The sequence below is a fragment of the Eretmochelys imbricata genome, chromosome 9, assembly GCF_965152235.1.
Source record: "Eretmochelys imbricata isolate rEreImb1 chromosome 9, rEreImb1.hap1, whole genome shotgun sequence".
NCBI classification, from domain to species: Eukaryota; Metazoa; Chordata; order Testudines; family Cheloniidae; genus Eretmochelys; species Eretmochelys imbricata.
The window spans coordinates 64,965,391-65,105,344 of record NC_135580.1 but is presented as its reverse complement, the minus strand read 5'-3'; the positions used below and the strand labels follow the sequence as shown (position 1 = coordinate 65,105,344).

The following is a 139,954-nucleotide window of genomic DNA, read 5'->3' as shown; positions in this document are numbered from 1 at the left end:
AACTGTCAAAGGCAGGCGTGGTCCTGGCACATGGGGTGAACAATCCCAGAACCCAGAGCAATAACAGCCATGGCTACAGGGACAGGGATCTTGAAGCTGACACACTCATCTATGTTGGGGTCCAATGGTTAGAGCAGTAGCCAAGATCTTGGGAGATCCCACCAATTCCCTCCTCCACCAAAGACTTCCTGGCTAACCTTGGGAAGTGCCAGTCTCTTTGCCTCCCTTCTACACCTGTACAATGGGGATAACAGCCCTTCCCTACCTCACGGGGGAGTTGTGAGAATAAATACATTAAAGAGTGTGAGGCACTCAGATTCTATGGTAATGGAGCCAGGTAAGTATATAAGGCAGATTGAACATAGTGTGCAGAAAGCAAATTTGGTACCAAAGGAGCTGCAGCTAACACACAAAGGATCCTGCAGTGCTCATGAACAGTAGCGGTTCACCCACTGGGGCACTGTCCCCTCCAGAATAATGGGGGAAATAAAGTCAAAGTAACATTAATTGACCTTTGTCCCAGTTCTGTAACAAGCATGTCTCCACCTAGTGGCCAATCCCAGGAACTAGAATAGCCCACTGCTTACTCAAAGCTAAGGCTACGATTTAGTCACAGAGGTCACAGCAGTCACGGAAGTCATGGATTCTGTGACTTTACTGGACCTCTGTGACTTGTTCAGCTTCAGCTGTCAGCAGCTGGAGTCGTGGCAGGGGTGGGAGCCGGAGCTATGTTCCCCACATAGCCCCGTGGTGAGGGCCACAGCTGGCCGTGCACCCTTGCCCTGCGGCTTCCGCCGGGGCCATGCACCCCTTCCTCACGGTGGGGGCTGCAGCTGGGGCCATGCAACTCTGCCACGGCTTGTACTGTTATTTTTAGTAAAAGTCACGGGCTCTGTGAATTTTTGTTTGTTGCCCATGACCTGTCCGTGACTTTTACTAAAAATAACCGTGACAAAATCTTAGCCTTACTCATAGCTAAAAGAATTTCCTACAGTGCAAGTGACAAATATGCCTGTATTTGGGGCTGAAAGTCCTGTGCTCCTGCCCTGCTGAAGACTATGTATGTGTTGTGGTATATGTAAGACTAGTTTGTGCCTTGAGTGCTTTGTAGTCAGACCTTTGCAAAGTAGCTTCTGAATAAAGAGAGACATTGCAGGAGCTCAGGTGTGGTCTCCACGACGGATCTCTCTCCAGCCTCTGCAGTCAGGCATTATTAGCCACTCACACCCCTTGCATGGGCAGAAAGGTGAACAACAACACTACAATGAGTTAAAAGCACAGCGGACATGTGTTTTAATAAACTTTTTAAAATTATTCCTTCCCTGCGGAAGCATCTTGGCACCTCCTGCTTCACTGATGATATCCCAGAATGCATCCTGCTGTGAGATCACACCAAGCGCGGATTCAATAGGTCTGGTGGGGTACGTGAGGTCACATGCTGGGCCACATTCTGGGAACCAGGACGTGTCAAGAAGATTTCACAGAGGAAGATACGACTTCAAAAAAAGGTAGTTAAAACTTGTTTCTATACTGAATGCCCCGAAGCTGGGGGGTTTGGGGAGAGTGGGGCCATTGGTGCATTTTGCCAGGCTTACCTCCATTTTCATGTTTGCATTACAGTTCAGCATTCAGTGCCTAGTCGAAGCAGATGCCATTTAAAGTCAATGGAGCTCCGTTTATTTACACCAGACTTGAATTTGACCTAGTGCTTCCAGACGAAGGATCCAGGAGGGGCAGAGTGCTACTCTAGTGTCCTAGATGCTGTAGTCATTCCACTGGGGGGCTCCAAAGCAACCGGCAGCCAGATATCAGCGAGGGCACCCCCATTTCATCTCCCAGCTCCACGGCCGCAGAAAGGACCAAGGGGCTGCTTCTGAAGTGCCCTTAATAAACACACATGCAGCAAGGGCTACGGTACCTCACTGCCAGCTCTGATCCAGAACCCCACTGGCTGGCCCTGACTGGTCTAGTTAAGCAGCTCACAGAAGACCCAGGTGTCAGGAGGGAGAGAGTTAGAATGGGGTGGGAGGGGCAACATTAGATTTACTGAAAAAGCTGATGTGAGGCACAGCTGGAAAGGTGAAACAAAGGGAGAAAGAAGGGGGGTGATAGGGCAGAACTCTTTGGCTGCCCAGTTTTAGTAAGCGTATAAAATGCTTATCCACTGCCTCTGTAGGTACAGAGTGAAAGCTGTTGTATTATAGCTCACCCTCAGTCACTTTCCCAACCCACAGGGCAATCACTTGCACCCCGTACACCTCAACACCAGCACAGATGCAATAGGCACCACACACATATACACACTTTGACTGGTGCATTATAGACTCCTGTAGTAAAGCAGGCTTCAGCATGACATATTGGAGTCATTGTAGCACAGAGTTTCTCCTCACTGGCATGTGCAGTCCTGATCATTTGTAACTCCACCTCAGCAGTGGTTTCTCCGACCTCTCTACACACACAGAGAGAGAAGGAAATTTTACTTCAAGACTATGGAAAAGAATTCTCAGGAGAGCCCCGAGGTCTGTCACTTTCTAGATGTAAGTTAATGATTTTCTTTACCATTGTAGAATTTCCCATGTGATATTTATTACCTAGAGCATAATAGCTGTCTGATATATATGTGTATTCAACACTCCTTGGAATGATAAGCAGACCACTGGATATTGCTGTTTTGTAATTAATTAGGCAAAAGCATCTAAGACAAGAAAGAAGATCTGCAAAAGATACAAGATCTGTGGATTGCTCTTCTGCGTACTGGTGATTTTTCTTATTCTGATATTTTTTGGTGTCAAATATTTCTGGAACCCGTCACCTAAAAAAGTAAGTAAATATTCACTGATCCAGTATTTTAGTGTGTCAATTCTACACAGTGAGATCAAGCAATCTTTCTACAATATTATATCTATCAATACTGCTAACTGCTCACTCTAAAAATCCATACAATATTGTGATAAACATTTCTTACACTACAGAATATTCATGCTGACCTTTTTCTTTTCATTATTCAGATCTAGCTTTTAGTGTTTTTAGTGGAATATTTTCATAATTAATAATTGCACCAGATGGGATCTCAGCTATAAAGAGTTAAAATTACTTTATTTCACCAGCAGCAAATTTTATGACAAGTACAAAACTATTTTCCATTTTGTTTCAATTATCTTACCATAAACTGGTGGAAAAGTCATTATGCCATCACATAAAGAGGAGAGGAAGCTGGAATCCAGAATGATTGATTGTCATGATTTATATTTCTTACTTTAATGTGTTTGCAATGTTAAGGGACGATGAGACAGACTTGCTTTCAGAGGAGTTTCTGCTAACTGGATTGTGTTCATTTATTTTCAGTTCCTCAGCCTGTAGTCCTCTTATCCCCATTGTGCATATCTAGAGTAGCACAAAGTAGATTGAAATAAAACCACATCAAGGGCCAAAGTGTAACTCTGCTGACTCCACTACCTCAATATTTCTTGGTTCCTTGGGGGAATTCCACTTTTATAGGATCATTATCCTTAGACACATATTTCCTGTTTGATGAGATATTCAAATAGCAGCGATTAGAAAGGCATGTATTTTGGAGCCAATCTACATGTGATAGGCTGGCTACCTTCCCCTCCAAACCTGAACCTCCTCCTGCACCATCTTCCTACCCCACCAGTTAGGAGCATAACAACTAACACACCATCACAGGTCTCTGTGGTCCATAGAGTCCATTATCCTGTCTACAACAGTGGCCAATGCCAGGTGCTTTAGATGAAGATCTGCTTCAAGGAGGACCCCAGATGGTGACCAGTTCATACCCTGAAGCACAAAGACTGCAGATCTTATAATTTTTTAATAATACTTTTATTAGTTTTACAATATGCAAAATACAAAACTTTAGAGGCAGGAATGTTATTATATGTGTGCATTAAACACCTCTTTGAAGGGGAATTGCAACATGTTTGATGGGCATTAAGATTTACAGTAAGGGGAAGTCCTTCTTTTTATTTTAGCCAGTCTATGGCCCCGATTCAGGCCTCTCACATCTTAAGCAAGATTGCTAACCTCTAAGCCAACAAGCTGCTTGTGCTTTATACTTGCCCCCTTGTGGGGAGGAGTTTCTATATTAGGCATTCTCTCAAAATTGGATAGGTACCATAGCTTGCAAGACTGCTCCCCGGGCTCACTCACGCCGAAAGCCGGACTCATACTTGGAACCACAAGCAGATGGGTGTCATGTGTCCCACTGAGAGGGGTCTGTCTGCCAGGCACAAGTCCTGACCTCAGACGTTGAAAAGACACCACTTATCACAACCCACGTAAACACCTAGCAGGGAATGTAAACCCTGAAGCAAGAACATGGACCTCGGCACCAACAAGCTGCTTTGTGCCTGGTCTTTGCCTTCCCCTGTCCTTTTGCCCCCTCCCACCAGGATTCTGTTTGCAGATAAAGTCCCAGTACAGACAGCCTGGGGTTGGAGCTCGCTGAACCAGCTATCAGGAGCTGCTGTCTTGAGCACAATGTGGGAAACCTGGGTTATGGGCTAGAAGCCCAGCTCTCTCAGACTCACCCTGTGGGCAAGACTCACCTCAGCACAGAGGGCCTGTGCAAGACCTAGGCACTGCTTGAGCCGCCCTTCAGTCCTTCCCCCAGGGCTGAAGGGGGATTGCAGTGGTACCTACACAGGCCTCGCACCCACTGTGCAGGGCTGAATTTCACTCTGCGCAGTAAGGGGTGGTGAGAGGAGGTTCAGTCGGGGGGATGCAAGGGGCTTGATGGGAGGAACTCTTGTGAGCTGGCTCTGGTGCTGCATGTGTGGGCATTTGCAATGCTTGTGTCAGCTCTGGGGCTGCCTGGAAGCCTGGTCTTGCCTCTGTTACTTTACTTGACTACATCTGTTTAAAATAAGCTGCTGTGATTCAGAGCCGACATCTGGTAGAGATATTTTCATTCCAATCATCTGCGGCCATAAGCCCATTGCCAAGCAGTAGGTTTGTAACCGAGTACGGCTGAGAGTCCTGCTATGACGGCATTTGTTTGGGCACAGAGCTCCTGCCTGGGGACATGTGGATCATACCTCGAACGCCATCGAATTGTCTGAGCTTCGGGAAGAGCTAGCCTCGGCTGCTATGCTGACCTCCAGGGAGCTACCTAGCTAGCAGTGGGCAGTGAAAGGGGCCCTGGCCTAGTCAGCCAACAATTGCCGTAGCAAAGAGCACTATGAACTCATTGTGACACAGACTCCAGCAGAGATATACAGGGGGCAGGTTATACCACCCTTAGTCAGGGGCCACTCCCTGCTGCAAGCTAGGGCTGCCCCGAGGATTGTCCTAATTTGTGCCCATATTTCAGGAGCCTTTGTGGGGCTTTGCAGAGGTGCATAATCACCGGGGTACTAGTCCTCCCCAGCCATGTCCCCTCCCACCGCCAAATCTACCTCCTTCCTCTCCTGCCCTACCCACAACTTGCCTCCACCCTGGTCACAGCCACCCCACACACTCGGCGCTGCGGCAAGATGGCAACCCAATTTACACCTGTCCTAGGCCCAGAGGGGCCCAAGGGCAACAGAGAATCAGGCCCTTTGTCTAGCAGACGAAGGAGAGGATGAGGACTTCAATCACGTCACTCACCAAAGTTCCTGACATAGCAACTGATTTGGAGTGCAAGAAGCTCCAGGTCAAGCCCCAGCAGCAATAGATTAACCTCATCCTGACACTGATTTCCAGTGGCTTAGATGTGACAGTTTGGTGAAGTGCAGAAAGGACTCCGTTAATCTCGTAAAGGCCTGGAGAACAATAGACCTACATGTGGGATAGCTCAGTGGTTTGAGCATTGGCCTGCTAAACCCAGGGTTGTGAGTTCAATCCTTGAGGGGACAATTGAGGGATCTGGGGCAAAAATTGGGGATTGGTCCTGCTTTGAGCAGGGGGTTGGACTAGATGATCTCCTGAGGTCCCTTCCAACCCGGATATTCTATGATTCTATGTGTCGTGGTACTAGAGGCCCCATCCCTGGAGATGCATGCCCAGTGCAGCTCTCTCTCTACGGGGATGGGTCTGGCTGACACAGGTCCAATAAAAGATATTACCTCACCCACCTGGTCTCTCCACAGATCCAAAAGGCATTGGTCAAGAAAGAGACTCCCCTTTAAACACGCCTAGCTTTACAGTGTGAAGACCATTTTTTCAAAGCACAATGCACTTTTAAACTGTCAAACAGTCCAGGCCCCAAGTGTGATCGTTCTATTCAGATAGGAAGTGTCCCACTTCCTGAAAGTTTATTTTCTTATCATCAAAAAGAAATAAAAGCCACACACACATCTCCAAGCTGCTGCTGGGACCTCACAGAGTCTCTATTGTTCCTCTAGTTACACAAAGCTTGCCAGCCACACAATGGGAGCACAAGCTGTTAACCCTTTCAGGAAAGGTCTTCACCACGCTTAAATGAAAGCTTACGGGGGATGGACTGCACAACATAAACATCACTACTGTATCTCACAGCTACCGCTGCACAGAGAGGCAGGGGTAAAGCAAAAGTAAGGGCGCAATGTTACCCAAATGCATAAAGGGCCAAGCCGCTAGGGATGGAAATATTACTTACAAACATCTAGGAGACTAAATAATAAAAAATAAGGAAATTACAAAGTGCTCAGGAGGAGCCATTTAACATTACAGTGGAGAGTCAAAAAGAAAAGACAGGAAAGACAGAGACCCCGGTCTTTTAATTATTAAAACAGAAGTGGCCAGCAAAGAAAAGGAATGTTGTGTGTGTGCCCTTTGGGCTTCATTGTAATGTAAAATGAAAGCCAGAAAAGTTTGGGGGGAGTTTCCTACTTGTTTGGGTTATTTTAATGTTAGAAATATCAGCTCTTGATTTTGAGTTTGCTGGAGGACTTGAGACCAGTCCTCAATTGAAGGAGGATGCATTTTTTAATCTTTTGCAAAGAAAGATTTTTTTTCCCAACGATTTGGTAGATGTTGAAGTAACATGTGTGTTAACAAAAGCAAAGCAGATTTAAACAGCCTGACCAAACATCCTTTCTCCTCTCAATCGCTCTGATTCCAGTCGCTAGTGATCTCATGAGACAACTCTTTCTCCAGCAGTCCATCAAGTCTTCCTGGAAAATCAGGGTATGCAAGGGTTGAATTTCTAATGTTAAAAAAAAAAAAAAAATCAAGAGTAACAAAACCCATCTGAAAAAAAAAAAAAAGCCTTTCTGAGTCTCTTCATGGGACTTTAAGAAGTAAAAAAGTAGCAACAAACCAATTTTCCCCTTTGCAATTTTCCTTTGGAGCCATGCACTCCACCATCATACAGTAACACTGAAATAACCTGAACCTGCCATTTAGTAGCATTACATGGACAAAACAAAGATGACAAGACAACAAACCGAAATGATTAACAGTGCGGAGAGCTGGTTCCGCATACAAATTCTGAGATGACTCTCAAAACTATCAGTATCTCTTTAGCCCAATTAAAAATTTCACAACTCTCCAAATAATGTGCAGCGAAGCCAAGCCTCCGAACGGGTTACTTGGCCAAACTCACAGGAAAAATCATTCCCCTGAAACGGAAGGGGATTCTAAAGTAAGTCTACAGTATGGTTTCAGATTCTTTCGTGGATGATTTAAAGCACAGCCCGTATTTTGTCTCTCTGAGCAGGCAGCACTTCAACATTTTCTAGCCTTTAACCTAATTTTTCCATACATTAAAATCTAACAGCGGGTATATTTTAAAAAATTCTGAATCTAGCTATCGAGAGATGCTTATGATTGTCAGGGAGACACCGAATATTCTTAATGCATTTTAATTTTTAAAGTGAGAGGCAGTGTGGTTGGAGCTTTGGACTGGGACTGAGGATAGCTGGGTTCTATTCCCTGCTCTGCCACTGGTTGCCTGTGTGACCTTGGGCAGGTCACTTTAACTGCCTTGTGCCTCAGTTTCCCCATATGTAAAATGGCAATAATGATACTGACTACCTTTGTAAAGGGCTTTGACCCTACAGACAAAAAGCTCAATATAAGAGTTAGGTGTTGTTATTAATAAAAGCCCTTTTCCTGCCTCTCTGCACAGTCAGGCTGCCCGGGCTTAGGATTTGACTCCATGAGGATTGTTCCCTTGATAGCCCTGGAGACACAAGCTTCTGTTTATCCACAGAATGAGTACAACCCAGTGCAAGCTCCCATCATCCCCACCCAGTCTTTGGCCTCTGCTGAGAATGCCAACAGGATGCCAGATCCTCCCAGCTGTGTGTGGACATGTTTCTCCTGGGAATTGGATGGAGACCCTCCAATCTTACTTCGTACAGGCCACTGACCAGCCACAGGGTGGTGAAAACTGGCTGCAACTTGTCAGTCTGTGGGGGAGGAGCTGTGCAGCCCCCCACCAGACCCCTGAGCCAGCTTTCGGTCATTCATAAGAAAGGATAGAGAGCTCCAGAAAGGCACCTGTAACAGCAGCCCTGGAGACCCAAGTGCTACTTTTATCCAGACAGGACATTCCGCAGGGGCAGCAGTGAAAGCTACTCGGATTCTACCCCACACCCCCTGTGCCACTGACCTGCCCTAGAAGGGCTTTCTGCAGGGATAAGAGGAGCGTTTGCCTCCCCAAACCATGCATCCCTCCACCTTGCTGCTGAATTAGAGAACAGATTGCGTCCAGGCACCGGGAGTACTGTCTTTTCCCCTCTTGGCTCTTCAGGGGTTTCTGTGTGCTTTGCTTGAGAACTCTCTTTAGAGAGACACTGTTTTATCCTTGAAGGAGAATCTCGAAGACAACTCACCTGCTTTAACTGCTCCAGGAGGATCATTTGTATGCTTCAAATAGCATCTTCTACTATTCAGCCCTTAAGAGTCACACAACAACAGAGACAAGAGGGCTGCCAAAAGCTGGCAACAGCAGCAAGCAGGTACCTGTGAAGAGTAATACAGATTGTATCAGAGATACACGTCCAATGCGGTGAGCTGTAGCTCACGAAAGCTTATGCTCAAATAAATTTGTTAGTCTCTAAGGTGCCACAAGTCCTCCTTTTCTTTTTATTAACTCTCTGTTCGCCCATTTCAGCACAGGGAGGGTACAAGGCATGTAACATACGGTTATGCTGGAAGGTGTTCATAACTGCCTTCTGTAGACCATCACAGACCTTTCTACACCCTTCTTTCAGGCTAAAAGGAAAGAGCAATTAAGCCCCTTTATATGGAGTGATAACTGGAGACAATAGATACGACTGCCCAAGTGGGCTGTGGGGTTTCCACAGGACTAACTGCAAACCCAAGGGTTAGGGGGTTGCTTTTGTGTGAGAGGCAAGAAGCCAGCAGACACAGCCAGAGATGCAGTGGTGAGCATGGCTCAGAAAGAGAGCAGAGACGGAGCTCCTTGGGGCACAGGACAGGCTTGGAAACTGTGAGAAAGGCAACTGCCTGCTGCAGTTTGCTCCTGATATGTTCAGGGCCACAGGACTGAGAGCATGTGCTCTGTAAATAAATAGGATTGCACCACAGAACATACCTGACGCATATGATCCATTTCTCCCTCTGACGGAAACAAACCCACAAGGCCCCTGTATTGGCTAACTGCTTGACCAAAGGGATAACAGTACAGTGCCCATTCCTCCAAACCTCATGCATGTCATTGGCCCTACTTATTAAGATTCTTGTACCCCATTATCTAGTGCACACCCTTAGCTATGGGATCACCACCATGACATCTCCGCCTAAGATTCCATTCCCACAGTGCCAGTGTTTCATCGTCTTCCTTACGGCTGGACAGAGGACAGACAGACACAACAGGAGCTGGCAAGGATTCTGCAGGCTTGGATGGAGCTTACACACCATTTAAAAAGGAACAAGATGAAAAGGACACCCCCACCCCCGTAAAGGCCAAGCACACACAGAGCAGGGTTTCCCTCAGCTAAAGTAATGGGGTAAGGTGGGACTGGCTATAGGCGAGTCCAAGGCAAAGGGCTAAGGTATAGCCAGCTTCAGGCACCTTCTGAGGAGAAGGAAGGAGTCTCAGCTCTGGCCTTCTTCCTAGAGATCTTTCTACTCTGACCCCTTCCCCCAGACTCACCCCCACTCCAGTCTGTCCTTCCCCCAAAATTGGGACTGTCCCTACAAAATCGGGACATCTGGTCACCCCAGCTGTGGTCCCACCACCAGCCAGAGTGAAAGGGTCCCTGCCTACCTCCATGGCCGGTCACAAGGCATTTGCTGCTATTTAACAGTCTGCTGTCTGCAGTGGAAGGGCTCAGCTTTAACAGTTGGTCGGGAGGGAAGAGGCTACTGAACTCCTGCTTCTGGGCCCACACCAGAGGGAACCTTCCTAGCACAGAGCTGAGCCCAAGGGTTGGGGAGGAGCATCTCCTGTTGCTTGGCATTGGCAGTGCCCCCTCTGATTGATACAGCATTGGTGTCAATGGGCCCTGGAGGAAACTGTCGCAAGTCTTACTCAATCTGCATGATGCAGGACTTGAGGCATAGGTGAGCCACTGGTTCTCTCTGTGTGCAACCTCAGTTGTGCCGGGGGGATGGAGTCCCCTTGGGAGCACAGGGCCTGGACTGGCCAGTTTGCTAAATCATCCCTTAATCCACCACTGCCTTGAGAGTGAGAGGACTGAAGTGTGTGGGAAGATGAGGTTTTATACCAGCTCCTAAACCCTGTCTACATTAGCACACCCATTGTCAGCCAGGAGTAGGCTATCTTGGCATAGAGTTGAGAACGGGTTAGACTTGTCTACACTAGCACCTGAACAGTCAACATCAGGTAAAGAATGTTAGGCTTGTCTACATTCAAATTGCAAGTGCTGCACCACTGTAGCGCTTCAGTGTAGACACGACCTACCCCCACGTGAGGGGTTCACCTATTAGTGTAGGTAATCCACCTCCACGAGAGACACTAGCGAGGTCAACAGAAGAATTCGTCCATCCACCTAGCACTGTCTACACTGAGGGTTAGGTCAGCTTAACTATGCTGCTCAGGGGTCTGGATTTTTCACACCCCTGAACGATATAGTTAAGCCAACTTTATTTTCTGGCGTAGACCAGGCCTGTGCTAGTGGAAACAAAGTTCTAGAAGGTGTAGGGAGTCCCCTAGTGGGTACTGGAGTGAATAATGAATCTAGCATTACACAAGGAGCCAGTGGGGACAGCCTAGAATTACTTTATAGATAAAAAATCTGCCTGTCACACAACATCATTATATAAAATACATGTGCAGCAACAGCAAACAGAACCAATATCAACAAGTCCTTCCTCACCCACGCAGCCCATTAACCTTCATCATTCCCCTCCCATTAATCTACTTACCTGACTTACCCATCTTCTCAGAGGCCCAGGAGAATAACTAGGCCTTGCCAGGTGCCTGCAGGTCACCTGATTCCAGCTGTGTTGGAAAAAGGTACATTCTAGAGCCAGATGCCTCTGACTGAAAGTGCGTGACAGAATGAAAAGGCTATTTCGTGAGCTCCTGTTTCACCCCTCTCATTATACAAGAACAGGGTAACATTCAATCAAATTAAAAGGCTGCAGATTTAAAACTACTACACTAAATTTCTCTCTCAAACAGCACAGAGTTGACCTGTGAAACTCACTGCCACAAGATCCTACTGAAGCCAAGAGCTTAGCAGGTTAAAAATACAATCATACACTGATACAAAGAATGAAAACATCCACTCTTACATGAGATAAAATTTACAAAGTAAGAGATATAAACCCATCAGACACGAGCCAACTGCTAACTAAGGGAGTTAGTGAGAAACTTTCCCTCTGGATAAGTTATTCTAAATTGTCCATTTGCACCTTTCTCCAAAGCAGCAGGTTCTGGCCTATTGTGAGTTAAAGGACACTAGACTAGTCAGTTCTGGCAATTCCTAGTAACTTTGGAGAGCTTGAAATCCAGATCTGGATTCAGTTTTTGCAAGTAAGCTTTATCTGTGTATTGGGCCAAACCAAACCCCCAAAATCTGGGTCAACACTTTGTGGGATGATTACTTTTGAAGTACACCCATTACTAATACATGAATGGCCTGAGGGTCTGATCCTGACTTCCTGGCTTGTGTTAAAGGCCATCTATCTATCTTCGTTTTTTCTGTAACATCTGTCGCCACTGTATGCAAGCATGGAGGTTTAAGGTATTTTGCTGGGAGTGGAGTGTAGGATTGAGCCCAAGGTGAGCAGAGCAGCTGTAAAAGCAACCAGCAGATACTTGAAAGCAGAGATAACCCCTGCTCCAAAGCTCTGGCCCTTTGGCATTGGTGCTTACGAACTTTTATAACCATCTGCAGAAACTATGGTACAAAACCAGTGTAACACAACAGAGGGTTTTTTTTAATTGCTAAATCAACAAAAAATAAAACATTGGGATGGACCTGACTGCCTCTGCATATATTTCTTGTCCTCCCAGATATATGATCTGGAGCACACATTCTTTAGCCATGGGGAGAAAAAGAAGATTCTGATGGAGATAGATCCTCTAACCAGAACAGAGACATTCAGATCTGGAAATGGCAGTGAGGAAATTTTAGAAATACATGACTTTAAAAATGTAAGTATGCCCATTTTTCTAAACCTTCTACAACGAGGCAACCAGATGGTCCAGACACAGTGGCGGTTTTATCTGTAAGCCCTCAGGGAGTGATTTAAGGGCCATCAGATGAGTTTTCAGGGGCCTGCGGTTTCAGTCCAGTTTCTTGTAGGAAAGTGTCAATATTATAACTGGCACCACTGTTCATAGTCAGAGCAAAGACACCCAGTGTGGAGGGGGGAAACTTACTGCTATCTATGCTGAAGCCACTTCACACTGGGTATTTTCTTCTCTAATCAGTTCTCTTATGTTAAGCAAGGATAAGACTGGACAAATAGTTGGATAGGACACCTCCACAAATAAGAGTTGGGAGCTAGAGAATTTTTGCTGAGGATCTCCAAGTATTTTGCAATAACTGAATAATAACCCCCAGAGGTAAATACAATTACCCCCATTAGACAAATAGGAAAACTGAGGCATAGACAGGTTAAGTGACTTGTCCAACACTGCCCCGCATATCAGTGGCAAAGCCAGAAATAGAATCCAGGTCTTCTGATTCCCACTTCTGCCTGTACTTTAACCACTAGACCATGCTCTCCCATATATTAACTATCACACCCGATCCAAATTCTTAGTCCTATTGTTCCACCTTTTTGAATTCCCTCTGCAGTTCCATTGCAGAGTTAGTGTTCACTTACCCTATGCAAGCTTGACTTCACTGTAGCTAATAATGTGCTTAAAATTAAGCACGTGATTAAGATCTTTGTTGGATTAGGACTCAGGGAGATCAAGTCCTAAAAGCTGTTGTGTAATGCTGCTCAAGTTAGCCCCATTTCATTGGCTGAGTGAGTGATGCCGCTCCACAGCGTACTTTGGAGATCCTTCATAAGGAAAGATGCTATTCTCCCATTCACTCTCAGGGGCATTTAATACTGGAGCTCTTCACCGTGGGGATGGTGATGTTCCATGAAAACAAGATCTAGTCATTGGATGTATCCTTGCAGATGAATGTGACTGTAGTAAATCTAAAAAAAAATGGCATGTTTGTCTGTCAGGAGAGCATTAAAACTCATGACAAGATAAGATCAATATGAAACCTAATTATAATTCCTAGGGAAATACTCCGTTCAGTGACATGTCCTGAAATCTTCATCTAATCATCTAGCAAGAGTTAAAGGCTGAAGATTCATATATTCAGAATGGCCAGATTATACTTTATTCATTTATTTGTGATGACTAAAGCATGTGATAGTTACAAAGAAATGGGTATCAGGACCGCGTTTTATTAATCCCTTCCTTCAGCTATTTGTAAATAGCACCATTCTCCAAACCCTTTAGGAGATCTTTTTAGTACATCTTAGCACCATTGCTGAAGAGAGTTTGCACAAAAACTAACAAAAAATATAACTAAACTGTGATCCAGTGAGATTCTCCTTGTGCTGCTATTTAAACTTTCACATATCACTTGCCTGGCTGTTGTTGCTTTCAGGGAATAACCGGCATCTTTTTTGGAGGACTTCAAAAATGCTTCATCAAAACTCAGATTAAAGTAATACCTGAAACTATGGAGGCTGAGATACAGGAACCTGAGGTATGTAAATAAAAAATAAAATAAAATAAAATAAAATAAAATAAAATAAAAATCTGCATAAACCACCCTATGTGAAGCTGACTTTGCTAGTTTCATCTAGGAATCAGAGCATGTTCTCATTGGAATTCCATCTGCTCCGTCGTTTACTGACAGTTTGCTATTATGGAAGAATGAGCGTTGCGATGGTTTCATAAAATTATCCTGTTTCAGAGGATTGTTGGTAAAAACGACAATTCAAAGAGACAGGATCAGACAGAAGACAGACAAAATCCAATCAGTACAATACCAAGAATCAAGAACAATAATCCTGTTGTAGTTAAAAGGCCACACGGCAGCTCAGGATTAGCAGAAGCTAGCAGTCAGTCTAATGAGTTCTCCCAGAAAGATCTGCCTAGTGCTCTGTGAGAGAATTATGCAAAGGTCATTAAATAACAAGAGCAGCCACATTTAGGCAACAGTGAATCAGTAAGGCCCTGATTCAGGAAAGTACTTACGGATGTACTTAAATCCCATTGTAGCCAACAGAATTTAATCATGTGCTTAAAATTACACATGTGCAGAAGGGCTTTCCTGAATCAGGGCCTAAATTCTGGGTGGCATTCTCCCTTTGAGTTTTCAATCACAGATTCTTTGGATATTTTGTGAGAATCTAGTAGAGCTTTTGGGTCATCAAATAACTATGATTTTTTAATCTTTACCGAAACAGTATTTCCCAGGATAGAGAAGAGAAAGGGAAAACCCAGTGTGATAAACTAAGATTTAAGATCTAATAATTTCTTTCTGTGCATGGCTGCATAGCTAAGAAAAACACACACTTGGATACTCTGATCAGCAATCATTTCTCTCCTCCACCCAATATCCCAATAATAAATAGATGGTGGTTAAAGCAGATCAAAATCTGAAGGGGAGCGTAGCCCCTTTGAGGGCTGTTGTGATGGGTTTTGGTGTAGTTTAGCAATGGTAAATAATAAATAGCATGCCAGCATTCTGCATATATGTGGGCATTTAGTAAATAGCTTGGTGCAATCCAATGCAATACTCTTTTCTATAGCCTCGTTCATAAAATCTGCATGCCAAAATACAGTACAGAATAATGTAATAGGAGACACATCTGGTATAAATGACAGAAAACAGTTGTGCAAAGGCATCTTGTGAGGAATAAATGAAAGTGCTTGACCACAAAATCAGTAACAGAAGGAGAGAGAATTTAAGAGGAATGAACAAGGGAGAAAGGAGATGTTTTAATCTGAGATTTGAAAGGAGTTGGAGAATTGATGAATCAGGGAATACAGAAGGCTGTTCCAAATGGTAGTAGTTGCAGAGGAGAAGGCTCTTGAAGCAAGACTGGGTACGTCTACACTGCAATCAGAGGTGTGATGTGACTGCAGCACACGTAGACATACCCAAGTCAGCTTTGATCTACCAAGTTCTAATAACAACAACAGTGGATCTGCAGCAACACAAGCGGCAGCATGGGTTGTACGAGCCCATCTGGGACCCTGGGCATGGAGTGGCTAACCCATACTGCTAGTGTTATTGGAGCAAGCTACCTCCAGGCTAGCTCGGGTATGTCTACATGTGCTGCAGTCTCACCTCTGACTGCAGCGTAGACATACCCACTAAGTGACTGGAGAGAAAGGAGAACTAGTGTTAGGCTTAGTTCTGTTGGCTAGGAGCGTGAAAAAAACCACATCCCCTAGCCGACAGAGCTATGCTGGCAAAGCATTCGTGGCATAGGCAAGCCCTCAGATAAGCAAAGGAACTGCAGGAGGCATAGAAAGAGACAACGTCCCTGATTATTCTGCTGTCACGTCCACAGGTGTAAACCAAGAGTAACTCCATTAAAATCAATGGGGCTTACTCCATGGGGCCATGTCTACAGTACACATGCTACAGCTACGCAGCTGTAGTGTAGACGCTTCCTGCATTGACGGAAGGGGGTTTTCTGGCGATGTAGGTAATCCACCACCCCAAGCGGCAATAGGTAGGTTGATGGAAGAATTCTTCCAGCATCTACGCTGGGGGTTAGGTCAGTTTAACTATGGCACTCAGGGGTGTGAATTTTTCACACTCCTGAGCAACTCAGCTCATTTGATCATAATTTTAAGTGTACACCAGGGCTAAAGGTCAGAACTGGGGCCCTAAACCTGTAAGGCAAAATCCATGGAGCTTTAAAAACAGGGAGTGTATGTTTTGCACTGTTTTAACAAGTCATGTCTTTAGCAAAGGAATCTGAGGAGGGGTAGAAGCCGTGGAAGGTGGTAGGGTCTATGCCAGCACACCAAGGTGACACCTCATTCTTCTTTCAGGGAGATGAAGTGATGACAACCTACTTTGAGCAATCCATGGTCTGGATTCCAGAGGAAAAACCTATTGACAACAAAGAATTTCTCAAGAGCTCCAAAATTTTTGACATCTGCAAAAATGTGACCATACACTGGATCCACCCAACTCTGATCACAGGTAAAATTGCCTTTTCCCTCACTCCTGCAGACTCCCACAAGAGATGTCATGTGTTAACCAACCTGCATCTCCAGGAACAGCTTTGCAGTCAAATGAACAGTTCCCATCTTTCTCTCTGAAATCTTGTATGCTGCGAGCTGGCCCAGAACAGGTTTCCAAAGTGGAGTTATAAATCAGAGAAATGAATGTGGACAGAACCTTTACTACTGCCACCACGAGAAAACAACCCATGTAATATAACTAGCTAGGCTTTTTCCCTGCAAAAAGTCAATCTCTCCTTCATTATCACCCCTCAATCAGCCTACCCTCTGTCACAGGAATAAAGAGAAACATTTCTTTGGCACCTGAAAGGAAGTCAACAGTGTCTAGAACAGATGAATGGAAACAAAGACAACTAAATTCTGTCACTGATTCACTGCGTGACCTCAGGCAAGTTATTTAGCTGCTTGGTGTCTCTTTCCGCATCCGTAAAGCGGTGATAATAACAACACTTACCTTTCTAAAGCAGTGTTGAGAGCCTGTGATGAGAGGTACTAGAGTAACGGCAAATACTGTTCTATTATTGAAAAGAGAACTGTGACTGTTGTGTTCGGAGTAATAACTGTCAAGAGTGTGGAGGTCAGTTAGAAAGACAACTGCTCTGTTGTGAAGCTCAGTTAAAGTGGAGGATCAGATAGTTGGAGTCTCCTGCTTTCACCAGAACTCCACCCTCAGGCAGGGGTGGTGGAACCAAAGTGCGCTTGGGGGGACAAGGCCCCCGCAATGGAAACTTCGAGGGGATGATTTACGTTTCCGCCTCTGCCACAAGCAAGTTGTCTGATGTGCTCAGGTGAGGCTGGGCTCCGCGGCTGCTGGGGAAGGAGGCGAGAGCACGACCCTTGGGGCTGGAGAGGCTGCCATGGCATTGGGGAGCAGGTGGGAAGCAGGGTGATCAGGCCAAGTTTCAGTAATTCCCCCTATGCAGACCCCGCATCCCGCTCCCCTCCTATCCCTGACACCCCAACTGCCCCTCCCGCCATGCAAACCACCTACCCCAATCCCATCCTACCCAACACCCTGACTGTCCCTCCCCCTATGCAGAGCACCCACCCTGCTCCCCTCCTATCCCTGACACTGGACTGCCCCTCCCCGCATGCAGACTCCCTCTCCCGCTCCCCTCCTACCCAACACCCTGACTGCCCCTCCTCCATGCAAACCATCCACTGTGCTCCCCTCCTATCCCTGACACCCCGACTGCCTCTCCCCCACCCTGCTCCCCTCCTACCCCGATACCCCAACTGTCCTTCCTCTGCCCTGCTGCCCCCACCTCCCTCTGCTCCCAATGCAGAACACCCACCCCAATGTCCTCCTGCTGCCCCTGACTCTCCTCTTCCCCAGCCCCAGTCAAAGCAGCTTCCACTGCCTCTGCCCACGTGCCAGCTGCCTGCAGCATGTAGAGTGCTACGATAAAAGCATTGACCAAATTCTGACTGGCTGAACATTCCGCAAGGGGGCACCCTGCACGATTAAGCCTTTTGTGGGTCTCACCCACAAGACAGGCTGGTGCCATTGTGGGACTGTGAAGGAACAATGTCAAATCAGAGAGATCTGCATTTGTGCCCAACAGAACCCGTCCATGGGCAGGATCTCCTGTGACTTGCTTTGAAAATATATCAGTTTGTAAGGGCTGGCAGACCAGACGCTCTGTGCCATGGGCCAGTGTCTGATTCCATTAAGGCCCATGACTATATAACGCTCTTCTCTCCATGCACATACCTGCAGCATCCTCCAGAATAACTGTAAGCTAGTGGGATGGCTCAGCAGACAACACCCAGGTGCAGTCAGCACGTTCTGTGACCCCAGGTGTGGTGCCTTCTCTTCCCTAGCATTCGCCTCTCTCTCTTTCCTAAAAGAACGAGGAGTCCTTGTGGCACCTTAGAGACTAACACATTTATTTGAGCATAAGCTTTCGTGGGCTAAAACCTACTTCATCAGATGCATGCCGTGGAAAATACAGTAGGAAGATATATATACACACACAGAGAACATGAAAAAATGGGTGTTGCCATACACACTATAACGAGAGTCAATTTACAGCCCTTCTTCCAAACACTGGTGCAAAGGAAGGGGGAAGGTGAGCTGAAATGAACCCCTTTTCGCTGGAGACAAAGTTCTCCCCCTGCTCCTTCTCACAGCAACACTGCAGGCATTTTTTTTTGCTAGCTTTCCAGTTTGTATAACGTGGAGCTGTCCGTGTGTTGTGCACAGAGAGGCGGATGTACATAAGGAAGTAATTCTTCACCCAATGCACAGTCAACGTGTGGAACTCATTGCCAGGGGATGTTGTGAAGGTCAAAAGTATAACTGGGTTAAAAAAAAGAATTAGATATATTCATAGAAGATAGGTCCATCAACGGCTATTAGCCAAGATGGTCAGGAACACAACCCCATGCCCTGGGTGTCTCTAGGCCTCCGACTACCAGATGCTGGGACTGGACAACAGTGGATGGATCACTCGATAAGTTGCCCTGTTCTGTCCACTCCCTCTGAAGCATCAGGCACCAGTCAGAAGACAGGACACTGGGCTCAGTGGACCATTGCTCTGACCCAACGTTCTTACAATGTTGGGCGTGGTTTAATGCTGTTTTGGGTTTAGTGCGGCCTTGTGCCATATTATGCTAAAGGTGAGCACGCCACCTGCAACTTTTGTCCCTGCAATCTCTCCAGGACAGTTGTTTATAATGATTGTTTCCACTGTTCCTCTTAGCTCCTGAGCTGCATGACTTTGAAGATGGAGGGGAAGATGATGTCCCGTTCCTTGTGACCAAACAAGACGGGGCTGAAAGACAGAATGAGCACCATGTAGATAAGGATGCAAGGCCAGGAACCAAACGCCGGGCCCGGCAGCTAACGGAAGAGGATCTTCCCGTAAATGACTATGTGAGTCCTTGGGAACAATTATTGGGCAACTGTCAATATTTCACTCTCAGGCTGAACTTCAACAGTAGGAACACTCTCAAGCTACATCATCTGGCCTACGTGATCACCTTTTTCTGACCTCTGTCTGCCCCTGACATGTGCCTCTTAACACCTTAGAGGGTATTAAAGCACTGCATTAAAACAAGAATCCCAATAAATGATGATGACATTAGAATGGCGTGAAATGGTCATGCCAATTAGGGGGTTTGTTTGAGCTAATGCCCATAGCGTCCCCAAAACATGGTTAACTCATAGCACAGCATAACAGCTGCAATCCTTCTTCATAATAGGAGAGGCCACAGTTCTTTGGTTGTAATGTCACATTTGACCTGCCTATGGAGAACTAGAGCAGATTCATAGATACTAAGGTCAAAAGGGACCATTATGATCATCTAGTCCGACCTTAATGGTCCCTTCTGACCTTAGTATCTATGATAGCATGGTCTAGTGGGCAGGGCACCGGCCTGGGACTCAGAAGACCTGGCCCAACCACAGACTCGCTGTGTGACCTTCGGGGAGTTCAGTAACCAACTTGTGCCTCAGTTTCCTGGCTCTACAATGAGGATATGCTTCCTTACCTCCCAGGGATGCCGTGAGACTAAAACCCATTCGTGACTGCAGAGTGCTCAGATATTAGTGATGAGGGCTGAGGAAGTACCAAACTCAACAGAAAATGGTGCACTACAAACGGCAATTTCAACCAGTGCAAAGACTTGGTGGGCCACTCAAATTCCAGAATAGTCACCTCCATATGTTCACATTGACTCTGTTAATTGTGTGATGTGCTCATGCCCTCCTTTATGGAGCCATGTTATGACTATCCCCCCAGCAGCAGCATTACCACCTGCTCCTCTTCCCAAGAATTACCCAGTTCTGGTGAATAACTCAGGTAACCATTGGGTGACTTTACTAGATTCTCACTGGATCTTGTGTGGACAACAAAACCAATATAGCAATGTATAGTATCAAAGTGCTGTATACATATTAATTAATCCTCACTGCATCCCCATAAGTGAGGGAATTATTAGTCACATTTTGCAGCTGGGGAAACTGAGGCACAGAACAGTTAAATGATTTGCCCAGCGAGTCGTAGACAGGATTGCACCTGAGAAATCCCTGGCTCTCAGTCTTGTGCTCAGACTTTGAAGCAGCAGCATTTCTAAGACAAGCTGACCATCTTGCTTTGGGTCCTGTTCCTTCTAGGGCCAAAGAGAACCAGGTGAAATAAGAACCGATTCAAACCTCTATCCAAACCTGGAACCATGCCCAAAATGAACCTTCAGAAAACCCGGATTGTCATGGTCACACCTGCCTGGAGAACCGGGGAAAAGCTGTTCCTGCTGTGCTCCAGGCACTGGAATCCATGAGTGCTTTAGTCCAGAGGGGTTCGGTTAGCTCAGATCTAGCATCCGAACTTTGGGGTGCTGCCCCGAACCTCTGACCCAACACTCATTCCATTGCCAGCTAGCAGACTGCTCAGAAATGCTGTCAGATTTCAGGGGTCTCCCAATATTCAAAGCCCCTCTCCTGAATTTAAGCACTACTGAATGGGCCCTCTTCCCCTTGTCACTCACGTACTATGACCATCCCAACCCACACTCTGCCCCCTTCCCCAGTCCCTCATGGCTCTGCCTCTCTTCCCATTCCCAAGCTCCCAGTGGTTCTGCTCCTCTCCTCACAGGGACTTAGTGGCTTTCCCCAGCCTGCTGCTTCTCTGCTCTCCCTCCTGGTACCCTCTGCTGCTTCCCCACAGCAGGCCCATTGGAAAGAAGGGGCAGAAGCACTTCTTGAAGCATGGCCCCCTCTTGGAGGATAGGGAGCATGAAGCTGGCAACAAGAGGACTGGGAAGGAAAGGGATGGGAGGAGGCTGGGATGAACCACCAGCCAACAAGCAGAAAGTGAGGTCCAGGGTTCAGATTAGTCAGATGCCATCACGAGTGTCCAGGGGCTGAGCTCTGAGCTGGGAGAGATCTGGCTTGGCCTCCCAGCCCTGCTGCTCCTGGGGCCTGGCTGTGCTCCACTGGACTGGGGTATAGGTGCTGGGTTCATCTGACGGCAGCATTTATGGCAGCATAAGCATCCCCCAAGCGTTTGTGGGGGCTAGTACCCCGGCGGCGCAGCAGCAGCTCCCCATAACTGCCCCCAGGCTTGTGCTCTGCCCCCGGCACTTTCTCCCTCCCACCCTCTCCTGGTTGTTTTCTCTTGCAGACGGAGAACGGACTTGAGTTCCACCCCTTGTGGGATGAACGAGGCTACTGCTGTGCTCAGTGTCGCCGCGCCAACCGATACTGCCAGCGGGTGTGCGAGCCTCTGCTGGGCTATTACCCATATCCCTACTGCTACCAGGGAGGAAGGGTTATCTGCAGAATCATCATGCCGTGCAACTGGTGGGTGGCACGCATGTTAGGGAGAGTGTAGGGCCACACAACTGCTGAAGCAATGGAACTATAACCAATGTATGCCCTGGCTGTATAGAGGGGACCCTATTGTATGCTGCTGCTCAGCTAGCCTCCCTGTATTACAAGCCTGTAAAATGCAGGCTGTTAACTCCTTGATTCCTGCTGCGTGCTCCAGCCACTCCTGGCTGAGCGCCCCGCCTGTCCTGCTGTTCTATTCTGTTCGATACCGCGTCAGTCCCTGCAGCATCTGCGCTCCTGCTGAGCACAGCCGGTGCGACCTAAGGTTCCCTTGCTTGCGGTGAAGTGTTCATGGACAGCAGGCAAAGGATGAACGGACAGGATTGTATCTGTGTTTAGTCCTAAGAAAGGAGCCAAACAATAAACGTTTTCTATGAGCAATTGCAAAGGAAAGTCATTTAGACTCAGTCTGTGCTGCTTAGTGGGTCTGACAAGGGAGCTCACTGTGCAGCTCCAGAGCCAGCTAACACGTGGAGCTCAGGTGGCAGGTCCCTCGCTGGGCTCAGCTAGCCACGGTCATACAAAGGCGAGTGAGGGTTACAGCACAGTATCCATATCACTGTTTGTGCGAGATCGCATACAGATTGACGACACCGAGCTGGCCATTCCCTCAGCACCTCTCTAGAGACAGAAACCTTCCCAGGACTCCCTAGGCACTTAGTTCACCAGAAATCCAGGTGCTGGGGGGGTCGCATGCTGGCACTCTTCCCTCCGAGTCAGCATCTCAGCGCGATGTTAGGGGCTGTGGTAGATGCCTTCATCTGGCTGAGATACTGGAACAGGTATCCCATTTGTAGTCTTTAAAATAGCCCATGACACTTCTCACAAGTCCTGGCCAGTTTCCTGCTTATGCAATTGCATTCTGCCTTCTCACATTCCCCCTGCCTTTCCAGCTGAACACAGTAGTCTTCACTTCCATTCCTAAGGAAAAAACTGCCCCTACATTCAGGTTACTGCATATTTATCCACTATGGGGGCTGTACACTTTCCTCCAAAGCATCTGCTGCCTGCCACAGGTCACAAGGCTAGATGGACCATGGATCCGACCAGGATGTAAATTCCTACATTCTTACTTAAAAAACGTTGTGCAGCATCGCTGGTGCAGAATGACTGCCTCCCTCCACAGCCCAGGTGGCTGTGGGGCCTAGAAAGAGCGCAGGGTACAGATGCTACAGTAGCCATATCACTGGCCTAAACCACAAGCAGGTACACAAGGAGGAATCATGCTGCATAGGGAAGCCAGACACAACCAACTAAGTGCTTTAAGCAATCAGCAGCAGGTTAGATCTGCAGAACAACGATAGGGCATCTACATCTGCCAGGGCAATTACAAAGAGGGGTAACCTGAGTGCTGAGAGGTAAAGAAAAACCACTTGAAACTGCTGTCCCACCCTGAGCAGATTGTGGATGGGGGATCACGGAAGAGGCAGACAAACTTCCACACATCAGAGGCTGCAAGTTGGGCCGTACCTACTCCAAGGAAGCTCTCACTAAATGAGGGCATGGTAAGCCAATACATGGGCCCCATTGTCCATGTAAAGAGAGGTCACCAAAGAATAATACTCAGTACTACATAGCACCTCCCATCAAGGAGCTCATCCCCTTTACAAACATCAAGGAATTCACCCTCCCAGCCCTGGGAGGCAGGGATGTATTGCCTGCTCCAATGCTTTAAATCACAATGATACCACCTAGTTCTTAAATAACCCCAGAGATCACCAAGTAGTTTACCAGGGAAGTCAGTATCATTATCCCCATTTTACAGATGGGCAAACTGAGGCACAGAAAGGTGATATGACTTGCCAAAGGGGACAGCTGGTTGGAACAGAACCACATCTCCTGAGCTGCAGTCCAGGGCCCAATCCACTTGACCACCCTGCTTCTATAGGATCATCTCTCCTCTACACGCAGATTGCCTAGCAACTTGGATGTCCCCTCTACTGCCTTCAAAGGAACAAGGCCCTATAGATACAAAACCAAGTACCTTGGCCACCTTCCTCCCTGTCCCCATTGACTTCAAAAAAATAGATACAACTTTTAAGCTGTCAGGACTAATCACATACAAAATCCATTCAGGGTGTAGCAGTGGTATGGGTTAACAGTCAACAGCCCTTATTTTTTTTCTTCATTTGATTTTTTGTTTCACTCTTTAAAGCACTTGTTTTAGTAAAAGGAGGAGTGTTTTGACCACAGGACCGGTATGGTAGAGGATGGGCAAATGGGGATAGAGCAATACACCCTTATAAAGTAGGAGAGACTAGCATACACTCTCCCATGCTTCATTTTTTTTTACATAAAACCTTGAAGCTACATTACCACTGTTCTTTTTCATAACAGTTACTGAATTTCCTACAACATAAAGTCTCACTTACTGCTGAGAAACCTTAAAAAGTCTAGTGGGTCCATTCAAATGAGCCTCCAAACCCTCAGCTCCACATCTCTTAAGCTTCTCTAAATCTCCTTGGCTTACAGACTGGGCTGGAGGTGTCAAGAGATTTCCACTGAACTAGAGTTTTATACCACTTTCATTTCCATGGCATCCAAGCACCTAATTCCTGGTCCCAGGTGGACCGGAAATTCCATGAGACTGGCCTCCACCATGGGCTTGGCCTAGACTAGGGACATTTACAAAAATGTCTTGCACTATGGCTCAAACATTGCAGCTCCATCAGTGGTAACAAGGTTGGAAGCCCTACAGTAGCCAAGCAGCAGGAATGTTAAGCATCAGCTCGTTCACAGCAGTTTTTATCAAGTGTACTTCAAAGGCTGGCAGTGGCAGCAGTCAGAAGCTCTTCCACAGGAGGGCTCCCAACATTAATAACCTCAGGGGAGCTGAACCAGTGTCTATTACTGTTATCATTTGTATTGCATTAATGCCTAGGAAACCTAGTTATGGACCATTGTGCCAGGCACTGTACAAACAGAACAAAAAGATGCCCCCTACCCCAAGGAACTTACAGTGTAAGAGAGAGGGGCATTTTTGAAAAACAGTATAGCCAGAGATCTTTCAGAGTTTCATCTGTTTCTTAATTTAGTCGGGGACCAGAAGTGAAGAGGCACGTGCAAACAAAAGGGAAACAATTGCTAAACTTTTCCAAGCCTCAACAATGTTTCAGTTCAAGTTTGAAAGACGGTTAAATCAGTTTATATTACTTTTAGCCGGTTCACCCATCCATAGGCCTCATTTGGAGGCATTTCTTTCAGATGAACAAAGACATGGAACTCATGCCAAGATGAACAAAGACATGGAATTCTGTCATCAGGCTGATTCTGTCTTGCATTCCCAGGACAGGCTGCGCTTCTCTCTTGGATTTTCACCCTGCCTTGCATGAAAGAAAGAAAGAAAAAGCCCTTTCATTGTATCATCATCACTGTGGACTCACAATCCCCTTGTAAGATTCTGAGTCATGGCAATGATCAGTCTCTAGCTCTCAGAGAATAAGCTGTTCTCTGTCTGGGCTGCTCAGAGCTATTTTGCACTGATTTATGCAACTCCCAAAAGAAAATCTATCCCAGAGCTATGTGTCAGACCCAGGGTCTGGCTGGACATAGAACTGCTACCTTGGCTCCTGCCATCTGAAGCGCAAATCTTAATGAGGTGTATCTGGGTGGTCTCTGTTCCAGTCACTTGGTTCATGTCAGGGACTATGGGGATCCTTCTGTACCCTAGAGCAGAATTTCTTTATTCCTTTCTTTAAATTCTATTTATAAGCCTGTGTGGTGCTGTCAGACAAGTGTTTCCATCAAAGGAAACCCAAGGTATGCTGCTCACTGCTCTAAATCTCAAGGAAAGTAATATCACAGAGTTAAATCCAGAGAGCCGCTTGTTAACATCATCACTGGTGCCACACATCAAAGAGGGACGAGCAACGATAAACGGCCTCGCTGGAGCACTTACGTTAATAATCCAGTGCAATCCCACAATGCCTTCCCAACGTGACTTCAAGTAAGACATGAAACTGCGCTTGAATCCTATTGAAAATTTTGGGGCTCATTGACATAGCTCGCTCCTGGGCACAGCGCAGGTGACAAAGGTGACTCCGAGTCACCCTCCAGCTTCCCACAATTCTGGCGGTAGCCAGGGGCCAATCAAATTAGAGCGGCATGAAGGGTGCTCTAATTTATGTCAGCTTGTAGTGGGCTCCCCAAGGGACTCTTACGTCAATGAGGAATCTCAGCTGTCCCACTGGGGCTGCTTTCCAGCTAGTTCGCATTGCCCATGCAGCGCAAAGCAGCCAGAAGTAGAGTGAGGATCTACCCGCTAATTATTTATTGATGAATGAGCAACTCAGAATCTGGTGGATTCCTGAACAGAGCGGCCAAGCCAGAGCTCAGCTGTAAATTAAGTGAAAACACATGAGGCTAGCAGAGGCATTGAGGGGCATCAACAGGAAAACAAAAAACTGATGGGGAGTAGGGGGAGCAGAGAGAACACGTCTCCTTCAGACCTCCCAGGGCTGCACTTATGAACCAACTCTCATTTCAGAGACCAGGCTTCTACTGTGAAACTCTGCTCCATGCTCAGTGTGTGACCTTACCCCCTCTCTGTACCTTTTCCTTCATCTGGAAAATGGAATCCCCATCACCTCTGCAAAGTGCCTGGAGATCCTTGAAGGAACAAAATACAATATATTCCTTATTCTTCAGGTTCATAAAGTGCCTGCATTCTCCCTGCACCCCACCCTCCATCACATAAATCTAGTATGTTAGCAACACCTATTCAAAAATAAAGTCTTTCTGCTGTGGTACAAGTTGCCTTTAACACATTCTGAGTATTTGAGCGACATTGGCCCCTGCTTAGATTATTAAGCTCCTGGAGGCAGGGACCACCTTTGTGATGTGTGTTTGTACAGCACCTGGCATGACGGGTCCTGCTCCACACCTGGAGATCCTAGGAGCTATGATGATACAAAGAATAAATAATAATTGCCGCATTCAAGTCATCCATCCTGCTCTCATGCACTATGTTTCTATTACACATTTTAATGATTAGTCTAGGTATTTATACCACACTTGTTGGCCCGGCATCTGAGCACAGCATCCCTCGTTAGCAAACCCACAAAATGAGGAGGGGTGGCTGGGGTTTCCCCCTCTGAAGAGGATTCAGAAAGGAAAGTGGGAGAATTCCAGATGGACAGGCTCTGAAATCAATATGCTCTCTCGGTGCTGCTCTCTGCTGGCCATGGGGTGGAACTACAGCTATTTCAGAAACTGAATTCAGAAACCTTTCCTGACATATAAATATTGTATGGAAAAACATACCCGCATATACAGACCCTACATCCCCATCAGTTACACCCCATAACAGGAGAGCAAAGGAAAGACTGCAATTCAGAAGTCAGCCGGGGCAGGGTGCAGGAGACTAGCCCTGTGATTTGCACAAACTCATGCTCAGGTGGCTCTCTCTGGAGTTGAAGTCAGAGCTGTTGCCAAAAGGCCAAGTATGCAGAGTAAGAGAAGACAGCAATGTCAGGGGCGAGTGCTCATGGCTTATTTATTTCAGCTACATTCAGGACAAAGGAACAACATGTGAAAGCCACCGTGGAGCAAGATAAGGGGCTCCTTCCTTTTTTAACTCACCTAAGCAGCATTAGCATACGCTCTCACCTGCAACAGCTGTTACAGCAGCTTCTCACTAGCGGCCCTCGATTGCTACTCAACTCCTGCTGCTCCCTGCTTTGGACCCCGCAACAGAAGGTTTTAGAACAGGCAGGAATGTGGAGCATCCTTGTCGAGTCACAGCTTCCACAACTTACCTCAGTGCACATTTCTAATGCCCCCATCCCCAAAGGTGCTTGGCACTGTAAACTCATCAGTAGGATTTCTGAGCCAGCTGAAACCCACTGTGCAACAGCTGATTTATGACAGGTCACCAGCAGCATCCCAACAGAAGGAGGAGAAGCAAGAGTCCAGCATGGCGGGATCAGTTCTGATGGGTCCGCAGAGCCTGCTCCAGAGCTGGAACCCCAGCAGCTGACATTGCCTGTGCTCTTCCAGTGTGAACAGAGGCACGGAGCCAGGCGAGAGGGGTATGTCACATTGATCCTATCACCAAAAGGAGGAGGTCTGGAAGGTCTCAGGGGAGTAACTTCAACAGGGCCAATTTTTTAACATGAAATGTATTCTGGAAAGTACCAGAATCCACACGGGGTGTGACACACGTAGCACAAAGACACACCTCTGTAAAAACATACCTCAATGCTGGCCTTGGGAGACTGCCTCTAAAGCTTATAGCAGGTCACACTCCACATTCCTGCAATCCTAAGTGTCTCTGCTGAGACTTTCCAACAAGAGGGCCGGTTAGTGCCGACTGTGGTGGTTTAATCATGTGGCCACCTGGCCTAAGTAAATCTAAGAACCGCATCATCATTGAGGTAAGCCACAAACCAGCTGTCAGATCACAGTGAACGTCAATCAGCACGAACTTTAACAGCAAAGGATAGCATGAGGTGATTAGCACCAAATAGGATCCAATGTGTGGCAGGACTTTAGATACAGCCCCCAAAGGGACCAAAATAACTTGCACAACCACCACTTGAGGACTTGTCTCACTGAATAGGTAGGGCGCAGCATGCTGGAGTGTGAATCTGCCCCGCGTTAGCTAGTGGACACTGCTACTGCACACTAACACTTCCCTGATGCTTTCCGATCCACTCCACTGTGAAACGGAAGCAGACCAAAGTGCATCAGGGAACATTTTAGGCATGACAGCAGGGTCCACGTGGATAGTGAGTGCGCAACAGGCTAATGCACTGTCAATTTCACAAGCAGAAAGATGGCGTGCAACTGTTCATCTAGACAAACCCTGTTGATTTTGAACCAGATTAAACTAGGGCTGCACTTATTGGCCTATATGGCGCAGCACACAAGCCAGCCGAAAAGGAGTATGTGCAGGCTCATGTCTTTGCACAGGCTTTCCGATGGACACAGCTTCAGTTAGACACGTCCCTCCATTAGCATGTTTTTATCCAGGCTGTCCAGTCGTTAGCTGTAATTGGACAACGTCTATATTGTTATGTTAATGGTCAAAAGTGCTAATGCACTTTGCCTTGCCTTGAAAACCCTGGAGGCTTTTTAACAAAACCATCTGGGAACTGACATGCAAGAGTTTGATTTATTCTCTGACACTAAATGGAATATTAAGTTTTGTAGTCAGAAATGAAGCCAGTTTAATGGGCTACCGCTAACAAAAGAACTAAGGAGCTGCCATACCGGGTCAGACCATGGTATCCTGTCTCTGGCAGTGATCTGTAACAAAGCTTCAGGGGGTGTACAGAACAGGGCAATTATGTTCTGCTGGAACACTGACGTAGTTCTGCTCCTCCATTCAGGCTTCTGGGGCCAGGGCAGGCTGCCTCTCAGCAGCACTGGTTTTGGTGACAGGAAGGGCAGGTTAATGGTGTGAAAAGCACTCTCTGCATCAGGGTGGAGACCCTTTGTTATTGTCCAGTAGCTCAGCCAACACTTTCTAAGCCCTCCTCTTTTCATGCTCATACAGTGATTACTAGAACAGTGCTTGGTAAACTGTACCTCATCCCCCCTCCGACTTTCCTGAGCATTAATTCCCAATCCAGTGCACAGCACTCGTCTGACAAACCAAACCGTGCACCAAGCTCAGGTGAAGGAGGAGGATGCTATTATGTCTTCAGGATAGAGGGCCTCACCTCCATGTGCTCCATTATTGGAGAAAGGTTGGGGCCTGTCAATGGATTTGTTCACAGAAAACCAAGAAGAACAAATCCCCCTTCCTACAGTGACAGAGTACCTTTTCCTCTGAAGGATCCCAAAGCAGAACGGGCCAAATTCAGCAACAAAGATAGCAGAGGAGGAATGAACTTACAGGAGGAATGACCTCTGTCCTGCCTAAGGTTCACTCAGCAGAACTTCACCTGCAGCATTCCATGCCAGCAGTTGACGGTTCTCCATCAACAATGTTGCATGACAATTTTTAGAAAGAGAATACAAATAAACTTCTCTAATTGAAATTGAGCCAACACACTGATGGATTAAAGAGCATATGTGCTGCTATGCTACAAGGGTTATGGGCCAGGCCAGAATGGGGACATGAGTGGCAAACAAATCTATGCCTCCGGTAGATTCCTGCCCTGAAATCAAGGTGGAATTTCCTGGAGACAAAACTCAACCGCGCTGATATTTTAGAGTAAAATATTTAATATTTATTGTGTTTCAAGACAAGAGGATTTCTATTTAATACAAAAAAACAAGTTAAAGCAGAACATAATACTGATGATGAAATCATGCCCAACTTGGTGGAGGCATACCTACAAAGCTATCGACACAGACAGCTACACCACCGAACCTCATGCTACAACTTATGAAAATCACTACAACCTGATCAGGAGAGAGGAACGAGGCCCTTTAAAAAATACAATTATAAAAAAAGTGATATAAAACCCTTGATTGGGAAGAGAGCGTTGAAACAGATGCTATTGAACACAGAGCCTCAGATAGACATGGCAATGTGTCTGCATAACATGATAGGACCAGCCAGTTGCAACAGTAGGTGTTTCAATGGATCACTGACAGAGTGTGAAGTGAATAATATAATTTAAATGGCCAAAGGCAGAAGAGAAAGCAACGAGTGCCTTCGTTCCTAATGCATACTATACACCTCCAAAATTAATGGTGCATTCCAGTTAAATAACTAGCAGAAAGTATAAGAATGACATAAGAGTACTGTCATATCATGCTACTTCATTGTGCAATCAAACTGAGGAGGTGGGGGCCTGGAGGAATGTAGTTATTATAACTACCTTGGGTACACTAATTACCCCATTCAGTGTTACAAAAGAGTAGTGTTTTGACAATTCCCTGACTGCGACAGAACAGCTGGTACGCTCTATTCCGTGCGCTGATTCTGAAGAGGATCAGTCAGTTCAAACATGATTTCAGCAGGCTGGGACCAGGTGAAAACTGGAAGTCATGAAGTGCTCTCCAGAGGAGGGAGATCAGAGGAAATTTCCTAAAATTCAGAAAGCAAAGGGTTAATTAACATGTTTCCCAGCTCTAGAGATCAGGATTCCCACAGAGCTGAAGTCACACAGTGGAAGCAAGTTTGTGGGTCGCATGCTACTCCACAGCAGATACTGGTCCTCACTGCGAAATGCACCAGCATTCAACATCTTCACCCCTGCTCTGAAAGGCCCAATATGGGATTAGCGGAGGGGCTGCGGGTTAGATTGAGGTGCAGAAGCAGAGCAGTGTGGTGAACAAGAGGAGGAGAGGCCGTACTAGAATAGCAGGGGGCACTGCAAGCTAGAACTGTAGTGCACTAAAAGAGCTGGGAAGAAGCAGAACTAGTACCATAGAGGGAGTGATGGGAAAGGTGGTCTAGGGTGATGGGAAGGAGGTCTAGGTAACTAACCAAGGTGCATGAACACACATGTGTAGGAGATTCAACAGCACCTGTCTGCTCTGTTCTTGCACATAGGTAGATCCATAAAGATTTTATTTCACTTTAAACTTTAAATGTCAAAGAACTGCTTACTACAAAATGTGGGTTCTTCTCTCTGCTAGATGCTTATAGAAGAAACACAGATTTGAGCAGACCCTCGCACATCCCTGAGTGGGTGGACCTGCACATGGGTGCGCATGTTTCTCTGCTCAGACCTTCCTGTGCACATACGCACACAGCCTTATGAAAGCGCAAGCCTACAAAAGATCTCCCTCATCCCTAGATCTGCAGACAGGCACACCATTCAGTGCACAGGTATATGAATACACACACACACTCCCCGGCACTGCAGGACAGACATACCTTGGTCAAAGGCTGGCTTGTTACACCATCTCGTACTGATTGTTTGTGATGTACCGGGAAAGGCAGCAGGCGAGAAAGATCCCAACCAACTGAAATGTGAAAAAATAAACTAAGTATAGGTCACCCAAAACCGGACATCCAAACTGCAATGATTTGGATACAATGCAACCGAGATCTGAAGCACTGGAGACTGTTTTGGTTTTGTAAAAGCAAAATCTGGGCTCCTTTGCTTTAGCGTGGATAAAGCTGAGAGTCAGAGGATCCTGGCAGCCATCAGTGAGAAGGCTCTCCCTGTGAGAGAAAGAGAACGTTGCTTCTTGTTAGAATTTGCTTTATGAACCATCTACTGTTTTATGGTAATTTCACAGAGATTATATGGCTCTCAGGAGCATCACAGCCCATTACACAACCAGTAGAAAATATCAACTGCCTCTTCCCACTGCAAGGACAATGATGGAATCAAGGTTGGTGTGTTTCTGATGTGAAAACACTGAAGGACACACATCAGTTATGACTGTTGTGGGGCTCCAGGCAGCTGTTTTCTGTACCAAAGGCATTTAGGACCTGATCCTAAAAACACTCATGCATGTAACTGTACTCACAGGAGGCAAAGTTGCAGAATTGGGCCTTTCACTTGCGTGACACAACAAAGTTCACCTGAGAATAAATCATGAAATGTTTATAGGATTCTAAGCCCCAAACAATGACACGTTCCTCAATAACTGCAATCGCTACAATGCGGTTACCTGCCTAGAGCTGACGAAGGCACATGGGCCCACCCACTTATTCATCAAATTCCAGATGTCCTGTTTGGAATATAGATGTGGAAGCTGTAATAAGTAGAGTGTGATATGTACATCCCAGGAAGGAGGGAGGAAATGGATAGCAGCTGAAAGAGACCAACTGGCTCCAGTCCTAGGAAACTGACAACAAAATGCAATGAAGACAGTTTGCAAATGTACCAGCTGCAAGATAAAGGTCTGTGCTCCAACCTCTCCCAGTCCTTGCTGTGTCTGTCTGTTACAGGGAACAGCACAGTGACAAACGAATATCAGAATAAAACAGGCTGGCCGAGATTCTTCTCTCTGTGCTTGTGCTATTACATGTTAAACCTTGACTCGGAAAAGATGTGCCTGTATACCTCACAGACTGCTTTCAGGCAATTTCCTTCAATGAAGAGTAAATTAAAGCTAAAATAAATCAAGCAATCAATACACAATCTCACTCTGCCAGTCTCTTCTCTGGTTTTGGGTCTGTGTACTCCTTTGCCTCAATCTCAAGCTGCTGTTTCTTCATACTCTTTACTCAAAAGCAAACACGCTTTGAAGAAAATAAGGAGTTCTGCCATTTGGAATTGATACAGAGATCTGAGACTCTGTGTTCGAGAATTTCAGAAAGAATGGAAATCGCCTCGAAACAAGAGTCAAGTCAAGTAATGAGGCGTAGTTCATCTGTGTCTTTGTCTCTGTTGCCACCTTCCTTGCCGACTGCAAGGTGTTCGAATTCCTAGAAACAATCACAGCCAAACAACACAGAACACAGGCGATTTCAGCAAACCTAGCAGCTGCAGCAGAAAGACTAAGGGCTCAGACCACAACTGAGGCACTCAGCAAGACCTAGGTAGTACAGTAGATGATCTTACTTGACATACTATGCAACACAGAAACTTGTTCAGATATATGCCCTGTTACGTACCAATACACACTGATGTGCTGTCGCAGTATCAGCATTCTGGGAGAGCCTGTGGATAAGGAAGATCTGCACCAGCTATCTTTTAAATTCTCCCTAAGACATAATACTCTGACACACACAAGAATGAAAGATGACCCTACAGAGATGGTGAGAGCACATGCCTATGTGATAAAGCCATGAAAGAAACACATGCTAAGGGACACCATTTTGATCACCTTCTCAGATGACAGAGACTGAGACCAAACGTGTCAGGAAGCTCCATCAGCCAGAGAGACCCTATATGAAGGCAAAACCTGCTAACCTTAGCCCACTAGGCAGGCTTTCAAGTGCTCAGGAACCAGAATTGAGGTCAAATTTTCCAAGCAGCTCAACTAAATACAGGCCAGATTTGCAAGTTCTCAGCACCAAGCAACTCCCACTGGGACACTTATGATCACATTTTCACAACTGCTCAACACTCAACATGCACCCAACGTAGGGAGCTCTTCTGAAAGCCCACTTCAAAATGTTCCCCATGCATACAAGGAGCTCAGGCTAGAGGCCTCTTGCTTCCTACTGAGACAAGGTTGGTCAGATTAGGAGACACTAGTTCCGTCGCTGCTTGAGACATGATGCTTCTTCACCACCAGGATAAAACCTCAGGTTGAAGAATCAGAGGGAGAGGAAGAAATAGCAAGGGGAGAAGAGGGAGTCTGTAATATTATGCACCCTGTTCTGCAGTGTGGCTAACAGAAGATGGTGTCATTGTATTAACTGGGTCTGAATTTGAGAGAGGCATTTCAGGATGTTTTAGGTCACCTACAAGCACTTTAAGTTAGTTAAACTATCATCCTGAAAGGGCAGCTGAAGCAAGGGTGACAGTTTGTGCGCTGGAAGAAGTAATTCAGACAGCTAACACTGCATCAGAACAGGAGAGGTTTGGTTGCACTGGCATCTCTTAGAAGTTGGCTGTTTCCAGAGTGAGCTGTTCTCAAGCCATACGCAGGCTTGCTGGGAGGAAGCTGGCATTTTCATCCCCAGTTTTGGAGATGGGTGACTGGGTGGCACTTAAGCAAAATGGCAGGGGAATCTGCAGAACGGTCGACCATTTCCTCCTCTCTGAAATATGCTGTGCCTTTACATATGTAAGAGAACATTAAAAGACATTAAATACAATTACGAACACAAAAACTAAACTCAGAGCTCCTCAAGGATCATAAAAGAACAGCAAGGGAGAGTTTACCTGGAAGCAAGCGATGCCAAAGGAGATACCAGCCACAATGCCCATTTTGGACTCCATAACTGTTGTTACCAAACTGAAACAACCCTGCAGAAAAAAAGAATTAGCATGAGAGTAGAGCATGGACAATTCCTGGCCGCCAGACACCAAGTGTACATCCTTCCAACCCACAGACACCACACAGGCAGCTAGAGGGGTGAACAAGCTTAGGAAGGAATCCAAGTAAAGGCCTGGGAGTCAAAACGTCCTGGGCTGTGTGCTGAATTCAGCCATTTGACTTGCTGTTTGATCTTGGGCGAGTCATTTAAAGCTTTGTACTTTGCACCTTTCATCCTGGGCACTTTGCCAAGGTGAGCATTAGCCTTGTTTTATGAATGGGGATGTAGAGGTACAGAAAGGCAGCATGATTCACTAAAGGTCACAAGCATGTCAGTGTCCAAGCCAGGAGCGGAACTCAGACTTCCTAGTCCCCGCTTAGCCACTAGGTAACACTATCTGCCTCTACATTTCTATTCATTCCCCTGTATACTTTCTTCACAAGGGAGCTGTGAGGATTAAGTGTTACTGGAACATAAAGCATTGTACAACAGTATCTCACACACAGGGCAAATGATACACTGCAGGCAAGATGCAGACAGAGATGCAGACACAGATCCTTTCCCACCAGTAGGGAATAGCTGAGACTTCCAGAGAACTTGAGAAAAAACACTGGAGACAGTTTCTCTACACATCTTTCCCCTATCAGCAGCAACACGGCCTTCACCCCCATTACTGCATGCAAGTTTCCTGTGGCTCAATAACCCTCTTTCTGGAGCTATGTTCCTTCTCACCTACAGGACTTGACTCTCTACCAGAGAAAGAAGATCCAAGTATCCCAGCTCTCCCCTCCCCACGCCTGCTTCCAGGACACATCGAGGGATAGTCTCTGAGATTCACTTACATTGCCATACACCATAGCCTTGGCTTTATCCAGCTCCTTCAGATCACTTTCTGTGCAGTTTTGGAACTTGCAGCAGCTCAGAGGGATTCCCTTCTGTGCAAAGTAGGTAGTGTTCACCCAGTCAAAATAGTTCTGGACTCCACAACAGTGTAACTGGGGAAATCAAGTTTTAGAACAGTAAGGAGTAGTGTATGAACCCCAAAGTACCACATCTCCAAGGCTACACCAATCACTGCAAGCTCCCCAAATTTTCCCCCCTTGGCCTCCCCCTACGTCCCTCCTCACTGCAACCCAACAGCCCTGTGTAGACACCTTCCCCCACCTCCTGCCCTTTACCTCTCACCTCCTCTGAACAGCGCATAGCAGCTATTTTTCTTCAAATGCAAATGCTTTCAGACAGTCTCAGGGATACAGATATATGCAGGACAAGGACAGTGTCTGTACAGGGACAAGCACACTCTACGCACTCAGATAAGATCTGCATAGCACATACCCTGTAAGGCCGCCTGCGTGCACACAGCCGCCCTCTATGCTGTCCATCATAACGGCCGTCCCTCGCATGCCTGAGAACTGGGAACATTAAGGCAATACTGCTCCCCCAGTATTCTGAGCCAATCGCATGGGGAATGAGGCAAGGGGAGGCTGCAGCACACTCTCCTTCTGAGGAACAGCTCTGGCAGTAGCAGAGAAGGCATCTAATGTTTAATGCCTCCTGGTAAAACAAGGCCTTCCTTGCGTTGTACTTTGCCCGTGCATGGGAGTCCCAGCCTCAGCTGCTGCACAACACAAGTATCGGGGAGTCCTCGGCCATGCATCTGGAGAATACAGGCTTCCCCACCAGTTTCTTTAGAAGGAACCAAATATGAGCACTCACAGTTCTCTGGATAGTATCCACCGCGTCGCTGTGGGGATCTATTGTTGCATTGTAGTTCCTCAGAGCAAGACTATAGTTGCTCTGAAAGTTGTTCTTAATCTGCAGAGAAGGGAAACATTTTCATAAGCTAAGCCTCCGAAGGCTACAGGTCCCAAAGAGTTCCCTGTCACAAGAACTTCTTTGCCTTAAAAACACAGCTCCATCAGAAAGAGAACCAGGAATGGCTTGAACCATGTTAGAAAGTCATTCCTGTTACTATCCAGATGTGAGACTAGCTATAAAGATGAACTGGGGATTAGGGAAGGGAGCACTGCACCAAGCACTGGAACTTAATTCTTGCATTTACAGGCAGACCTAATCACTGTGACATCACAATAAAATCATGGTTTGTGTGGGCCATATTTATGGCCAAAGACACTTGCAAAATCAATCTAACTGGCACGTTTCAGATGAAGGATCAAACTCACAAATTAAAAAGTCTGTTTTTTATAAAAATGTGCATATCTGTCAAGCTTAGTAGGAACTAGGGAATGGTCTTGGTTTCCACTTTCCAGTCCTTGAGGGAGATGTTCAAAGGCACAAATGGGAGGTAGGTGTCTAATAGCCATTTATGCCTTTGAACATCTCCCCCACCTCATTACAGTCAGGTTATTTCGAATCACTGAAATACTTTTCTACACGATTTAAGGCACTTTAAGGGATTAATGACTAAAATTTCTCTTGGGCAGTATAATGCACCCATTATGATTATTTCTAGGCACTCTACATATAGTCTCTCTAAATCCCCATTGATGTTAAATACTGGTTAACTTGGTAGATAGTGTTACAGTTGTATTTCACAAGTACTGAGTTCAAGTTTAACTTTAATTTTATCTTTGCTAATATTTTGATTAATCATCAGCAGTACAACTACAAATTAATTCTTGTGATTCAAATATGTCCATCCCAAACATGTCACATGTAAACAAAAGTTAGAAAGAGGCCAGCTATGATTGGTTATGGTATGAGATTTGTGAAAAAACATAATCATGCTGGCAAAGGGAGTAAAGCTAGTTATTTAAAGGTTGTATCCAAAAGAAAACATGGATTTAGTCCCCACTCCCAGTTCAGAACCCCAACATGTGGGTCCCCCAATGTTGGCCCTAAATTTCTCTCATTTAACTTGCCTGTTCAACTAATTAAACTTTTCTGATGTGACTTTCTTTTTTTTAAGCAGTTTTTACATCTTTATATGACAAAGGTTTTTCTTATTCAGCTTTTTTGTGCTTATTGAACATTTGGAATCAGAAACTGAGCCAAATTCTGTTCTCAGCAAGAACATTGTAAATCCAGACTACTTCACTGAAGTCAAAAGGATTACTCCAGATTTATACCTGAATAAAAAGGAGCAGAATTTGGCCCTCAGTATGCAGCAACTATGGGATTACACAAAGTAAGAGGAAACAACATGCAAGTGAGAACTCTGTCCTGAGCAGGTGCTGCATCCAAGTCCTGGCCTCAGGCTGCCTCAGGAAGAGGAGGGAAGGGGTTAAAGTACCAGAGAGATAGGTCACACCTGGACTCACCTCATGTCTGAACACAAATCCTACAACAGCAGCCACCAGCACAATCAAGAAGATGAGGGACAAGAACATGGCATACTGTGGACAGAAAAGAAGAGAGAGTCAATGCAACCAAAATACATTCCAGGGCTAACACAGGTACACAGAAAAGAAGGCTGCAGGAAAAGAATCTATTAGGACGCACCCTGGACTCAACCTCTTTGGCAAAGTTGAGGTGCTGGGATTTGTGGCTACGTGAGAAAGTCAACGAATATATGGTTCAGTACTTAGCACTGTACAAAGAGGGGAGAGAGTGTTTCTCGAGGCAGACACACATACACAGCACAGCACAAAGCAGGAGCACATGCAGACAGCTGGTGAAGTCCTGGGTTGTAGAAGCAGGTATTTGATTTATGAGCCTTCTGGTAGTCAACGACCACTTACCAGTTTTAACATCCATGTGCTTCCACGACAGGTGGCGAAACAGCCAAAAGTGCCCAGAAGGATGACAACAGTACCTGTGCCAATGAGTACGTAGGGGACATTGGTGGCCTTTTCGTTTAACAGGGAGAAATACACCTCTAGGCCCACTTTGCCCCAGATGCCAACTGCCAGGAGGATAATGCCAGAGATCTGGAGAAATCAGAATTGAGACTCAATCATTGTGACTCCACTTGTCACTTCAAAGCACTTTACTTAGCCATAGTCACTTAAACCCACACACTGAGAGACTAGGAGACACAAGATACTCTGGAAGTATGCAAAAACACAGGGATCCCATAGGAGAGAAATGGGAGGCTAAGGACAGATAAACTGGGGATGGGAGGGCAGCGTGAGCAGAGGGGTTCCAGGAAAGACTGCCTGGCAGAAGTCCTTGAAAGTGGGCATTAAAATCATTGATGTGAAATCATTTTTCAGAAAGGCAGTGCTGGGAATCCAGGAAGCACTTGTATAATCAGAGCATTTCATCTCTGAACTTCAGTCCCTTGGGCATTGTATAAACAGGAACTCAGATGAATCTGCCTTTGGAAATTAAATTTCCCCAGGTAGAAATAATTTACTCTGTTACAAACATGCCCATGGGTGCCACATTCCAGACCCCGTCATGCACGCGCGCACACACAGAGGGAAGAGAGGTACAGAGAAGTAAATGGGGGGCAGACGGGCTGGCCCAGCGCTAATGGATCGGACACACTCACCTGCCACAGTAGCCTGGGGAGCAGTGAAAGGAAAGGGACAAGATTACGGGGTGCACCCCACCCAGCACTGCTGTTCCCCCGAGGCTGCCATACCAATACTGGGCATGGACGGGCACGTCACCAGCCACACAGGTGCCCCTCGGGTCACACACGCGTGTGGACGTGCTACATGCAGGGCCATGACACGGGGTGAGGGGAGCCCCGTGATGGGCACAGACTTTCGGGGGGGAGGGGGCACCTGGCCAGAGGGTCCCTACAGGCCGGACAGGCGACAGAGGAACCCCTCTGGAGCCTGGGCCCTGCCCCCGCACCCACCCCTGGAGGGGTCCAGCCAGCCCAGCCCCCCGAGGTCCTCTCGCCTCGGCCCCCACTATCCTCGGGGCCCCGCCCCCCTCGGGACCCCATTACCCGCCAGGGGTCCCCACTTCTCCCCAGGCCCCTGCCCCGGGGCCCCCAACAACCCCCGGGACCCCTCCCCCAGGTCCCCATTACCCGCCAGGGCCCCCACCCCCGGGCCCGCCGCCTCACCCAGAACACGAAGCTGTAGGTGAGCAGGACGCTCTTGAGGCAGGTGATCACCGGCTTCGTCTGCAGCCTGCGCGACGGGGGCGCCATGGCGGCCGGGCCACGCTCCGATCTCCGCCGCCAGCCCCGCCCCCGGGCGGCCCCGGCCGAGCCTGGCCGGAAAGCGCTGGGACGGGCCGAGCCGGAAACGGCCGAGAACTACCGAGGCCTGAGCCTCCTCGCACGTCCCTTCCCCGGCCCGGCTCGCCGCCCCTCCCACCCGTGCCCCCGAGACTAGGCAAAGCTCCCGTGGCTCCGCTGGGTCCCCCTCCCCTCCTTGTGGGCTGTCGAATCGCACAACTCCTGATTTCACAGACATCCCCAGAGGTTTGCAAACCCCCCCCCCCCCCCGCAAGCTGCGCTCTTGCAAGGCTCCCCCTGTGTGCCCGGGTGAGCCCCCGCCCCGGGGGCCCTTGGACCTGCTTTTGCACCCCCACCCCGCGCCTTAGGGAACTAGGCCCTGCCAGTGCCATCTCTCACGTCAAAGGCAGCCAGCTTCATAACCAAGTTAGGGGCGGTTGAAAAGAGGGGTTATTTATTGTGGCAGAGGATGGCTGGATGCAGCCCTCACTATGGGCTAAAAACAGGTTTCAGAGTAGGAGCCCTGTTAGTCTGTATTCACAAAAAGAAAAGGAATGAATGCATCCGATAAAGTGAGCTGTAGCTCACGAAAGCTCATGCTCAAATAAATTTGTTAGTCTCTAAGGTGCCACAAGTACTCCTTTTCTTTATGGGCTAAAAAGTCAGCTGTGGCGTGAGTTCAGCTTGGTTTATTTCAACTTTAGCCTGTGGTGAACTCCCCTTCCGCCCCCCAGGTGCAGAAAATAACTCAACTTGACTAGCTGTTGTAGAGCAGACCATCACTTAATCAATTATAACCGTTTCCAGTTGGGGTACAGACACGAGAGGAGGAGGCAGAGAGGCTGCAGACGAAGCAGTTGGCACCTACAGGTTCCTGGGTCACAGTACTATGCCCTGCTAGTGAGAACACGGTGAGGCAGCTTCCCTAAGCATCACCAGTGGGACAGGGAATTCCAGTGTCTCATGGGGAGCTGGAGATGAAGAGCCCACCATTAACTTGAACTAGTCTATTTAGAGCGCTCTCTATTTCATCTGGTAAGCAAATGGCAGCAAGTGCAGCGCACACAGAGCACAGCTAAAATGCGTGCACATCAGCCTACCTCCTTCAGATGAGGGGGAGAGCCCCTCTGGACGAGCTGAAGTTTCCAGGGGACTTTCGTGTTTAACCCTGTTGTTATAGTTCAGCTGAGAGGTCACAGTGGCATGGATGATTGAGGTGAGATCTGCATTTGAGAGGGGGGGGCACAGTGTCTTTGCTGGCTCTCAGCGAGACGGCTGTTCTGGTGGCCAGTGCAATCATGGAGAAGCTAAGAGCCATGAAGGCTCTAGCAACAGCATTGGACCGCAGACCATCCCAGGTGTTGGAGTACCTATAGGCTTTGGTAGGTCCTCTAAATACTTGCCTTTGCTGATCAGCATCAGCTGTATCTTGTCTGGTTTAAACTGCAGCCAGCTGGCTTTTCTGTACATCCTAGTTTCTGTCAGGCATTGGATAAGTCTATCAATGATCATCATGAAAAGGAGACCTAGAAGTGAGAATTATCACCAGCATAGGATGACACTGACACCAGCACTTTCCCACAGTCCCAACCACTAGCTTTATGTAGATGTTGGAAAGGAGAGGTGACAGGTTTGTAACCTGTGGGTCCCCAGAGTTGGGAGCCTTCAGAGAGGAGAAGCAGTCACCCATCACTTCCCCTCTGGGATCCTTTGGAAAGCATTGAGTGGAACCACTCTGCAGGGACTCCTTTCCACCCTGCTAGATCATTCAGCCATGTTAGCAATACCCGATGATCCAAGAGCACTGAAAAAAATCACACCATGTCATAAAAGACCTGGCTTTTGACCACTGCCCTGAGGAGATCATCAACCACAGCAATTTCCCCTATTTTGTCTATGTGTTTGTTTATACCACACTCATCGTGGTGGAATCTGAGCACTATTTCTGGGCTGTGGCCCACTCCTAAACTGAATTGGATAGGCTCTAAGGATCCTGGGGATTTCAAATATTGTTTCAGTTGGCCTAGGGCAACCTTCTCAGTGAATTTTCCCAGCAAGGGAGCTCAGAGACGGGATGACAGTCGTTTAGTATACTAGTGTGCTCACAGTTGTTTTCTAGAGCACATCTAAACTGTAGCTTGTTTGAATGCTGCTGGCAGCTTGCTTTCTCGGAGAGGGACATTGAGTACTTTCAGTAAAGTACCCATACATTTCCTGCAGCCTTTCACCACATAGGATGAGCACAGGGCCTGATTACATACCACTTGCAGCACCACAAACATCTGACTGGGACATTGTTTGAAAGGCAGCCACAGTCTGTGGCACTTCCACTTTGACTCTGTCACCCTCCAAATTCAATCAGCGTACTCTGTGAAGACTGCAAACTACTCACAGCTATCAGAGTAACAGCCGTGTTAGTCTGTATTCGCAAAAAGAAAAGGAGTACTTGTGGCACCTTAGAGACTAACCAATTTATTTGAGCATGAGCTTTCGTGAGCTACAGCTCACTTCATCAGATGCATACCGTGGAAACTGCAGCAGACTTTATATATACACAGAGAATATGAAACAATACCTCCTCCCACCCCACTGTCCTGCTGGTAATAGCTTATCTAAAGTAATCTTCAGGTTAGGCCATTTCCAGCACAAATCCAGGTTTTCTCACCCTCCACCCCCCCACACAAATTCACTCTCCTGCTGGTGATAGCCCATCCAAAGTGACAACTCTTTACACGATGGGCTATCACCAGCAGGAGAGTGAATTTGTGTGGGGGGGTGGAGGGTGAGAAAACCTGGATTTGTGCTGGAAATGGCCTAACCTGAAGATTACTTTAGATAAGCTATTACCAGCAGGACAGTGGGGTGGGAGGAGGTATTGTTTCATATTCTCTGTGTATATATAAAGTCTGCTGCAGTTTCCACGGTATGCATCTGATGAAGTGAGCTGTAGCTCACGAAAGCTCATGCTCAAATAAATTGGTTAGTCTCTAAGGTGCCACAAGTACTCCTTTTCTTTTTGCGAATACAGACTAACACGGCTGTTACTCTGAAACCTGTCATTATATACACAGAGACCATGAAACAATACCTCCTCCCACCCCACTCTCCTGCTGGTAATAGCCCATCCAAAGTGACCACTCTCTTTACAATGTGTATGATAATCAAGTTGGGCCATTTCCAGCACAAATCCAGGTTTTCTCACCCCCCACCCCCATTCACACACAAACTCACTCTCCTGCTGGTAATAGTTCATCCAAAGTGACCACTCTCCCTACAATGTGCATGATAACCTGGATTTGTGCTGGAAATGGCCCACCTTGATTATCATGCACATTGTAAGGAGAGTGGTCACTTTGGATGAACTAAGAAAAGGAGTACTTGTGGCACCTTAGAGACTAACCAATTTATGAACTATTACCAGCAGGAGAGTGAGTTTGTGTGTGTATGGGGGTGGGGGGGGAGAAAACCTGGATTTGTGCTGGAAATGGCCCAACTTGATTATCATACACATTGTAAGGAGAGTGATCACTTTAGATAAGCTATTACCAGCAGGAGAGTGGGGTGGGAGGAGGTATTGTTTCATGGTCTCTGTGTATATAATGTCTTCTGCAGTTTCCACAGTATGCATCCGATGAAGTGAGCTGTAGCTCACGAAAGCTTATGCTCAAATAAATTGGTTAGTCTCTAAGGTGCCACAAGTACTCCTTTTCTTTTTACTCACAGCTAGAAACTGTTACCTCCAGAGCCAGTTGGAGGCACTCTGAGCTAGTCAGCAGACTTCTACGTGGAGGAGTTCCATTGGTTAGGATTTGCAGAGAAGAACATCTTACTGATCATGGCTATGAAATAATAGTATAGAAACTACTTATGCTGCAGGTGACTAGATTCATTTCTAGATATCTGCCAGCAGCCCTCTAGTCTCCTCTTCTCTCTCAATTTGCAGCAGTGTCATGCCCCCTGAGAGTAGTTCAGGGGCCATCATATTAATGGTGACTAGTTGACATTTGTAGCGTCCTGTCAGAGCGTCTGCCCTATGCCCTGGATTTATAAGAACCAGATTGATCAGATGTATTCAGCACAGTCTAGTGATCTGAGCACAGGACAGCTGGGAGCTTCTGAATTCCACTGATGCTCATGTCCTCCATGGCTTTGGGCAACTCTCTGAGGTTTGTCCATCTGTATAAATGGGGATAAAGATGATCAAAGTAACCTACCTTGGAAGGGCATGTGGGAAGTGTTTCGAAGCTGCTAAATCTTTAAATGGCTCCAATGAAAAAAAGTCTTGGGGCCAGCTTTTCTGCTTGTGTAAACTGGCATCAATTTACACCTGCAAAGAATTTGGCCCCTAGTGTACAAAAGGTAAGCCGCAGCCCAAATGATTACATGAAATGGGTTAGATCGCCCAACCCAATATCAGACACTGCATGCTTTGGAAGCCTGTGCTCCTTCCACCCTGATCCTTGGCTTTAGGCATGGATTTGAGAAGGGTGCAGCCAGAAGTAAAGTGGCTCCCATGTGGCTTTCCCTCTGTGGAGCCTATGAAGTGTTGCTCTGCTGTACCCTGGATTGCAGAGCCTGCTCATGCTGAGTCATGAAATCTGCAACCTTTAGTATTCCACATCCTAGACTCAGGCTTAGCTACAGTAGCAATTGCTCTATGGGCTGCAGGCCAAGGAGAGAGGCACCATCCTGCCCACATTTGGTCTTCAGTGGGTAGATTAGCTGCTTAGATCTCTGCATAAGGTGCCAGCCCTTCAGCCATGGTTCGGGGCCTCCTCCCTAGCCTTCTCTCTTTTCTCCCCCTCCTCTCTGGGGGACAGTACAGCTTTAAGGAAACGTCTGGCAGATGCAGACAGCAGAACATCTGGGCAGTGTTAGCTGAGTCTCGGAGGATGCAGGAACAAACCACACACTTTGGGAAAGTTAAAGCACAAGTTTCCTGAACAGGCTGAGAGGAGAGAGAAGGCAAGGAGAGGGAGCAGCAGTGAGGCAGGTAAGATCTGCTTTAACCAGCCATTTGACTTCTATCCACAAGGGAAAGGGACCCAGGGAGCGTGGACACAGAAAGCTTTTCAACTAAGCTACACCGCCTATCAGTCTTCCCCTGGAGCTGAGGATAGACAGATGTTCCTGCATGCTGTGTGACAAGCCTCCCTCCAGGCACCTTCCTCCAGCAGAGGCAGGGAAAGGATCCCAGCAGTTGGCTGTAAGACTCTCACTAATATAGCAGGTAAAGACTTAGGGGACACTGAACTGTTGCCAGTGACAGGACAGGCTCCTCTATATAGAGAAGGCTCCAGAGGGGCTCAGGTATTATGGTGATGAGCATGGTGGAAAACCCTAGAGCGATATGAGCTAGAGGGAGGACTTGGAACAATAGAAATGTGGGGGTGGGGAGTATACAGATCAGCATCACCAACAGGGAGCAGGAATTTCTATCTTGTTTTGTTTTTCTACTCAAAAGCTGCTTGTCAATCTGCTGCTCAGTCTGCCTGGCTACTTCTCTGTGTTTGTTAGAGGTTCCTCACCCAGCCAACCCCCAGTTTCTGAGTAAAGATCTCCTGGTAACCAATCAGTCTGTCTATGTGTCTCTCCCCCATCTCATTCTCTTTCATTGTCTGCCCTCCTTCCCCTCCCTCTGTCCTATACCCCAGTTTTCCCTCCCTCATGCATTTCCCTTGCACTTATTCTGTTGCAATAGCACTGACCTGAAGCCACAGTAAATAGTGAACACATTTTTTTTCCCCCACGCCTGTTCCAGTCAAGCCGTCTGTAAATAATGTTTGCTCCTCTGTCTTGGCCCTAACACCTGCCCTCACTCACTGGATCTGCCTTCAGGCTTTGCACTGACTGAATCCTACTAAAAAGAAAAGGAGGACTTGTGGTACCTCTAACTCAGACAGCAAACAAACATGGAGAGTCAGTCACAAAGAAACTCTCCCCATGCTGTCTAGAGCAAGGCCCTTCTCCAGAAAATCCCTTCTTTCGTGCTCTGGACAGATGTGTTACTAATCAGTGTATTTAGCTGGCCTCTTCTCTTGAAGGTTTATCCTCCCCCCTCCCATACCCCACATTTTTCTGTCTGTTCATATGGGGCCTGATCCCCCTTTGCCTGGTGCAGTCCTTCACACTAGCACCAAGCGGATGGATGTTAAACACTCACACTCTGATCCAGTTGCCTTTCCACTCACTGCCATGGTGCAAATGATCGCACAAGCTGTAGGGCAATGGTGAATTGGGTCCTTTGATTCCAATAAATAACATCTGCATGTGCTCTAGATTTTGGTGAATTTCAGCTAGAAATGGGCCCAGATTAGAGTCACTTATCAGAACCCTGGGGCCTGGTCTCAAACTACTCACTTGGGAGTTAGCAACAAGTTTTACTCCTTTCTAATTTCAGCATGAATTTCCTCCACATTAAATAGCCCTTGACTCAGTGGAAAACAGTGTTGCCAACGCTCATGATTTTATCACGAGTCTCATGGTTCTGGGGGCATTTCTGAAAGCTTGGGGGACTTTCCCTTTCATTTTTTTTAAAGGAAGTTTCTAGCCCTCCTGGTTGCAGAGAAAAGCTTGAAAACATGACTCCCTGGAGGCTCACAAAGCCCAGAAGGCACATAAAAAGGGCCCAGAATTTATTTTTCAAAATCTCATGATTTTTAAGCGACTCATGCTTGCAAGGGATCTGACTCAGGATTTTTGCATGCTTAGGATGGACAATACTAGGGAAAAATCTGGATCTGACCAGCATGGACTGGAGAACAAAGCTAGGGGAGAATACAAGAATGTGTGGGTCAAACACACACCAATGGCCAGGGGTTGTTCTGTTTTAAACCCACTTCCCTTTATTCTAGGTACCAGGCTACAGGGCTGCCTGCTGGGCTCTCCGGGCTGCAGCCTGCCTGCTAACGTCAGAGTGCACTACCAGGCAAGGTGCTAGCTTCCGTGGCCCAGGCCCACTCCACACGCTAGAATGGCACAAGGAGAAGCACCACTCCTGCTGCTCTTCCTCACCAGGCTGGTGTCATCAACATGGTATGAAGGTCAGTGTCCACCCAGCACAGGGGAGTTAGTCAACAGCAGCTGGTGCTACAAGGAAGTGAGGAATCAACAGGGGCGAGCAGGCCTCTCTCAGGGCACAGGAGAAGCTGCTTTTCTTCTTTGTGGGGGCTATGAGTAAATGAGTAGAGCAGAGGGAAGCAGATGCAGTTCATAGCTGGGAACACTAGGGGAGTTTGGTGAAGGAGGAAGGGGGAAGGGAGCATGGTGGGAAGCTCTGAGTTTGCTGGAATAAAGGATTGAGTTCAGCCTGGCAGCCAAATCCCAGGACCCCTTTTCCTCTAGGCACCCTGGGAAAGGTGACCCAGTTTAGAACAGGTTAAAGGCCTACTGATGCAGGCCAGAGGAACCTCAGCAAGGTGCGCTCTCTCTCCTTGTGAGGGTGGCAGGGAGAGTCAACTAAAGCATCACTTAACGTGGACCTGCCCTGAGGGCAGCGGTTTGCTGAGTGCCAGGGAGCAGGTTTGGGTTAGGAGACAAGGGAGGAGCTGGATAACAAAAGACAAACCTACCCTGGGAGGTTGACATGATTGCTCAGAGAGGGCCCTGGCGTCTCTCTGCAGGAGGTGGGGAAGGGAAGAGACAGACCCAGCGCTGGGGTTAGGAATACATCCAGAGAGGAGTAAATAACAAACTTCCCCCATTCCAGCCACGGTGGCAGGAACTGAATTTTTCCACATGCCTTCAGCTCCTTCGGGAGCCTTTGGCAGGTGATTGTTTGTCTGGAACAGCTGCACAGACCAAAACCCAAGCTTCTTCCCATCCTTGGCTAACCTGCCCACTTACAACCCCTCAACTTGTTTGCTATAGAAACCAAACTCTCTCTCCCAGCATCCCAGCTACAAACCATTGCCAGGTTAGCATGGGAGGGGCTCTCAAGAGCCCAGACCTCCCCCACAACACCATAAAGGCCTCTGCAGCCCCCTGGAGAACTTTGACCCCCCCAAATGCATTAGACTGGTCTCAGTTCCCACCCCGACTCATCCTTGCACCGATAGATCCTCCCTGTTTTGTTGTCTCAGCCTCTGCTCTCTGCCTGATTCATACTGAGCCATGATATCACTGAATAAATACAGACTGAGGATGCGTCACTCTCTCCTTGAGGGGATGGGTCTGTGGCCTCAGCATCAGGTTTATAATAACAAGACTCCCTGAAACCACACATTCAGATCCCAGCAGGGCTAAGTCAGCCCATCCTTCCTATGAGGTAGATATATTGAGTTCCACGTGCTTTGCTGTGTGTGAGCCTTAAAAACTGAGGTACTGGCTGCATAGAGTGGATGTCAAAGATCTCACAGCACTTTGCAGCATAGTAGGTGGTTTGTCTCAATGTTCTAGCCACTGTCTTCCCCTACGGAGGCTCCCTGCATGCTGGGTGGGTGCCCAGAGGTGGGTGCGTTTCAGTGGCACTGCATGTATGAAGTGGGTGAAGGGCTCTGTAGAAATGAGTGGGTCAGAGAAACAGGGCAGTTTAATTGGGGATCAGAAAGGGGTAGGGGGAGTTGTATTATTATGGTTCATAAAGTTTCCCCCAACATGGAGGCTCTTCAGAGGGGCTGGTGGATGGAGTGCGCTGAGGTGACAACCCCTCTCCTTTCATCCCCCACCCATCAGCACTGCAGCAGGGGAGGGAGAGCAAAAGAGAAGGCAAGTCTCTGGATTGAGTGTGGGTCAGTGGAGGGTATGAGCGGATCTCAGTAAGACTTACCCTGCTCCCCTAGAGCCTGTAGAGCTCCTCTCCTGGAGGCCAAGACAATGCACTCTCCCTGGTCACTCTGAGCTGGAGTTTCCTTTCCCCGCTCCTTCCTCAAGGGAGCCTGCATGCCAAACTTGTAGAGAAACATGTGGGATCCTGCTTAGCACAGACATTTGGTTTTGAGGCTAATACAGAAACGATGTATGGGGCACAGGCACTAAAAATAGGAGCAAAATCGAGCACGCTCACATGCAGTCACTGGAGTGGAGAGGGAAAGAGTCAGGAATGAGAGGAAATCCAGCTGAAAGGTGAGCTCACAGCTCAAGAATGCCACTAGTCAGCCCATTTCATTCACTGGGGCTCAAATGCATCCACTACTGGCCATGGCTAAGAGGGAAGTTCGGTCTCTGTGTTCATTCAGCTCTGGATGTCTGCATGCGCCCCAGCCCTGGCATGGTGGGGGCGCCCTTTGCTGAGTCGCACAGGAGTGGGGGCCCAATCCTGTTCTTCCCACCACTTGCCTTATAACTCCGTGGCAGGGGACGTGAGAGGGAAGCGATGGGAGGGACTTCCTGGAATTTTGTTCATGAAAGGACTGAGTTGTCCCCTGTTCAGCTGTGCTCTGCTCCGACACCCACTTCCTGTCATTAATGAGCCTGGCACACCAGGCTGTTTAGTCTGCTGAACAGTGCCAGCCGCACAAACCACGTCACTGCCAGCTGAGGGCAGAGCTTTCTGCATAGATGTGCTCCCTCCTCAGCGTTTAGCTGGGACCCTGTCTGTGGAGGAGCTGGGATAGGGACTGGGACAGAGCGAGAGAATCAAGTGTCAGCGAGAAAGGAGCACAACCCCCAAACTGCTCCAGCAGCCAATCCATGCAGGACTCTAGGCCTGCTGCTGATGCAGCCATTTACCCATGCACGGTGGATGTAATACATGACCACTGTCATCTGATAGCACCCATGGCTGCGCACCCCTCAGACCTGATTGTCCCTGGCCCTGCACCTCAGGCAGTTGTTCACACCAGTGCAGAGTGGGTGTGACGTGCTACCAGCTCTGAATGGCTGTATTTTACCTCCCCAGGCTGTGGCAATACAGGCCTTCCTGCTCCTCCTCTCAGTCTAGTGTCTGCCTCAGCACACCATTCTCGGGTACCAAGGAACCTGAGAGGAGATGGGCATTTCAAGTTGCCAGGGGGATGGAGACAGTAACTTAACAAGGGCTGTGAATGCTGAGCGGGAAGCCAGGGTCCATAGATGTTTCCCCTGACGGAGGCCCCACACTGGCAGGCATTGCTGTAGGAAGCAGATGTTGCCCAGGGAGCAAGTCTCTTTCCAGGAGTTCCAGAGAGGGATAATTCCCTAGAGCCCAACATCAATGCAGCTCCTATCACCATTTCTCTGCAGACCCCCAGCACCTCATATGCTACTCTGAGGGAGAGTCAGGGGTGGGATGCAGAAGCACGACACTCAGGTTGAGACCCCACCTCACCATTTTCTCCTCCCACTAGGTTCTGGCTACCATGCTACTGAGAGGTACAACAATGAAGTGTATGTGGAAGAGGCTCCCCAAGCTCCTGCCCTGGACTATCGAGGTAACAGTTGCACACTGACTTTCCACCAGGCCAGGGGAAGTCATCCCAAGCTTTCCCCATGGCTCCCCAGATGCCCATAGAAGGGTGCCCCTGGCCACCGGGACTGATGCTGGGCTGCCCCTCATCTGGGCCTCATGCTGCCTCAAGACCCTGAAAGTGAGGCACAGTTTGCCCAGCTAGACTAGCCCATCTGAATATTTAGCACCAACATCTCCCCTCCTTTCTCGGTCTCTCCTTAGTTCCCCAGTGGTGCTATCCATTAAACGTCCACCATGGAGAGGCGACCTGCTACTCCCCCAGGGGAGGGAATTACCGCAGCAGCCTGGGGACGCGCTGCGAACTCTCATGCGATCGAGGCTTCCGGCTAATAGGACGGAGGTCAGTGCAGTGCTTGCCGAGCCGGCGCTGGACTGGCACCGCCTACTGCAGACGTAAGTCCTGCATGGGAAGGGGCGTGCATGAATGTTCCAGTGTGTGTGAACATGCTGTCCTGATGGTGACTAGTGCTGGGCTACACGACAGAGGCAACCGGGAGGGACTGTTTGGTGTCTGTGCTGAGTGCAGCACTTCATGTCCATTAGGACCTGATCTCTGCTCCCTGCCTGCTCTAGTCTCTTGCTTATTTGCTGCCCAGCCCGGGGCTCTGGTGTTGCATCAGTTGCAATCGCATTTCATTTTACATCAAAGGAAGAGCCTGCTGAAGCGAGACATGAAGCATCTGCGCAGGGGGCAGGGTGAAGTAGGGCTTTTTAAAATTGCATTGGTCAAAACCAAAGCCTGGAAGCCCTAAAGGAGTCCTGACCTGAGCTGTCCTCAACAGGAAACTACAGTGACAATGTCGCTGACTCTCATGATTTTATCACAAGTCTCCTGATATTTGATGTTTGTCTTAAAGCCGCAGCTCCGGGACTCGCGTGATTAGGAGACACTCTCAGCTTTCATTAAAAACATAGGGTCCCAGCCCTCCTGGTTGGGGAGAAAAGTGGCAGAACGTGACCCAGGCACACCCTTAGGGCTCAGGAACCAGTAGCTATTATTCTTTTAAAAGCTCTCATGATTTCTAAGCCAGACTCGTTTCTGAATGCTTGGGGTGGCGATACCGCATTGGAGACTGACAGATGGCACTTGCTGGGGCAGCAGCCCCTCTACCAGGCACCCAGAAAGGCTCCAAGCAACACCCTGGACCATACGCTGAGAACCACTGCAGTGCGCAGCTTGTAAAGCGCTTTGGGCTCTGTAGAACAGTGACTTACTGGCCAGTGCACCCACTCCTGGCTGGGTACGGCCTAGCAGTCTCTCCTTTAGCACTCCTGTGGTGCTCGGCTTCTTCTTGTGGCTTAGCCTCCCCCAGGTCCTGTTCTGGGTAACAGAGTCAGTGACAATAGTCCAGTGACCTTACAGCAGGCCTTCCGCCCTGACTCTGGGCTCAGTCTTTCCACCCCTTACCTCAGGGGCTTTCAACCCACCTTCCTTGGTGGCTGGTAGGGGAACCTAGACCCTTCCTCTACTCTGGGTTCCAGCACAGGGATCCTGAAGCTGGCAGCTAAGCTTTGCTTCCTCAGCATCCTTGTTGCCTCCCTGGAACTTCCTACCTTGGTTTGGGTCTGGGCCCTGTCCCCACACCTTCCTGGGCTCTGGAGAGTTCTTTCTCCCTGGACCCCCAGCTCCCACCTGCCTCTCCCTAGGCTCTCTGTGTCCAGGTCTCTTTCCACCAGAAACCTGACCCCAGGTCCTACCTCCTTGGGTCTGTGATGGTTCTCAGGGTGCCCAGGACTGGGAATCACCTTTTTACTCCCCCTGCCTGCATTGGGAGGGAGACGTGCTTGGGCTTAACTAGGTGCCAGCTTCCTGTTACCACCAGCCTGTCAGCCATCCAAGCACTCTCCTCCAGGCTATACCAGCCCTTACTTTGCCTGGCAGGCTAACAATAGGTGTACCCCAGTCCTTGAGCCCCTTTGAAGCATTCCCTTTTGGTGTCCAGCTCTTCCTCCACCGAACGCTCACAGAAATACCAGATCTGCTGCCCCAAGGGAACAGTGCACACACGAGCTTGAATGATTCGGCTCAGGATCAGCTACTTGAGCAATACCCCAGCACTAAGATATATTGACAGTGCAAACAATGATAAGTTTACCATCACAGATTCAAGAGCCAAGAGATAGTGAGTGAGAATAATGGAAACAAAAGGATTACATATAAAACAAAATCTTAACTCGATTTCTAGAGACTAAATTTAACTTAAACTTCTTTAGACAGAAGATTAGTGTGTTATCTCACCCTGAATGTTCTTTGCAGCCTTTCAGCGAACTTGGGTTTGGATCCAGTTTTCACAAATGTCATCATGCTGCCCATTACTTCCTAGGTACAGGATCAAGGAGTGTCTTCCTTGCCTTCTCTTTATATCCCCAAAGTTCATTGTCTCTGCTAGAACCAGGATAATCCCAGTGGCTTGTTCTCCCATGTACTACCTCCCTGTTGATTTCATATCCCCCTCCTGCCCCTGCCCCTTGACTTTGTATGTAAATAGCGCTTCCACTGTGGTGGCTGACAGTGTTTAATTCACATGTCTAACAGAAAGGCTGTTTGCCAACTCTGCCTTGATACAGACTTTGAGAATGTATTTTCAGCCTATATAAGATATTTCACAACAAACTTAATGACCATCATGGCTCTGGCTATCATTTAAGACCTGACCTGGCAGAAGGTACATACCAGAATCAGGAGATTCCTGTACCCCCCCTTGCTACCTGGGATGGAGGGGTTCCTGGGTCACAGAATCATGGAATATCAGGGTGGGAAGGGACCTCAGGAGGTCATCTAGTCCAACCCCCTGCTCAAAGCAGGACCAATCCCCAATTTTTGTCCCAGATCCCTAAATGGCCCCCTCAAGGATTGAACTCACAACCCTGGGTTTAGCACAATGCTCAAACCACTGAGCTATCCCTCCCCCCTTTTGTCCAGGATCACTCCAGGAGCTTGCTCCTCTCCTGTGGCTTCCCACTGTCTCTCCTAACCCTCGGCTAGGCTCCCCTCTGCAGAAAGGACCCCACTACCTATTCTTTCCATGGTCTCCTGCCTTAAGCTCCTTTCTTTCTTTATTACCCAGCTCCTCTCAGCTGGGCCAGATACAACTGGAGCACTAATTGCTCTCTGGCTCCAGTTAACTCTTTCTTTGCCAGTGTGGGGATAGACATGCCATTACAGGCTCTTTCAAGATCACCCTACCTAAGTCCTACAACCATCACTAATGTCTGAGTGCCTGGATGGAAGGCCCTTCATTTCCATGTCCTGCTCCCCCTCCTGCAGCTTTCTCCTGGGGTTTATTGCCCCACGTTAACAAAGTTGCATGAGGGCTGGAATGGAAGAAAAACTCAGGAGCCCTATAAGCCAAGCCATCCCAGGGCCCAGTGTTATACCAATAAAATAAAAACCAGCAGGATCTTATTAAAGGGAAAAAGGCAAAATACCACATTTATTGTGAATACAGAAAGAATCATAGTAAGCAGTTAGTTATAGCTATAACATTCCATTCAATCTCATATTTATATTTATTCACACATTCATTCATACAAACACACACAGGTTATGCAAGGTTGTTATCATAGTTACCAGCCTTAGAGTTGCTCATGCCAAGCCACTGGCCAGGTGGCCTGGACATGAGGAGGGAGCAGGGCCTTGTCAGATGCTCATCTGATGCTCCTGGAAGTTGGTTTGCAGAATCAGACCCCAAAGTTCTCACTTTTTAGAGTCTATTTTTATAGGAATTTCTTCCTAGGCCAGTCTATGGGAATTGATTCATCATGCTGTTGCTGAATCAATCAGCAGATAGCACATTCTTGATGGCTCCGTGCTGCTAGATGTTATCTTGTTCTTTGGTTCTCCCATTCTTGAGGCTGTTGGGTGGATTCCAGTCTGCCCTCCGGGGGTCCTCTGGTTATTTCCACTTGACGCCTTCTTCAGCCGATGGACACTGGATTCTTAGGCTGGCACCTCCCTGATCATTCAGTTATTATCCACACCAAGCATCCATCCACATACATCCTCTATCTCTATTTTAATCACAATTATTAATACAACAAAAGGGCGGGGAGTCTCTGGGTGCTGTTTCTGTTGTTAGAATATTGCTTTGAGTCTCTCTCTCTGTGAATTGCTTTGAGAACAGACTCTGTCTTAGAATGTACTAACACAATTAGCAGCTTGCAAGTTTCACACATAGAGGGAGAGAAACAGTACCAAAAACCAAGAGACCTCTTAATTAGTAATACCCTGGAATTTAAACTATGGGGAATCAAACTCATTTGTGATTTTAATACAGAACTTCTTTAATATGATCCAACACCAGAGCAGCTGAGCTCAACGCCACCCTGGCTGGTTCTGTGTCATTCCAAACCCTCCCCAGTCCTGGTGCTGCAGTCCTGAAGCGTGTGCTACCCTGCCATAGGGATTTCCACACTCCTGTGTCTGCTGAGCGGATCTGCTCGTTCTGTTACAGAGGTCCGGTGTCATGTGCTGCCGGCAGTGATGAGCGGCTCCTACCAGTGTTCAGCTGGGGTGCTGCTGGACTCTCACTGTGATTACTCCTGCCTCCCCGGGTACCACCTGGAGGGTGACCGCAGCCGGATGTGCATGGAGGATGGGCGGTGGAGCGGCAGCGAGCCAATCTGTGTAGGTAAATTCTCACCCTGCTGTCCTTACTGCCAGCCTGGCTCATCCTGCACACATGGCCTAGAGACTAGGATTGCCCAGAGTTTCTTCTCAGTGCCTGCTCTGTAAGGATATTACTGCCCTCATGGTTTATCCCTGCTCCCCTCACCCCCGGGGATTACAAATCCCAGCTAATCCTGAATACCTTCCACTGAGGACTGCTGTACCAAGATTACTTCCCATGGTTTACCCTGCTTACATCCCCCCACAGAGGGGCATTGTATTCCCCTTGGTTTAAGGTGATTGCTTGGCTCATGGAAGGAACGACTCATATCCCTATGCTTTGTCCTAGTTCCCTCACACTGGGCATGGCATCTCAGTGGGTTATTCTGGGTCTCTGCCCCAGGGGACATTGCTGTCTGTATGGTTCACCCTGGCTAGCTTCCCTAGGGAGGGAACTATTGCATATCTCTGTGCTTTCTCCTAGTTCCTTGCCCCCGTGGGTTTTACTGGCTCCTCCCAGGGTTTATTGCTGAACCTCACCCTCCCTGTACTGTGGCCCTACCCCACGTGGTTCCCCTGGAGTTTCTCTCTGCTTTGCTTGGGCAGATATTGAGCCCCCCAAGATCCGTTGCCCGGAGACACGAGAGAGGATGGCGGAGCCAGAGAAGCTGACGGCCACTGTGTACTGGGACCCACCCCATGTGAAGGACTCTGCTGATGGCATCATCAAACGGTGAGTGCTGAGAGCTGCAGGACCCCCATCCCAAACAGGGTCCGATGGCTTCGTTGCCCTGAAGTCACTTCGTAGGGATCAAACCAAAGGCCCAGCTGGGAGAAATGCACTTCACACTGAAGCAACTCTGTCTTTTGGGTCCAGAGTGACACTGCGGGGCCCAGAACCTGGGTCTGAGTTTTCAGAGGGGGAGCACGTTATCCGTTATATCGCCTACGACCAGTCCTACAACCGAGCCAGCTGCAAATTCATCGTCCGAGTCCAAGGTAAGGGACAGGTTGCCTGCTGCACCTGGGACCCCAGCTCCCTCACACCTTGGCTGGAGGAGCCGATTCTTCCCCTGTGTGGGCTCAGGAGCTGCGCTCACACCAAGGATGTGTGGGAACAAGTTTTGGTTCCTGCACATTGTCTCCCATGTGATCAGTGTCACCTATAGGACCTGTGCTTCTGCCACCACCAGAACCCTGCTAAACCCAAGCCACTCCAGGACACCTGGCACTTTCTCCCACTCTCCCTAACCATCTCATGACCTCTGGCCATACCAGGACACAGGATGCCACCTCCCCAATCCTGCATCCCTGGCTCTCTTGGACCTTGGAGCTATGGGCACTCGGGCCATTCCTGGCCCGACTCCCCCTAGGGCCTCCAGGCACCTTGGCTAGCCCACTCCACACTCCTCCAGCACTACAGCCAGTGCTAGATCTAGGCGTCCCTTGTCCTTGACATCTGCTCTCCCTTTTGCAGTGAGACGCTGCCCTGTTCTGAAGCCACCGCAGCACGGCTACCTCAGCTGCACCTCTGAGGGCAATAACTATGGTGCCACATGCGAGTACTTATGTGACGGGGGCTATGAACGCCAAGGGATCCCCTCGCGCGTCTGCCAGTCCAGCCGCCACTGGTCGGGATCCCAGCCCATTTGTGTGCGTAAGTGTTACGGGGAGAGTCACTGGCGAGGTTGCATGCATGCAGGCTGAGGCTATAGCCTGGAAACAACTCCTTGTGCTGAGCTGGGTCTGTTGTGTCTCCAGTTCCCAGGAGCTCATCAAATCAAGGCCCTGATATTCTTCGGTGAGCATAGGGCTTTCCTGGCAGCATCTGCACTGCCTGAGCATCCCCCAGCCAGCCTCCCAGCGAGAGACATCCCCCTCCATCCAGATGTGGAGCCTCCTCCCTTCTATGATGGAAAATCACTTATGGTGGAAACAAGAAATGGCAGTGCCGAGACTTGGGAGCCATTGGCAGACAGGGATGGCATCCCACAACGGTCCTCTTGGGTCTCTGGCCCAGCCGTCACCTGCTGCTGAGCATGTGACTCTGAGTCCCACTCTGGGCCTGATTCACAGAGGGGATGAGTCTGTGATTACCTCAGAGCTTGAGCTCAAGCTGTAGCTGCTTGTGCTTTTAGCTCTGGAGGTGTTCGGCCAAGATGGCAGCTGTCACACGTGTCTTCCCCATATGGGTAGTGGCAGGTTGAGCAGCTTGCCTCAGTCCGAGCAAACTCCCCGAGCCCTGTCCCAGCCCACCCCACGCTTGCTGACAAACCTGGGATGGGATCTTCCGAAAGGCCCTCTTCTCTGGTGGTTCTACCGCGCTAGTCAGGAACATGGAGGGGACGCCCCCTAGGCCATTACACTCTCTGTGCATCACCTCCCCTCAGTGTAGCATATGCTGCCTTTAGGGGCTGGTTGGATGTTCAGATGAATTAGATAAGAGAAAGGAAGGCGTACAGTGTAGCTGTCTCTAGCATCCCTCACACCTCCTCCATCAGAGCTGGATTTTCCCAGCAGCCCCTCACCTTGAGTTCACTCTCATTTTCTTTCTCTCTTTGTTGATATCACCCAGCCCTGTCCCTGAGATCACTTTGGTACTGGTTGTCAGGGAGCCTGCCTGGTGGCAGAGCTGGGGATGATGCTATTCTTACTGCCCTTGTCTCAGATACACACATGGGCCTGAACCTAACCCCCACCCCAACCCCCTTGCCCTTTGGGGAAGTTGGAATCCAGATCAAGACTTCGCAGCTGACCCCTCTCAGCGCCGTGTGCCAAACCAACCCCTGGCTCTGAACAGCACCCAATTCCAGGGCGGATTGGATCCAGATCTGAGCCTTGTGGTGTAGGCCCATGTAAGGTTGCACTGGAATCCCAGCACCTGCACTGCCTAGAGAAAATCCCCCTCTCCTCTTCATAAGTACCATTTAAAAGCCAGGAGACCCATGGCCATGGGCATGGTACAGGAACTGAACCCTGAATCTGCTGCCCTCCTTAGACTGGGCTAGGCAAAGGCTCCCCTGCAGCACCCCCTTCATCTTGCGCATACCATTGTTTATAAAGCCCAAGATTTACCGCTCCTCTCATCCCAGGGCAAATCAGGGGTAGCGTCACAGAAGCCATTGGAGTTCCCCAGCATAAGCCGGGGAATGGGGAAGAGACTCAAAGCTGTCCTGTTTTCAGCCATTCATTAAAACAGTCACAAACACCATCCTTAGGTTATATCCCCTGGTTAGTCCCCATCTCCTGCTGACCACTCCTAGAGCAGTAATGCAACATAGCTGGCTAGGCTGCCACCGTGAAGTCCCCAACCATGTTCAATGCTGAGATGGAGGTCTGGTCTGCTGAGGCACTGGGTTTTTCCTTGATCTGTGTGGCCTGGGGCATTGTCTCTCTCAGGCTGATGAGATACAAGCAATGGGCTCCTGGCCACTTTCAGCTGGGTGAGGCGCAGACTCCCTGGTTTATGTGACACTGGGGTGTGGCTCCCCTGGCATATTTGCTGCCCTCTGCTGGAGAAGCTGGTGAAATGGTTCCTGCTGATGGACAACAGAGAGCCCCAATCCAGGCGAGACATATCAGCTTGCTGGGAGAAGGGGAGAGGCAGCTGACTTCTGGGGTAGGCCACACTAGGATCCTGCAGACAGACTAGGGGTCAGAAGCCCCCACCAGCCACCTCCCTGTTTGTGCTCACAAGCTCACCTTCCCACCTCAGCCATGCAGATCAACGTGGACGTGAATTCGGCCGCTGGCCTCCTGGATCAGTTCTATGAGAAACGTCGGCTCCTGATCGTCTCTGCTCCCGACCCCTCCACTCGCTACTACAAGATGCAGATCACCATGCTGCAGGTGAGCCCCTCCCCTGTGCCTCCTCCAGCCCCAATCCCAGCCAACAGCATCTGACTGGCTCTTCTCCTGTCTGCAGCAAGCCACCTGCGGGCTGGACCTGCGGCACGTCACCATCCTCGAGCTGGTGGGGCAGCCCCCCCATGAGGTGGGCCGCATCCGTGAACACCAGCTCTCGGCTGACATCATCGAGGAGCTCAGGTATCGGGGCAGTGGACAGCCACAATAGTTCACAGCAAGCGGGATCATGACCCCCAGATCAACCTGTGGGTGCAATACACTGCTAGGGACAGGACACTGCTGTCTCCCTCTTGGGGCAGCCCCTAGCAAGTGTAAGAGCCTGCTCCTTACAGATCCTGTAGCTGCTGCTCTAGCTCATGTAGTGGGGAGGCTTGTGCTTTTGGGGCTAAGTGTCCCAACTGCAGGTCAGCTACGGAGCCATTGGAGACACCTGCTCACAGGAAAGGCACCCATTCTCCTGAGTGCTGGTGGCTTGAATCCTGTCACAGGAGCAAATGACAAACCCTACTGCCTGTGCAAAGTGAATGCCAGCCCTGCCACCTGCCTGCAGCGGACACGGAGCCATCCCCACAGAGCAGCAGGGTGGTGTCCATGTTGCTGCCATGCACAAAGCAAGCCAAAATCTACTGGGACGCCTAAATTATCCTGTACAGGCCTGTGGATAAGCCAGAGGGTCCCACAAAATCCAGCAGTCAGTAACCCAGCTCTCAGGGGTTAGGTGCAGTGGGGAAGGGGCAGGCTGGGGCCGTGACTTCTGCACCAGCTGGGAGCTGGGCTGTATGCATGTAAATGACGAGGCAGCTTCCATATTAGAGAACAGAGGCGCAATGCTTGTAGCATGAGAGAGTCCCCCCTCCCAGAGCTGCTCACTCAACTTGGGAATGGTGTGCACAAGCCTAAGGAGGCAGCCAGTGCAGGAGTGGGTGTGACAGGGTCTGTAAAGGGGAATTCAGCAAGGTGGGCCCAGCTGCTGCCAGTCTCTGCAGGCATAGCAGGCTCTCAACTACCCACTCATTGCTTCCACAGGCAATTCCTGCACGTCACCCGCTCCACTTTTAACATGGTGCTGATTGACAAGCAGGGCGTGGACCGTGAGCGCTACATCGAACCCGTCACCCCTGAGGAACTCTTCATCTTCATTGACACCTACTTGCTGAGCAGCCAGGAGGTCACCCAGCGAGCACAAAGCAGGGACATGTGCGAATGAGCGACTGCTGCACGGGTGGGGGCAGATCCCTGCAGCCCAGGAGCCAGTGCTCCCACCCCTTTACATTCAGAACTCCACAGCCTCAGAGGACAGAGAATTCCCTTTCCGCATCGTCTTGGGCCAGCTGCGAGGGAGGAAACACTGTCAAAGGTCACAGACTTTCCGGTGGAGCCAGCTGGGCCAAGCCGATGTCACACCAGCCTTTCACTGCACCAGGCCAGCAGCGAGGTTAGGAGAAAAGAGGAGTTTGGGGGCATTATCTTTTTCCCCACCTTCCCCCCACCCTCAGCCTCTGCCCAGGCCCAAACAGTCACTAACAGACCAGCAAGGGGTGGCTGCAGGTCAGGAAGGATGGAGCACAAGCCCAGCAGTGTCCGAGCTTAGGTCACCCGCCTTGTTATTTCATTCCCCTCTCTTGTAAGAAACAAGCATCTTCTAACATCCGTAGGGTTCTCAACCATGCAGTATGCCCCGCACTCCCCCAGGCCAGGTTTCCCATGCAGTGCTAGCCCAGCATGCCCTGCCCGGTCTGCACTAGCCCACTGGCAGAGGACTCATGCCTCTAGCAATAGCACTCTTCCCCTGCACACCATACAGATCATGCCAAACACATCAAGCACGTTTGCGTAGCCACCGGAGGTGGAGCTGTGATGCTCTGGCAAAGGATGACAGGAGCTGCCCAGAGCAGTCTATGAATCCCTGCTGCATTAGGCTTGTTCCCAAGAGCTGGAAGAGGGTTAGGCTGGCTGCAGCCCACCATCACCAAGCGCCTGACACAATTCTCCGGGGAAGATGGCTTCTCTGAATGGCAGAGCAGGAACAGAAGATGTTTGAACGACACACTCAACTACAAAGGCTGGACTTTGTTTAGACCCAAGCAGGCATGAGGTAAGAGTCGTGGAGTACAAAGCAAGCCACCCAGGGAGCAGGCCCAGTGCAAGTACACAGGGTTCTAGGCAACCTGTCTCAGATAGGGCCTGAAGCTGGTGAAGGTCACTCCTTGTAACTTTCCTGAGACAACAGGCTCTGGCCACCCAGGAAGTTTCTTTCCTATTTTAAAAACAGGTGGGGAAGCGCTTGGTTCATTAAGAGCAAAACTGCCCCAGCAGCCCAGAGCCCCCAGCTTCCCTGCACACTAGGGCCTGGCCAACAGTCTTAGGGCCACAGCTTATTCTCCTGCCTCAGTACAGGACTCCACTAACCCTTACCTACTGGAGAAAGGCCACTAGTATAGAGGACAGGTTTGTAACCATAGTGTCTCTTGCCCCTATCCATCATTCCCCTTCTCCAAGGAACATGGGGATGGGTAGTGAGGTAAAACAAGGACAGCACACAGGGCAGAGTGCAGGTAGCAGTGAAGGGTTGACGGAGCCTGCCCCTACTGTGCCGCTCAGCCAGTGGCGGAGATGGGCCCCTTAGCTCAGCAAACATCTAACTGCAAGTTTCAAAGTCTACCTCTTCCCTGGAGCAGCCCCTCGGGGAGACACAGCTCCAGGTCATGCTGCCACAAAGCAGTGCTAAGACATAGCCCGACCACAAGCGGAGCAGACAACCACCTGCAGTGGAAGGCAGCCGGCCAGGGCAGACGAGATTCTATTCTCATCACAGTTAGGGGCAGCAGCTTTTCCCTTGTCTCTGTATGCAGCTCCCTGCCCTTCACACCAAACTCCAGGAACTCCCTCCCAGAGACAGGGATAAGTCCGTCCGTCCCCCCCCCCCCAGTCCCAACAGCCCCTGTGAATGACTACAGTCCTGATACCACCAGCAACAGCAAGAAAACCTTTATTAAAACAGATAGTCCCTTGTGGTGAGCCTTGACACAGTAACCAAGCAGGAATCACAGTGCATCTGCCAGTACAAAGACTGCCCTCCCGGACAGTTGTTTGATGTGGATTTTAACTCATGCCGTAGAATTTGCTTTTCCTTTCCTCCAAGAGGAGTTGTTGCCCTCTTGTTGGCCACTATTTTGACCCCCACAACATTTTGTATTTTAAATGAATAAATCTGTGTAAGAGAGCTGGGGCAGGAGTGCTGGGAAGTTGGGAGGGCTTGGCGGGTGGGAGGGGAAGCGGCAACAGTAAGGACTGCTAACAACCCCCAGCATAAGGGGAAAACAGACCACCACCCCACCAGAGAAGTCCTGCAGCTCTGGCATGACTGATATCCAGCTAGCCTGCTCGTAAGAGGAGACAGCATGTGGATGTTTGTTTCAAAGCCACTTCCCCCAGTTGAGATCGGCACAGAGCTCTCCTAGCTGCTTTCCCTCTGCCAGTGACAAACACCCTACCCTAATCAGGGCACAGTACTCTAACAGGCATGGGCTTGTTTCTTCCTTCCCCCACCAGCCCATGTCTCAACAGCACTGGGTATTCTCACATTCTACATACCAAATATTGATTGCTTATGCCCATGCAGCCTCTAGTTTGTAGTGTCTGATTCTATCTGCACCATCCCAGGAGGACAGAGGGAAGGGGAGACAAGAGTGGAAGCTGTAGGTAGGGCAATCAAACAAACTACATGGGAGAGGGAGAGGTGAAAACACTAAGAAAAACAAGTTTTAAAAGCACTTAGCCCCTACAAGGGGGGAGACCCTATGGAATTCAATTCCAGCCAAGTTAAGAGACAAAAACCCTTTACATAAAATAAGCTGCTGCCAAGAACAGGCTGTTAGGCTGAGCCTGCTGAAGACACAATTAGCTTTATTACTACACAGGCGAAAGCCAGAGCCTGCTCCCACTCCAGTAGATCCTACATGCGGCCCTTGCTGGTGCCGTGGTTTCAGTTCGGTTGCCTCCGCCTGGTGCTGTCTTGCTAAAGCTGGTTTCAGGCCCAGCGCCCAGGCTATGGCTATGCTCTTGGCTTGGCCATGGTGGAGCGGAGCTGTAGTGTTCCTTCTGCCCAGGAGCCCGGGAACTGGCGCATCTTCTGCCACAGGCTCACCTCCTCTCCTGTGGAGTCCATCCAGTCAACCACCTGGTCCTTACTCATACCTGAGGGAAGTGGGGCAACAGAAGTGAGTTTCTGCAGTGCACAGCCCTGTTCCCAAGCCCTGGGCACACAAAAGCAGCTTCCAGCCACACAGAAGGGTGCTGGGAAATGGAGCAGCGGTAGGTAATGATGGGGACTGCTGGATGTGACGGGGAGCATGGTGCCCAAGGGATTTCATCCTTCCTATTAGGCATCCAGCTTCACTGGATGGGGAATAGGGTACTCCAGGCAAAGCTGGGATGGGATGGGGTGGGGAGAGAACTTGGGTGACCCAGCCCACCCGTTACACTCTGCTACACCCCCCAGGAGAGCAGGGGCAGCCCCACCCAACAACTGAGACCAGGGAGCACCTCACCATTCCCAACTCCCAGCCTGACTCCTCCCAGGAAGTCATTGCTGGACAATGGCTCACGGTCCCAGACAGTCAGCTCCAGACAGATGTGCTGCAGGTCCTCTGGGCTGATGCCATTGTAGACAAAGGTGTGATTGTAGTGAGGATTCAGGGTCTTCTTCATCACAGGAGTCTTCCTCTTGGTGGCCTTGTTTCGGAGCGGCAGCAGGTAGCTGTGGGAGAGGCCCTTGTTAGCAACTCCCCCTCACAGTGCCCCCCTCTGACCTGAGCAGAGGAGAGACTGTGATGGCTCAAGAGACTGGGAATAGGCTAGGGGATCTCAGACAGTGGGCCCACCAAGGCAGGGATCAGCTCTTCTCTAGAGCTGTAGAGGACCCAAACAACTGGTCCCAATTGGGGTTGGGGTCCCAGACTACAGTAAATACACCCAGTGCCAAAGGGTCAGCTTTGGATTTGTCCAAGTAATTTGCATCCAATAGTCGTTCAGTGACCCTAGAGAAGAGGCTGTGTGATTTCAGTGCAGCTCCAACACACGGGAGTCAGTTCTGGAGTGTGAACATAAGAACAGCCATAATGGATCAGACCAATGGTCCATGTAGTACCGTATCCTGTCTTCCAACAGCAGCCAATATCAGGTCCCCCGAGGGAATGAACAGAACAGGGCAATCATCAAGTGATCCATCCACTGGGGTCCAGTCCCAGCATCTAGCAGTCAGAGACCTAACCACCTTGGCTAAGAGCCATTGATGGACCTCTCTTCTATGAATTTATCTAATTCTCTGTTTGAATCCAGTTATACTTTTGGCCTTCACGTCTCCTGGCAACAAGTTCCACAGGTTAACTTCGTTGGGTGAAGAAGTGCTTCCTCATGTTTTAAACCTGCTATCTATTAATTTCTTTGGGTGACCCTGGGTTCTCGTGTTATGAAAAAGCGTAAACAACACTTCCTTATTCACTTTCTCCACATCATTCATGATTTCATAGACCTCAATCATATCCCACCCCTTAGTCACCTCTTTTCCAAACTGAACAGTCCGTCGTTTTACTCTTCCCTCACATGGAAGCTGTTCCATACCCCAATCATTTTTGTTGCCCATCTCTGTACCTTTTCCATTTCTAATGTATCTTTTTAGAGATGGGCTGACCAGAACTGCATGCAGTATTTCAGGTAGGAGCATTATATTTGGTCTTAACTATCCCTTTCCTATTGTTCCTAATATTGTTAGCTTTTTTTTTTTTTTTTTTTTTTGACTGCCACTGCACATTGAGCCGATGTTTTCAGAGAACTATCCAGAATGACTCCAACCTCACTTTCTTGAGTGGTACCAGCTAATTTCAAGACCATCATTTTGTATGTATAGTTGGGATGTTTTCTGACATACATTACTTTGTCTTTATCAACAGTGAATTTCACCTACCATTCTCTTACCCATTCACCCAGTTTTGCGAGATCTCTTTGTAACTCTTCACAGTCTGCTTTGGACTAAACTAACTTGAATAATTTTGTATGGTTTGCAAACTTTGCCATCTCACTGTTTACCCCTTTTTCCAGCACTGGCCCAAGGACAGATCCCTGGAGGACCCAGCTATTTACCTCTTTCCATTCTGAAAACTGACCATTTATTCCTACTCTTTGTTTCCTGTATTTTAACCGGTTATTAGTCCATGAGAGGACCTTCCCTCTTATCCCATGATAGCTTACTTTGCTTAAGAGCCTTTGGTGAGGGACCTTGTCAAAGGCTTTCTGAAAGTCCAAGTACACTGAGTCCACTCGATCACCCTTGTACAGATGCTTGTTGACCCCCCTCAAAGAATGCTAATAGAGTGGCACAAATCTATTGCTAATAGATTTTACAGCGTTGACTCTTTCCCAACAAATCGTGTTCATTTATGTATCTAATAAGTCTGTTCTTTACTATGTTTTCAACCGATTTGCCAGATACTGAAGTGCGGCTTACCGGTCTGTAATTGCTAGGATGACTTCCAGTGGTGCTGGAGCTAGGGGTGCTGCTGCACCCTCTACCTGGTTTCCATCAGCCACCTCCCCCCTCCCCCACTATAAAAATTGTTCCAGCAACCCTAATCAACTCTGGAGCCTTTTTTAAAAACTGGTGTCACATAAGCTATACTCCAGTCACCTAGTGCAGAACTGATTTAAGTGATTGGTTACATACCACACTTTTAGTAGTTCTGCAATTTCATATTTGAGTTCCTTCAGAACTCTTGGGTGAATACCATCTGGTCGTGGTGACTTATTGCTGTTTAACATATCAATTTGTTCCAAAATCTCTTCTATTAAACCCTTGATGTGGGACTGTTCCTCAGATTTGTCACCTAAAAAGAATGGTCAGGTGTGGGAATATCCCTCATGTCCTCTACAGTGAAGATCAATGGAAAGAATTCATTTTGCTTCCCCGCAATGACCTTGTCTTCCTTGAGTGTCCAGTGGCCCCACTGATTGTGTGGCAGGCTTCCTGCTTCTCATGAACTTATTTTTTGAGACTCTTCAAATTCTTTAGTGGCCTGACTAATTATACTTTTACACTTATTTTCCTCAGTAGGATTGGGCTTCCAATTTTTAAAGGATGCCTTTGCCTCTGTCAGCTTCTTTTTTTCGTACTTTTACTATTCTTTTTAGTTTGCGGTATACATTTAATTAGAGCCTCTATTTTGGTGTTTTTAAAAGTTTCCATGCAGGTATTTCACTCTTTTGACTGTTGCTTTTAATTGCTGTTTAACGAGCTTCCTCATTTCTGTGTAGTTCCCCTTTCTTAAATTAAATGCTAATGTGATGGGCTTTATGGTATTTCCCCCCACCACACACACGGATGTTAAATTTATATTGTTCCACTATATTCACCTCTTGGACCAGATCCTGGGCTCCACTGAGGACTAAATCAAGAACTGCCTCTCCCCTTGTGACTTCCAGAACTAGCTGCTCCAAGAAGCAGTCATTAATGGTGGCTAGACACTTTATCACTGCATCCCCTCCTCAGGTGACATGTTCCCAATCAATAGGGGGATAGCTGAAATCCCCCATTATTATTAAGCTATTTATTTTTAATCTCTAATCTCCCTAAGCATTTCACATTCTGGTCAAGGGGTCGGTAGTATATTCCTACTATTATATTCTTATTCAAGCATGGAATTTCTATCGCTAGACATTCTATGATACACAGTTTGACTCACTTAAGAATTTTACTATGCAGCAGAACCCCATTTATTCAACGCTCCATTATCTGCCTCTGTCTTAAATGAACCACCAACACACAGATCCAAAAGCAGGCGATCTGTTCTGTGACTGCTAGATGGTGCAGCAGCCTTGCACTTTCCTATTCTCTGCATTATCCAAATTTTCGATCATCCAATCTGGCCTCAGTCCCAATTAGATCAGATCAACAGGATTCTGCTGTATTTGACTCTACACTTTCTTTTGCACATTGTGCCACTCCCCCACCAGCACAACATTCTGTCATTTTTATATATTTTGTACCCTGGTATTAGAGTCCCAGTGATTGTCATCATTCCACCAAGATTGTGATATTATATCAATAGCTTCATTTAAATACCAGGCACGCACCAGTTCACCCATCTTAGCACTGAGACTTCTAGCACTTATAGAATTTGTCAGTTTTTAGTTGTCTGCCTGCACGTGATGTAATTGAATGGGACTGTTTCTCTTCAGTTCCTGCCTGCATTTCATCAACTTCCATCCTCTCCTCTTTACTACATATGGAGAATCCCCATTAATAGCTGCTCCCTCCCCCTTGAGGGGTCTGTGTGGTTATATTGGCTTGTGACTTCCATCCAAGCCCATGAGCTGGAACTCGCCGCTGCCTCTTCTAGAGGACCCCTCTGTGTCCAGGCACTGGGAGGAAGCTTGTGGACCATGCTGTGCTTCTCTTGGTGACAAACCAGATTTCAGCTGAGTTGTGGATGCTCAGCACTTCTGAAGCACGTAGGGCTGAGCTGCTCCAGACCCTTCCCATCAGCATTTAAGATCTTTCACCACAACAGGAGCACAAGCTCATCAGCATAAACACACCACCCCCAACGCCCATCTCAACAACAGGCAGCTGGGAGAGGGTTGGGGACAGAGGCCCATTCATTCCCAGGCCCCTGGGTCACTCCACTGCAAAGCATTATCCAGGGCCATTGTAGTGGGGAGGGCTGTTCTGTAGGTGCCATCCATCTCCCCTGAAACTGGCATATTCCAACACACTCACCCCTTGACAAAGCTGTCAGAGGTCCCTCCAGATTTGGCAGCTATGAGGTTCTTGGCCTCTTTGATCCAGACCTGGAGTTCGCCTCCTTCCTCCCGTTTGCCTGGAAGAGAAAGTCTGAATCATACACATTTTCAGCCACAGCTTTTCTCCAATCATGGGATGCGACCCCTCTTTGCATCCCTCCACTGGCATCAAACATAAGCCACTTGTCTTCGCTTGCAAGGCTTCACCATCAAGCTTTCATTCGCTATCGAGCCATCAGTCCTCACCTGCAGCTGGCCCATGCTGCCAGCTTCCATCGCCCACTTGTTAAATCTGCAGACAAGCCCTTAAGTGCATTCTCCCATGCTGCCCCTCCTGCTTGGGAGGTGCTCTCTAAACATCTGTAAAGCTACTTCATTGTCCTCCTTCAAAACCTATCTTAAAACTTTCCTTTGCTGTGATGCCTACAGAAAACCTGACACCGTTTAGGCTACTAGTGTGCAAGGACGACTGGCTATTATGTGGACTCCTTGTACTCCAGCTATCTGTATCCATCTATTGTCCCTTGTCTTATACTTACATTGTCAACTCCTTGGGGCAGGGAGGGTTTGTGTTGTGCATTTGCACAGCACCTAGCACAATGCAGGCCTGGTCCACAACTGGGGCTTCTAGGCACCAAGGTAATACAAATAAGAAGAACTGCTGGCTCACTGAATCTCAGAGAGGCTGGCCCACAGACATCCTCATCTTTAGAGGTACAGGTCCCAGCATGCTGTGTTCTGAATTGCCTGGCCCGATCCATGCTGGGTCCTGGATCTTGAGAGAACTGTCCCACAACATAAGACAAGGGCAGCTGATCTGCTCCAGAAGCAAACTGGATGCAGATTGCCTATGCAGCTCTCTGCTTGGAAGAGTTCCAGGAACACTCCTCTAGCTTGCCTCAAAGCTTTATTGCAATAGCTTTACTCCATTCCCATTCAAGCTGAATCTGCATAGAAGAGCAGCTAGTAGCACTGTTGAAATAACCATGGATCAGAGCCACATTTCAGAGCCGAAGGTTAAAATATTACAGCTGCTTGGTCCATTAATGGATTAGCTTCCTCCCGAAAACATGACAAGCAGTTCCTGTTCCCGGATGAGCTCTGGATGTTTGGAGACTGGGATTACATACTGGGCGCCAGTGTGGGTTAGCATCTGGGTCAGTTTTCACATATTACCTTATGAGCTGAGGTTCTGCAGCAGCTCAGACACTCACCCTTTTTCCCATTACCCGCCCCTGGGTGTTTGGAAGATGGGATGTACTTCATGGAAACCACCAACTCTCCTCTGTACTGCTGGGAGCCCTCAGAGTCAGCATCAGCCTGAAATTGGGTATCAGATTTTTAAGGCCACACTTACCTAGTAAATCTTAAATTATTACCACTGCAGTCTTGTCTATACATGAATGTGCCACAGTTCAAAGAGTTTGTTCTTTTAAAAACCAGTTTAGTTAAACCAGCGCAGATGTGTGTGGACTCAATATGATTTTTACCAGATTGATCATAAAGACAGACATCTAGCCCGTGCAAACCCCACAGAGACACTTCTTTTGTTTAACTATAGATAGGTTCCTTATAATGATAACCAGTGCAAGCTGGTGTGTAGACAAGGCCTTACTGAAGGTGTTGCCACTCAGACAAACATTCTCAGGGTGGGGCTCTCCCAAAGATCCCAGAGATCAAGGAGAATCGGACTCGTGCAGAATCCCAGACAGCTGGAAGCTCAGCCACCTCTGCTGCTTGTGCAATCATGAGTTTGCCATGACGACAGCTGTTGCACAGTGCCTTACTAACGGCACTCACTGGCCTGCAACAGGATTTGGATTGGGTCCTCAGAGGTCCATGGGAGAAAACATCAGTCTCAGAGCTTCCCAGCAGGAGAGAGGACGCCAGAGTGTTGGCACCCTGCAGTGGCAGAAATCCACACCACCTTATGAACGTTCGTGGACTCCCCTGTTGTCACATAAGACAGGTGTACTACGCAGACCCAAAAAGCCAGACTCAGTCAGAAGGATTTTATATGACTATGGACACACTGACTGACTTGTTCAATAAGTCCAGATCTCTGAAGGTTTATGTGGCAAGTGTCTCACTTTATAAAATAACCAGGGTGTCCATCACCCTCATAGGAAGCAGACTGCCTGCTAACGTTCACGTCTGTATACAGACTGATGGCCCAGGGTGCTAAGATCCCCTGAGTACGTAGTCGGACGGCTAGCTCATACGGCTGTCTGTGTCACTCCAGCTACACTGCTTTTTTTCGAGCGCTCTCTCGAGTGGAACTAGCACATGTACATCTATGCAAGCTGGACACCACCCCCAGTGAAGGATCTGTGTCATTATGTTAGAGGAAAGAGAGCATCTCCCACAATAAAAGGCACTGGTCGGGGGAACTTCACATCTGCTCCAGAGCCACTTTCCTTACTGGGAGGAGCTGTGGTAGATTCCTAGGGTAAGTCAGATGCAAGAGCTACAGGGACCATACCTTGCCATGCAGGGGGACACGCTCTTCCAGCTGGCTCTCAAAATTCCAGGAATCCATCTGGATCTCCACCTCCCCCAAGAAGGTGTTTCGGCCAAAGCGATCGTGGTGCCAGACTGAGAACTGCAAGGTTCTTGTGAGCAGGAGGGACTTGCTGATCTCGTACTGTGAAGAGACAGGACCACAGAGCCAGATAAGTCAGTGGTGGCTTCCCAGAGCAGCTAGGACCATATCTGAAGCTTTCACTGTGAGAAGGTGATGCCCCTCGGCACTCCTAGGAAGACTGAAGTCTTCCCACCTTCTCCTGAGAGCCTAACTGGTGTGTTTAACTATTGTCACATACTCCTTTTCTCTTCAGGGTTTCACTCACTGTGAGGAAGGTACCAGACAATGGCTGCCCAGCTGCACTCCAGGAGTCTAGCCACACAGAGGAGGCATGTACTCTGGGTCCACAGCAGGGACTCCAAAAGCTGCCCATAGAAAAGGGAGGGCAGATTCTGGGAAGCAGCCATAGGAGCTTAGAGGATTTTTATACCGAGGCTCAAGTTTTCAGTAAGTCTCCAATATGTAGGACTAAGGTACGTGCACACATGCAAGTGGGCTGGACATCTCACTACCTGCTTTGCCCAGGCAGCTTCAGGTATGTACAATTGCTGTGTGACCAATCTAAGACCCACGGAGGAGCTGGGCCTGCACACCCCCATTCTAGGGACTCTCTGCACTGGGCAGCCCTGGCCTCCTGGGGAAGTGGGAAGCACCTTCAGGGTAGAGCTCTGGAAGCTGGAGAGCAAAGAGCTCTGCTCAGTCTGTCTCTGAGCACAGGCCTGGCCTCAGGCAGGCACAGTGGAATTGCTCACAGATTTGGGGATGAAGGTTACTGAAACAGGAGGGTTCAGAAACCACTGGAGCATTCTGGATTCCAAAGCTTTAATTGCCACCCTCCGTCCTTTGTGCTCCCTGCTTTTACAACAGGGGAGGGGGGCTGCCCCCGGCATTTACTCATATGGCCGCAGCATGAACTCTGCAGCGGAAGCCAGTAAGCGAAGCATGCATCCGGCAGCATTCCCCCTGCTGGAGCCATACGGCTTGGATTTAGCTGGCTCCCTGCTCGAGTGACTGTACTGCCTTCTGTTGACATCGCTGTGGCCAGGAGGGGCCACAGAAAGCAACGCTGCGCTCTGAACAGGGCAACGCCCACCCTCCGGCGATGGCAGCAGGATGCTAGGCGAAGCAAGCAGAGCAGGAGAGCGATGGGTCTGCAGGGAGGTCATGGCATCCCGAGACACAGTTCAGGGCTTTAGCTATGCCTGGCCCAGTCACCATGGCAACAGGGCTGCAAAAAAAAAATGCAGTGACATCAGCAAGACAGCCCTGCACAGAGACGCTGTCAGTTATCCTGGCCCCTGTCCCAGTGCTTGGAGCCTCCGGGAGGCACTGCACCCGCCTGCAGGATTTTCAGAGCTCTGACTCTGGTCTACAGGGGAGATCAGCGTCCTTCTCCCTCCCGGCAGCCCCAGCCAAGGTGCAAGGAGGAAGGGGCTGTTTTCACTCCACCAGTGAAGCATAAGGATGAAGGAAGGGGGCATCTGGTGGTGAAGCCTCCCTGCCCTAGGTCTTATGATTTGGGTCAAGCATCTGCCTCCCCAACTGAGCTTGTGATGGAGCTCTCTCTGGGGTGGGTTGGAGATGGCCAATAACCCCTGCCTCACGGGTCACCTTGAGCAGCTCATTGTACAGCGGGTTGACACTGTTGCGTTTGATGGTTGTCTTGCGTTTGCCTTGCCGAGATTTATCAGGCAGGAGGTAGGTCTTCACATATCTGGAGGAGGCAAGCAGGCAGTGTCACTCATTTCACAAGCGTCTCCCCAGACCTAGCACAGACTCCTGCTCTCTGCCCCGTCCCCCACCACACCTCCGTTCCTGGATGGTAGCTGCCTATCTCAGACTCCTAGCACAGGAGCTTTCCTAATCAGTATGCCAGCACCTAGCGCAGGACAAGTCCAGCCCCCCCTCAGTAAGGTCAGCACCCGTGGCAGGCAGCACCCCATTCGCCCAGCCCCATGCCAATATCCCATGCCAGAGACAACTTGCTCAGCACTCACGGGTTGGAGCGCTTCTTGGCCTCGTCGGCATAGGCCAGCTGGCGACACTCCTTCACGTGGATGAACAGGGTCTGAGTCTTGTGCTCGTAGCTCAGAGAGAAGGCGATCTCTCCCGTGACAAAGACGCTGCCGAAGTCACCAGCCTCGCTGTAAATGCTGACCATGCTCCCCAGTGTGCTCTGAAACACACGGTCCTGGTAAGATTTATGCCCCAATTGTGCACAGAAAACTAGCATATCTCCACTTCCTCCCCCCATATCTTCCCTCCTGACCATTGGACTGGAGTCCCCTTTTCCGAACCAGTTTGCCGTGGTAAGTACTCAGCACCTTTCACCCAAGGACCCAAAAGCCTCACACCCCCTTACGAGATCTATCAGAGAGAGAAGCTCAAGCTGCAAGTCCAAGACAGAGCTCGGCACAGTATCTAGCTCTGCTAACCCTGTGCTGCCTTCCTGCTTCCTAACCCCAATCCTCACTCAAGCATTTCTTCCTGCAGGCCCAAGGGCGGGGGTGGTGGTGGTGTGAGTAGCAGCAGAGCCAGAGGGGGGATCTGATAGCAGCCTTCAACTACCTGAAGGGGGGTTCCAAAGAGGGTGGAGCTCGGCTGTTCTCAGTGGTGGCAGATGACAGAACAAGGAGCAATAGTCTCAAGTTGCAGTGCGGGAGGTCTAGGTTGGATATTAGGAAACACTATTTCACTAGGAGGGTAGTGAAGCACTGGGATGGGTTACCTAGGGAGGTGGTGGAATCTCCATCCTTAAAGGTTTTTAAGGCCCGGCTTGACAAAGCCCTGGCTGGGATGAATTAGTTGGTGTTGGTCCTGCTTTGAGCAGGGGGTTGGACAAGATGACCTCCTGAGGTCTCTTCCAACCCTGATATTCTATGACTCACAGAAGAGGTCCCGCTGTACATGCTGCTTCTGGCTGTCCTCCGGCGATGGATCTCCACCAGGTTGTCAATGTCTTCCTCCTCCTCATCCTGCAACGAGGGATATGGCCATCCATACAGGCCAGAAAACCAAGGCAGCTAGACGCTCTGGCAGCAACCCTGCCAGGGAAGCAGCCCCAGCCACTTCTGGTACACCTACACAGCAGTGAGTCCCAGAGCCTGGGTCAATTGACTCAGGCTCCCATTGCAGGGCTAAAGATAGCCATGTAGACATTTGGGCTCAGTCTGGTGAAACCCAGCAAGTGAGGAGGGTCTGAGCACCCAGGCTCTGGACCAACCCCCAACATCTACATGGCCATCTGTAGCCCCACAGTGCAAGCCCAAGTCAGTTAACCAAGGCTCTGAGATTTGCTGCTGCGGGGGGTGATTTTCTGTGAAGACATACCCGAAGGCTCCTTGCCCAACACCCGCTCCCTTCAGGTGTACTCGCCTTGGACTGGGGGAAGATGCCCTGAGCAGGCAGGCCAGCACAGAGGAGAGCAGTGACCTGACTAAGTTCCTCCCCCAGAGCCACGGAGAGCTCATTCAGACAAGATGAGAGGCTATCGCTGGAGACCCGCAAAATGTGCAATGGGGTCTGCGCTTCCTTGGGAGTTTAGCTAACAGCATGGTAGCCTGCAGCTGAACTGAAATGGAAGGAGGCTGGGTGGGGAGCAACTCCCCTTCGATCCCATGGGCCTCAGAGAAAGGCGGGGTGAAGGAGAAGCGTCCCTATGTTAAGCAAACAAGTTGATTCAATGCAGCTCAATAGGCTCTCACCACTTCAGTGTTGAGACCTGGAACCGACTTGCTTCTGTCTCCCATGGAGCCGCTTTCACTTCCTAGCTCCTCCGGGCGCAGATCAATCACTGACTTTGTGTAGTCTGTGTCAGAGACAGGAAGGTGAGATGCCTCCAATCCCAGCCGTTACTGCAGTGCTAGCAAGCTGTTACGGGTGTATCTAGCTCTCACTCATCCACTGGTCAAGGTGTGTTACGGAAGTGGGTAAGCATCGCTATTCCCCTTTCGAGGGTGGAGGAACTGAGGTGGGGTGAAGTGACTTGCCCAAGGTTGCCCAACAGGTCAGCAGCAGAGGCAGGAACAGAACCAAGGTATCCAGACTCAGCCCTGCGCTTTGTTTCCCAGAGCACAGCTGCCAGGGTCCCCAGAGGGCGACTCACCTGCAGGCCTCAGGGTCCTCCGGGGATTCTTCTTGAATATGGTTTCATTCTCATCTGCGGACACTGCACCGTGGCTCCCCACACGCGCTTCCTTTGAAGGGAAAGCAGACCGTTCAGAGAGGGGGAACTAGACTGTGTAACCCCCAACCCCAGAGCCCACACGGCAGGAGAACCCGATCACTGCAGCGGTGGTAGCGGACACATACACTTTCTGAGCTGGAGGGAGTAGTGTCTCCGGAGTGGGTGGGGATGGGGAGGGTTGATACATTGGAGCCCACGGGACCATGCCTTCGCTTCCCCTCTTGAAAAGTGACAGTTTTATCCAGGGAATTTCTCCTGCAGACAGTAGAGGAAAAAGTCAGACTTGCTCTGTATCCCTCCAGTATGAGAGCTCTTTGATTGGGGGGGCCGGGCAGGTGGTTGCTAGGCAGTCTCCCTGAGTTAGCTTATCTGACAGCCAATATCTTGACTCTCTCAACAAGCACCGAAACAGCCTTTTGAGTGAGATTAGAGTGTCACAGTCTACCAGCACGATGCGCTAAAGGAATGAGCAGGGGAAGACAGGCGGGAATCCTGCCTACCCAGTGTAAGATTTAAAGACAGTAAAAAAAACCTTTTCCCCCAAATACTGCATTCTTATGCAGTTGCTACTCTGCCTGTCCTCTGCATCACAGCCAGCTCGGAGTTACCTACTGTTTAGGCTGCATCAGCACTGCTCCCAGTTCTTCTCATGGCTCCAGGCCTCCTGTGTGTATCAGGACTGTACAGGCAGCTGGGCACCAGCCTGTTCAGCACATGGATCGGAGCAGCCATGGGCTCAAAAGGGGCCAGGGCTTGGGAGACAGCTGTAGCCGTTGGAAGGAGAGGGGAGCAGCATCTGGAGCAGGTTAGGGCGCCATCTCCCCATCGGTGTCTCAGTTAAGCATTCCTGGGAAGTGGAGACGGGGTCCCAGCTCACCTTCGGAAGCATCCCTAAAGCGTGCCCTTTTCCTCCTACGCCAAATCTTTAAAGGACCCTCCCACCTGCCTTTTGAACCGTTTACTTAAGGCAGGGGGAGAGGGAGAGGCAGGGAGAAGACAGCAACACAGGAAGCGGGAAGAGCCAAGTATCTGACCGCTCCTGTTGACTGTTTTGGGGCACAGGAATCAGTCCCTAACCTGGAGCTGACACCTGTGCCAGTGGCGTTGGGTCTGTACCCATCCAGACTCATGTTCTCCATGGACTCGGTATCACTCTTCCCATCTCGGGGGTCCAAGGCTTCAGGAGGCATTCTGGGAAAAGAAATAGATCTGTCCCTATGGTAGGAAGGGCAGTTCCAGACTGCAGTGCAGGAGGCCCAACCCCTCCTGACAGACCGGGAGAACCAGGGTGTCAGCCACTCTGCTGTATGGCAATATGGGCCTTTGGGGCAACGGGCAGCACTTTGATTTTTGCCGCACAGGGCCTAGAGGAAGATACCAGCCCCTGAACGCAGGTGTTTTATTTACAAGGGCAGGAGATGGGTTTAAGATAAGCAGAGCCACATGGTGGATTTGTAGGTCAATAAAAGAAGAGTTTGATCAGATTAGACCTGCATCAGAACACCTCCACATTGATCATGGGAGAGCTGGATTGGCTGGGAAACCTATTGAAGCTCTCTGGAAAACTCCACTGGAGGGTTGGATTACACAACGGCAAATCCTCCTTATCTAACAGCATCAGGAAGGGGCCTGGAAAGGAGCATCAACAAGCTGAGGGAGCTTTAAAATGGCCTGATCTATTTTAGCTGTACTTGGTCTCCATAAGCCAGAGTGGCATTACCAGACAGCCACCGTAATTTACATTTTCATGCCATCACCCAGATGAGCCACTCTGGTGCCAGATATCAGTCATTTTGGTGCCAGAAAGCATAATGGGTTGGGTTAACACCCATCTCCCATGGTTCCTCTTTTGGGACAAGAGATTCCGGCTCAGCACCCTGTTGCCAAGGGATGGTATCATTCCCACCGCAGGAGGACATTGTTGACCGTATGAAATGATACAAGAGACAGAATATCACACAAAGCCCATGGGACACAAGCACAGCCAGCTGATCAAGTGCCAGTGACAAGCACCAAAGCATCCCACCAACAAGGGGAGGAGATCATGCTGGGGGCCTTCTGGCTGAAGGAACGGGGCAGCAGCGACAGCACCGGTTTAGGCCTTCTGCAGTTCATGGCTCTTGGCCATTCTTACATCACATCTTGAAGTGATTTTCTAATATGCCCATCAGGCATAGTATCTGACCAAGTCTGTGTGAGAAAAATTGGAAGCTACAGACAGTCCTGGTCCTCTGCCCCAGGGCAAGGAGGGCAACTCAAGTCATCAAGTTTTAAGTGAGGAAGGGATCTTCCCCAATTTATTTGCCAAGGCCTAGAGAGCCACAGTCATCTGCTGTAGTATCCAACAGCAAGACTCAGTCTGTGCCAGGGGTTCTCAACAATTTTTTTGAGGTCCTCAGAGTACAGCCACCAATTCTTGCTGGTGGCCACTCTGACAAACCTGTTTCTCTGTCCCTGCCTTCTACAGCCGTTCAGTGAGAGCCCACCCCGGGGAAGGTGGGTCGGGAACTCACCAGCTGCCTGAAGTGTTCCAGGCTCCTCATGCCCCAGCCTGGCAGGAGCGGAGGAGCTGCCTAAGGGAGTGCCCCAGGGACCAAACGCCGCAGCCACCTCCAGCACCATGCGCACTGACCTCATGCGTCTCCAGATGTGCTGCCCAGAGCCCCCAAGGAAGTTACGCGGTGCAGGGCGCTGATCCCTGCTGGTGGCACCAGCGCATACACCAAGGCAGCGCATCTGCCCCTGGTGCCACCTATTCAGGAGCAACAGCTGGGCACTGCAGGGAGGGGTCACTGCTTTGCCCCCACCCCAATCTCCACCCATGGTTTGGAGGCTGTCATGGCCGCATTTGAGAAACACTGGTCTATGCTCTCCGCAACTACCAGCCCTCTTCCCATAAGAGAGCATATCTTCTCAAAGCCCATTGCTCTGCCCAGTGCACATGGATTTCAGGTCATTGCTTCCCTGAGAGATCTGAGGAGAATGCAGGGAAGGTGGGATCTAGTTCCCTCTCTCTGCGGAGGCTCCAACAGAGGACACCTGCAGAATGGACTTAAGGCTCACCTAGGCTCCTTCTGTCGCTCCTGGAGACTCTTCTGCTTTGCCACGGGTGAGTCTTTTGGATCGTTCGGCTGTGCCTGCTGGAGAAGGGTTTGCCCCACTGTTTCCCTTTTGTTGGCTGGAAGAAAATAAAAAATAATGCTAAGGCAACCAAGATGGCAGGAGAGCAGCCCAGCAGGGGCAGCCTGCAGAGACCTCAGGCATCTTATTTCCCCATCCAAGTGCTAACTCTGGCATCTCCATGAGCAAGAAAACAAGTGCCTCCATCTGACCTGGAGGCCCCCCTAGGGATGAATTGGGCCCTGTGTCCATGGCCTCTCCGCATGGAGGCTGCCAACTAGGCTGCATCCCAGAGGTGGTTTTCTGGGATAGGGCCCCTCCCACCCAGAGCTTGGCTGGTCCTACCTTGAGGTTTGCGCCGAAGGGACATTCTCACTATGTCGATTCCCAGCTTGTTTGCAAAGCGATTGACTCTTTGGTCATAGAACCAGTCACCGGTTGTCTTCTTCAACTCTCTGCAGGGGAAAGAGGCAGTGAGAGGCCATTCTCACCCTGTGTAAGGTCAGTGCTCTCTGCTTCCTTTACTCTACCACCCTGCAGGAGGAAACACTGTTGGAGCAATGTAGATGAGCATGGCAATTTTAGGATGCAGATGCATAGAAAGACAAGATCCCAGCCCTAAAGAGCTGACAGGCTAGCCCTGGGCATGCAGTCTCAAGAAGGCCTGCATACACTGTCAGCAAGGAACAGACATAGGATGCCTGGTGCACAGGCAGCAGGAAGCTCTCCCGGTGTGACCAGTAGTAGGAGAGACCCTGCGAAGCTACAAGTGGGAGAGGGACAAGGGACACATGTAAGGCAGGAGAGGAGAGAGGGGTCTGTTTTTTCACCACCGAAAGCTTGCATACTGCCAGCTTGGTGCACAGAGAGAATGGGACGAGGGGTGTTGGAGGTGAAGACTCATAGCAGAAGTGCTTGGAACAGACTGGGAGGAAAGAAGAAAGGCTGGACTCCAAGGTAAGTGGAGAGTGGAACAGCTGCAGCAGGAGATAACCAGGACAACCACCAGCAGCAATGGAGAAGGACGGATGGGTTTTAGAGATGCCAGAGGAAGCTGTGAGGTCTTTGCAAGAGCCTTACTGTGTGTGGGAGCAGAGAAGAGAAGAGCAGAGCAGGATGGCATCCAGATTGCAAGCCTGGTGACAGGGAGGATGAGGAAGGCAGCCATGGTCTGTGCAGAGACACACACTCAGCCTGAACTCTCCTCAGGGAAACACTCACGCTTCCTTGGTGCAGACTTTGCAGCGCCAGGTGCTGTTGATGCTGTAGGAGCGGCAGTCCCGACACACCAGGTGGTTGCAGCCACGGCAGGTGTTGGCCTTGGGGCTCACCCGGCCCAAGCTCTGCTGGCACCGGGCACACGTCCTCTCGCTGTAGCGCTGGCTGCCACGCTTGGCCCCTTTGCGCCGGATCTCCAGCAGCTCATTCTTCAGTCGCCTATTCAGATGCAAAACCCATGAGCAGTGAAAACCCACACCAAGCCCTGAGTTGATGCTGCCTCTTAGAGCAAGTCAGGACAGAGCAGTGATGCCTGGGCAGCCACCACCATTTACCTCCCCATCAGGGAGGAACAGAGCACAATTCCAGCAAGGCAGCTAACTACAAGACCCATGTCCATCCCCACCCTGCCATTTACAGGCAAAACCCTACCGGCCATCAAGGAAGCAGATTGCAGTGGAAGACTTTGAAGGAAAAAAATCTCTCCCCCACCAAGGCTCTCACCTGACCCTTCTCTCCTCAGCCTTGCGGAGCTCTTCATCTCGCTGCAGGACTTGCAGGATCATATCCCTCTCCGCCTCTGACAGGAAAGACAGGTCCACAGCCTCCGACATGGTTTATCCCAGGAATTGCCTGCTTTTTCCTGAAAGCAGCTGGATTCCTCAGAGCCGGAGGCAAGTTAGCAAGTTAGTACAGTCAAGTGCAACGCTCCTGGGTTTTTCTAAGCCCCTGTGCATTTGCATGAAGCAATAACTCATTGATCCTCCAGGTGGCCATCAATTGCCCCTGTATCTGCTCTGTGCCTCACTGTACTTTGTTGGTCCCACCTCACAGAAAGGCTGTGGGGAGTCCCTGCATTAGTCACTAAAGCATGATCAGCTTCATCCCTGCGCCCGGCTTAAGAGCACGCTGCCTCTGCTGCCCTCATTACACACCCTGTTTAGAGAGAGTTCAATGTTTGGAAGCTCTTGGCTCCCTGGCCTGCACGTGGCCTTAATGAGCCTCCATGGGAACATCCAGTGGCTGAGTCATTCCACCAACACGCTCGGAGTTTCCTGCCTGCATCCAGCACTTGCAGACAGACCCAGCCTGGAAAGAGGTGATGGTGAAGAGAACAAAAGGATGGATTGGAGTTCCGAGTTACAGCACTGTGCCTCCCCTGCTGACACAGGCCCAAGTGTCCAAGCACAGCAATGGCCTTCTGAGCTGCAGACCTCCCCAACCCCAAGGAAGCAGGGCTACTGCAAGAACCTTGGAAGCACAGGGTATAGGATCTGGCCTACAAGGCTCCCCTCAGAGCCCAGAAGAGAGAGGAGAGCAAAAAGATTAGGCTCATCAGTAAGCTGCCATGAGCAGCTGCTTGTAGTATTTCTATAGAGCTTGGCCCATATCTAAGTCACTTCCTGTCCCAGCTCAGCCTATTGGGGTCAGGCACACCACAAAAAGAGTGCCAAGTGTCCCTCCCCATCTCAGGAACAGGCTCCTCGGGGCTCTGAAGCACAGAACAGCAAACATACGCTGCTATCAAGAGCAGCACTGCCCCAGCCTTGTTCACCCAGAGCCTTGCAGGTTCATTTCCTAGTCTGGACCGCGGCTTTCTCCAGGGATGCATTTTCCCCTACCGCCAGCAGGAAGTTCACACTCCCGTGATGCTGCCCCTGAATGACCATCCTATCTCCCAGATGACATCACACTCCATTGTTATGGCTACAGATGTGCTGTTACTTCCCAGAACAGTGGGAATCAGGGATTCCCTAGGAGCAGGAGGCCAGGACACCCAGAAGGAGGTCGAGAGTCTCATTGAGTTCTAGCTCAAATGTGTTCGGGGTTTTTTTTTTTAAAATACAAAAGAAAGCCAACCCGGGCCTTAGGATTTGCCTATGAATGAACTCAAAAGAGCACAGATCAAGACAGAGCAATATATTAACCCCTGTGCTATTTTCAAACTGAAGACACTAAGCAAAAATAAGTTGCACTATTGGAATTTACTGTACCCAGTGTGTCAAACTTCTAAAACTTGTTTATATAGAGAAAAAACCTGCACCAAAGATCAACTCCGCATAAATAATCTCATCTTGTAAACCGCCTCTTTAGGCTACTTAGGTTCCAGGTTTTGTTCGACCTTTAGTTAAAGAGCCACTTCTACTAAGCAACTCATCTTTGCTGGTTCCTTAGTCCCATTATCAGTCTATTTAAACAAGATTTTGTGTTTTTTAAAAAGGCACACCATTCCCATTGTGATGGGTGAAGTGTTAAAGACAAAAAGGCCAAGGGATTTGGCCCCAATGCTTTGTTTCTTCATAAAAAAAAGTATTTTCACAAGATTCTGAGATGACTAGAAATACCACCTGAAATGTTGAAAAAGCATCACCCTCTGGTTTACAGTACTGTGCTAATCCATGTAAGAACTGGAAAATGAAACTAATCAGCAGATCATTGTTCAATCAGAATGACATGTAAAACCGTTAACATTAGATTTTTAGTAACCCAAGATGTCCTTTATTTAGGTTGTTAAGAAAGGTAACATATGAATTTTAAACTGCCCATGTTCCTTTAAATGGCCTTGTTCTACAAACATGCAAGAAGGTAGAATGTGGATTCCAAAGAAATGGAAAAAAGAGTAGCAATAAGAACAAAAGCAATGGGGAATATTAGTAGGCTGATTGAAATCACTTCCAGTACTTTATTCAGATCCTGTCTGAAACAGTTCCTCAGCCCCATGTCAAGGAGCGAGATGCATTTCTTACTTCATGACTTGCTGTAAGCTGGTTACAAGTCTTGTCTGGATACCACAGTAATTGTCACTTAGAAAGGTTTCAGAGTAACAGCCGTGTTAGTCTGTATTCGCAAAAAGAAAAGGAGTACTTGTGGCACCTTAGAGACTAACCAATTTATTTGAGCATGAGCTTTCGTGAGCTACGAAAGCTCATGCTCAAATAAATTGGTTAGTCTCTAAGGTGCCACAAGTACTCCTTTTCTTCTTGTCACTTAGAAAGACCATCCAGGAGCAAGCAAAGTAATGACAGTCTCTCTGCCAGCACCCAGTGAACATGCTTATCTATGCCAATTCACTTCCTACTCTGTCACCATTATCAAGCCCTACCCAGAATATCTTCCTCAGACTCTTAGCCGTAGAAATAGCTTTCTATTCCTAGCTCTCCACATTCCTGGAGCTCCATGCTCCTGACACATTCCACGGAATCTTTATCAGCTGCAGGGATTTTAGCTAAGAAGCAGGATGCAGATTTGAGACCTCTCTAGAATTACATCTGTATTGGCCACTTCCACATTTTCTGTGGCATAACGTTCTGTGGAAGAAGGGCTCACTAGGACTGGGCGAACATCTGGAAGAGACAATATCCTCAACTATTCCACCGTCAGTAGGCTTTGGTGATGCCCTCATTTATTCTCTCCCCTTTTAACTCCACTGTAGCACTTTTCCTCACAAATGGGATCTGTTTAGATGGGTATCTGGAGTTCTAGGCCTGAAGAAGAAAATCAGCAGTGAGCAGCTTCTAAGGTAGTTGGAGCACCAATCGGGCTGAGAGAAGAATGGAAGTTGCTAAGATTCTGTTTTAGAATTGGCTTTTCTAAATTGCCAGCCAAATGAATGCTTAGGCATCGTAAGGCAGGTCTGCAGAGGGACAAGCATCTTCCCTTTTAGTTCTGCATTCAGGAGTATCCATTTTGGACTCAATACTTAGAGGGACTGGACAGGTCTTTTCTCAGACTAACTTTTAAGTTCTCAGTCATGCATCCAGACAGATTAATGTTGAGACATTTCTTCTGAGAAGTTCGACAAGCTCTCTCTTTAGTGCAGCCACTCCGGAAGGGACTTTTGTTCCTGTAGGTGCCACCTGAAAGCAGCCACTCCAGTACACTCATTTTGCGAGCCTCTACAACCCAGAGGTTAGAGCAGGGAAGGGTCACCACTTGAAGATGGAGTGTCCACACTCAGTCTAGGGGAAGGACCCAGGACAGTGGAGGCTGTTTGCAGATGCAAGAAATATTAGCCCAGGAACTACGTGCAAAGAGATCAGCTCCACTTTGCTTCTCCCTGTGCAATGTCCTCTTGCACCCAAGTGACCATGAAGAGAAAGAATGAAGCTGAACAGGTTGAGTAAGCTCTTGTTTCTGACAGAGTGAACTGGCCTCCCAAGGGAGCCTCACCTCCCCATGTTTTCTCTGATCACTACACTTCCAACTCCTCCCCCCAGCCCCCCCCCCGGCTTTGCTCCTTTAGTGAAGTGGGGAGGGGCTGAGCACAAGGGAGCCAATCCTTCCCCAGGAACACTGCACCCTCCAGGACAGTGCCAGAGCAAGACTCAGACCCATAAGTACCCAGTCACTTCCACCTCCAAAGAGCCAAGAGCCCTGCAATCCCAGGCCAGACTGGGAAGGCCACTGCTTTTTATTCTCTTGTAGAGAAACAGCCCTAGGGCTACATGCTGGCTTCCCTCCAACCCAGGAGGAAGCTAACCAAGTATGTGGCAGTGCCTGACTTCCTCAAGGTCTGGGACTGTCAGGCTTTCCTGTATGTGTAACTGCATAGGAAAGGCTGCCAACAGGCACCCTGCAAGAACGCTTCTTCACCTAGCTATCACCTACCTGTATCTAAGAAGTGCATAAGCTCTGGACCAACTCTAGTTAAAACAGAGGGAGTGCATACCTCTTTAGATCACACCTTCTGCTAACCCGCTCTTAGAGTCCAGCTAGTGTAACGCAGTCTCATTTCCCAACATGTAACCCATATCACTAAGAACATAAGAACAGACCATTGCTCTGACCCAGTGTGGCCATGTAGCCCACAATCCTGTCTTCCAACAGCAGCCAATGCCAGATGCCTCAGAGGGAATGAAAAAAATAAGGCAATCAAGTGATCCATCCCATCATCCAGTCCCAGCTTCTAGCAATCAGAGGTTTAGGGCCACCCAGAGCATTGGGTTGTGCCCCTGACCGTCTTGGCTAATAGCCATTGATGGACCTTTCATTTTTGAACCCAGTTATACTTTTGGCCTTCACAACATCCCCTGGCAAGGAATTCCACAGGTTGACTTCCACAGTACTTCCTTTTGTTTTAAACCTGCTGCCTATTAATATCATTGGGTGACACCTGGTCCATGGGTGATGTGAAGGGATAAATAACACTTCCTTATTTACTTTCTCCACCCCAGTCATAATTTTATAGATCTCTCTCACATCCCTGCTTAGCTGTCCCAGTCTTCTTACTCTCTCCTCACATGGAAGCGGTTCCATCCTCCACCTTCGCCCCCCCACCCCCACTATCTCTGGATTGGGCCCCCAAATTAAAGCGGCCATGCCAAAGGTCAGAAGAAAGGAGTTAGCACAGAAAGCAACTGCAGGGTGTGAACTGAAGCTACCACCGCCTGCTCTAATTTAGACCTTCTCGCCACACAGTTACACCAACCACGCTCTCTCTCACATCTGTACATGTTGACAAATCCACATTGCATTTTCTTACATAGTCTGAAATTGGCCTGTCTCCAGTGTTCCACGCACACAGGAACACCTCTGTAAATGGGAGAGAAAGTATTTGCAAGTGGATAAAGGCTTTAATTAGGAATGTGACTCACAGAGGAAGGTTAGCAGGATCTAACAAGCGGAGAAGGTTTCAGCACAACAGTCCCATAGCTATTATTCCACATGAACACCAAGCAACGTCCAAGCGTATAAGAGAAATACATCCTCTACCTAGGTACTTATAAGTCCCCTTCCTTCATGACAGGGACAGCATGTGCGCCTCACAGAAGCAAACAACTGCATCCTCCCACCACCCAGATGAAGCAGGGAACTGAGTTATCAGAGTCATGGTCCTTTCCTGTAGCAGGAAGCCTGGGACTGCTGTGCAAGGTACTAGAAGGCTCTTGAGCGGATCTGGAAACAAACTCTCCCTCCCCACCCAACACAAGCCGCAATCCTTCCTCTCCCGTCCTCACTGACCTGAGAGCTGGAGACTGAAGGCTCAGGAGTGGGAGCAGATTCCTGCCCAGCTTAAGCAGTGAACTGCCACAGAGTCAGCCTGATCCAGACACCGAACCCCTCATGCCCGCCACATGACAAACCCCAACCATGCACTACTATGTGGCACACCCCCCAATCTACCCACCACCGCACAGCAACCCCAGAGCTTGCTTACCCCACACGCTCCAGAACTGGCATCTACACTCTGCCTGGGCTGTCCCAGCTGTGCCGCTGGATAGGAAACACGTCTGTAATACGCCAGGCTCTGCTATCCGAAAGACAAACCTCTCCAGGAATGCCAGGAAGTCAGGATCACAACCAGCAGCCCGCCCCAGCGAGCTGGCCTGAGGCCAGCACCCCAAACAACACACAACTCGGCGATGTCCGGGCTCCGCCACAAGGTCAGCGATCGCTCAGCCCTGGAAAGCCCCTGGCAAGGCAAGGAGAGAGTCAGGCCACGGCCAAAGAGCAGCCCCTTTCCCGCAGCCCCTGAACACCAGCGCCCCAGCAATTCCCCGGTCACGCCGTCCGCCCCCGGGCTGGGGGATGCCCCCGCTCCGGCACAGGGACCTGCCGGCACCCACGTGTCCCCGCTGCCCCCCAGGGCCGGGCAGCGCCAGGACCGGGTGCTGGGGCCGGAGACAGGAGTGTCCAGGCCGCCCCCTGCCCGGCAGCGCAGCTCCTCGGGCTTCACCGTCCCGTAGCCCCGGCCCCAGGCCCGCCCGCAAGGACCTGCCTGCGGACCCCGCCCCGATCCGCCGCTGCTCCCGGCTCCGCAAGCGGCACCCGCCGGCCGGCACCGCCCACTCCCAGCAGCCGCAGGGAAGGGGGCTGGGCGGAGCCCGGAGCGATACCTGCAGCGTCTCCCGGCTGCACCAGGCTGAAACTTTCGCCGCGAGTGGGCGGGGCCGGCTCCTTAAAGGGGCCGCGCCCCCTCGCACCTGCTCCCGCCCTGAAAGGGACCGTGCCCAGCCGGGGAGCGCACGGGGCCCCTAGCATCGGGGAGGGGGACAGGACACCACCCCCCCAGGGGCCTCCCCATCCTGAGCCAATGCCTGCCCTGTTCCAGCCCCCCCCGCCCTGGTAACCCCCATCCTGAGCCAATGCCTGCCCTGTTCCAGCCCCCCCCGCCCTGGTAACCCCCCTCCTGAGCCAATGCCTGCCCTGTTCCAGATCCCCCGCCCTGGTAACCCCCCTCCTGAGCCAATGCCTGCCCTGTTCCAGCCCCCCCCGCCCTGGTAACCCCCCTCCTGAGCCAATGCCTGCCCTGTTCCAGCCCCCCCTCCGCCCTGGTAATGGCCCCCCATCCTGGGCCAGCACCTGCCCTGTTCCAGCCCCCCCCGCCCTGGTAACCCCCCTCCTGAGCCAATGCCTGCCCTGTTCCAGCCCCCCCCGCCCTGGTAACCCCCCTCCTGAGCCAATGCCTGCCCTGTTCCAGCCCCCCCTCCGCCCTGGTAATGGCCCCCCATCCTGGGCCAGCACCTGCCCTGTTCCAGCCCCCCCATCCTCCTGAGCCAACCCCTGCTGTTCCAGTCCCACCTCCAACTCTGCCAGTGCATCCAGGCCATGAGTATGCAGCATCCCCTGAGAGTTTCAGGTGTGACATCGCTTGGCATCAGACATCAACTTGGCATGGCTTTACATGAAGAGGTGACCATTCAGGTGCCCTATACCCCCCCCCCCAATGCAAGAACAAGGGGGTAGTCAATGAAATTGAAAAGCAGCAAATTTAAAACTGATGAAATAATCTGGTTCTGTGGATGAAGGGAAAGCAGTGGATGTATTGTTTCTTGACTTTAGCAAAGCTTTTGACACGGTCTCCCACAGTATTCTTGTCAGCAAGTTAAGGAAGTATGGGCTGGATGAATGCACTATAAGGTGGGTAGAAAGCTGGCTAGATTGTCGGGCTCAACGGGTAGTGATCAATGGCTCCATGTCTAGTTGGCAGCCGGTATCAAGTGGAGTGCCCCAAGGGTCAGTCCTGGGGCCGGTTTTGTTCAATATCTTCATAAATGATCTGGAGGATGGTGTGGATTGCACTCTCAGCAAATTTGCGGATGATACTAAACTGGGAGGAGTGGTAGATACACCGGAGGGCAGGGATAGGATACAGAAGGACCTAGACAAATTGGAGGATTGGGCCAAAAGAAATCTGATGAGGTTCAATAAGGACAAGTGCAGGGTCCTGCACTTAGGATGGAAGAATCCAATGCACCGCTACAGACTAGGGACCGAATGGCTAGGCAGCAGTTCTGCGGAAAAGGACCTAGGGGTGACAGTGGACGAGAAGCTGGATATGAGTCAGCAGTGTGCCCTTGTTGCCAAGAAGGCCAATGGCATTTTGGGATGTATAAGTAGGGGCATAGCAAGCAGATCGAGGGACGTGATCGTTCCCCTCTATTCGACATTGGTGAGGCCTCATCTGGAGTACTGTGTCCAGTTTTGGGCCCCACACTACAAGAAGGATGTGGATAAATTGGAGTCCAGCGAAGGGCAACAAAAACGATTAGGGGTCTAGAACACATGACTTATGAGGAGAGGCTGAGGGAACTGGGATTGTTTAGCCTGCAGAAGAGAAGAATGAGGGGGGATTTGATAGCTGCTTTCAACTACCTGAAAGGGGGTTCCAAAGAGGATGGCTCTAGACTGTTCTCAATGGTAGCAGATGACAGAACGAGGAGTAATGGTCTCAAGTTGCAGTGGGGGAGGTTTAGATTGGATATTGGGAAAAACTTTTTCACTAAGAGGGTGGTGAAACACTGGAATGCGTTACCTAGGGAGGTGGTAGAATCTCCTTCCTTAGAGGTTTTTAAGGTCAGGCTTGACAAAGCCCTGGCTGGGATGATTTAACTGGGAATTGGTCCTGCTTCGAGCAGGGGGTTGGACTAGATGACCTTCAGGGGTCCCTTCCAACCCTGATATTCTATGATTCTATGAAAGGAAATATATTTTTACATGATGCATAATAATCTGTGGAACTCACTGCTATAAGATAGTAAAGAGCTTAGCAGGGCTAAAAAAGGACTAGATATGGATGTGGAAAAGGAGAGTATCCAATTAGATGAAAGGATTAAATAAGTTAAGGGATATAACTGAAGACATAAACCAACAATTAACCCAGTTTGTTGGTGAAAAACTTCCCCTCTGGGAAGGCTATTCCAGAATTGTCCACTCTGGGGCTTCTTGCACCTTGCCCTGAAGAAGCTGGTAAGGCCAGTGTTGGTGATAGGCACTGGACGATCCAGACCCCAGTCTGGCACTGTCCACGGTTGTGTGTGGTGATTTCTGCAATGTTTCTAAGCACAAATGTTTCTAAGCACATGCAAGGAACCATGCAACTAATTTTTCTTCATGGTCTGACCTGAGGCAGAGCTGGACCCCCGTCTCCAGAGGTGAAGAGCTGCCACATTAACACACTACACAACCTGAAACTAACTCAGTCACACTGAGAAAGACTTGAATGTTGAGTCCCTGTCGGGATGTTCCCCCATCCTAGCAGTAATGAAAAGGACTGTGCTGAGGACCCAATCTTGAGAGGTGCTGAGCACCTGCATCTGCTGGGGTTTGGAGGTACCCAGCACTTCTCGGGAGCAGGCCCTAACATGGCTGCTCAGTAAATGTTTGCTAAGGTGACACAGCAGAACTTCCCTCTCACATGTTCCCCTGAACACCCACCCTGCTGTGATGCAGCTGCCCGAACAGCCTTGCATGAGGTTGGCTCTGATGAGCTATAGGGCTTTGTGATGTTGAAGGAGCTTGACAGGCAGGACTTGTCTGGAGTCAGACATAAATCAGGCCAGCCAGGTGTCAGTTCTGACACACACACACACACAGCATTGCCAATGCACCTCGCTGCTGATCTCCAATCACACTGTTAATCCAGTACTGGGGCCCGCCCACAGCTCTCTCAAACCATCTTAATCCTGACCTGCGGCATGCTCCCACCTCGAGCCACAGTTGGGTAATCCAATGTAACAAACACAAGCCAATACTGCTAGCAGTGATACATTTTTCCATGTTGTGAAGTGAGCAAATGCTTCCACCATCCTAGTCTGAGAACATCAAACTCAATGCATGGGTGATCTGCATAGTGAATTCTAACCCTGGGAGGTGAAAAGGTAGTATGCTGACCCAATACATTTACTAATGTCCTATCTTGAAAATTTAGGACTTTTCCTTTTAGGAAAGGACACGCAGTTTATTCCGTAAAGGAAGTTCAGGTTAGTGCACAGCCAGTGTGGAACCTAAACAAGACACAGTAAGTGGCTGAAACAAGCAGAAGTTTAACCGAGGAGACATTTCTAGTATTCAGAGCATTATATCTACATGGGCCCAACCACTGCAGCCTAACAGGTCACACCCTGTAGGTAGCTGCCTGCTCCTTTATCTGGGGACTGCTGCCTGAGAGTCAGCACAATGGCTGCACGAATCAATCCCACACTGGCCTCGTTTCTCTCTGTGCCACCTCCACATAACACGCAAGTCGCAACCTCACCGCCCAGCCCTCAAGCTTTGCACTATCTTCTCTGAAACGTTTCACTCTCTCTCTCTTTGAAAAATCATAGGCAACTTTTCAGTGCTCATGAAGTCAGTGGCTGCTAGCAGTCACTACAGCCAGTTACAGAACACAGTATAGGTGGGTGACCATGCAAGCTGCATGCCTCTGACAATGCACTTGAATCCTGCTCTCACAGCATCACTGCAGTTGCAGGCCTGGGCCTACACACAGCTCTGCTGGCACATCTTACTTCTGACATGCAGCAGCCCAGAGAGTCCCGTGTTGACACCTACATACACAAGCGTCTGCATGCACAAACCAGTGCCCCCTGCAATCTCACACACCTGAATTCTGCTCTGCAGCCCCTTGGCTAGTGCTTGTAAATGTGCAGTCGGTGTGAAAGGGGAACACTAAAGGACTTAGGGATCATGGCAGAGAACCAAAGCTCCCCAAGTGATGTTATGGGTAAGAGGACTAATGCAATCCTTGACTGGGGGATTATCAAGTAGGAGTAGGGAGATGATACTGTATTCAAGTCTGATCACCACCCTTTGGAAAGGATGTTGAAACATTTGAAAAGGTCTAGAAAGAGCTACAAGAACAATTCATGGTCTGGAAAACCATCCTTTCAATGAGACACTTAAGAAGCTCATTTTATTTGGTTTATCAAAGAGAAGGTTGAGATACTTGCTCATGGTCTTAGAATTACTCACAAAGGAAGAAGACAGACAATATTAGATGGCTCTTTAATGTAGCAGACAAAGGCATAACAAGATCTAATCGCTGAATACTGACGTTAGAAATATTCAGTCTAGAAACAAGGCAGATATTTTTAACACAGAGGATAATCAGCCACTGGAACAGTTTACCCAAAGGATGTGGTAGATTCTCTGTTCTACTTGCACCACAAGTTATTTAGCCAGATGGAAGAATTACTGGGTGAAATTCTCTGTACAGGAGGTCAGACTAGATGATCATACTGATCCCTTCTGACCCTAAAATCTATGGGAGGGAAGGGACAGAACTCCTGGATTTGGTTCAGCTCAGAGGAGCAACCCTGTGCGAGCCAGATAATAGTTGCATGTGCAAATGAATTAGCAATCAGTTTGCAGGTTAGGTCTTGGCTGGCAGATTCTGTGATTTTTACATGGTGCGTGCAAGTGAGATGTGCAGAGATGAAACTGGCTCTCAGCCACTGCCCCACATTGCTAATGAATTCTGCTGCTGCTTCTTTTACTAGTAAAATTTAACAACAAAATGATCACAGCCAGTAAATAAAGATCAAAACACCAAGCAACACAAGGGGAAAAGAAACAGAAGACAAACCTTAATAGAATCAGTCCCTAGGATGTAGGGAAGAAACACAAAACATGATATTAAGCTACTGCTCACATTAAGACTTCGTTATACTTCCACCCAGTACAAAGGGCAGGGAACTATACAACTCCTTGTTTGTTATGATTCCAGTTATGATTCAGCTGGCATCTCTATTTGCTCAATAAGATCCAATTTTACCCTCCAGTCAATTTCAGATTTTACTTTATCCATGCCCATTGGTCATTCTGGGGTAAGTGTATTTTTGGCAGCATGCCATGATCTATATCCAGGAGTTGTATTATGTCCTTAATGTACCTCAGCCCACTGAACACCTCATCAAAGCATTTAATGCTTTTGCCTCTTATACTGTAGCCAAGTTAAACACCTCTTTGATCATCTGCATTTGCAGGTTGCTTTTCAACCCAAGGACACATGGGATCTGTTTTTCTCTTTCAAACTCTTCTGAGTGGCATGTCCTTTTGCAGGCGTGTCACAATGCCTTAGCCACACAGACTCATTTTGAGCACAGGATATAAAACAAGCTGAGGCTTTGATTATAACAGGTGACATATGTTAAGGATATAATACAACCCCTTGATATAGTTTTGACAGGTGGTGGTTACTAACCTTGCTTGCTGTGATTACAGGCCACGCTACTGGCTAAAGTAATTCAGGCTATAGCACCACAGCAGACAGTCTTAGAAGAACCAACCACTCCTTTTTTTTATTTAGGAGGAGAATAAAATCCCATTTGTTTGTGTTGCTTCCCAGTGCTCAGAAGCTCATGGGAAGGCTCTTCAGAGGCTGCCCGTAAAGCGTGGGAATGAAAAGGGCAAGGAGACTCCATCCCCTCCTGTCTGAACACATCTGCATCAGTCACCAGCATTTCCTGAACATGCAGAGCTGACTGGGCCCCTTCCCCTTTCTCTGAACTACTCAAATCTGCCCCATAAGTTCTTTATCTTGGATTCCCAGGATTGGTTTCTAGAAGGGCCCTGCATGCTAGATTTGGAGGTTGTTTTGCACTGGAAAAGGGCCTGAGCAGCACAATACACTTCTGGCTTTTGGAATCCTCAATAGTTGGGGTTGTTTGAGTCCAGGATGTTGGTTCAGCCCATTACAGAAACAGGGACCTGGTGTGAAACTCAGTTACAGATCCTGTTCAGGTCCAGTCTCCTTCCCCGCAAAGTGTGGGGGCAGTTAGACCCAAAGGTTTGGCTTAGGTCACTCTGTGCTTTGCCATGGTCACCCAAGTGTGTTTTGCTGTAGCAGAGCTTGTGGTTTATTTGCATGAAGGCTCCTGCAGCATGAGAGCTGGGGAAGCCAGCTCCGCCCAGAGAGCACACACACAGAAACTGCTACAGTAGAAATTAATCTGGGTGGGGTCTGACTAGTTTGCAAAGCTCTCCCTCTGCAGAGGGAAACAACAGGAACATGCAGAACTTCTTGACTGAACCCTCAAAAACCATGCCAGCATCACCTGGGTAAATTCCTTCCCTCACCCTGACTGGCCCCCTCTGCTGCTCCCCAGAGCTCCCTAAAATGAATCCAATTGCTACTCTAAAGGCACTGCTCTAGATTCAGTGACATCCTGTGCTGTGGGGAGGTGGCTCATAGAATACACATGAGTCACCATCATTTACACTCCGCTCTATCTCTGTGTTATAAAGGAGAGCCCTAGGTGTGCACATAAAACCACCCTCTTGGGAGTTCTCAGCCTCTCTGTTATTGTCCTTCAGGGAATAGAGATCAGAGGCAGAGGGAAGCACATAAAGGCAATGCTGTATCTGGAACGAGCCAGAATTAAAAGCACAACGAGAGACTTCTTTCCACACACTCTCTTTCTCCCTCAACCAGATCTCAGGGCTGTAGGGTCACCCCAGCACAGATGCACAGTAAGGGTAGTTTTCAGAGTAGCAGCTGTGTTAGTCTGTATTCGCAAAAAGAAAAGGAGTACTTGTGGCACCTTAGAGACTAACAAATTTATCTGAGCATAAGCTTTTGTGAGCTACAGCTTACTTCATCAGATGCATTCAATGGAAAATTCAGTGGGGAGATTTATATACATAGAGAACATGAAACAATGGGTGTTACCATACACACTGTAAGGAGAGGGATCAGGTAACGTGAGCTATTACCAGCAGGAAAGCGGGGGGAGGGAGGAGGGGAAACCTTTTGTAGTGATAATCAAGGTGGGCCATTTCCAGCAGTTGACAAGAACATCAAGTAAGGGTAGTGTGAATGGGACATGAGCTGGAGTTACAGGGACAGTATAGCAGGACTGGGGAGATCTGTGAGGACCTAAGACAGGAATAACAGAAGTACAAGGTGCATTCCCAAGACAGAAATAGCCCAAAGTGCTATAGGCCAGAATTGAATTTGCACTGGCAGCAGTTTACTGATACATGCACTGCTGCATCTCAGGATCAAGCTTTGTTAGCAGAACTATTTGGGGCCCAAGACTGTGGTTATAGGGATGCTCTGAGGCCAGAATTCAGGTGCACTGTGCAGCAGGCGTCACACCCATCTGTCCTACATAACAGAATTGGTTGTAGTCAGTGCTATCAGCCCCTCACTCACAAAGCATGAATAACTACTCCAGTTATTTTTAGAGAGAGAGATTGCCACATTTCAAAGAGGACAGTGAAAAGCTTTGGAGGCTGGCAGTGGTTGGTGGGTGGGAGGGTGTGTATGTAACACCTGGGCAACCCCGATCACGGCGCAGCATGGGTACACACAGAGGAGGAGACTGCAGCAGCTATTATACTATCTCCCAGGCAGCAACTCACAGACAGGCAAGAAGGCATCTAGCTGCCGGGTGTGACCTGTTGGGCTGGATTATTTGGCCCATGTGAATGTAATGCTCTAAGCTCCAAATAGTTCCTGCAGTTGTACACGTTTCAACCACTTCCCCGTCCAGCTGGGGTTGTTCATTGATTGTTCACTGTGGGAGAAACTTTTGTTATTGAATAAGTTGCATATCAGGGACCTGTTTCATCATTTCCTTTGTTTGCCTGCATCTCCTTGAAATGAAAGGCTCTGCCATTTGGATGGCATGGTTCTCGTGACCAGGGACATGAAGGTGTGCAATACAGCTTCGGGTCTGCAATCAGAATTCAAAGCCAAATACACCAACCAACTGCTCTGTTTCCTGCGCAAGGGCCAACCTCTACACAGAGTACCTGTGATCTTGGTATACTGCCAGTCACAAATAAGTAGTAGGCAAGGGAAGAGGAGCAGATGAGAATGAGGAGTAACATGTGATCTCTCAATTCCATGCATTTTCTGTGGGTACCAACTAGAAACTACCTAACAAAGAAGGGCAACAGCTGTCTCGCTCATCTCAAGGGCGTGGCCGTAATTTTTTTCCCACTCCTGACTGTCTACCTCCTATGGTAACACAGCGGCTTGTGTGACACCATTGGGCTCCCCCATCAGCTTGCCTTCCCAAAACTATGTGCCTGGCCAACAAGATCCCGAGGTGTAGAGGGAGCAGCCCTTTCATGCATAAGAACTCCACAAAGGAACAGCAAATGACATTTGGAGGAAAACACAGAGCTGACCTGGAGCAGCTAAGGTAGCTGATTCTTGCTGCCACTCTCCCCCAGTGCCAGGGCTCAGCACACACAGCGACCATCTTTGATTTGGGCAGGTAACTCAGATGAATCGGGAAAGGAAAAAGCCACTCAGTCATACTTCTTATTCAACCACTCGCTCAGACACACAAGTTTGGTTACATTTACAGGAGATAATGCTGCCCCCTCCTTGTTTACAATGTCACCTGAAAGTGAGAACAGGAGTTCCCATGGCACTGTTGTAGCCGGTGTCAGAAGATTAGCACATCTGGCATGTAAATAAGATTCATATGTCCCTTCATGCTTCAACCACCATTCCCGGAGACATGCTTCCATGCTGATGATGGGTTCTGCTCAATAACTATCCAAAGCAGAGCAGACCCAATACATGTTCATTTTCATTATCTGAATCAGATGCCACCAGCAGAAGGTTGGTTTTCTTTCTTAGTGGTTTGGGTTCTGTAGTTTCTGCATTGGAGTGTTGCTGTTTTAAGACTTCTGAAAGCATGCTCCATACTCCCATTCCTCTCAGATTTTGGAAGGCACTTCAGATTCTTAAACCTTTGGTTGAGTGCTGTAGCTATGTTTAGAAATCTCACATTGGTACCTTCTTTGCTTTTGTAAAATCTGCAGTGAAAGTGTTCTTAAAATGAACTGTGCTGGGTCATCATCCGAGACTGCTATAATATGAAATATATGGCAGGGGACATACAATTCTTCCCCAAGGAGTTCAGTCACAAATTTAATTAACGCATTATTTTTTTTAACAAGCATCATCAGCATGGACACGTCTTCTGGAATGGTGGCTGAAGCACGAAGGGGCAGACAAATGTTTAGCATATCTGGCACATAAATACCTTGCAATACCGGCTACAAAAATGCCATGCGAACGCCTGTTCTCACTTTCTGGTGACACTGTAAATAAGAAGAGGGCAGCATTATCTCCTGTAAATGTAAACAAACTTGTTTGTCTGAGAGATTGGCTGAACAAGAAGTAGGACTGAGTGGACTTGTAGGCTCTGAAGTTTTACATTGTTTTGTTTTTGAGCGTAGTTATGTAACAAAAAAAAAATCTACATTTGTAAATTGCACTTTCACGACAAAGAGATTGTACTACAGAACTTGTATAAGGTGAATTGAAAAATACTATTTCTTTTGTTTATCATTTTTACAGTGCAAATATTTGTAATCAAAAATAAACACTTTGATTCCAATTACAACACAGAATACAATATATATGAAAATGTAGAAAAACATTCAAAATATTTAATAAATTTCAATTGGTATTCTATTGTTTAAGTGAGACTAAACCTGCGATTAATCGTGATTAATTTTTTTAATCGCGATTAATTTTTTTCGTTAATCGTGTGAGTTAACTGCGATTAATCAACAGCCCTAATCCAGAGCCTTTCACCTCTCAGTCACAGGCCTGACTGCAGCCTAGGTCAGTAGCAACTGGAAGAGAAATCCGGAGCCTTTCTCCTCTTAGTCACAAGCCTGACTGCAGCCTCGGTCAGCAGTAACTGGAAGTCATTGCGACTGCATGGCTGCTGAGCAGTAGGTTATGTGAAATCAATGTGGTGGTTCCAGTTCAGTTCCTAGTGAACAGGTGGCCCCTTTGAAAAGCCCAACATCCCAAATAGCTTCCTATTTGGCAGTTTCTATATCAAGGCCAAGGATTAAATGGGCAGCTACCCTCTTAGCATTAATCACTGGAGAGGAGGTGGCAATGAATGGTATTGAGAAGGCAGGTCAGGAGCTTTTCTTCACCCTCTCTCACTGTAGAAGAACAAGGGGACACAAAATGAAAGCAAAAGGTGGTGAATTAAAAACTGATAAAAAGGAAATACTTTTTCCACACCTTACACAATTCACCTGTGGAACTCACCGCCACAAGATCTCACTGACCTCAGCAAGGATTGGCATCACAAGTTAAAATGGTGAAGGTTACAAATAATGCAGAGGTTTGGAAGTGATTTAAGACCTCCTGCTTCAGGGCACAAACCAGCCTCTAACATACAGGGATTAGGAAGCAATTATTATTGTGGGCAGGATATTTCATAACTGGTTTCTGCAGGGTTTCTTGCACCCTCCTCCGAAGCAGCTTGCACTGGCCACTGTTAGAGATGGGAGACTACAATACACCACTGGCGTGACCCAGTTTGGCAGTTCCTATGTTCCATCCAGGGCAGGAGTGAGGCAGAATTGCTGGGTGGGGAAATCTTGCACCGACTCTGCACCTGTTCTGTGGGGAGAGGCTCTGGTCTCCAGGGATCTCAGTAGCACTTTCAGTAGCACAACATGCATTCATTTCTCGCTATTTTAAACAGAGACAGGCCAAAAATCCCAGGAAGTAGCAGAGGAACTGCTCGCCTGGGCTTCCTGAAACTTGTGGGCAAACATCATAGCAACTTCAGATCCAGGCTTGGAACAAAAGCATGAACAAGCCCGCTTAGATGCTAAGAAACGGGAAAGTTCATATCTGTTGTGATAAAGTACATAGGGCCCGATCCCACAACTGGCTCCACACTGAGCCCCACTTACATCAGTGGGGATCTGCCTGTACGGGGGCTCACTGCAAGATCAGGACTGTAGTGTGGTAATTAGGAATAGACCAGGACAGCAGTGGAGGGAGCAAGGTCAGCTCACAGGGACTGCACTACGTCCTGGAGCTCTTCACATGTCCACAACAAATGAATACCACGAGAAAAGCTCTCAGCGTTTTCTGATTAGATCACAAGGGCTCAGCCTAGGCCCTAGTGGTCACAGAGCCACAATCTGCCCACAGCCTGGCACCAGTGGCAGTCTCTGTGCAGGACTAGATGCTCTCTGGCTCAGCTGGTAAATCTGAACTCAAACATTCTGCTAAGTTTATATGCCCAGGTCTCTTGCTGGAATCAGTGGCGAGAACAGAGTTTGGAGCTGAGTGCTGGAGAACTCTGCCATCCCGCTGGGAAAAACAGCAAGACATGACCCATGCAGATAAAACTTACAACAAATGTTTTACCTGGTTGCAGGAAATGGAAATAGAGTGAAGATCACAAAGAGTAGGGAATGCACCAGCTGCAGGGAGCACCATGATGGTCAGGTCAAGCTCTTACACGCCAGTCTGGAGAGATGAGGGGTTCCAGGAGAGCAAAGGCAAAAACCAATGTCAGACTGAACCAGTTCACAGGGTGCCAGCTGGGAGCACTCAACTCTGTGTAGGCTTTGTGCACTTCTCAGGCTTGGGCCCGGAGTTCCCCCTGAGTGTTTGCTATCAGAGAGGGCGACATTCCTGGGGATCTCAAGGGTGCACTCCACTCTCCCCCTGTGAACTAAGAGAGGGGCGGCACTCCAGATCCAGGACTATGTGATACACATGGGGTGCGTAGGATTTCACTGGCTCAATGTGCAGAATGTTTGTCCTCCAAGGCTTCCCATGCAGCTGCTGAAGCAGAACCTTGATTTGCGCTCCTGTGGTCTCTGCCCACCTCTGCCACTCAGCCCTGGTCGCAGCTGCCTGGGTCTCCCTCCCAGAATCCATGATGTCAGCATCCTTTGGGCTCCTGCAGTTCCTTTGGCCCATTCTGTCCTCCTGCCTGTTGGATACAGCTTGCTCTGGACATTGCTGCAGCTGCTGCTCCTCCAAGTGGCCACTGTGCAAATGAGCCTTCGCTGGAAAGGACTCCACGTTCTGGTGGATGTGGAGAATGCCCCCTGTGCCCTTCCGCAAAAGCTGGCAGGCGATAGGCCAGCCCTCCTCTGAGCTGGGGAGCAGTCCCAGATTCACCCTGTTGGCCACGTCCTGCAGCTCTAGCTGGAAATGACACGGGGAGGTGAGGAGGATGGCATGGTGAAAGGACATACACCACAGAGGGCCCCATGTCAGGGAGGGGAAAATACACCAAGCAAGGCACTGCAGACCATGGAAAGTTTCTTTTTCCCTCAGGGGAATATAACAGTATATAAAGGTTGCCACAGCTCTGTCTCTTGCCATCTACCATAGGAAGGGGGTGGGTGAAAGTGGGCACTGCTCTCATGCTCTTACTGTGAGTTGAGAGTAATATATAAAGTTTTCACCAGAACCATGAAGCTCCACCACTGCCCTTGTACCTCCTCAGAGCCACCTCCAGCCCCTGTCCTACCTGAGAATTAACTAGCATCATTGCTTCTGTAGGCTGAGCTCATTGCACATGCTCCTTGCATCCCTCCATTTTCCTCTACAAGCTCCCTGTGTGCCACCTTCCCAGTCCCCTCTATTTCAGGGACTCCCTGCAACCCACCGCCATCTCCTCCCCCAAGTCCGGGGGCTCGGTGTGCCTCCCAGGTCCTTCTTTTCCCCCATTCCTGGGTCTCCCATTCTCCCCATGCCAGGGACTTGGTACCCCCCATGCCATCCTTCTCCTCCATTCCCAGGTCTCCCATGCGTGGGGCTAAGTGCCCCACATGCCCTCATTCTCCCCACCATTCTCATTTTGTTGTGTCATTCTGACACATTTTAAACTGTATTGAAAGGCTGCACAGAGGTGAGCTGAGGATACTGGCTGCCATCAAATGGCTCTTTGATCTACAGACAATTACATTGAGGCTGAGAATATTCCCTGAAATTTGAACTGCTTGGCTGCAGCATTCAAAAGTTATTGTGTTACGGACAGACAGAGAAAGGCATCAAGATGGATTGAAGGCTCCTTGTTTCAGGGACCATCTGTGTTTGTGCAGCAGTAGCACGTGGGGGCCCCAGTCCCTGGCTAGGGCTGCTAGGTACTAAGGTAACATAAATAATAATAACGAAGTTGAGTGTCAGGCCTGACGTGGCCAGAACAACTAGTAAGGATGTAGCGGGGTCTGATAACCAGAAGCAAGTGTCTGACATGTGAGAGTTATTTAGGACGCACATGGGGATGTCTCTGAGAGCAACAGGATGAGCTGGGCCTGCTGACTAACCAGACAGGAGTCCTGACAGGAAGACAGATCTACAGTTTCCTAAGGGAAGGGTGTGCAGTCCCATTGCTTGGGGCACTGAACACCGCCCTGGAACACACACTCCAAGCCCTCCAGGAGATGAGACCTATTAGGTCCTTCTCGTCTCTGAGCTCTAGAACTACCGAGTCAGTCTGACCAGACCTCAGTGCACCAGGTCCCTGTCTCCTACAGTGTGCAAACATAACAGAGCCCACCTCTCCCACACAGACCCTTTGGACCTTTGCTCCCATCTCTTGTACCATGGGGAAGAAACTCTGCCACATCAGAAAGAGGAGAGGATGGGGGGAGAAGAGCAGTTTCCTGGGAAAGGAATTCCTCTGACATCTAGAGCCGGCTTAGAGTTCAGAGGCACATCACCCCCCTTAGGGGGGTCTCAGCAGCATGGGCTGTACCCTTGGAATTCCCCTCCCTAAGACTCCATTGTGCCCCCTCAGCTGCAGAAGGGTTGCTCTCTGCTCACCTGCCTGTTATCCCCTTGGTGGATCTGACACCGATCCTGCACGCCATTCAGCTCAAGATTCTTTCTCAGGGCCTCCACAGCATGGGGATTCCACTCACAGGCATGGACAAAGGCAGCACCGGCGTGAACCAGATATGGCACTGTGAAATAGCCAATCCCTGAGGGCACAGGAGACAGACATCGCTGGCAGCACAGTCCCGAGGCATCCACAGTGCGAGAACAAAATGCTCAGGGTTAAGGCCTCATTCTCAGCAGCAGAGAACGACTGGATTGAGGCTGTTGGCAGAGCGTAGGGGGAGAGGGAGAAGGTTCCAGGGGCTGAAGCTGCTGTTAAGCACACAGCTCTGGCTACTGGACAGATACTACAGCAAGCATGGGGTGGAGGATGCCACTGGATGGATAGTGCTGAGCAAATAATGAACATTGGGATGAACTGAATTCTTGTGATCAACAGGGCAGTCTATGTTATCTGGGGCCGGGGGTGGTTCCAGACAGGAGGATGGGGAGCAGTAATCCACGGCCCACAGGCTCTGCGGTCAGAGCCCCAGCAAACTCCTCAGAATGACAGAGAGGAGCATGATTCCCAAGACTCAGAGGAGGAAGCCGGCCCTTTCCCATGGCCCCAGAGACAGTTACCTGCATAGAGATCCACTAGCACTTCCCCGGCACATGGCAGCGACGCCACCCGCAACTTCTCTGTGATGTTTCCAGGAGAGAACATGCACCTGGTCACATCGAACGTGTATCTGGGAAAACACCATAGGGCCAGTGAGAGCCACCAACATGGGGCTGGCCAGTGACCCCTTCCTAGGGGCCTCTTGGCTCGACAGCCCCTTCCTGCTTCTTCCGCCCCTACCCCATCCCCCCCTTCTACCTGATTCCATTGTCCACATGCTCCACCCAGCCATCCTGCCCCAGCAACAGGGTCACTGTGGGGGATCGTACCCCATCCGGTGATATTCGCCCTTGTTTGGCTATGCGTCGGGCACCCAGAGCAGAAGCAACTGTTTCCCAGAGCTCCAGTCCTGGAAGAGAGCCCCAAGCAGGTGGATTAGAGGAGGCTGGTTCAGTGCATCTTGGAAGACAGAGCCACAGGTCCCTCTTACCCAGTTCCTTCCACAATGCAGCCCTGAAGCTGTCCTTGCTCAGCAGGACGAGGTCTCCATGCTGCTGCCAGGAACGAGGGAGATCGTCCTCCAGCTCATCTGACCACCTGCCCCCAGAGTCTGACACTAAACACTGCAGCTCCCTGCACAGCTTCCGGGCGGGCGACTGGACTCGTGCTGCCTTCGAGGGAAGGGGGTTCTCGGAAAGAAACACAAAGGAAAAAACTGATGCTGAGATAGCGCAGGGAGGGAGAGAGCCTGTGACAGGATATGTGTGGGAGGAATCTCCCTACCACAGCTGCTGTGCTGGATCATTTCCCTTTACCTCCCCCAGGGACTGGAAAGTCCAGCTTGCCGGGTGTGATTCTTCCACCGTACTGGCTGCACTAACCCACAACAGACTGAAGGGGCTTCAGGACCCATGGCCACATCCACCATCTCCAGATAAAGTCCCTCAGGCTGGAGCAGCTACTGTTCTCTAAATAAAGGCAATGAGTTACCCATTGCACTGGCAGCTCCTGGAGACTGTGATGGGCCTGGGAACCCTGCAAGGAGGGCACAATCTCCTCCTTTTAAAGCAGAGAAATTTGTCTGCTTGTTTAATGCTGCAGGAATTTATTCCTTTTGGTGCTGGGTGTTTTCCGAGCCGGCTGTGGGGGAAGCACCTAGTAAGCCCTGTGCAAACAGACACGGGAAAGCAGCTAAAATGGAATATTACTGCTCCCTGCAATCCCATCTCCCACAGCACTAGAGTGAAAGTCTTTGCTCCATAAGTGACACATGAGGTCCCTGCCAAGGAGACCCTCAATTGAGACTTAGGAATTCAATCAAACCCTGCTAGGGAGGAGTAGAACTCAGGATTGCTGAACTCAGACAATCCCAGCACATGCTCCCAACCTCACAGGAAAAAGGGACCTGATCCTGAGGTTCCAGGTGCTTCCTGCAAGCTGCTGAACAGCCTCATCTCTCACTGATTTCCACAGGAATGGAGCACGCTCTGCAGCTGGCAGGACTGGGCTCTAAATAAAACACATAGGAACTGAATCAAACTATAAAGTGAAACTTGCTTTCTCTTCTACCTAGCCTCCACGCCCTCCAGAGCTCCCTGCCAGCGCCAGGCAAGGCTAAGATAGTCCCAGGGAATTTCAGTCAAATTCCCCTTAAGCTGATGGCAGAAGGGGTCAGGAAAGAATTTCACTGTCTTCAAGTGATGTATTGTACAAATGGCTACTGTGCATTATGGGAGGGGTTGGCATGCCAATGACCCCTGAGGACGCAGCCATTCGCAGAGACGGGATATGGGGCACAAGAGCCCGGCATGGTAAATCCTACCCGATTCTACTGTGGAAGCCAGTGCTTTACTGACCTGGATGCACGTCAGTGTGCATGTCGTCTCAGGGGGCAGGCTCTCCCGCAGCTCCTGCAGGTGCTGCTCAGTGAGTTTCTCTCCCAGCACAGGCAATGCCACTGTGCCATCCAGGAGCTTTTGCACACGATGGCAGACATCCAGAATCCTCTCTTTCTCCAAATACCCCCTGCAAGTCCAAGGATGTATTCAGGTATTTATTCATCTGACATTATACCCTCTAGGTTTTCTGCAACCCTCTCATGTAAGCCTGAGCAGAGCAATACTCTATACACATTGTTCAGTCCTGGTCTGATTAAATCACCATCTCCTGGAGTAACAAACTGCATGGTCTAGTGTCAGGAGAGCTGAATTTATTCCCAGCTCTGTGAACGACTCACTGAGTGACCTCTGGCAAGTCACTGCATCCCTCGGTGCCTCAGTGTCCCCTCTGTAAAATGGGGATGATATCTACCCACCTTTGTAAAGGCTTTGAGATGTCATTGCTGACTTGAGCAACCATAGTACAGGCAAGTGCCAGCTGTGCAAGCTCTGTATCTCATTTCTGACCTCTCATCACCCTGGCCTGACTATGAATGGGTACCGGCAATCATTCCAATTTATAGCATGTGCTAGTTTTGGGAAGTAGATCAATGCCCATTAAGGATTGGGCTGAGATCAACCAAATGGTCCATCATTTGTGAAAGTGAGAATTCCACTGCAGCCCCTAATGCTCTGAAGCTGGGGCTGTGTGTTGATATAAGCAGATTATTACTAGTAGTGAGGCACTAGTCTGGAACTATGAGTTCTGCTCCCACTCAAGCAAGCCCAGATCCACAGGATAGTTTTTTTTACTCTATTTTGCCATGTTAATGACCATGTGTTCAGCTCAATACAGGTACAACAATGTCTTTCAGCTTTCTCCCTCCATCTGCATGTCCATACTGCACCTGAACCGCTGGGCGAACTGTGACTTAGTAATAAGTACAGAGATGGGACCAGAATTCAAATTCTTTGCATCCATCTTGCCAGAACCTAAAAGAGAAGAAAACATCACCACCCAGTTGTCTGGCTTGGCAGTAGGCAAAGCTACTCAACCCATGGTTGGCAATTCCAGGGAGCTGCAGCCTGAATGTCTCTCAGCATCCAAAAACTTCTCCCCAAAAGGGTCACTGAAGATGCAAACTGCTGCAACCTATAGCCCTGATCTCTCTGCTAAGGATGCCAACAACAGGACCCGAGTGTGGTGTGGACACTTATATACTAGGAGATAGATCAAGAGCAACGAACTCATTCCACACAGGCTACCAAATAGCCATCAGATCCTGGTGACTTTTGATTACTATTGACATGGGCTGGATTTTTGCCTTTATGGAGGCAGAAGTCTCCATATCCCCATTATCAAAGCCCTGCATAGCATTGTATGCTCTAGGTGTGCACCTCAAAGCTGCGTCGCAGGAGAGCACCACACACCAGCAACCCAATCAGGGCTGTGGGCGCAGCTTTATTAACATGACCTACGCCAGAAATGCCCAGAAGTCTCCCTTTGGAAAATGGGAGGTGGCAGAGAGAAATGCTGCCTGTTAGCACTACAGCACCTCTTGATCTGGATTTCACAGCCCATGTGGTAACCGGACTGGGCTTTGATGGATGTGTGGCCGGTGAGGCTGCCACCTCTGTGAGTGTGCTTGAAGGGCAACGTGAGGATGCTTCATGGCCCTGGAAGTGCTTCGCGGGCCAGCGACTGGCCACCCTGTTACAAGTGGGACAATCTGCAGAATCCCAGGAGAAGTGGCAACCCTAGAGGCGCATTTCCTGCCTCCCTCGAGGGCACGGAGAGTAGCAGTGCCAGCAGGATTAAGCAGGAGCAGCCACGCCATTTATTTACAAATCACAGTGAATTCATCACCCTCTGCTCCAACCACCGCACAACATCCTTCGCATCCGCCCCAGCACAATCTCCTACCCTCCCCACCGCCACGAGCCGCTGGCTCCCGCCCCTGCGCCCCACCGCCAGGTGCCCCCTGCCGCCCACCCTCGTACCCCACGGCCACGCGCCCCCTTCCTCCTCCCCCTTACCCCACTGCCACGCGCCCCCCGCCCCCTCACTGCTTGGCTGCCCCGGCCCTTGGCTCTGGGCTGGACGCGGCTCCCTGCCCCGCGAGGGAGACTCCGAGGCACAGACGTGCGCGGAACTACAGGCGCGGGGTTAGTGTTTCCCACCGGAACGGAGTCGTTGCTGCTGGTCGGTGCTTGCCGCCGCCATCTTTTCTGTGGACCGGTCGCCTGGTTACGGCGGCAGAGCTCGCTCCTGCCAACGCCGCTAGACTCTGTCCGCTGTCCGGAAACACCCTGCAGCCTTGGCGGGGCTCGAGCGGAACGGAAGTGGCTGTGCTTGTTTCCAGCCGGAGCACGAGGGTGCCGGAAGCGGGGGGGGACTGGAAGCGCTGCAGCGGCGGTGGGTGAAGGATGGCGGGGCTGGCGGTGCGGGACCCCGCGGTGGATCGCTCGCTGCGCTCCGTGTTCGGTGAGGAGGAGCCTGGGAGAGAAACCCCCCGCCCCCGGGACAGAGACCCCAATACTCCCTCACCCAGATATGTCACGGGGGGCAGCGCCCGGGACCGCCACACCGGCTCCCTCCCTCCCCTGCCCGGCTCCTGGGACCCCTCGCCTCACCCGCGCTCTTATATCGGCTTCCCGGACCTCCCGCCCGAGATCCGCCCCCATCCCAACTCTCCCGCCTCCACTCCCCAGAGCACGGAATCCCCCCGGAGCCTCCCTCTGCCAGGTTCCCCCCTTCCCTGGTGCCCTCCCACCCCAACTAAGACCCACTGCTCTGGAACAGAGACCCGCCCCCCCCCCCCCCACACACACACCCCGGGCTTTCCCTCGACAGAGGCCTATAGAGTAGCCCTCCTACTCTGCTGGGTGCAGAGATCCCCTTCTCTGCCCCTTCCCCACAACCAGGGACGCTTCCACAGAGGCCCACACTCTCTTTCTCTGTGACATCACAGCAGCTTGCTGCAGTGATCATGGTGATGTCACAATGCTGGTGTCAGAAATGGACCCCCAGAAATAAACAATACCTATTTCTGAGCAGAATGAGTTCTCAATAAAACACTTCTCAAACCTATGTTTGTGCTATCCGTGACTCACCAAATACAGGCTGGAGAGAGATAATGCCCATAGCAATGTGATCTCCTGCCCCAAAGCCTTCCCTGGGGACTGTTGCAGTAGGTGGGAGTAGCACATAAGAGAACATTGCCTTGGGCATCACATGAAAACCTAGGGCAGGCAGTAAAAGGGAAATTAAGCACAGAGTGCAGCCTTGCAAAACAGACCTGAAAGTCTACCAGCTCAGAGACTAAAACTCACCTGTTCCTTTCTGTAAAGCTGACTTAGAAAGCTAGAGATGCTTTACTTACCCTGAGCAAGTGGTGACTAAAGTGTTGCAAGTGCTTAAAGACGCTAAAGTGTCTATGATGCTTTTTTCTGCTGTACTACCTCTTGTGTACAGCTGGTAAAAATTTTACGATGAAAAATGATAACCTTCTTATTCAGTTTCCAAGTTGTCTGCCTGGCAGGGAATTTGGGATCCCCTAAAAGCCAGGCAACCTAGCAGCCTGCCAGTTAGGCACACCAGGCAGCCAGCGATCCTAGGGAGCAAGGCAGGAATGTTTCATTGTTTCCAAAACCATTTTTGGGGAATTTCAGTTCTTGTGAAAAACTTCAAGATTTTGACTTTTTGTTTTGAATTGGAATGAAAAAAACTTGGAAACTCTTAATTTTTTTGTGGGATGGAATTTCCATATTCCAGACAGCTCTGTACTTATGCGTGTCACCTGCATGGTGATGTTTCATAAGCAGCCCTCTATTGTGGGGTTGGTACAGACTGTCTGTGGGTATTATATCAAACAGTGGTGTGTTTTTATTTGGTGTAGTGTATCCAGTTTGTATGGACCAAAGAGAGGCAAGGATGTTGATAAATTGGTATTGTATAAGCGGCTTATGCATATGGAAAGCTTTTAAAAGCTATGATTATTTAATCGGGACAAGGAAGAATTAGACATGACTAGAAGGGGTTAGTGAAAATTACAGTACCTCCTTTGTCTTTCCCAATGTAAAAGAATGGGTCACTCAAAGTCATAGCAGGTACTCTTGGAACAAACTAAAGAAAATGTCTTTCTGGTGCACAGAGTCAGCCTCTAGGATTTGCTGCTCCGGAGTGTCATAGAGTCACATTGTAGAGGGGTTTTAAAAGGGGCTGGATAATTGTAAGAGATATTGATTGTTATACAGGCTGAGATGAAGTAATCACATCACATACTTCAGGTCACAGAATAACTACCTGTAGGATTCCCCCTTCCCTCCCTCCAAGTGATGTGTAGAAGTGTGCAATCAGTCTGGTGTATAACAGGGTTCAGGAGTTGCATTCCTCCGAAGCATCAAGTACTGGCCAGTGATAGTGGAACTGATGGACCAGTGATCTGCTCCTCTATGAGAAATCCAATTTTTCTACTCACGGGGGGTGCAGGCTGTCTCTGAGCCTCTGCCATGTCATCCTCCTCAGAGCCTTTCTGTGTTTACATTCTTTGGACATTGATGTGATGAGTGGAGTTAAAAAGTATACACACCATTTATGACTATTCTGCACTGTTTAAGGGCCCGGGCCAAAGTCAATAGACATCAGTAGATTTTGGATTGGGCCCTGGATGCAGAGGCACCTTGGTGTGCTGTGGAAAATCATGGCACTGTCCCCTTCACCTTCCTCAGCATGGGCCCTTCATACTCCTCAGGCAAATGGAAATGGAGTTAAGGAGCCACCAAACCTGATTAAACCAAATATTCCACCAATATTTTCACTAAAACAGATAGGAAAAGAGTGACAGAAAAAACATGAAATGAGACCTGCCATCCCTCTAATAAAGGGTTAGGAAGGTGTCCCAGGCTCGCTGTAGTTCCTGTATTGTACATACCTATGTCCTGCACGATTGATACCAGCATGGTAGTAAAAGTGGGGAGAAAGCAGGAACTTGAGCCAGTATTGCTCCACTATTCTGTGGTTCACTGACCCAGTATGTGACCCACTCATCTGACAAATAAGGTCAGATCTTTTCACATGGTGATTTCTAACCTTTTCAGGCAGCTCTTCCTTTTTGGCCTTCAGCTGTACTAGCCAATGCCTGCTATCTCCCATTGGATTATGCACAGTCTAAACACTCATGGAGCTCTTGGACTGCTCCTAATCCAACTCTCATGAGCACTTTACGCTCCATGGTGGGTTAGGGCAGCGCAACTGAAAGGGAGGCAGGCAGCTTTGGCATTCTGGAGACTAGAGGCTTATTATTAAGCTTGGGGTGGGGAAGAGCCTGGTGGAATAGTCCACAAAATCCTGAAACATAAGTGGTGGTATCCAGCCCGTAATAGGGAACCATTATTTTAACAAACATTGACTTTATTATAACTGCCCACTTTCCTGCAATTCCTGACCTGTACCTGGGTTGAGGCACATTACCAGAGTCCTAAAATGTGCCCCAGCGTGGATTCCGTACCAGCAATGGGACACTGCACCAACATGAGTATCAGGAGGAATGGTATATACACAAAAGTCTGCAGCCCTGCAGTGGATTCCCAGAAACTTGTCTGTGTGTGTGTGTGTTCACACAGCCATCTCTGGGTTTTGCCATCCCTGGGTTCATTTTTGTTCTTTCCTGTCTTTCCATGGAAAAATGTTCATGCCTGTGTTTTTTCCTGATACTCGATGTCTGTACTAATACGTTGCTCCCCTCACCCATAGTGGGGAATATTCCATACGAAGCCACAGAGGAGCAGCTAAAGGACATTTTCTCAGAGGTCGGACCTGTCGTCAGTTTCAGGTGAGAACTGATTCTGTTTCTGACATCTCCCATAAAAAGACAGGTGATCTCAGCTATAGTCGATTCTGCACTCATCAGCACTCTAGCCACGAGCAGATGGGTCTCAGGCATACTTGGCAGACACAAGCTTTGAATGAGGTGGTCCTTCTTCCTGTTAGGGACTGAACGGAGGGTGTGGAGATGGTGTTACCAGTCTGGAAATGCTGTGGTATTGTGTAATAATCTCCCTGTGTTCCGTACTGCGTCTAATGCCTGTGATTCTTTCTGCTCTGCTATCCAGGTTGGTATATGACAGGGAGACAGGCAAACCAAAGGGATATGGCTTTTGTGAATACCAAGACCAGGAGACAGCGCTCAGCGCCATGCGGAACCTGAATGGGCGTGAGTTCAGCGGGAGGGCGTTGCGTGTGGACAACGCAGCCAGTGAGAAGAATAAGGAGGAGCTGAAGAGTGAGTCTGAACTTTGGGTTGAGGGGATTAATGCTACTATAATGTTTGGCCTACACAAGCCTTACAAATCTGTAACAAAAATCTACTAGCCAAGGCACAAAATCCAGTACAGTAACTCCTTGCTTAACGTTGTAGTTATGTTCCTGAAAAACGCGACTTTGAGCGAAACAATGTTAAGCGAATCCAATTTCCCCATAAGAATTAATGTAAATGGGGTGGGTGAGGGAGGGGGTTAGGTTCCAGGGAAATTTTTTTCACCAGACAAAAGACTATATTATATATATGTATACACAATATAAGTTTTAAACAAACAATTTAATACTGTACACAGCAATGATGATTGTGAAGCTTGGTTGAGGTGGTGGAGTCAGAGGGTGAAATATTTCCCGGGGAATGCCGTACTGCTGAATGAGGAACTAGAACTCAGCTGAGCCCTCAAGGGTTAACACATTGTTGTTAATGTAGCCTTATACTCTTCAAGGCAGCATGAATAGAGGGCGGGAAGACAGCATGGCAGACAGAGGCACACACTGTGTGTGTGTGTGTGAGAGAGAGAGACACACGCACTGCCCCTTTAAGTACACTGACCCAGATCAGGACCCAGCTTCTGCCTGCAAGTTCCCTCCATCCTGAGCCCTGTCATGTCCCACCCCCTGCTCTATGGAGATAGGGTAAGCGGGTGGCAGGAACAGGGGGGAGGGGGACACCCTGATATTAGCGTCCCCCGTCCCCCCCCCACGCAAGCAGGAGGCTCCTGGGAGCAGCTCCAAGGCAGAGGGCAGGAGCAGCACATGGCAGTGGGGGGAGGGACAGCTGAATTGCGGGCAGTTGATAGCCTGCTGGGCCGCTGCCGCACAGGGAAGTAAGGGGAGCAGGGAGCTGATGGGGGGGCTGCCAGTCCACCTTGGTTCCAAGCCCCCACCAGCTAGCTGCAAAGGGCTCTTTCTGCAAGCAGTGGACAAAGCAGGCAGCTGCCAAACAATGTTATAAGGGAGCATTGCGTTACTTTAAATGACCATGTTCCCTAATTGATCAGCAACGAAACAACGTTAACCAGGATGACTTTAAGTGAGGAGTTACTGTACCCCCACCCGAATCGGGGTGAGGTTGACAGTGAAAAGCTCACAGATAGGTGATGTGCTGCAGGTAAGATAGCAAGTAGAAGTTTTCAGGGGGATTGTAATTTCCTTGACCAGACAAACCCCTACCCTTACCTGTTTTTTGTGACTAGTGAAGCTCCACATTTGACAAAGAGGTGTATGAAGAATGGCCACATTATTGTGACATGTATGGTCCTAGCTCATGTAGCTCGTGTAGGAGACTGTATTACAGATCTGTGTGAAACAATCTTTCTAATGGCACAGCCCTCAACTCCTAATTGACTTAGTAGGAATTCTGGGCATGTTTGGAGCCCAGACTTTTAGTCTGACCCATATACTCTCCAACTGCAAAATGGTGCTCCTGAATCTGTGTTTCAAAAGTACATTTCCCTCCCTCCTGCTTGTAAAGATGCAGCTGTGACTACATCATCCTTGACTTACTGGCCTTTCAGCTGAAGGGGTCAGTGTGAGAAAGCACCAGCAATTGTGCTGGCGATTCCTGTGATGTGAAACGAGACCGAGACCAGCAGCTTAGGGTTCCCAGGACACTTGTGTGTTTAACCTTTCCTCTTTGTCTTCCCGTCTCTATCCCTGCCAGGCCTGGGCACAGGTGCCCCTATCATAGAGTCACCATATGGAGACCCTATAAATCCTGAAGACGCCCCTGAGTCTATCAGCAGGGCAGTTGCCAGCCTGCCACCTGAGCAGATGTTTGAGCTGATGAAGCAGATGAAGGTGAGTGGGAGCGAAGTGGCTGGACCAAGTCACAAGCTTGCAACCGTGGTTGTACAGTGCAGAGTAACCACACCCCCATCACACGAGCAACCGGGCAGCAGCAGTTCCTCACTCACAACTCTGTGACATTGTCTCTCCTGTTAATGCCTCGTATGTGCCACTGCTGCTGCAGAGTAGAATGGTCCGGAGGGTTAATCAGTATCTTGGGTGCTGCCATGAGGAATATAAGCAAGTTGGACGAGGACGTGAGCCGGTCTAACAGCAGGACTCGCTGTTGTGGACAGTGAAAAGCAGGCAGGGACTTTGGGGGAACCACAGCTGCTCTGGGGCGGGGAGGTGGGTTATTTGTGTCCTACTGCCCTGTTAGCACTCCTGTGGTTTGGCTAATACTGTGGACCCTGGAGAAGAGGAGATGATCATGGACAATAGGATGCGGATCAGACACATTTTTATGAGCAGCCTGAGCTCTGTGATTTCATTATTAGCTGCCCTGTGTTTCAGACAGTCCACATTATGGGTTTCTCAGGTGCATTGTTGGTTGTTTTATTAACCATGCCAGCACTGTGTAACGTACCAGGCAAACGAAGCAAAACGCTCCTGCCCTTTGAGATGTTGCCATTCCTGCATTTCCAGGAACATCGCTGCCCCCATGGGATTGCAGCAACAGTTATCAGTGAAGGTCTTAATACTGCGCAGCAGCAGCGAGGCCCATTGAGAGCTCTGATCAGTGTGTTGCTCTTTAGTTGTGTGTGCAGAACAGCCCTCAGGAGGCACGGAACATGCTGCTCCAGAACCCTCAGCTGGCATATGCCCTGCTGCAGGCCCAAGTGGTGATGAGGATCGTCGATCCAGAGATTGCTCTGGTATGTATGATCCTGCTCCTCAGTCTGGGATCGATGGGGGCACTTGTCTGGAGAGTTGGGGCTGTGGGTGGATTCCAGGAATGGCCGTTTCTAGTTGGTGCATGCACAACTTCTCTCTCCTCCTGCTTCTGCCCTTAGAAAATTCTGCATCGTCAGACCAGTGTTCCACCTCTGATTCCAGGCAACCCACAGCCAGTTCCTGGGCCTGGACCCGGGCCCGGGCCCGGGCCTGGACCAGGTCCTAATGCACAGATGAACCAGCAGAATCCCCCATCGTCCCAGCCACAGCCCATAGTAAGAATTTGTTTGTTCAACCCACATTATTGAGATGGACATTAAGGGTGTGACGTCTCCGTGTGGAGGATGTAGGTGTGTGTTGTTGAGAAGGGCTCTCAGTGTGAAATCCTGGTGTGTGGGGGAGTGTTGTGTGTACATGTTGGTGAGGAGGGGTTCTCCGCCTGCAACCCTGGTGCAGGGGACAATGCTTGTGTCTGTTGGTGAGGAGGGTTCTCACTGCGATTTCTTCCCTCTACAGGGTGGCATGCATGTAAATGGAGCTCCTCCTCTGATGCAGCCTCCTATGCAGGGTGGAGTGCCAGCCCCAGGACAGATGCCAGCCTCCGTAGCCGGCCCAGGCCCCGGCCCCTTGGCTCCTGGAGGTGAGCTCTTTGAGCATGTCTGAACTGTAAAACTGCCCAGAGCTTCTGCAGGGACAACATACCCCATGAGTGCGGGGGTCTTGCAGGTTTTTAAGAGGGGCAGTTGCACATATGGAAGATTTGAAGCCTAGGGAGTAACTCTTGGGTTAGCCAACTGGACGGGGTCACTCTGTCTCTACAGCCTGTTAGGCCAGGTGGAAATCTGTCTGTCGGTGGCAAGGTGGGGCATCTTTATAGGAGCAGAATAGTGAGGGCTGTGGGAACAGATAATCTGAAAGAGGGGTTGTGAGTTCTCTGCTCTTCCCTCCCAGGTGGAATGCAGCCTCAGGTCGGGATGCCAGGAGGTGGACCAGTGCCCTTGGAACGTGGACAAGGTAAACCAGATGTCAGTTAATCTATGTTTGATGCAACGTGTCATAGGGATCCCTACTTCCAGGCCAGGACGTTGAGACGTTCAAGGCCACGTGCCAGGGGAGTTGTTGACAGATCAGGGAATCCCCCCCCCAAGCTAACTGAATGTGTAAAAGTTTTCTCAGCCTGTCTGAGAGTCTGTGTGCACCTGTCCTTCTGTCTGAGTGTGTGTATAGTGAGCAGGGAGAGTGAGGCCTTCTCCAGTAACTCTCTTTCTGGTACTTAGCATGTCCAGGTGTGGGCGAGCCAGCCTGTTGCCTGCTATTGGTTACTGTTGAGTCTCCTGTGCTTTCTTTTGTTTGTCCAGGAGAGGGAGCAATAGCTTTTCTTTTGCACAGAATAGTGACGTGTGTAGAGTGATGATCAAAGCAGAGAGTGTTTCTATGGAGATGTTTTGCGTAGTCCTCCCTCCATATGTGGAAGGCTGTACACCAGTGTCTTGGAATGATATTTAATGCAGTTAGACAGTTAAAGTTGGGGCATCTTATTGTCCAGTGGCCCCAGTTTATCACAACAAAGGGATCCCTGTTCTTTCATATTGTGGGATGTGAGGGAAGTAAATATCCTCCCTCAATCTTCTAGCAGAACATGGTAAATTCCTTTTGGGATCTCATATTTTTACATACCTTAAAAGCAGCTGAATCTGAGAGAGGCCTGTGATTTCACCTTTGGATCCTCCTCCCCCATGAACAGCCCCAGTGCCTCCCTGCTGCTCAGAGCTTTGCCAAGAAGCAGCCACGTGAAATAGATACAATTCTTAGCAGCTTCCCTGCTGTCTGCAGGGCTTTGAATAGCAGTGATGAAACTGAACCAGATTTTTGTTAATTTCTGTGTCTGCTTGGGGAAGCTCTGAGCAGAAACAGTGGAGCTGTCTCTGTGCACTCAGGCACAATCTGACCCCCTCATGCTGCCACCCACTTACAGAAGGTTATTCTGAAACTGTAAGGCCCACAAATTTAATATATTTTAAATTAAAGTGTAAATGCAACAGAACTTGATGGTGTAGGTCCCCGTCCCCTGTGTGCCGCCCCCCACCCACACACAGTGACCAGGCAAAATAGTGCCTACGGGAGTGGATTTTTCAAGCCATGCAGAAGAGGCCATCCTCGTCACAGGACTGGCATTGGATGGTCTCCGTCCAGTGTCATTATTGGGAAGATCTGATAAAGCCAGGCCTGAAAGATTGGTAGCATCTCTTTAAAATATGCAGTCTGATTCTGTGGGAGCCTGCCTTATGAGGAATGAGCTCACTCCATCGAGGGAAAGGAGTTTGTGCAGCACCGGTGGGTCTATAGGCAGGCCTGTCTGTGAGTCTGTGTGTGCGCGGGCGCGCGCTATTTATGTGTCTGCTCTTTTCCCTCTTTTCCTGCTGCTCACCCAGGAAACCTGCAGCTCTCGCCCGTGGGACCTGCCAGGCCTGCATCTATCGAGCGAGTTCAAGGTATCCATGACAGCTGCCAGCTCCCTTTGTCACGGGGCTCAGTGTGGAATGCATGGAAAAAGCCTGGACTTCAGCACTAGGGTTCCCTTCACTTGGGGCCGTGGGACTGCTCTGTGTAGTCTGCCCAGTGTGGAAGTGAGCACTTGTCAAAGGCAGAGCTGCCCCCTGGTGTAGGAGGAGAGACTAGGCTAGAGTTCTTCATAGAGGGGTAGGAGATTAACCCAGTACATGAGGAAACAGACGGGAGAGAGGAGGCTCATGCTCGGCTTTTGGACCTTATGGAAGTGGGATGACTGGGTTTGATCTGGGCTGTTTAGGCTCACAGCTGACCTTGTGACTCACGCTGGATGTGACCAGACTTGTTGGTAGTTATTGTGATCTTGGTTCTCGACTTTTGTCAACAAGCCACAGCAGTCGCTGTGGGGGATAGGAAGGGCTGAACTTAGCACTGAGGGCACCCGCTTCTGTGAGCTGCGGTGTTGTCTGTGGGAAGACTTCCTTCCTGTTTGTGGTGCATCACTTCCAGCCATATCATGGACAGCAGTGTGGACTCTGTCCAAAGCCAGTGTGTCTGTGAGCTACAGGGAGCACTGAGGATGGGGTTCAGTTGCATCTCACTGCCAGGGGCAACAGGAGTGGTGCTGTCTCACAGGAGGACTTTGGTGTGATTGTTCTTGCCAGTGCTTGACCTCAGTAATTTCCCTTGCTTGCCTCCCTGGCAGTGCCCATGCCAGACCCGAGGGCCCCTATGCAGCGTGGACCATTACCTGCTAGCGGCCCACCTCCCCGGGGCCTTCTGGGAGATGCTCCAAATGACCCACGTGGAGGGACCCTGCTCTCAGTCACTGGAGAAGTAGAGCCCAGGTGAGTGGTAGTAATTCATCCTCTGGTCCAGTCTGAGCCTTTGAGGCTCTGACTCCCTGCCTCTTGTGGTCAGAGTGATGGTTAAGTGGTACTACCTGCCGGGTGAACTGCTGAGTCCCATGCTGGCTTCTCAGAGTGGTGTGTGCTGGTGATCCAGGTACACACAGCTGTGCAACGGGAAGGGAAGATGGTATTTGTGGCCACTCAGACTGGGCGAGGTAGAAACATTAGCATCCATTCCTATGTACCAAACTCCACCACTTTCTGTGCACCCGGCTTTGTGCTGTGGTCAAAATACTGCACCTGCTCGGTGCCAAGCTTGTGTCTGATTCACACTCTCACCTTTCTCCTTCTGCTCTGTTTTTCCCCTCTCTCTACAGAGGTTACCTTGGGCCACCCCACCAAGGTCCACCCATGCACCATATGCCCGGCCATGACAATCGTGGTCCACCCCCACATGAAATGAGGGGAGGACCAATGGGAGAACCCAGGCCACTGATGGGAGAACCTAGAGGGCCTTTGATGGATGCTCGAGGTGAGAGGCCATAAATGAAACGTGAAATGACCAAGAGAGGAGCCGGTTATCCAGGGATGTGAGGAAAACGTGAAGGTGGGACAGTTCAGCAGTGAAGTGAGATGCAGGGAAAGTTACACAGGATTGGAGGGAGACACTGGCAGGAGGGAGAGGTGTAGTTACACAGGGCAAGGAGAGGAGAAGTTCAGATTTGTCATTTACCAAAAGCAGGTGCCATTCACACACCATCCCTGACCTGTCTTGGTTTTCTGCCAGTCATTAAACCAAAGGAGGCTTAACTTTCAAAAGTGGGTGTGTGTCCCCAATGTTCTCCCACACAGAATTCCCTTCCAGTGGTTTGCTTATGGCATGTTTTTTCTCTGCAGGTGGAAGAGATCCCAGGGGCATGGAGCCGAGAGGGATGGAGCCGAGGGGCATGGAGCCGAGGGGCATGGAGCCCAGGGGCATGGAGCCCAGGGGCATGGAGCCGAGAGGCATGGAGCCCAGGGGCATGGAGCCCAGGGGCATGGAGCCGAGAGGCATGGAGCCCAGGGGCATGGAGCCCAGGGGCCCTGGCCCCAACCCAAGGGGCCCAATGCCTGGTGGAATTCAAGGACCTGGGCCACTTAACTTGGGAGCAAGTGGCCCTCAGGGACCTAGACAGGTACACACAGCGTCTTCTTCTCTAGTCTTAATCTGATAGATAACAACAAGCACTTAGTGGCAGGGTTCTAGGTGATGTCAATTCTTTAACAGCCTGCATCCCGCTTGTAATGCTAACCAACTGACCAGGCCTACCAGCAAACCTCAGGGAATTGATAGCATTCCCCCTCCCAAGGGATCCTAGGTCAGGGCATCCCCTGCTAGCTAGCACCATGGTATTACCATGTGGGCTGCAGGGACCTGGGGCTGCTGGCTCTTGTCCTAGCGATGACATGTGCCAACCTGCATCAGTCTCTTGACCTCTCTTGTGTGGGACTCCTAATACATATAAGTGAGGTTTGGAAAAAGCGTAGGGACCTCCAGGCTACCTCTGCTCCGCCGGCCTCTTCCTATGACTTACCCTCCCCCCTGCCAGGCCTAACCACAGTGCACTGGGTAGGGAGGCATGTTTTCCATTTTCCTCTTCTTGCTCTGCCCCTTCCATGTTTCCAGCTCTGCTAGCTTGAGAGAGCCAAGACATTTCTGCAGGGAGCAACACCTCTGGGGAGCAGGCCAGCTCGCCTGCACTCCTCAGGCAATAGCAAGTGCCTCACAGTTGTTGACAGGTTTCTCCTCAAATCCCTGCTGTGAGGTAGGGGAATGCAGTCCCATTCCACAAAGAGAATTGAGGCACAGGGAGACTAAGGGCCAGATTTTAGAGGTGTTTAGGTCCTATTGATTTCAGTGGGAGTTAGGTGCCTAAAGACCTGTACAAGTTAAAAAGTGACAAGATTTTAAAGTGCTTTTTTCAGATGCTAGAAGTCATAATAATAATATGGAGGAACTAGAGTGCCTCATATTAAATGAGGATATTGATACAATAGGCATCACAGAAACATGGAATGACGATAATCAATGGGACATAGTAATACCAGGGTACAAAATATGTCGGAAGGACAGAATAGGTCGTGCTGGTGGGGGAGTGGCACTATATGTGAAAGAAAGCGTAGAATCAAATGAAGTAAAAATCTTAAATGAACCAAACTTTACCATAGAATCTCAGTGGATAGTAATTCCGTGCTCTAATAATGAGAATATAGCATTAGGGATATACTACCAACCACCTGACCAGGATGATGGTATGACTGTGAAATTCTCAGGGAGATTAGAGAGGCTATAAAAATAAAAAACTCAGTAATAACAATGGGAGATTTCAGCTATCCCCATATTGACTGGGTACATGTCACCTCAGGACGGGATGCAGAGATAAGGTTTCTTGACAGTTTAAGTCACTGCTTCTTGGAGCAGCTAGTCCTGGAACCCACAAGAAGAGACGCAATTCTCGATTTAGTCCTAAGTAGAGCATAGGATTTGGTCCAAGAGGTGAATATAGCTGGACCATTTGGTAATAGTGACCATAATATAATTAAATTTAAAAATAAAAATAAAAAATCCCTGTGGTGGGGAAAACACTACAGCAGCCCAACACTGTAGCATTTAATTTCAGAAAGCGGGAATATTCAAAAATGAGGAAGTTAGTTAAACAGAAATTAAAAGGTACAGTGCCAAAAGTGAAATCTCTGCAAGCTGCTTGGAAACTTTTTAAAGACACCATAATAGAGGCTCAACTTAAACGTGTACCTCAAAGTAACATAGAGGACCAAAAAAACGACACCGTGGCTAAACAACAAAGTAAAATAGGCAGTGAGAGGCAAAAAGGCATCCTTTAAAAAGTGGAAGTTAAATCCTGGTGAGGAAAATAGAAAGGAGCACAAATGCTGGCAAATGAAGTGTAAAAATATTATTAGGAAGGCCAAAAAAGAATTTGAAGAACAGCTAGCCAAAGACTCAAAAAGTAATAGCAAAACATTGTTTAAGTACATTAGAAGCAGGAAGCCTGATAAACAACCAGTGGGGCCACTGGACGATTGAGATGCTAACGGAGCACTCAAGGATGATAAGGCCATTGTGGAGAAACAAAATTAATTTTTTGCTTAGGTCTTCACAGCTGAGGATGTGAGGGAGATTCCCAAACCTGAGCCGTTCTTTTTAGGTGACAAATCTGAGGAACTGTCCCAGATTGAGGTGTCTTTTGGGGAGGTTTTGGAACAAACTGATAAACTAAACAGTAATACGTCACCAGAACCAGATGGTAGTCACCCAAGAGTTCTGAAGGAACTCAAATGTGAAATTGCAGAACAACTAACTATAATTTGTTAACCTATCATTTAAATCAGCTTCTGTACCAATTGACTGTAGGATAGCTAATGTGATGCCAATTTTTAAAAAAGGGCTCCAGAGGTGACCCTAGCAATTATAGGCCGGTAAGCCTGACTTCAGTACCAGGCAAACTGGTTGAAACTATAGTAAAGAACAAAATTGTCAGACACATAAATGAACATAATTTATTGGGGAAGAGTCAACATGGTTTTTGTAAAGGGAAATCATGCCTCACCAATCTACTAGAATTCTTTGAGGGGACCAACACACATGTGGACAAGGGGATCCAGTGGATATAGTGTACTTAGTTTTTCAGAAAGCCTTGACAAGGTCCCTCACCAAAGGCTTTTAAGCAAAGTAAGCTGTCATGGGATAAGAGGGAAGGTCCTCTTACGGATTGGTAACTGGTTAAAAGATAAGAAACAAAGGGTAGGAATAAATTATCAGTTTTCAGAATGGAGAGAGGTAAATAGTGGTGTCCCCCAGAGGTCTGTACTAAGACCAGTCCTATTCAACTTATTCACAAATGATCTGGAAAAGGGGGTAAACAATGAGGTGGCAAAATTTGCAGATGATACAAAATTACTAAAGATAGTTAAGTACCAGGCAGACTGTGAAGAGCTACAAAAGGATCTCTCAAAACTGGATGACTGGGCAACAAAATGGCAAATGAAATTCAATGTTGATAAATGCTGGGGTCTAAATTAGCTGTTACCACTCAAGAAAGAGATCTTGGAGTCATTGTGGATAGATCTCTGAAAACATTCACTCAGTGTGCAGCAGCAGTCAAAAAAGCAAACAGAATGCTGGGCATCATTAAGAAAGGGATAGATAATAAGATAGAAAATATCATATTGCCTCTATATAAATGCATGATACGCCCACATCTTGACTACTGCGTGCAGATGTGGTGGCCCCATCTCAGAAAAGTTATATTGGAATTGGAAAATGTTCAGAAAAGGGTAACAAAAATTATTAGGGGCGTGGAATGGCTGCCGTATGAGGAGAGATTAATAAGACTGGGACTTTTCAGCTAGGAAAAGAAATGACTACGGGTATATATGATAGAGGTCTAGCAAAGTGTTATTTACTCCACATAACACAAGAACTAGGGGTCACCAAATGAAATTAATAGGCAGCAGGTTTAAAACAAACTAAAGGAAGTATTTTTTTACACAAGGCACAATCAACTAGTGGAACTCCTTGCCAGAGGATGTTGTGAAGGCCAGGACTATAACGGTTCAAAAAAGAACTAGATAAGTTCATGGAGGATAGGTCCATCAATGGCTATTAGCCAGGATGGGCAGGGATAGTGTCCCAAGCCTCTGTTTGTCAGAAGCTAGGAATGGGCGACAGGGGATGGATCACTTGATGACTACCTGTTCTGTTCATTCTGTCTGGGGGACCTGGCATTGGCCATTGTCGGAAGACAGGCTACTGGGCTAGATGGACCTTTGGTCTGACCCAGTATGGTCATTCTTATGTTCAAGTCTGGCCCTAAATGACTTGCCTAAGATCACAAGGGTGTGGTGACAGAGCTCGGAACTGAACTGAACCACCCTTAGTTCAATCCAGGGTGTTAGCCACAAGGCCGGTCTTCCTCCGGCCTTCTGCTGTTGTTGCCGGGGTTACATGGACTAAGGTCTCTTGAATTTGGGGGGCCTATTTCCTTGTTCCTCATGGCACCCCACTTTCAGCCCCCATCTGGGCATAGGTATCAGTCTTTCGTGGTGCCAGGGACTTGTTACCTGCTTTACATTCTAGTGGGTGCATTGTGCTTTCCATGATTGTTCAGACTATTCACAGTTCTACAAGAGCAGAGGGGCCGAGTTCATCCCATCTCTTTTTGTCCATAGGTTCCCAACATGCCAGGGGCAGGCATACAAGGAGGTGGCATGCCAGGGGCAGGCATACAAGCAGGAGGCATGCCAGGGGCGGTGGTACAAGGAGCTGGCCAGCCAGGTGGCTTTAGCCCTGGGCAGAACCAGGTCACCCCCCAAGATCACGAGAAGGTGAGTGAACAAAGGGCAACTCAGGGTTTGGAGGGAGGGGATGGAGGCTGGATACCCTATTGCTGTGGGAATGAACTCAGCGCTCCTTCTCTCTGGCACAGCAAGAGTCTCCAGCGTCTTGTAGTTTCTGTGCTGGGGCCAAGTCAGCCTGGGGAGTTAATGCTCCTGCAGCTTTCCAGGAGAATGTTCATAAGCAGCAGCAAGGCGGGTGGTTTGAAACTTTTCCTGTGGGTGTGGCCAGTGAGCCAGGTCCTTTCAATTGATGAGAGTTTATACTGCTCCTGCTCTTTGCCTTCGTCCTGTCTTCTCCTTCCCTCCCTTCAGCAGCCTGGTCTCTGGATAACTTCCTCTTTTCTGTAACCCTTTGCTGCGCCCTTCCTCCTGGGAAATTGCTCTTGCACATGGTGTTGCAGATCCTCCCCTCTCTCCACAGGCTGCCCTGATCATGCAGGTTCTCCAGCTAACTGCAGACCAGATCGCCATGCTGCCTCCAGAGCAAAGGCAAAGCATCCTTATCCTAAAGGAGCAGATCCAGAAATCCACTGGGGCTCCATAACAGGTGAGATGGGGTGGAGGCCGCATTACTACAGCCAGGGAGGGGCGAGGCTGAAGCCAGAAAGGCAATGGGACAGCTTATATGAACTAAGGGGGTGGGGGGAAGTATGGAGCGCAGTGTGGAATGGAGAAGACCCCCTAACGATGCCATTGAATTTGATGCCCTATGGCCTGCCCTGGTTAGGTACCACATGTTCTCCCATGCGTTGTAGCAGTGGTTCTCAACCAGGGGTACCCAGAGGTCTTCCGGGAGTACATCAACTCATCTAGGTATTTGCCTGCTTTTACAACAGGTTACATTATAAGCACTAGCAAAGTCAGTACAAACTAAAATTTCATTCAGTGACTTGTTTATAGTGTTCTATACACGGAAATGTAAGTACAGTATTTATACTCCAATTGGTCTATAATTATATGGTAAAAATGAGAAAGTGAGCAATTTTTCAGTACTAGTATGCTGTGACACTTGTATTCGTATGTCTGATTTTGTAAGCAAGTAGTTTTAAAGTGAGGTGAAACTTGGGGTATGCACGACAAATCAGACTCCTGCCAGGGGTACAGTAGTCTGGAAAGGTTAAGAGCCACTGCATTATAGGGTTGCCTAGTTAGGTGTGTTGTAGGGAGGGTCACTCCTCTCTCTGATGCATCTCCAGTGATTTCTGTGTCAGGCAGGTACCGGGCTAGGGCTGGTCTGTTTCCGTGTGGCCAGCCTTGTGGCACTGTAGCTAATCCAGCCCTGACCTTACAGCTTCCACAATAAACACGCATACTCCTGTAAGCGAGAGATGGGGCATGGCCTCGCTTTGCCTCTGACTCACTGTATGACCTGGGGCCAGTCACATCATGCTCTGTGCCTTAGTTTCCTCTCTGTAAAGCAGGGTGCTAGTTACACCCCCCTAGTATCACCCAATGAAGGCTGGTAGCAGGTGAAGCTGGAAGCTACTGTCAGCATACTGGATATGCTGACTCTCAGGTAGCCCTGTGCTCTTTCGCTCTCCCCGCAGTTCTTTGGGCCTCCCCAGACAGGCCAGGCTCAGTTTGGCCATTACAGCTCTAGGGGACGGGCCCCAGTTAATCCTGCCCAGGGAAGTATATGGGCTTCACTCCTTGCTTGTGGCGGGAGGGGAGGCTCAGAGTGCTCCTGCAGCTGTTGGGTGGGAGGCACGCTTCTGTGTTGCATATCATATGGGAGGCTGAGGGCTAGACCAGGCAGTGGGATACGTGTGTGCATTGTTGACCTGTATTCAGCTGTCCCGGAGAGAGCAGCAACAGTGGCCAGTGGTGCCCAGCAAAACCCTGCGTCTGCAGCCACTGCGCTAAATTTCTTTAAAGGAGGGGCATCTTCTTTCACAAGGCTGTGGAAATGCAGGAGGGTTGGTCCTTGAGGAGCTGCCCTTTGTGGTGTGGGAAATTCCCATGGGCTGGGCCAAGGCCTTTAAGGACACACTCCGTTATTTCTCCTGGGAATCCAGAATGGCCTGGTGCCCTCTTGTGCACTCCCCTCAAGCATCCCTCTTTATTTTTGCATGGTTTAGAAGACACTTGGTGACCCTGGCAGCAACCCTGAAGATCCAGACCTGTGGGATGGAGGAGGCACCCAAGGCAGCAGCTTCACCTCATCACCATCTGACCTGGTGCAGCCATCAGGGGAAGGGTGCCCCCTTCTTCCCACTCAGCATAACCCCCGTACTTTTCATTCTGTGTTTTGTGTGTGTTTTACAGTATTTGAAATAAACTTGGAGGAGGATTTGAGTACAGGCCACAGCTCTACCTGAAACTGCCTCCAACAGGCACCTCTCTCTGTGCCTGACTCAGAAACACTAGAGATGGCATAGGCCTCTGGGTCGCTTGTGTGAGCCCTTCACCTGACCAGGCATGATGGCCTCTCTCCAGTATAGTCAGGGAATTCCTTCATCTGCTGCAGCGTGTCCCGGCTCCAGGATTGATCATTAGTCACTTGGTTCCTGCAGACACTGAGCTCCATGTTTCCCAGCCTTGTTCCCTTAACCACACAGGAGGTTTCTTACAGGCTGATCTGTGCTCAACATGTCTCTTCCTAAAGGGGATGAAGGGGGAAAGAGATGGCCCCTCTAGGCAGCTTGTTGCTATTTGCTGAACAGATGAGATGCTGCTGTTATTACTTGCAGTTTCTGGCAGGAGATACTCAGTAAACTGGCGTGTCTGGAGAAGGCTGGTGCACTGAAATGGTAATTTGGGGAGTGTGACCATGGTCAGTTAGGCCAGCCTGACCCCTGTGGTGGGACAAAGAGCTGGGTCTGTATTATGTTTGCTCTACTGAGTTTCATACATGTGCCCTTTGAGGAGTGAAAGGGGCAAGAGGTGAAGATGTCCTGTTACCAAGAATGTCTCAGTTGATCTGGAGACCTTGCCAGGCACCAACTGGCCCCATTGAGAATGCCCACATCTGTGTCATTTTTCTTTCATTAACAACTGCGTGAGCTCGCTCCATCAGTGAGAGAAAAAGCATTTCAGACAGTTCATAGCAACCCCCCATTTAAGCGGTAAGATCTTTTGTGATAGCAGGCAGGTGGGAACACTTGAGCCACAGGCACTTTGGCAAGATTTATGAGGCACCCTTGTGATAAAAATGTGTCGGCTGCACTTGTCTGATTGAAGTTTGTCTTGAGCCTTTCTTTCAGTGACTTGTGTGCTGGTGTAAGACAACTGAATTACAGCACTGGAGTGCTCTGCCCACAACTGCGTGCAGCATAGGAAGCTGTAGTGCAGCTGTTCCCACAACAGCCCTTACACTTGTGTACATCCTTCTGTGGAAGATCTCTTATAGGGCTGAAATGGGTAGCTCATCTTTCAGTCACTAGCAGTCCTGACATGAAAAATGTAATAGCGGATTGCTAAGCTCCCTTGCTCTCAGCTGGCAGATCAGCGGTGGCTGCTGTATCATTTAAGATATCTTCCAGTCCTGGTAATATGTTTTTCTTCTTTTCTGGATATATTCAAGCAGGTTTTCTCTCTGTGAGTCACTCTGAATAGGGTTGTTAAACCTTTCTGCTGTGGCTACTGGATGACAGAATATTAAAGGGTTCTGCTCACAGTGTCACCCAACAGAACTGCTGTGATGGGAGAGAAGGTGGCAATTTGACTTTACTACCCTTTGTTTTTTACAGTAAGTGCAGACAGAGCACAGGTTCAACAGACACAGTCAGGCACTAGGTAAGTGCTGTGCAGTTGCATCTTAAATTGAACAGAATGGTTCACCTGGGTTGGGTTTTATCACAAGCTGCTTACAAGAGAAGCAAGTTTTGTTTATTTTAATATTCATTTACAGAAACATTTATTGGAGAATATTTCCCGTTTGTGATGAATCAGCTACAAACGACCTCTGTCCTTCTCCCCAGCAGATTTCCCCCAAGCCCATCATCCTGGAATTCCTCTATCCATGTCCAAAATCAAGTTTAATCATCAATCTCAGCCTTTGTCAGTCCCTTGTGCAGGTGCCACAATCAAACTTTAAGTTCATGCTGATTGCACCAGAAAGTCCATTTCAACTCCCCTCTGCATGTGAGATCACTGTTGACCTCTAGTGATGGAGACCCAGTCTCCTCCCCTTCAAAGGAGGTACAAGGTGGAAAACTCAAAAGAACACTTCCTTCGGAGGAATGCAGTGTTGTTTTGGAAGCTCACTTCCTCGTGTTTAGTAGGTAGGAGACGTGATTTGAATGTCTGTAGTTCCCAGTCGTGTCAGTCAGCGCATCCTCAGCAGGGCCAGGTTGATTCAGTTTTAAAAGGCGCTGTAGAGGATCAGGTAATTGCTCTCTGGGAGGTTGTGGTGTCACACCGTGTAGTCACCATGTTCCTGCTGCTTAGAAGTTCTCCTTGTTGAAGTAGAATTTGACCTTCCTAGGGTCCAGGCTGGAGTACTGATGGCAGCACTTCTGCAGGCTTTTTGCCAAAGCTTGAGGCCCACAGAGGAACACTCCCACCACAGACCTGCACAGAACAAAGGAGATGTTAGTGCTGGGGAGAAATAATCTGCCCTCCCCAGGCTCTGTCCAGGGCCGTTCACCATCTGTGGGCCTTCACTTGCCTCCATCTTCAGAACACACCCCCATCCTAGTCATTCATTGGTCCCTGCTCATGGGGCAGTGTATCAGATGAATTACATTGCATGTATTAGCCCGTAGCTCCAGAGACCACTTAACTCCTAACATCCCTTACGCCCATCACCCCTACCTCAGAGGAGACTCCAGTCCTCTTTACAGCGTTCCTTCTGAACAGCTGTGTGTGGAAGAGCCATGGAGAAGGATTTTGCTGTGCAGGGTATTTATGATCAGTGCAGGAAACCTTCAGTTCTTCCCAGTGCTTCCCTGAAGGAGACGCGTTGCCATCATCCTATAGCACAGTGGTTTTCACCCTGTGGTCTAACATCATTCCAAAGGGGTCTGCACCTCCATTTGAAATTTGTTAGAGGTCCACAAATGCGAAAAGGTTTGAAAACCACTGCCATAGAAGGTCCTTGAATTTCTGGCCTTGGGCCCAGTTTTCAGAGATGCTGAGCAGCCATGACTCCACCTGAAGTTAGTAGGAGCTGTAGGTGCTCTGCACCTCTGAAAAACCCAGGCCATTAGAATCCAATAATCTGAGAGCTCTTCAGTAATTAACCCCTGGAACAATTGACCAAGAGTTACGGTGAATTCTCCATCACTGGCAATTTTTAAATCAAAATTGGCTGTTTTTCTAAAATATCTGCTCTAGGAATTAGTTTGGCAAGTTCTCTGGCTTGTGTTATACAGGGGATCAGATGATTACAATAGTCCCTAACCTATGAATCCAATCGTTCTGGTGCTGTATCATATACAGCTCATTCTCAGTGTCCTTATTTGGCATCTGTGCTTACAGAAGCAGCACTAGACTTGCTAGGCATACAGTCAGAGGAGGAAGAGGCCAGGCAGTTTGAAGAGGCATTTCCAGCTCTGGCAACCTGGTCTCCAGGACACTAGACACTCACCTGGGGTGGGCAGTTGCCACTGCAGAGAACTCATTGCTCCACATGGGTCTCCCAAAGGAGGTTTTCTGTTTGAGACCTGTCACCACATCCGTGTCTTTATCAAAGTTGAAAGCTGCTTGGCCAGCCTAGAGTTACAGGAGATGAGGAGTGAGAACAGGCAGACATCCTGCCAATGCCTGGAACCCAACAGACGGGCTGCAGGAGCCCTCATTCATGAGGCCTTGGCTTCAACTGTTGCCATGCTCCCTGAGGGGTTAAATGGCAGAATCCCCACTCTGGTGCCTGTGTTCATCTTGTCTAGCTTTTAACATGGTGTTCTCCCCTCCTAGACTATGACACATCTCCTGCCATCAGGACCGTATAGTGTGTGTGACTCACAATGCTGTTGTCCCAGCCTGTGAGGAAGAGTCTGCAGTTCAGGAAACCTGCTTTGCCAGATTCTTCCATCTCTCGCTCCAGGGAGGCGAGCAGGTCATTGAACCAGGCAAACGCACCTGTATCCCGGCAGAGCCAGTAGAAGTAGATCTGGGATCCAACAGCACAAACAGAAAGAGAGATGTTACTGACAATGGGAGAGCTGTGCACTGCAGTGTAGCAGAGGAGAGTCCCCATTACAATAAGGACAGATTCAGCAGGAAGGCCGTAGCTTCGCGCTCTAGGACAGTGCTGGGGATGGTGGGAAGTTGCACTTTAAGGACACACGAGGTTCCTGGGAATGAAGGTCAGACAGGCAGCTGTAGGGCCAGCCTTTCCCCCATTTCACTGGTTACCTTTTTGGTTTTGAGACACTGGTCTGCATGCTGGAACTTGTACCAGATTGATTTCAGTACAGAAGCAAAGGGCGTGACCCCGATCCCTGCTCCCACCAGCATGGCAACCTCATACTGGAACACGTCTTCACTGGCTGTGCCAAAGGGGCCATCCACCTCTATCCTGGTAAAATAAGGCAGGACCCAGGTAAGAGGTCGAAGCCACCTCCCTGCATCACTTTGTATCACAAAACTCTTCCCAGGGGTTGAGTTCTGTTGGCTTCCTGACTCTAATGCCGCCCTGGCCTACCTGGGTGTCTTTGGTTTCTGCTGCTGAAAGGTATCAATTAGATTCTCTGTCCAGTCCCCTGCTGCCCGGATGTGGACGGAGAAAAAGTCTTCTTCGGGTGCAGAGGTCAGGGTGAAAGGATGCCACTCCAGGCATGAGACAGAGGGACAATTGATGAAAATATACTGGCCCACTTCCATGCTGAAGCCCTTCTTGTGCATCTGTAGTTCCAATACTTTTGATGGGTGCACGACAGCCTGTGGGAAAGGCGCATCCACAAAGCATGAGTATGTCCCACCCAGCTGCCACTACAGCGTCACCACTACTTGGGCTGAGCCTGGAGTAGCTCGGAGCACCCCACACAGGGAGCCTACAGTGACTTCTGCTGGGAAAGAATGGGATTGGAGTGGCCAGGAGCTCCCACGGGCAGTGCTTCTATCCCATTGCCTACAGTGACTCCTGCTGGGAGAGGCTGCACTGGCTGTGCTGAGACACCCCTTACCTTTGTAACAACGACCCTCTGCTGAGAACGCCAAAAGCGTAATACCCGCTCAAAGACATAGAGAACGATTGGGGCCAGCACCCACTGCCAGGACTGTGGAGACAGAAGTGAGTAATACATTGTGAGAGCCTTTCCATCTCTGGAGGAGCTGATGGGCACTGAGGGGAGGTCTGGCAGTATAGGACACTGATGTCCCTAAAGGGTAATTCCCAGCTCAAACGTTCTCGCCTAATGTTTTGGGAAATGTCTTTATGACAGAGGAGACATGGCTCCATGCTGGTGCAGGGTGACATGGGCGCACCAGGATTGGCATTAGTACCTTATACCTATAGAGTACTGTCCCACCCATTCTAATTCAGGTGGTCACATTGCTCCCATCACCAGGGGGTCTGGGTAGAGGGTGAGAGCCATTGCTCAGGATTTGTCCCTGCAATTCATGCCAGCTTGGCACAGAGCTCTCCTGGGTGATGCTCACTAGTGCAGTGTGGGTTACAGTGAGGGGAGGGGAGGGTATTTCAGTCTAATAATTCAGAGAGCAGGAGAAAAGCTGGGTTTCCAAGCCCCTCTGCAGAGGGCTGTGTATATTGTTCCTGTCATCTCCTCTTCTTAACCCTTTTGAGAACCGGCTACTTCCCAGCTGGATGACACTGAGGGCTACCCCCAGAGCAGCAGGTTGGAGCTGCTCTTGCCTGATAAGAGCCTTGCCCTGTACTATTGCCTGCTGCCATTTCTCACCCACCCTGTCAGGCTGGGAACCAGCAGGGAAGAGGTGGGTTGGCCAGGAGTGTACATTGCGGGGGACGGGGCTCTCTTGGCAAGAAGCACCTGGAAAGTTGAACAGGGCTGAGGCAGGCTGTGAAGGGCCCCCTGTGGGATACTTGGCATGGAGAGGCTTTAGGGAGGTGGGAGGGAGCTTGTTCTATTGGGAGGCATGAGTGACAGGAAGGGGAAGGAATGAGGAGCGTCAGAGAACTCCTCTCCCATCACACCATGGAAAATGAGATTGTGTCAGGGGCTGTGCTACACCCTCCTGAATGGACAAGGGTGAGGTCTGTCAGTCAGCTCTGTGTAGTCTCCTGCCAGCTAATGTCTGCACTGGAAGGACTCACCTCAGCTGGGATGCTCCCAAACTCGGGCTCTTCACAGTGGGAGTGTTTGTTCTTTCTTCCCCAGTGTGTAGGGTCCTGCGCACAGTGCTCGGGGTTGTGCTTATTCAAGCTCTCTGCTGTCTGCCCACGAACAAGACCACTGGGAGAGGAGAGAAATGTCACCACAGCTCTCCCGATCCAAGCCTGCCTACCTCCCTGCTTCACCTTCATAACTGCTCAGCAAAGGAGGAAGGGGAGACGCAGGCTTAGATATGGGGAGCATGTGATAGCAGGAGGTTCTGCTGGCAAACGGGGGAGGGTGGAACAGTCAGAGGAGGGGGTTGGGTAAAGGGAGGGTGAGACAGGCGCTTGGCTGGGAAGCGGGGAGGGTGACAGATGCTCCGCGGCGCTAGGGATGCGGTGTGAGAGTCTCATGCCAGGGTAGGAAGTGGGGAGTGCAGGACAGATGGGGAGGTGGACAGGGCTTGCCAGTGAGATGCCATTTGGGAGTGACGTGTGGCTGCTGTGTGGTGCCTTACGCGATGCCATGGATGACAAGGCCAGCGAAGTAGATGATGAAGAGATGGTGTGTGTACCAGAAGACCTCAAAATAGCTCCTGCGGATGAACTCCATGGAGGAGGTAACCATGAGGATCAGCGCCACAGTGATGATCACGCCTGTCAGGCCCGGGATGGTAGTGAATGTCACGTACGCTGGAGTCTGCAAGAGAACACAGTGAGGAGATGGGGATGGTCACATAAAGTCAGCACAGAATGAAGCCATGGCGCCCTGTGGCAGCCACCCTGGGGCTCACATCCCCGCAAGGCAGGCCCTGGGCACTCACCGTGCTGTTGGAGTGGATGGGGTTTAGCCACTTGTTACTCTCCTCATCTTGGTGCAGGTTGGAGAGAATGGAGGAGAGGCTCCCATCCGCAGCTTGCTGGCTGTCATTGTACCACTCAAAGTTACACAGGTGGGCGATGATATGAACAGCTGAACATCACAGACACAGAGAGAGATTGGAACCTACACCCTGGGAGTCCATCACCCAGGGCATGTCTACATTGGAATAAAAGACCTGCAGCACAGCCATGGCTGGCCTAGCTTAGCTGACTTGGGCTGCGGGGCTAAAACTGCTGGGTAGACATTCGGGCTTGGGCTAGAGCCCAGGCTCTGGGACCCTCCCGCATTGTGGGGTCTCATAGCCTGGGATCCAGCCCGAGCCCAAATGCCTACACAGCAATTTTACAACCCTGCAGCTCTAGCCCTGGGAGCCCAAATCAGCTGACCTGGGCCAGGCGCAGGTATTTAATTGCTGTGTAGACGTACCCTCGGAGATCTGCTGCAAGCCAAGGCAGCACAGCCTGCGCTGAAAGGGGCAGCACCCCGCCCATTGCCCTCTTGGATATAGAATACATGCTTGCCACCTGGAGACCATGCTCAGACCCTGATCAACATCCCACTGGGGAAGGCCTGGGCATCTGCTCACTCTGCCCCCAGTAGGGTGCCAATTGTGGTAGGATGTATTCCTGGAGGTTTCATCACATGACATAATGTTTAATTCCTGGACACTCCAGGACAATCCTGGAGGTTTAGCAACCCTAATCCACAGGCCAGGGGGAACCTGAACCAGTGACTGCTGGCTGGTGCAGCATTTTCCTGTACTGGGTGACAGTTCATGTGCAATGAGGTGGGTGCCTGAGTTACCTGTGAACAGGGCAATTGTGTAGGCCACAAGCTTGTGGAAGGTGAGGTTGTGATCCAGCTGCTTCCTCATTGTGCGCCTGCAGCACTGCAGGGAGGAGAGGAAATGGTCAGCAAATGGAGAGCTGCTTCCAGACTGTGGGGGCAAGAGGGGCAGGGCCAGCCCCTCTCTGTGTGGGAGTGGGGGGGACTGGGGGCAGAGCAGGCCCTTCCCCATGTTGGGCAGGGGGAGGCTCTAGGGGTGGGCAGGCAGGTACATGGACACACAGGGCCAAGGGCCATGTTGCGCATTGCATCTAGGCACATGGAGCCCTCCCCGTGTCCTCAGGATCCAGAACACCTTTTGGGTGAGGGAGGAGATGACACCATTCTCAGAGTAGGCAAGGGGGGAGGTGTCCCTTCTCTCCGCCAAGCCCTGGGTCAGTCTGTTCCCTGCCCCTCTTCCTCCATCCCTGCAAGATGCAGAAGGGGTGAAGAGCCCCTGAAGCTGCCCCTCTGGCCTAGGAAAGGGGAGGAGGGGATCGTGCTGCTGCCCCGCAGGTCCAGGAGAGGAGGCTGCAGAACCCCAGAAGCTGCAGGAGGAGCAGCTGCAGGGGGTGGGTGGGTGGATAATTAATTGCTGGGCTGAGGTAGGGGCGTGGGGGGACACAGAAGTAATTAATGGGAACTATGAGCATTGGGGAGATTGGCGGGAGACCTCACCCAACCCTACCCCATCAAGCAGCAGCAGTCAAACCTCCTCACACCGTACATGTGGAAGTGTTGGAAGCACGGATTTCACACACACACATAGCCTGAGCCAGGGGGCACGCAAAGGCCACATCACAAACACAGTAGTATTTGTAAATGATTTTGGGACTCATCTCCTGTTGTTTTGATGTCTGGCTCATTCTGTCACTAGTGCGTGACCCTGCTGGGTGTGACTGGCCAGGAGTGCCCGGTGAAGCCAGAATCAGTCCCAGTCCTGAGTGAGCGTTTGTGCGGTGGGATGAGGAGTGATGGCGGGGCAGGGCTGGTCACTCACCGAGCAAGTGCCCCTCAGGAAGGAGAGCAGGTTGCGACACACTGGTAACAGGATCAGCATGCTGTTAAAGTTCAGGCATTTTGCAGAGGCCCGGGCCCATGCCAGCGCAGACTGGGGAGGAGATGGGGATGTGCAAAGACTGGGTCAGTCTCACTTTGTGGGTGCCCACCAGTTACCAGCTATCACTGTATACACCACACTGCATTTGGCTTTAATGCAGGAGCCTGAGGCCCTTCACACACCCCAGAGAGCGGGGGATTTTTCCATCCTCCCCTCACTGAACAGGAGTGGGTGCTACTGTATGTCAATCACTACTGGCTAGTGTTCTGCCCCAGCCAGCACTAGGCTACTACTGTGATGAAAGCCCAAAGGGGTCACAGCCACAAACAGCCTCCCTGGTGTGGAGCAGCACCAGCAGGAAATGGGGGCAGGGGAGTTTACACAGCTGATCCATCTCCAGCCTGAAGGGGGCTGCGATGGGAAAGGCTTCCTGTTTCTGAGATGGGAAACGCTCCCAGCTGATAAGGTCAGTATTTGGCAAAAAGAGGGGCAGGGGAGAGAGAGCGGGGGAGACTGTCCTTACCCCAAGTAGGACTCTGGTGTAGTAGAACTTCTTATCCCTGTCAAACAGCAGGAAATAATATACAAACAGGAAAACATTCAGGCCCAACCAGGCTGCCTAGAGAGGGGGGAGAAAAGACAGTTAAATGGCAATTGAAAGACCCCACAATCAAACAGGGTGTTAGTGTGTCTGAGGGGAGGAGGCAACAACAAAAGAATTGTGTCTCCTTTATTTCAGTGAACCTTAAAGGGAAATGCTAGTGTACCATAAAATTCAGGAGGGCCAGATCCTCAGTTGCTGTAGCTCTACCGACTTCAGGGGAGTGAGTCCAATTTATACCAGCTCGGAATGTGGCCCACGGGCTGTAATCACTGCATCTAATTAGAAAGCAGAGTGATTACTTGCAACAGCACTTTCAGAGAGGCCCACTGATTTTGGTGCCCATTTTGAGACACTTTGTGCCTGATGTTCTGAGGTGCCAGGACACCCCTTGAGACCAGTAGAAGCTGTGAGAGCTCAGTACTGTGCTGGTGTTCCTGGGAGAAGGAGTTGGCCCTGCTGCCCTAGAGGGTTAAGGCCTCATTTTCTGAGGTGAGAGCACCCACAGACGGCTCCTATTGAAGTCATGGGGAGCTGGATGCCCAGGAGGACGCAGAGCTTGCCACACTGAAGGAACTTCTGTTCCCAAACGCTCCTTGTATTGGCAAACCTTAGCAGGGCAGATGAGTTCTCAGCAAGAGTCCAGGGGAACTGTGGTGGAAATGAAAGGAGAATGTCCCTGCTACTCCCCATTATCTGAGGTTATTTGACCTGTAGGTGATGAGGGAAGGACCAGACTAACAAAGTCCATCAGCTGGTTCTGTTTGTATCACTGTTCCCAAGGGTCTCACCTGTCATCTGGCTTTGGGGGGCTGTTCAGAGCCCGAGCTAGGACTACTGTAGTGCTGCTCAGTCACTCAGTGAGAGGGGTTAGCATCTCCTCTTCCCCACCCAGGAGCGTGATGCTGTTCATGGACAGTTTCCATTCAGCCCATTGGATCAAGTCAGCAACATGGTCAGTGACAGGACAATGGGTATCTGAGGGCTGTGTCCTGGCCTAGGTTAGAGGAGTTGCTGGTTCTCAGTCTAGCTCCCAATGGAGAAGTGCCCATATTACAATCCGTGGGCATAGCTGGCACTCTGTCTCAGCAGAGAGGCCAAGGGCAATGCATAAAGTGATCTGAAAAAAGTGGCAGGACTACCATATTGTGGGAGCAGCAGCTTTGGTAAGACCATGTTTAAAATGCACCCCTCAGCAACCCAGGTCAGTGTTTATATATTTATTTAATATGTTGGGTCTGTGACTCCTTGCAAACGCAGCCTTTGCCCTCCCTCAGCACGCACACACACACTAAGCACTGGCTGAATGGGCCATGCAGACAGAATTCCCCTCTCATCCCTCACCTCTCCAGGCCAGGGTAGCAGCTGTTGGGAGGAAGCCAGCTCTGCCAGTACCTAAACTGTCCGTGGTCTGTGGATAAGTAGAGGGCTTCCATCTCCAGGGCAGTCAGGCCAGCATCTTTCCCCAGCAGTAGCAGCACTTATCAAACGTCAAGAGAGCCAAAATTCCTCAAGCACGAATCCCTCATCAGATCTCTGTGCTTCTATGGTAGCTGTTGGCCACTGAGTTAGATCCTGATCCTGCCGCTGGCTCCATGCAGGCAAACCCCTGTGCCCAGCCCATGCAGAGTCCACTGATGCCAAAGCAGCAGGCATTGCAGATCTTCCAAGATATTTAGATGTCTAACTCCCTTTGAGCATTTGGGCCAAATTCCACTTTCAGTGACAAGGTGTAAATGCAGAGTAGCTACTAACTTCTGTTCAGTGACTGGCTTTACACCCCTGTAACTGAGAGCAGGATCTGACCCCATTTCACTAGACACTGTAGATGATTTCTTTCATCTTACACCATAGATTAGCTTACTTAGTAATTTAGTAGGTGTAGTCACATAGTAATCCTGGGACCAACATGGCTGTAACACCACTGCAAACAAAACTGTCCATGGAATTTAAAGTGTTCCCACTAAGTCAGTGTGTACGAAGTTGTAACTCAAAGGGAAGCAGAAGGAGGCATTTAAATAATCTAGGAAATTCTTAGCAAAGCACGCAAAGTATTTACTATTGAATAGATGCTACCATGACACTAGCCAGCCAGAATCCTAATGGGAAATACAGAAAGAACATGCATTTATTGTTTTAGAATGATTTTTTTATCATTACAGTGTTTTTATTTAATTATGTTATTTGAACCAAATTCAGCAGTCCTTTTCGAGCAAAAGTCCCATGGACTTTATTAGGAGGTAACTTGGGCACTTCAGACAGAGCTCAAAAAGGTACTTAAACTCATGCCTAACTTAACTGTGGCATGTAACCAATGGCTTAAATCAGCCACTGTACCAGCTGACTGGTGGATAGCTAATGTGGTGCTGATTTTTTTTTAAAAAGGCTCCTCGGGTGATCCTGGCAATTACAGGCTGGTAAGCTTAATTTGAGTACTGGCCAAATTGGTTGAAACTATAATAAAGAACAGAATTAGCAGACGTATAGATGAACATGATGTATTGGGGAAGAGTCAACTCCCTTTTGCAAAGGGAAATCATGCCTCACCAATTTATTAGAATTCTTTGAGAGGGTCAACAAATATTTGGCCGGGGGAAATCCAGTGAATATAGTTTATTTGGACTTTCAGAAAACTTTTGACAAGGTTCCTCACCAAAGGCTCTTAAGCAAAGAAAGGAGTCTTGGTTGAAAGATAGGAAACAAAGGGTAGGAATAAATGGTCAGTTTTCACAGCAGAAAGAGATAAATAGTGGGATCCCCCAAAGATCTGTATGAGAACTAATGCTGTTCAACATATCCATAAATGATCTGGAAAAGGGGATGAACAATGAGGTGGCAAAGTTTGCAGATGACACAAAATAACTCAAGATAGCTAAGTCAAAAGCAGACTAAAAAGAGTTAGAAAGGGGGATCTCACAAAACTGGGTGACTGGGCAAAAAAATGGCAGGAGAAATTCAGTGCGGATAAATACAAAGTAATGCACATTTGAAAACATAATCCCAGTTATACACACAAAATGATGGGGTTGAAATTAGCTGTTACCTCTCAAGAAAGAGAACTTGGAGTCATCATGGATAGTTCTCTGAAAACATCTGCTCAATGTGCATCAGCTGTCAAAAAAGCTAACACAATGTTCGGAATCATTAGCAAAGGGCTAGATAATAAGACAGAAGATATCATAGTGCTACTATTTAAATCCATGGTCCTCCCATACCTTGAATATTGTAGTGTAGTTCTGGTCACCCTTTCTCAAAAAAGATACGTTAGAATTGGAAAAGGTTCCCTTTTAATGATTAAGGGTATGGAACAGTTTTCATATGAGGATAAATTAAAAAGGCTGGTACTGTTCAGCTTGGAAAAGAGACAATGGAGGGGAATATGATTGAGGTCTATGAAATCATGAACGATGTGGAAAAAGTGAATAAGGAAGTTGTTTATGGCTTCACATAACACAGGAACCAGGCGTCACCCCGTGAAATTAATAGGCAGCAGGTTTAAAACACAAATAAGGGCACATGGCCGCCAGGGGAGGCTAACCCCGCACCTCCCCCTTCTGCCCCCCCCTTTAACCTCCCCCTCCCCTGCAGGAGCCCAAAACACCCTCACCACAGCCCCAGCCTCGGTGCGCCGCAGCCTCAGCTCCCACAGCCCCTGGGCGGTGTGGCCATAGTGCCTCCAGCCCTGGTGCTTCAGGAGGCCGGGCAGCACAGACGCCATGTCCCCAGCCCTGGGTATCTGGGCAGCATGGTCACTGCAGCCCCCAGTCCAGTTGCTCAGGCGGCTGGGTGGCGTGGTTGCCGCGCCCCCAGCCCCAGGGGTCTGGTGGCCGGGCAGCGCGGTCGCCACACCTCCAGCCCCAGTGCTCAGGCGGCACGGTCGCTGCACCCCCAGCCCCGGGGCTCCAGGCAGCCCCAGTTCCAGTGCTCGGGCGACCAGCCCCGGAGCGCCGAGCAGGCAGCATGGCCCAGCACCAGTGTCCCCGAGGCCCTGCAGGAGGCACACTGGCCTGGGGGTGGGGCCACGGTAGGCTGTCTGGGGAGGCAAAGCCTCCCCTTTCCTAGGATACTCACCACCCATGATAAGGAAGGTTTCAGAGTAGCAGCCATGTTAGTCTGTATTCGCAAAAAGAAAAGGAGGACTTGTGGCACCTTAGAGACTAGCCAATTTATTTGAGCATAAGCTTTCATGAGCTACAGCTCACTTCATCAGATGCATACTGTGGAAAATACAATTCTGAATGCATCATCCGATGAAGTGAGCTGTAGCTCACGAAAGCTTATGCTCAAATAAATTGGTTAGTCTCTGAGGTGCCACAAGTACTCCTTTTCTTTTCATGATAAGGAAGTTCTTCATCACACAACCTATAGAACTCATTGCCTGGGGATGTTGTGAAAGCCAAAAGTAAAACTGGGTTCAGAAAAGAATTAGACAAGTTAATGGAGAATAGGTCCATCAATGGCTATTAGCCAGTAAGGTCAGGGACACAACCCCATGCTCTGGGTGTCCCTAAACCTCCAATTGCTAGAAGCTGGTACTGGATGACAGGGGATGGATTACTCAGTACATTGCTCTGTTCCATTCACTCCCTCTAAAGCATCTGGCCACTGTCAGAATACAGAATACTGGACTATATGGCCAATTGCTCTGACCAAGTATGGTCCTTCTTACGCTTTTATGTTTAAACATATGAGTCATCTAATTAACATCAAGGGGACTACTCACATGCTTAAAGTTAGGCACGTGTTTCAACACCTGCCTGAATCGGGGCCTTTATTATTTAAGTGTTGCCAATCTGTATAACACAAGCAGATAGTCCTTGTCCTGAAGATCTTACTGTCTAAAATGGATTAACTATTTAGGCCTTGATACTATAACAAGCTTTGCACCGGTATAATATGGGCCCTGTGAAGGAAGAAAGGGTCCACGGGGTGTGTGACCCTAGTAAATCAGTAGAGCCCTGAGCGATACAAAATTTGTATCGGCATCCGATCTGCAAAAATGATCCAGATGCGGATATCTGTGGATATAAAGCAGATATCCGTGGATTTGCAGGGCTCTATAAATCAGTGCCTTAGGTACAATGCTGTCTTTCTATCACTTCCACTGTTTCTTTCTCACAAAGGTGATGAACTGGATTCCACAGCAAGCAACTATGATGTAATATATAAGAGATCATGACCTTAGGGTGGGACTAAGCAGGGGAGGAGATAAATTCTTAACAAAATTATGCTGTTGTCATTCCTTTATCTATAAAGAATGAGGAAAGGGAAATAGAGAAAATGTTTGACATGCCAGCAGGGTTTTGTAGTTTTCTCTGAAGAAATCCTTAAATATAATAAAAGTTGAACTGACAGAATGGTGTGGGGGGGGGGGGGAAATCTGTGAATATTCATTCAAATTGAAAACCAGATTTTGATGTAACTGTGTTTGGCCCCATCTTTTGTTGCTTTTGCTTTCCATGAACATTTGAGCAGCCAGGTTTTACCAGTGCGAATATTCCCAAAAAACAAATTTGAAGCCTGAATATTTCCCAAAAGCAACATTTCAGATTGTGTATTCAATTACAATATTCAGCATTCTAAATGTGTGATGTGTCGGCTAGTTGCCTCAGTTGTCCAGTCAGGAGACAGAAACAACACTTAAGGTGACTTAAGTGACTGATGAACAGAGATGGAATTTTACATTTCAAATATCAAACCATTTGCAGCACCCTGGTTGTGAGTAGAGCTGATTGGGGGTTTTCTTGCAAAATGATTTTTCAATGGAAAAAGTACTTTCCACAAAATCAAAAATTTCCATGGGACATGTTTAATTTTTGTTGAAATGTTTCAGTTTTCTGTCAGGAAAATCAAAATGAAATATTGATTTTTGAGACAGTTTGACCCAGATTGAAACATTTAGGTTTGTTGAACAGAGTTGAAACATTTTGTTACACAAAGTAAAACTAAAAAGAAAAGGAGTACTTGTGGCACCTTAGAGACTAACAAATTTATTTGAGCATTTGTTAGTCTCTAAGGTGCCACAAGTACTCCTTTTCTTTTTGCGAATACAGACTAACACGGCTGCTACTCTGAAAAGTAAAACTATTTCCCTCCCCCACGCCACCCCCCACTGTTACTCACACCTTCTTGTCAACTGTTGGAAATGAGCCATCCTGATTATCACCACAAAAGGTTTTTTTCTCCTGCTGATCACCTTAATTGATCACTCTCCTTATAGTGTGTATGGCAGCACGCATTTTTTCATGTTCTCTGTGTGTATCTTCTTACTGTATTTTCCACTGCATGCAACCAATGAAGTGGGTTTTAGCCCACAAAAGCATATGCTCAAATAAATTTGTTAGTCTCTAAGGTGCCACAAGTCCTCCTAGTTGTTGTTTCAACATCGAAGTGTCACAGTGCATCAGTGGAGTGGTAGTTTTGGGTGTTTCATGCCCCCTCCTCCCACATTCTATTCTATGGCCTGTCTTCTTGGCCTGAAGTACATCTCTTCTCATGACAAACAGTACATGGTGCATGGTGGGAGGTGCACTGCAGCTAGAGAGCCTGGGCCCTAAGGAGCAATGATGGCATGATGCACCTGAACTACAATTCCCATTGAGGCACTGCAGCACCATAGGCCAATGAAGTTTAATATCAAACTGGCTCAACACAAAAAAATGTGATTTGTTTCAACACACCAAAATGAAACACTTCCATTGTTTCTACTGAAAATATCAAAATGAAATGTTTCAAATCGAAATTTGCCAGCATTTTCATTCTGTGAAAAAATTCAGTATTTTGACTCTTTGTCCCAATGAGCGATGATAGCAAGTGTCAAAACATTGGAATTTACCATGCAACGGAAATTCCAACTTTTGCTAAGCTGTTTGGGAGCTATTCACATTGGGGGTAACATTTCATGAAGAAAGTCACTAATCAATTTGGATAAAAATATCTGGCAATTTCACAATCTGATCATTAAGTTTTCTTTAATGGAAAAAGAGGGAAAATTCAAGGAATAAATTATTTGCTTAGTAATAAATACTTTAGATTTTAATCAGTTAGTTTGAACATAAAACAAAGATTTGAGTGATTATTTAAAAAAAAAATACAGATTTTCAAAAGACCTCAGGCCAAATGTATTCCTGGTGTGACTCATTCCAAGCCAACTGAATCATGCTATAGATTATTTTTTCCTTTCTCTTTCCTGTTTTAATACCTTGTCTAAGTAGCCAGCCTATTTATCCTCCTTCCAAGCAAGCCCCAGTTGTGGAGTTTTGTAAGGACCCGATTCAGGGCAGCATTTTAGCATGTTCTTAATGTGTGCTAAAATCCCTGTGCTTACAGGTAAGAATGTGCTGAGTTGGGACCTAAATCTTTTTAAATTCATAAGTCTATTTCATTCAGGTTTATTCAGTAAAGCTACTGGTAGTTGTACAAAATGAACAGTATTTGCCATTTCTCCATGACCAACTAGTGCTAGATATCTTTTTTTTAAATGTGTCCCTCATGATCTAAAAAGAATCTCTAACTGGATATGAATAAAGAGTCACTTACGATCACCACAGCCGGAAACCAGTGGTTCACGACCCAGTTTCCCATTGGTGTTCTACAAGGCTCTGTGCTGTTGCCACTCTTCTCTGGCTGCCTGTGTGTCCAGATAGATTCGCCTTTTCTGTCTCTGTATCCCTCAAGATCTGTTTGTGATTCGGTGTGTCTCTCTTTTAACTTGTTTCACCTGTTTTATATGCTTGGCAGGAGATCTGGCCCATGACACTGGAACTGCAGGGGTTTTCCCTGCTGGACTTCCATTAAGGAAATGCTAAGCGTTATTTTTTTTAAACTCTAACAGATTCTCTTAAAAAGGGCCTGACTGCTCTACTGAGAAACACCTACGGCAAAACACCAGCCTTGTCTATCCGGAATAATATTCATGAGCCTTTATTCATTTATTCAATGCACCCAGGCTAGGGCACACCCAAACCAGGGCGAGTTTCACAATACTTGGTGTTTTTCTGCAAGCCCCAGCTCCTGGAGTCAAGTGGTCTTGAGAGATTATAGCCCACATGGTTGCAGAGAGCAGCTGGAACATGTGACCTGCATGATGGCTCAGAAACCAAAAACCAAATAAAAAGACTGAGGGTCGGGCAGTTATATGCACTCGTGGTGCCGGGCTCCAGCAATATTCAGGGCCGGGGGGCGGCTCCACCAATGTTTGGGTCTGGGTCTCTCCCCCGGCTCCGCCTGCCGCCCCGCCCGCACCTCCCCCGAGTGTCCCCCGGCCCCCACTTACTGGCCCTGCTCACCTCCTCTGGCCCCGGAGCCTGCAGCTCACGCTGACTCTGCTCTGCCGGCTCCCCGCATCAGTTGCTGCCACAGGCTCCTAGTGCCCCCTATTCCCTAATGGCAGGGCAGGCTGCCCTTACCCTGCCCTTCCACTCTAGCCCTGAGCCTCTCCAACGCCCCAGGCCCCTCATCCCCCCTCACCCTAATCCTCTGTCCCAGCCCTGAGCCCCTCCCAAACCCCTCATCTCCAGCCCCACAGCCCTCACCCCTTCTATCCTCAAACTCCCTCCCAGAGCCTGCACCCCCTCCCCCTTCCCACACACCCCTCCTGCCCCCAAACTCCCTCCCAGAGCCTGCACCCCTCACCCTCTCCCACACCCCCATCCCAGCCCAGAGCCTGCATCCAAACTCCCTCCCAGAGCCTGCACCCCAGACCCCCTCCCCCACCCAAACTCTCTCCTAGAGCCTGCACCCCTCCTGCACCCTGATCCCCAGCCCAGGGTGTGC

The 139,954-nt window shown here is 49.2% G+C and overlaps 7 protein-coding genes across 17 annotated transcripts; 3 read left to right on the top strand and 4 right to left on the bottom strand.

The window, feature by feature from the left end:
- The first annotated feature begins 2,489 nt into the window (after nt 1-2,489).
- On the top strand, nt 2,490-21,930 carry TNMD (tenomodulin). Its single transcript, XM_077827228.1, has 7 exons — nt 2,490-2,537; nt 2,686-2,820; nt 12,380-12,520; nt 13,989-14,090; nt 16,400-16,553; nt 19,300-19,472; nt 21,721-21,930. Exons 1-7 carry the CDS (start codon nt 2,490-2,492, stop codon nt 21,928-21,930), a joined length of 963 nt encoding a protein of 320 aa, XP_077683354.1.
- An 8,153-nt stretch (nt 21,931-30,083) lies between these two features.
- Nucleotides 30,084-39,828, bottom strand: TSPAN6 (tetraspanin 6). Its single transcript, XM_077826591.1, has 8 exons — nt 39,701-39,828; nt 38,418-38,606; nt 37,998-38,072; nt 36,433-36,531; nt 35,559-35,711; nt 34,622-34,705; nt 31,708-31,796; nt 30,084-30,912 (listed from the first exon to the last, which is right to left on the bottom strand). The coding sequence occupies exons 1-7, from the start codon at nt 39,785-39,787 to the stop codon at nt 31,728-31,730; spliced, it is 756 nt and encodes a 251-aa protein (XP_077682717.1). The 5' UTR covers nt 39,788-39,828; the 3' UTR covers nt 30,084-30,912; nt 31,708-31,727.
- A 6,942-nt stretch (nt 39,829-46,770) lies between these two features.
- Nucleotides 46,771-59,887, top strand: SRPX2 (sushi repeat containing protein X-linked 2). The gene is made up of 10 exons (XM_077826599.1): nt 46,771-46,860; nt 50,083-50,166; nt 50,406-50,597; nt 54,659-54,835; nt 55,420-55,546; nt 55,691-55,812; nt 56,291-56,470; nt 58,529-58,662; nt 58,739-58,860; nt 59,707-59,887. The coding sequence occupies exons 1-10, from the start codon at nt 46,791-46,793 to the stop codon at nt 59,885-59,887; spliced, it is 1,389 nt and encodes a 462-aa protein (XP_077682725.1). The 5' UTR covers nt 46,771-46,790.
- A 1,766-nt stretch (nt 59,888-61,653) lies between these two features.
- On the bottom strand, nt 61,654-97,091 carry SYTL4 (synaptotagmin like 4). 4 transcript variants are annotated; one of them, XM_077826774.1, is made up of 19 exons: nt 96,964-97,083; nt 86,106-86,233; nt 84,742-84,996; nt 79,089-79,245; nt 78,588-78,803; nt 77,712-77,821; nt 77,310-77,424; nt 75,324-75,437; nt 74,372-74,501; nt 74,166-74,256; nt 73,765-73,868; nt 72,949-73,035; nt 72,058-72,236; nt 71,672-71,774; nt 69,959-70,120; nt 68,691-68,796; nt 67,454-67,553; nt 63,231-63,439; nt 61,654-62,877 (listed from the first exon to the last, which is right to left on the bottom strand). In XM_077826774.1, exons 4-19 carry the CDS (start codon nt 79,196-79,198, stop codon nt 62,735-62,737), a joined length of 2,079 nt encoding a protein of 692 aa, XP_077682900.1. In that variant the 5' UTR covers nt 79,199-79,245; nt 84,742-84,996; nt 86,106-86,233; nt 96,964-97,083; the 3' UTR covers nt 61,654-62,734. The 4 variants fall into 4 exon arrangements, with proteins under 4 accessions (XP_077682900.1, XP_077682903.1, XP_077682902.1 ...); XM_077826777.1 differs by having other exon boundaries at nt 79,089-79,237; XM_077826776.1 differs by lacking the exon at nt 86,106-86,233 and having other exon boundaries at nt 96,964-97,091.
- TYW2 (tRNA wybutosine-synthesizing protein 2) lies at nt 95,201-104,179 on the bottom strand. 5 transcript variants are annotated; one of them, XR_013347149.1, is made up of 9 exons: nt 104,056-104,179; nt 102,783-102,867; nt 101,854-102,022; nt 100,488-100,686; nt 100,256-100,406; nt 100,018-100,127; nt 99,382-99,539; nt 96,964-97,755; nt 95,201-95,735 (listed from the first exon to the last, which is right to left on the bottom strand). XR_013347149.1 is itself a non-coding variant. In XM_077826780.1 (8 exons), the coding sequence occupies exons 1-8, from the start codon at nt 104,096-104,098 to the stop codon at nt 97,243-97,245; spliced, it is 1,428 nt and encodes a 475-aa protein (XP_077682906.1). In that variant the 5' UTR covers nt 104,099-104,179; the 3' UTR covers nt 95,201-97,242. The 5 variants fall into 5 exon arrangements, 4 of the variants coding, with proteins under 4 accessions (XP_077682906.1, XP_077682907.1, XP_077682909.1 ...); XM_077826780.1 differs by having other exon boundaries at nt 95,201-97,755; XM_077826781.1 differs by having other exon boundaries at nt 95,201-97,755; nt 99,382-99,521.
- Nucleotides 104,092-121,926, top strand: CSTF2 (cleavage stimulation factor subunit 2). Of its 2 annotated transcripts, XM_077826778.1 has the most exons (15): nt 104,092-104,359; nt 107,630-107,708; nt 107,989-108,158; nt 109,857-109,993; nt 110,737-110,856; nt 110,995-111,150; nt 111,392-111,515; nt 111,827-111,889; nt 113,308-113,367; nt 114,090-114,231; nt 114,612-114,766; nt 115,132-115,409; nt 119,464-119,619; nt 120,053-120,178; nt 121,710-121,926. In XM_077826778.1, the coding sequence occupies exons 1-14, from the start codon at nt 104,302-104,304 to the stop codon at nt 120,173-120,175; spliced, it is 1,821 nt and encodes a 606-aa protein (XP_077682904.1). In that variant the 5' UTR covers nt 104,092-104,301; the 3' UTR covers nt 120,176-120,178; nt 121,710-121,926. The 2 variants fall into 2 exon arrangements, with proteins under 2 accessions (XP_077682904.1, XP_077682905.1); XM_077826779.1 differs by lacking the exon at nt 113,308-113,367.
- A 2,090-nt stretch (nt 121,927-124,016) lies between these two features.
- On the bottom strand, nt 124,017-138,763 carry NOX1 (NADPH oxidase 1). Of its 3 annotated transcripts, XM_077826417.1 has the most exons (13): nt 138,715-138,763; nt 131,102-131,193; nt 130,519-130,629; nt 129,498-129,582; nt 128,635-128,783; nt 128,329-128,510; nt 127,811-127,949; nt 126,702-126,794; nt 126,221-126,456; nt 125,932-126,094; nt 125,540-125,686; nt 125,162-125,286; nt 124,017-124,143 (listed from the first exon to the last, which is right to left on the bottom strand). In XM_077826417.1, exons 1-13 carry the CDS (start codon nt 138,761-138,763, stop codon nt 124,017-124,019), a joined length of 1,698 nt encoding a protein of 565 aa, XP_077682543.1. The 3 variants fall into 3 exon arrangements, with proteins under 3 accessions (XP_077682543.1, XP_077682545.1, XP_077682544.1); XM_077826419.1 differs by lacking the exon at nt 125,540-125,686; XM_077826418.1 differs by lacking the exon at nt 130,519-130,629.
- Between the last annotated feature and the right edge of the window lie 1,191 nt (nt 138,764-139,954).

Coding starts and splice junctions, on each gene's coding strand:
- TYW2 (XM_077826780.1), bottom strand. CDS start 104,098: ATGGCGGCGGCAAGCACCGACCAGCAGCAACGACTCCGTTCCG. Junction 102,023..102,782: donor CAGTTCGCCCAGCGGTTCAG/GTGCAGTATGGA, acceptor TTGGACTTGCAG/GGGGTATTTGGAGAAAGAGA. Junction 99,540..100,017: donor GCTAGTGGATCTCTATGCAG/GTAACTGTCTCT, acceptor CTGTGCCCTCAG/GGATTGGCTATTTCACAGTG.
- CSTF2 (XM_077826778.1), top strand. CDS start 104,302: ATGGCGGGGCTGGCGGTGCGGGACCCCGCGGTGGATCGCTCGCTGCGC. Junction 114,767..115,131: donor GCCTTTGATGGATGCTCGAG/GTGAGAGGCCAT, acceptor TTTTCTCTGCAG/GTGGAAGAGATCCCAGGGGC. Junction 115,410..119,463: donor GCCCTCAGGGACCTAGACAG/GTACACACAGCG, acceptor TTTTGTCCATAG/GTTCCCAACATGCCAGGGGC.
- NOX1 (XM_077826417.1), bottom strand. CDS start 138,763: ATGGGAAACTGGGTCGTGAACCACTGGTTTCCGGCTGTGGTGATCGTA. Junction 130,630..131,101: donor ACACCAGAGTCCTACTTGGG/GTAAGGACAGTC, acceptor TCTCCTCCCCAG/TCTGCGCTGGCATGGGCCCG. Junction 126,457..126,701: donor AGAGGGTCGTTGTTACAAAG/GTAAGGGGTGTC, acceptor CCTTTCCCACAG/GCTGTCGTGCACCCATCAAA.
- SRPX2 (XM_077826599.1), top strand. CDS start 46,791: ATGGCACAAGGAGAAGCACCACTCCTGCTGCTCTTCCTCACCAGGCTG. Junction 46,861..50,082: donor GTCATCAACATGGTATGAAG/GTCAGTGTCCAC, acceptor TCCTCCCACTAG/GTTCTGGCTACCATGCTACT. Junction 54,836..55,419: donor CAGCGAGCCAATCTGTGTAG/GTAAATTCTCAC, acceptor TTGCTTGGGCAG/ATATTGAGCCCCCCAAGATC.
- SYTL4 (XM_077826776.1), bottom strand. CDS start 79,198: ATGTCGGAGGCTGTGGACCTGTCTTTCCTGTCAGAGGCGGAGAGGGAT. Junction 78,804..79,088: donor GCTGAGGAGAGAAGGGTCAG/GTGAGAGCCTTG, acceptor GCATCTGAATAG/GCGACTGAAGAATGAGCTGC. Junction 67,554..68,690: donor GGCGGGTAATGGGAAAAAGG/GTGAGTGTCTGA, acceptor TTTCTCTTCCAG/GCAAACGGGAGGAAGGAGGC.
- TSPAN6 (XM_077826591.1), bottom strand. CDS start 39,787: ATGGCGCCCCCGTCGCGCAGGCTGCAGACGAAGCCGGTGATCACCTGC. Junction 34,706..35,558: donor AGGCTATGGTGTATGGCAAT/GTAAGTGAATCT, acceptor TTTTTTCTGCAG/GGTTGTTTCAGTTTGGTAAC. Junction 31,797..34,621: donor TTGGCATCGCTTGCTTCCAG/GTAAACTCTCCC, acceptor TTCACATTTCAG/TTGGTTGGGATCTTTCTCGC.
- TNMD (XM_077827228.1), top strand. CDS start 2,490: ATGGAAAAGAATTCTCAGGAGAGCCCCGAGGTCTGTCACTTTCTAGAT. Junction 2,821..12,379: donor GGAACCCGTCACCTAAAAAA/GTAAGTAAATAT, acceptor TTGTCCTCCCAG/ATATATGATCTGGAGCACAC. Junction 19,473..21,720: donor ATCTTCCCGTAAATGACTAT/GTGAGTCCTTGG, acceptor TTTCTCTTGCAG/ACGGAGAACGGACTTGAGTT.